Below are 144179 nucleotides of genomic sequence, written 5' to 3' on the forward strand. Positions count from 1 at the left end.
ATTTCTTAGGGTCTGTAGATAATAATTTTGACATGAAATTGAAATGAAATATTTTTAATGATATCTCATTTCGCCCCAGGTTCTATTTATCCCGAAAGTTTCCCTTCAATAATTACCGACTAATTTGTCAAATTTCAAACTGATTTTAATTAATACAATTAAATTATTTTTCCCCTATTAAGACACGAAACTTTCTTTTTCCTGCGTGCGTGATCTATTAATAGAAAAATTTTACGTCATCATAATCAATTTTCTTTTGCTAATTAATTATTATGAGTTAATTAATTTATCACGTGATCCAAAATTGAAACATCGTCTTATTATTCTTCAGATTTTTTCGTATTATTGTTCTTCTCTAGGAGCTCAAAATAATTATTTGAATTCAAATATTTGATAAAACAAATAAAAATTGCTCTGAAAATAAATTTTTTTTAGTGCAATTAAAATTATAATATCGATAGACTGAAGGTCTACAAAAAATTAATTAAAAAATAATTATTAATGCACAATAGCCTAGAGTAATGGAAGTTGTTTCAATAAAAATAATTAACGCGAGCGTATGAAAAATGATATCATAATTATATATGTATATATGAATTAAAAATACTCATTAAAAGAGTTCATTATCTACCAACATCGTTAATTTCAAATATCTATTGAACTTATTATAAAAAAAAATAATAATGATAATAATAATGACCTACGTATTCGCGATATAAATATACAAGAAGATTTCTTAACAATTAGAGACGAAGAATGTAATTACTCAATCGGATGATGGTCGTGGTATTCAAGTGACTAATCAGGTCTGATTCTTACTCTTGATTTTATTTGTACTTATTTTTTTTTATTCGAATAAAAGATCGCTTCAAATTTTTATTATTCCACTCAATTTTTTATTTTAGACTTGTAATAAAAATAATCAGATTTAGAAAAATCTTATCGAAATATAAATGAAAGATTTTAAAATTAAAAAAAAAAAAAAAACTTTAAGTTATTCATATTTTGTTGCTCTTAAGAGAGTGAAATAGGTGATTTTCAAATGAACCGTTTTCACAGATAACAACCCAAATCATTAAATAAAATATGTCATTCGATCTGTAAAGTCATTATTTATCGAATGAAATGCATCTAGTTCGGAAATTTCAGTTTATATCTGAGAACGGCTCATTTTTAATTTCTATTAGCTAATCTAAGTGCAACAAGGACCGTTTCGTTTGTTCACATGTGTGGGAAAAAGAGAATAGATGGCAAATCCTCTTAAACGAGTATTTAGTAAAATATAATATTATTTTGGCTAAAAAAATTTAAATGGGAATAAAAATTGTAATCAGTTTGACTTAATTTTAAATTAAAAATAGCAGTGTATGAAGAATGAAAGATTAATACTTTTATTTTGAAAAGAGAAAAAATTTATTTTGGATAATTAATATTACTTACAATTAACAACTAATGGTAATTATTTACTAACACCGTAGTTAAGTATTGCGTCTTATTTCAAATTAATAATAATTTTTTTTTTGTACATCAACAATATGTATAGTTATATTATTTTACAATCGATAAAGTGCCTGGGAAAGAATAATTTAGATCTCATTTTTTTATTATTTAGATCTCGGGTGACAGTATACCAAATATTGATCGAGCTCCAATTAATGACTGGGTATTTAAAGACACTTTAAAATTTTTAAATTATGGAATTCAATTCATGAAAAATTTACAACTTATAACTGCATATTTTTCGTGAATTAAATTCCATATTTAAAAATTATTAAGAGTCTTTAGGTACCCAGTCATTGATCAGAGCTCGGTCAATATTTGGTACTGTTACCCGATATAGATTTGTGTATATTTCCATAAACTAAAGTTGAAAAATTCGAATTATCAAAAAGTATAAATTTGAAATGTTAATTGAAAAAAAAAAAAAGATATCTTTAAAAAAAAAAAAATGGATTCAAGAAAATGTGAATCAAAATAGATTTATTGATATCAATGTAAATCGAAAATTTAAAAAAACAAGATCTTGTTAAATCTCAATTAGTTTTTCTTCTGGGTTTAAATGTAAAATTCCACCTATTTTACTCTATAAATTATCGTTGTTTTTTTTAAGCCGCAGCACTTTATTATGCTTTCAAAAATCTCTTTGAGACCCGAGTAATCTGTCGGTGCGGGAATTTCCCAGCTTTCGGACTCTCATAACTCATTCAAAAATAACGATTTTGCAGACTTTTTTTTCATTCTGATTTAACCCGCCTAGTCCATAAACCGATTGAGGGAAAAAAATGAACCCTCTAAAGCCACAGAAATTTTTTTACAGCTTAAAACAGGTGGAGCCCCACTTCAAGTCCATTACCCTTAAGTCATATGTAAATTTATAACAATAAATTTTATTAAGAATATATGAAAAAAAATTTTTTTTTTTTCTAAAACCTTTTATATTTTGCGACACATTTAGCCTTTCACCCTAACATATAATATAATAAACTGGATATCACTTTAAACTAAAAAAAAAAAAATCACTCAAGCAAATTAGCAATTCACTTAAATATTAAAACCACCCGCATTTTAATTAACCGTATACAGGCCTAAAATAATTTGAATTCGTTACTCGGCAGTGCACTCGTTATCGCTGGGGTTGCATGGAACCCGACTCGTTTTCGTTTGTTGGATGCCTGCCAGCTTTTTTTTCCACCGCAACACTTTTACACTTTCGTCACTTTTTTTCAACATTTGCTTTTCCCCTTTTTTTCCTAACACAAAAACTAATTTTTCAACGCGCTACATATTTGATAGACAGCTGCTACCCAATTGTCTATAAATAATTTCTCAATTCAAATTACTTTTAAATCAATACAATTTAAAAAAATATTACTGTCATTAAATGTTAACTTAAAGTATTTTTTTTTGCAACAACTGTTCAATCAAAAATTTGCACTGCGGCGACGGGATCGATGAACTTCTACTCGATCCATCATTTTGATTTCCAGATACCAATGGTGTAACCGTACTCGTTACTGTTACTATCGTAGTAGTTGTCGTATTAAAAACAGTCGTTATTATCTCATGATCTGTTTTTTTAATTTTTTTAGTGATTATCGTTTCAAATGTCGTCTCTTCATTTCCTAATGATTCTTTTTCTTGATCAGTTAAATTTTTCGTTTCCGTTGTATTTGTTTCTGTTGTTTTTGTATATGTATGGATTTTATCTTTGTCTGATGATGAAAATTGGTTATCATTTCTGTTATAATTTTTACTATTAGATTGAATATAATTATGAACACCTTGTTTTGGAGATCGAGGGTTAAGATTTCTACATAATTGATCTTTTTCAATGAATACTTGATTTCTTGGACAGTCATGAATTTGAAATTTACCGCTTGAACAAACACAAAATTTTGTTTCATTTCTGTGGGGGCTAATTTTCCTTCTTTGAGAACTATGATCCTTATCATTAAGAGGCAGGCACTGGCCAAGGCAATCATCAGTCTCATCAAAAGCCTCTGCTTCAATTTCATGCCTTATATCTGGACACTTCATATCAGCTTCAGCAGGATGGACGCATCTGTTGTCGAGAGTTGAAAAATGTTTATTGTCGTCACATTTCATTTCGAGCGAGTGCCCAAAAGCGCAAATGCAATACTTTGTGCAGTCATCATGCGGAAGGTAAAAAATATCTTCGATGTCATCAGAAATTGGGCATTTGCCAATACAACTTCCATAATCCTTTTTTTTAATATCATTGCTAGATCCTCCGCAGTTGCTGTCACCAGAACTGACACACGTTTCATTTATCGGTGAGTAATGGAAATTTCGCGGGCAAACTATCTCGTCGATTAGCTGATTCTTCCAGAACATGCAGTATTTTGTACAGTTACTGTTCTCTAGAGATGAATTGTTTCGCTTTTGTAAGCTCACTGGACATTTTTCAACGTGAATTGGATCCTCTGGTTCAGATGTTGCCATGCAGTATGTCAGAGTTGTTAGAATTACTAGATGAAATTTTTTTTTAAAAACTGAATGACAAAAAAAATTTTTTTATTCAAATGATTACTTACCTAAATAGTACAGCATTTTTTATTAATTACGTAGGACAACTTTTTAATTTTGAACGCAAAATCCTTTATTGTGAACTTAATTTTCAACTAATAATTGTAGAGTAATTTTAATTGTGAAATAATAAAAATAAGTCTGGGTACAAAGATTCAGTGCCGAGTTATTTATATTAATTTTTATCGACTTGAGTAAATATTACCTCTAATTTAATGATGCGCATTAATGAGAAAAAGATAAATGAGCTCTAGATACATTAATTTTAACTTGGTTATTTAATTATTAACGATGAATTTTTGACATTGACATACTAACTTATTTTTTTATTTATTAAACTCATTGAAAGATTCATTTTGATTGTCAATAAATCGAGTTTACTTAAGGGTGGATTGATGTTAAAAATTATTCTCAAAATTTTGTTGTTTAATCATTACAAGTATATAAAGTCCGCAACCGGAAATTTTATCACATTAACTATCTGTATTACGATAGAGAAACCTAGGGCAAAGTGAGACACCATTTTTGAGAAAAAAAATGATGAGTTTTTGTTAAAAATTGTTATTTACAGTTTGTAAAAAATGATGGGGCCAGATCGGCTCGAACAATGCCGCCAATTTTTAATTCTTACATAAAAAAAATAAAGGTACTAACCTGCATGTAAGTACATGCATTTTCTTATAGTTTGAGATCTACCGCGTCGTCCTGTAGGCCTACTTTTCCTTCATTTCGCGCCTTTAAGTCTTCAAATCCGATCGATTACGAAAAACACATTTAAGTAAGAAATCGTCTAGTTTTTATAAAAATGATTCAATTGATATTAAAAATACTCTATATATTATTAGCAGATAATTATATTCGACGTTATATGTCCATGAATTTAATCTTCTTTATGCTAAGTTTGATAAATGAATCATGTATTTGCTTAAGAATTTCTTACATTATTTATGAAAGTTCTATTGATTAATCATTGAAAGTTATTTCATACATCACAGTTAATTTTTATTGACTACTTAATGTTCCTTAATTCACTTTATTTTATGAGGTTTTAATTAATTAACTTTCAAAACTCACCAGATACACAAAAAAAAGGATTTGTTGGCGCAAAAAATTTTTGTTCGCCCCAAGAAAATTTTTATTTACCCTAAGAATTTTTCTGCATTATCAATTTAAAACAGAAATTTTCTTGGGGTGAAAAAAAAAACTCTTGTACTATAAAATTCTTTTTTTTTTTATGTACAAAGAAAAAGTTATTTTTTCTCGAGTCTCAGATTGTTTCTCAAATTCTTACTCTGCCTCATCCGTCCATTCTACCTCCGATGTCCATATTTCCCCAATATCATGTATATATTTAAAAGTACAATAGTAAAAATAAATATACCCAAATAATTTTTAAAAATTAAAAACTATCCTAATCTCTATAAAATTCATAAACTTGAAAATTTTCAGAATGAAGAAAAAAAACCCGAATTTTTCAGTGACTATTTATTAATAATATAAATCAATTCTACCCGGTTTCAAAATCAAATTAATTAACTAAATAAGAGACAATTTGAAAAGATAAATAAATAAATTAAAAACAAAACTTATTAATTAAATTTTTGAATACTCGAATAAAATTGCAGACCTAGCTACAAATATTACAAATGTTTATTTTATAAATTTACCATCCATTTATACAAGCACCTACACAACTGTGTCAAGTATTTTGATTATTTACCTTTGAAAAGTATAATTTAATGCCTCGCGAATTTAGTTTTTGTATTGACTATATACTTTATTTTAAATTTGCCTTCTCAGTCCTACTCCTCACAATTTACACAGATACTTATGTTAAGTAACCCATTTAAATAAGATATACATTTAAATTAATTTAATAAAAAGCGACAACAGATTTAAATTTTAAACGTTAAAAAATTATTAATTACCCGGGATTTGAATATATTTAACCTATTTAAGGCTATAAATTTAAAAAGTATATGTTGAGTAGTGTGATAACTGATCATGATTATTAAAACACTTAACTTTTTATTTATCACGTTTAATTGAAGCTTCTTGCAAGAGCTATTGGATTCCGGCCAAAAATCTCAGCTAATCATAAATCAAACTACAGGAAACAGGATACAGAAAAAATAATGCCAGTAATTTTTTTTCGACCCCAAAGGACTCAGTATTAAAACAGAACGTGACAATCTAGGGATCGAATAAAGTGGTATAGCTGTTACTACTACTAAGTAGTAGGTAACTAGAAAAAATGGGCAAGGAAGTTGAGGAGACAATCTGCGACGTCGCTGTAACAGTAACCTGAAACTGTCGAGTATAATTAGAGTTGTGCCAGGCTATTCAGGATGGCACGAAAGGGCCATTGCACGCGATATCTAATAAAATTGCTATTTCTTATATTTTTTTTATTACTATTATCATTATCATTACCATTATGGTTATCGTCATTACTATTTTATTCCTTTATTATTATTTTTATTTTTCAATCGCTGTTCGCTCAAAGACGCGAGTTTATTTATTATTCTTGTCTGCTCTTAAAATATATTTAACGTCCAATAGTTTAAGTTATTGCGGATAATAAATATAAATCTCTGAATAGAATGAAACTTTAAATTATTTAATTGATGGTACTTGATCAAAGTTAACTTATTTTATATACCTAATGAATTTCTAAAAAAAAAAAATGTTTTTTTTCTTTTTTTATTGGTAGCAAATATTGATTGTAATAAATGCTACTGATTTATTGAATGACTATCAGAAGAATGTTTAACTGTCAAAAGTCATAAATACTGCGTTAACAAGAAAGTAAATAAGTAAATATACATATATGTAGTATGAATTTATTTTTAGAATATCAAATATCTTTGGTGTTATTTCAGCTGCCAGGTGGCTAATATTTTTTTACACTAGATAATGAACATTAATTTAATAAATCGTTTTTTGATAAAAGTATTTCCAGTTTAAATCAAAGAAAAAAAAACATTTTTAATCAGCAATGAAATTGAAATTTGGGTTTTACTATTATGGTAAATCGGGCCAAAATTAGCCACGATTTTTAAGGGAAAAAAAATTTTTTTCTTCACGGGGTTTAGAGAAAAGTGGGGTAAGTTGATCCTCCAAAACATTAAGGCTACGCTGAAAAAAATAATCGGTAAAATGATTCGTAAACGGTAGCCGCTACCAATTATTTTTCGGTAGCCGCTACTAATTATTTCGGTAATTGTTACCGAAATATTCGGTAGCGACTACGAAAAATAATTGGTAGCGGCTACCGATTGCCAATAGGTTTTTATGTAAAATTTCCTAAAAATAGGAATTTATGTAAAATTAAAACACTATGTGTAAAAAATTCCTACAATGCCTTAGAATAGAAAGCATAAAATTTTTGGATTTTCAGTGCTCCGGAATTTTTTACTGCAAACTTAAATCTACCGAACCCAATTTAATCCTTATTTAATAAAAAAATATTTTATTCGTTCCCAGCTATAGCTCAAGATTTCTTACCCTCACATTTATTTTAAGTTCATCAATTTAAAAATAAATTTAACACGTATTCGTAAGTCCACACACGCAAAAAAGAAAACTAAATAATTTATCTTTATAATTTTCTTTACTATTTTAATAGCTATGCAAATAATTATCATTCAAACCATTAAATTTCATTTAATAGCTCTTTTTAAAAGTATCTCTTTTCTGTCTCTCCGAAACATTCCAATAAAACCGCAGTCATCTGGGTTTGTTTTAATTTTTATCATACCTTCCATTAGAAGTCTATAAAATAAAAATAAAATAAAAGTAACTTTAACGCGGAAAGTACAATAAAGATCATCCAAGTATGTAACGCTCATTAAAACTAAAACATGAATCCATACACATATATAAATACATTAAACCAACAAACATAAAACAGCAGTAACTCGACGGTTGTATAAACTGCAATTCAATAAAGTGTCGATTTTACGTTTATTTTTAAATGGACTTGCATTTAAATAGGATGGATGCGCATTAATGAATAGTCAAGGTAGATTATCGTGCCTTCCTCAGGTGTAAAACGTTGAGTTATTGATTTCTCTGTTGGGTCACGTTACAACCCTCTACTGCCTCTGGCTCCACTAACCCTCTAACCCCAACCGTTATAACACTACTACACTAGTTAGACTCTTGTTCTAACGCTGCACAACCTGCCGAGCAACCTGAACACTATCAAATTTATATTCCCATTCCATCTATCCACCTACGATTGTTAACATATATTATACAAAATATCTAAATCTACATCTCTATCTATATTCTACATATGTACCAATTCTGAGTAGTCGACTATTCAAAATTATCCCTTTCGAGCCTCCAATCATATTCAATATTCCATTTATCTATTGTCCAAAGGTTTGACACATGTGAAACCAAAATCATATATATATCTAGATGTATGTATACACATACCTCACAGTAACGTTTTGCATCGACGCTTGTTAAATTTACATTTTCAATATTCAAACGTCATACAAATGAGAATTTCTCTCTGATCGTATCGTGTCTCAAATTATTTACTTCGTGTTTACTTTTATACAAGGAAAATAATTATGCTTAAAATTTTAAAAGCTTGTGGAATATTTGTGATTTTAAATTATCACGAATAATATATGATACTGAAATTAGCAGGGTCATGAAATTGACAGACAATCAACAATTTACTGATTTTTTTCCAACATTAATTACAAAAAAAAATAAAACTAAAAATATACACATTTAGAAAATTAAAAAAACTACAGGCGCAATTTTTTTAAATAATTTTTTTTTATAATTTATCATTTTTAGAAAAATCAAAAAACTATTAGATGTCGGCTAACTTCAGTATCATAAATAAGTCGACGTATAATAATTTTTTGATTTTTTAGAAAACGATAAATTACGAAAAAAAAAAAATATTTAAAAAAATTGCACTTGTAGTCTTTTAAATTTTCTACATGTGCATATTTTTAGTTTTTTTTTTTCTTCAAATTTAATGGTTCAAAAAAAAATCCGAAAATTTTTAATTGACTGCTAACTACAGGATCGTAATAATATCATGACATATTGTATTTTTGTTATTGAAAGTAATTAACAAAATATTAGAAAATAAAAATTTTACAATTTCGACTGAAAAAATATCAGTATCTAGGATAGCAATTTTTTTATCTCACTATCACTGGGTGTGAGTGTAGCCAACATCAGACAAATTGAAAATTATAAGTAAATAGAGGAAATAGTTAAACAAATAATATTTATAAAAAAATGCACTTCTTATTTTCAAAATTTTTTAAATGCACATTTTAAAAAAATTTCATTTTATTAATGGTTTACTCTATTTATTTATAATTTTAAATTTGTCTGATGTCTGCTACTTTCACACTCATCTATCACTCCTTCGATTGATGAAAAAGAATTCAAAAGCAACTCATAAAAATTATTTTAAACAAAATTCATTTGTACATAAATTCAAAAAATGACCTGTTCTGAGCAGGTTATAATAATAAATTTTCATTTTACTTAGTACTAATATTTAAAGTTCTTACAAAAGTTGTAATAAAAATTTAAAAACTTACATGATCCAAATTTGAAATGGCGGCAAACGACGTCAGGCAGGTCTGCTGTTAGGCTAATTAATAATTATTGATTGCACCAAACTTGATAAACACACTTAGCTAATCACTAGTTAATCCTAAACTCACTGACGAATAGATGATAATTAATAATAACAATAATTAATTATTTAAAATAGAAGTGGTTAAAAAAATTCCGTATTTTTATTTTCAAAAGTTTCATTTTGCTTTTTTCTTTTCTCCCAACACTTCAATTAACACCGAGAAAAATTATTTACCCTCACTTTGCATTATCCAAACACTTCACTCACAACACTTTCAAGGAATTTTAAAACACTTTACACTCACAACACTTGACACTTCACAAAAAAAAAATTACATTTACTCAAATCAAAATGGCGGCAAATACTCGCGGCATAAAATAATTATTTTTACAAAAAATTTTAAATTAAAAAAAAAATTCATTAATTAAAAAATTAATTTACTCAATCGATCACTAATTATTTTTAAATGCACATATATAAATAATAATAAATAAAAGTAAAGTCGATCATGGGTGATACTGAAGTCAGCCGGCGTCTAATAATTTAAAAAAAAAAAACAATAAATTATAAAAAAAAGATAATTTAAAAAAATGCACCTGTAGTTTTTAAAATTTTCTACATGTGCAATTTTTCAGATTCTTTTTTTTTTGTAATTAATTGTTTGAAAAAAAATTCAAAAATTTTAAATTGTCTGCTAACTTCAGACCGTGATCATGAATGACAACGAACGCCAAGATCTGGACAATGGAATAGTCGTCGTAAATTAATGTAATTATTTATGTAATTTATATTTAAAGTACACGAAAAATTATTATCTCCAAACACTAGTTAGATATTAAAGAATGATTTTTTATAAAAGTTTTAATTAATTACGCCGTTAAAATACTTAATTATTCAATTAAATCGCGGACGCGAAACTGCTTGCCACTGTCATGGCGGTGATACAAAACTTTAAGGCGACGCAAGCGCTGCGTAGCGACAATCGGAACGGACATGCGCAGCATAGAGCAGACGCTTTGTTGTCATGCGCAGTAAGCTTAAGCTCAGTCGGTCGCCCGCCTGATTGTTGTTTACAATAATCACGACGCTTTGGTAAAATAATTAGTTTATTTATTACACAACTTAATTACACATGTGTAATTACTCCAAATAAATTCTTAAGTGATCAACACATATTTTGGAACAATAAATAGAGTGTGTCAGTAAAGGTAAAGTTTTAAATAAATTAATTTAGTGTTGGCTTGGTTATCGCGTCATTGTACATCGAGTTCGTTGTCGTCATTTTAATACTTAAATAAAAGTAATTAAATGTCTAAAATTAATTAAAATTGTTATTTTTAAATGACTGTGCAAGTTTTGTGATTAATAAGTTGCAGTGAATTCATTTATTGTTGAAGGTTATAAATTTGTGAGTGTTGAGGCAGGTTGGCTAGCAGTTGAAATAGCGGGAAATGTAAGTTGGTTTAAAAATTCTTTAAAAATTTTTTGCATTTATTTATTGAAAATAAATTTACTTTATTACTAAACGTCTAATAAAAGATTAATATTTGATAATTATTTATAAAAATAATCATTCCTTAAAAAAATTTTTTAAAATACAATTGAAAATTATGAGTATGAGTGCAGACATCACACCAATTTAAAAATGATACTGAAGTTAGCCGACGTCTAATAATTTTTGGATTTTATTTTAGACAGTAAATTATGAGAAAAAAAAAAATTATTTTAAAAAATTGCACCTGTAATTTTTTAAATTTTCTACATGTGCATATTTTTAGTTTTTATTTTTTTGTAATTGATTTGTTGAAAAAAAAATCCGAAATCTTTTAATTATCTGCTAACTTCAGGATTATATTTAAAATTATAAATAAATAGAGTAATTAATTAGAAAAATAATATTTATAAAAAATGTACTAACTAATTTCAAAAATTTTTAAATGCAGATTTTTTAATGAGTGTGAATGTAGCAGAGTCTTAGTCAGACAAATTAAAATTATAAATAAAGAGTAAATAATTAAAAAAAAAATATTTTTAAAAAATGCACTAATTAATTTGTCAATTTTTTCAATGCGTATTTTTTAAAAATTTTATTTTATTAATTATTTACTCTAGTTATTAATCATTTTAAATTTGACTGATGTCTGCTACATTCACACTCGTATTTTTTTTTAATTTTATTTTATTAATTACTTACTCTATTTATTTATAATTTTAAATTTGTCTGATGTCTGCTACATTCACACTCACTTGGAAATTGCGTCATTAATGGTAAATTTAATAGCCTCATTATTATCTTGCATGTTTGAAAAAAAAATAAAATTTCGATTTATTTATAAATTATGTATTAATTTTTATTTGATTGACGGTTGCTTAAAGTTTTATCGATATCTCGATAACTCATTGAGAAAAATAGATGTGGGTTTTAATTAAACGGAAAATTTAATTTTATAAAATTAATTATTTATTTTAAAATAATTATAAAATCTATTACTTACAAGTTAAAGTAATTTAATAGCCAAGTGATTTTTTAAAAAACGAACTACCGAGATTCAAATCTCCCGCGCTTTTGCTAGTTGCGCGCGCTGTCACAGTAGCGTAAGTAGCCGTTGTGCGCCTTCTCCCCTCGGAAGCGTCGTTTCGGACTTGGGACCTCAAAAAGTGTCATGACGGCGGCAAACTAACGTCTCTTATGTACTCGCGTAATATTTAATTAATTTATTGCAATAATTCAAACTAAAAATTAGTAATTAATATCACATTAGCTCCATGAAGTCATTAGAAAGATATTGTGGTAATAACTTTTGTAAAATAATTGATCTTTATTGGCTAAAATATTTTATTTAAATTCTCACTGCTCTTGACTCGAATCATTTTACTTTTTTTTGTAATTTTATTTATTTGAATTTGAATAATTAGTAACCATTTTATCTTAATTGTATAATTATAATAAAATTCAAGTTAGAAAAATTCAATTTATTATTTTAATTAATAAATTAATTTATTTAATTAGTATTAAAATATTGGAATATCTGGTATTAAAAAAATAATTAAGAAAATTAAATTAATAATCACTTTAATTTTTTCATTTCAGGGTCAAGCTCCAGTGCTGAAAAAAAAGAAGAAAATACATCGATGTCGAGACAAAGAGTCCTGATGAAACAAGGCAACAACTCGTCATTCGACAAAGATGGCCGCCGAGAGGGAAATTCAAATTCAAAAAAATTTACATCAGCGCCAGAGCTTGCAGGAGTTGCCGTCAGTCAGTGCGTTCACTCAGTCGACGCCAACTTGCACAAAAATTTATTCAATTATTTAATGGAGACAACGACAAGGTAAGAATTATTTTTTAGAGTCGAAAAATTCGAATGTAAATAAAAGTTTTTGTTAATTTCACAAAATCGATTATTTAAATTCATTAATTTCATCTCAGTATCATTTTAATAAATAATAGTGAAGTATTTAATGAATATTAAGCATTTCATTTTATGATTCTGATGCTTGCTGACATCTAATAATTTTTGTATTTTTTCAAACTGATAAATTATAAAAATATTTAAAAGAATGCACCTGTAGATTTTTTAATTTTCTACACGAGCGTTTTTTAGTATTTTTATAATTTTATTTACTTATATTTGAATAGTTAGTATTCATTTTATCTTAATCGTTCAATTATAATATAATTCAATTTTTTATTTTAATTGATAAATTAATTTTTTTAAATTAGTCCTAAAATATTAAAATGTCTGGTATTAAAAAAATAATTAAGAAAATTTAATTAACATTCGATTTTATTTTTTTTTTCAGGGTCAAGCTCCAGTGCTGAAAAAAAATCAGAAAATACATCGATGTCGAGACAAAAGGTCCTGATCAAACAACGCAACAGCTATAGACTTTCAACAAACTAGGCCGCTGAGAGGGAAATTTAAATTCAAAAAAATTTACATCAGCGCCAGAGCTTGCAGGAGTTGTCATAGAGAGTCAATGTGCATTCAGTAGAAGTCAACTTGCTCAAAAATTTAATCGATTCTTTATTGAAGATAACGACAAGGTACGAATTATTTTTTCGAGCCAAAAATTTAATTAGAAATAACATTTTTTGTTAATTTAACGAAATTAATTATTTAAGTTAATTAAATAAATTTCAGTTTTTGCAGATGCTAAAAATTTTTAATTTTATTTTTCAGTTGTCGAAAAAATTTTGATGGAGTAGTCGTCAAGATCATCAAGATAACTCGAGTTTGCTTCCAGACAATGTGGATCCAGTGGCTGCAAATTTATGATAACGTCCGCCGAGGTAACAAGACATTAAATTTTGTATATATAATAATTTTTGTCATAAATTATTACATGTTGACTAATGACAATTATTATTTTTTTACAGAAACTGAAAGAAGTGTCTGCTGGTCTGGATGTTTCTCGGCGTGGTGAGTGAATTTAATTTATCAAATTCATGATTTTTACAATTTACGAGTGTGAATGTAACTGACAAGTGCCAATTTTTTTAATTTTAAAATAAATGATTCAAATGCAAATCGAATAAAAATTAAAAAATGCGTGTCTAGACAAATGGAAAATCAGTAGGCGCATTTTTTCAAATTCATTATTTTAATTAATCAATTTCTTTGTTTAAAATTTCCAAATTGTCTCATGTCTGCTACACTCATACTCATTACAATTTATTAATTATGCAATTCAACAATATTGTTAAACTGTCTAAAGCCAAGTTTTAATTAAAAACTTGGCTGACCTTAATCTCCGTAATTATCATCGTTCCATAGAAACGACAAATTTTTTTTAAAGCTTAAAGCCTGGAAATTTTATTCCACAGCACAAATATATGGCATGACAATTTATATATTCATGCTTAAAATTAATTGTCATGTATATAAATATATACACGATTTGTAAATTAATTAATTAACGATTGCTAGTAGAAGGACCTTTGACTGCCTTCGATCACTAATTCTTTAGGGCAAGTTATTTAAGTTCTTGAGGTGAACGCAAAATTCAAGTTGTAAAATATCAGGACGTGGCATGCAGAGAAAAACTGATTTTATTTTAACGGTAAGAAATAATTTGGTGTAATAAAAAAAAAAAAGAGTTGAATTAAATATATTATTTGTTTAAATCAATAAGTGAAAGTTGATTAAATTATAAAATTATTAAACAAATTGTGTTTTTATTTTCTAGGCGGGAAAATATCGCCGCTGCAAAGGAAAATTTAAATGTTTAATTTTAAATAAGCTGACCTGGAGCTTAAAAGGGTCACCGCTGGAATTAATCCTGAGCCGCCATTCGAGTTGAAGTGAATGAAAAATATTATTTAATTATTTTTCAATAATTACTCAAGATAAAAATAGAAATTAAGGTAAAAAGAATTTTATAAAGTTACAAAACTATAATTTGCATCATAGTTTTTTTTTTAATTTCACGAAATTGATTATTTAAATTACAGTCCAGTCGCGTTATAAGTCCGTCGTCTTATATTTCTTGGAAAACATCCCCTCTATGGCTACGAAAATAATCATGTACATACTCACACGCTTGCAAAGTAGGGGAAGTGTGAGTTACGGCGTTCAACTGCTGAGCAGAAGTGGGGGTACAGGAATTCTGAGAATTATATTTCCCTACACCCCTGTAGGCGGACATAACGCGATTCGACTGTAATTAATTACGGTGACATTTTAGTAAATAATCATAGAGTATTCAAATTGTTGATAATTTTTTTAACTCTTGAAAATTTCTGGTTTAATTTTTCAGTTCGTGCGAAGATTTCGATGGTGGTTGGTCCCAAGACTCACATTAAGAGAAGTTGCTCGCAGATTAAATGGCTCCCGATGCTGAGCCTTTAGAATTACGGCCGCCGAGGCAAAAATTAATTAATATCAGATAGATACAATTTTTTTTGAGTAATTATGTGCTTATTAATTAAAACAATTAATTATTTTTATAGAAACTGAAAGAAGTGGCTGCAGGTCTGGATGTTTCTCGGCGTGGTGAGTGAATTTTTTTATCATGATTTAAAAATTTTGACAGTATTACAATTTATATAAGTTAACAATATTGTTGGATTGCATTTTAAGTTGAACCCTTAGTATTTGGGTCACATCTATCTCTAATTATTTTAACTCTATCATTACAAAAAACTAAAATCGTAATTTTTTAACGTCATCGCGTTGCTTTTTCGAGTTCTGGGCTTTTGTCTCAGAACTTCTTGTTATCTATGGCCGAATCAGTGATTAGGATCATATTGTTCATATATTTTCGAACAAAATGACATACAATAGAGTTAGATTCGTTGGAAAAAAAATTTTACTGTTGAATTATTTCTGATAAAAAAGAATTTTTTTATTTGTTCTATCTCTCCTGTTTTTTTTTACTGTAGGTTCATGTTCTGAGCTTTATTTCTTTACAAATAAAGACGACGGAAGTTGAACGGGTGAAAATAATTACAGAAAGAGAATTTGACATTAAAGTAAACGTATTGTCGCGTAAACGTTTAAAGCGTTGAGGTCGTTATTTGAGTACTTTATCTGTTTTGTGGAATTCAAATGCCGAGTTTTACAAGTTTCTCGAGTTATCTTTTGCTATTTGCGTGGGTAGGCTTGTATGGGTGTACTGAAGAAAAGGTTACAGTTCAACACTTTTCAGTCTACATGTCAAGTTTAATATTTATTTAATATTATACAGTTATGACTACTGTGATTCGAGGCTAAATTATTTTATGTAGTTTTAGTTTCAAGTGAAATGCGAATAATATAACGCGTTAAAGGTATTTTTAATTTTTTAATGAAAAGGCTTTTAGAACTTTCATTTTATTGAATAGAACATTGAAATTTTATTTTACTGTAATATGAAGTAAATGTCAAGCATGGGTTCAAATAAGAAATAAAAATTTCTTTCATTTTCACCATAGGCTGGCGAGTCCCGCTCTTCTATGTATTTTTTTTTTTTTTTTAAAACGATATTGTCTAGAATTTACAACTAGGATGACTATTTCTAGTCTTCTAGAATGTATAGACAGATTGATATAAAAAAAATTATATGAAGTAACTGTAGAAACAATTTTTCATTGCCACCATAGGCCGGCAGATCCTACTCTTCCATAATTTTCTCTGTATTTTCTTGGAAGGCGATATCGTCTAGAATTGAAGGCTGTCATGCCTGTTTCTAGTCTACTAGAATATATAAATAGGTTGTGAAAAGAAATTATATGATATAACTGTAGAAAAAATTGTTTATTTTCACCATAGACCGACGAATTGTTCTACTTTATTATGTATTTTCTTGAGAGGCGACATTGTCTAGAATCAAAGACTGGAATAATTATTTCTAGTCTTCTAGGATATAAATTCTTGTTAGAATAGAAATTATATGATGTAGTTGAAGAAAAAATTTTTTTATTTTCACCATAGGCCGACTAATCGCCTTACTTTATGATGTATTTTCTTGGGAGGCGATATCGTCTAGAATTGAAGGCTGTCATGACTGTTTCTAGTCTTCTGAAATATATAAATAGGTTAAGAAAAGAAATGATATGATGTAACTGTAAAGAAAATTGTTTATTTTCACCACAGGCCGACGAATCGTTCTACTTTATTTTGTATTTTCTTGAGAGGTGACATTGTCTAGAGTTGAAAACTGGAATGGTTATTTCTAGTCTTCAAGGATATAAATTCTTGTTGGAATAGAAATTATATGATGTAATTAAAGAAAAAATTTTTTCATTTTCACCATAGGCCGATTAGTCGTCTTATTTTATGATGTATTTTCTTGGGAGGCGATATCGTCTAGAATTAAAGGCTGGAATGACTGTTTCTAGTCTTCAAGAATATCAGAAATTTTGTTTCAATAGTAATTATAAGATACGACTTTACAAAAAAGTTGGCTCTGTAAAAATAGTCGTTTTTTTTTTTCGCATATTCTAGAATTTATACATTTATACATATAAATGTTATCTTGAAATTCGTCCGAAATGTTTTTCAAAGCGTTGATTAGTTATCAACCCTTGAAAACTCGGATTATAGTCAGACTGATACTAATTTTTATTTTTTTTTTACTTTTTAATTTTCAAGCACAAAATATTAGTTCTTATTTGTCAGACTAATGCGACTTATCCGACATAGCAACTAATTATTGCTACTAACAAAAATAAAATCATTTTATGTCGTGTTATATTCCTCTTTCGGTGCTAGTGAATGTAGAGGTTAAGCTGACTGCCAGATGACAGCACATTCCCATTTCTCGCAAGTGCTCGTCAAGATGCCGGGACGTAATAAACATGAGACGACTTATGAAGCCGAGTCATGGGTCTCGAGGAAACGTCTCCCCATAATTTCTCATTTTCACTTACTCATTCTACTCGCTTATTTTTACGTCTTTCTTTGTAGCTGACGAGGCGGAAAGTAGCGTTTGCCTCATTTGTTACTTATATGGCTCAATGCCATGTGTAGTAACCATTGCCATACGTTTTCTCTCACTTATAGATAAATTTTATGACGATACTCGACTCACTGTACATGGAATAGTACGTTCGAGCATCTTGAGCTTTAGTTTATTCCTATTGATTTTAAAGAGCAATTATTCGGCGCGCATAATTATTTAAAATTTTGTATTTTTAAATTCACTGTAATATTCTTAAAATTATAAATCACATCCCGTGTAGAAAAAATTGTAAAAAAAAAAAGTTAAAAAAATGTTGAGTATTTTAAACTTCAACGCGTGACACAACGACGAACTTTTTGTAAACGTTTTTTAAACTTTTGAAAATTCAAAAGAAAAATCAATCAATGTCTTGATATTATTAAGATATGCTGAAACAAAAATTGTCCAGAAATAGTTCGAAATCAGTTTATTCTGAACGTATTTTGCACCGAAAAATGTTAATTTGTAGTATTAAGTAAATTGTTTTTTTTCTGTGTATTTTTAAAAGTTTGAAAATCGCTCAAAAAAAGTTCGTCATTGTGTCACGTTTTGGAGTTTAGAATGGTTAACACTTTTTTAACCTTTTTCCAACAATTTTTTTTACACGGGATCTGTTACACGCAGATAATTTTATAGTATTTTTGGATTAAAAATTCATAGAAAAATTAGTATAGTCATAGTAACATGAGGACAGTATGGAATTATTGTACAAATTACCGATACTGTAGAAATTTTTAAAATTCATCGAACAGAATTTACAAGGTGCATTGTAATTTTGACAAAGCAACAGATTAAGAAATTTAAATTTCTTGGATAAAATTACAATGCACCTTGTAAATTCTGTTCGATGTATTTTAAAAATTTCTACGTTATCGGTAATTTGTTCAATAATTCCATACTGTCCTCATGTTACTATGCCATAGTAATTTTTCTATAAATTTTTGATGTAAAAAATACTATAAAATTCTCTGTGTCTAGGGTTTTTTTTTTACAAATATTGATTCTGTTGATTATTTTTTTAAACAAAATGCACAAAAATCTGAGATCCGCCTGAGTTAGCGTTCTTCCAGAAAATTTTTCTGATGCCAAGAAATCCTATGGAAATTCCATAGACAATTTAAATCAAGGGCTCGGCGTTTTTTTTTTTTTTTTTTTTTTTTGTAATTTACTGTTTTGAAAATTATCAAAAAATTATTAGATGTAGGCTAACTTCAGTATCATCATATTTATTCTGATCTCGAATATTTTTAGTTTAATTATACCTTTCAGTTTAAGTTGAGATTCAGTTGTTAGTGGGAACAATGGTCTTATGATAAATAATAAAAAGTCGAATACTGTTTTGTAAAATAAAATTTTATTATGCGCCCAAAATTTTTTTAACAAGATAGCCGGGAAATGCATAAACGGCACAGCAGAATAGTAGTATGAACAGAAACATTGAACAGCAACATATCATTCGCCATTTGTAATAACGGCACACAACAAAGCAAAAGGCTTTCCAGGGATTACGAAACCAGGAAAATGATGTATCTGGTCGACTGAAAGAAGTCAAATAAGATTTTATTATAATTTAATTTTCATTTCTTTCTTCGAGTTCATATCTTCTATATTACTGTACTACCAGACGTTCAAAAGAAATATGCATCATATGTACTACAGGCGAGTGATGAAAAACACACGGTGCCGACAAAGATATAAGTTATATGTTTTTCAAAGTCTTAAAATAAAAAAAATTAAAAGCGTACTCAGCAAAATCAATAAACAAAAAATAATTTTACATAATATAGATCTCGGGATACTAAGAACCCTGGGGTAAAATGAGACACTATTATGAAACAAAAAATTCTTTTTACAAAATACTTAGTTCCGGTTTGTATAAACATTGGGATAATTTAATCAGTCTAGACGGTGTAACCGAAAATTCTTTTTAGCCCATTTTGCCTCGGGCAGCTTTTTCGAGATTTGAAGAAAATAATTCAGATAACGCTTGAAAAAATTGAAATTCTTTTATTTCAAATTTTAAATTTGGCCGTAAGGCCTAACCAACTTACCCCCCCCCCCCTTTCTACATACTGTAACTAAGCATTACAAAAAAATAACAATTTGTTTTTGTCTCAAAAATTATGTCTCATTTTACCCTGGGTTGCCCTGTATATTTGTGGATGTATATATGTTAGGGTGGTCGTTAAAAATTAAATTTTCGCCGACGTCCCATAAAAAGCTTCTTTTTAGTAAAAAAATACGTGGGGAATTTGGTTTTTTCTTTTCAAGTATAAAGAACATGTGCCGCAGGACGATCAAAGCTCATTTTTCGATACAATCGCGGTTTTTTTCAAATATCTCATGAAATATGCAGATTAAATGAAAAAATAACAGGAACAGTTTTGTAGGAAATTAAATTCTTAACAAAAAAGGTCACATTCATTTTTTTTATAAAATGTGTATTTATGAAGATATTTTAAAAAAACTTTTTTAGATCTTATCAATTGAGCGTTTTAAGGATTACAAATTTTGAAAATGTTTTTTCTTTATCCCTTAGTCGAAAGTACGCACTTCCCTCCCTAATTTTAAGGCCTAAAGTCTCATTTCCCTCTCCTAGTGGAGTTACACGCGCCCCACTTACATCGCCGGGAGCAAAAAATTTTTTCGTGCCTACGGAAACAGCCGGCTGCTGCCATCTACTGAACGTCTACCACTTTATCAATAAAATTTTTGACGATAACATCATAGATCGTTGCTTTATTTATATGTACGTCAGTGTTTTCGTGTCTCGTTGTTTGTGATATTTTAAGTAAACAGTGTACTTGCAATAATAAAATGACTGAAAAAGTATCATCTGATGACTCTATGGACGAGGATGAGGTGATAAAAGATTTTGATGCAGAGGCGAGGTTAATTATTGAAAGATTATGTATTCATTTATATATTATTTATTGGCAGGAAAAAAATCTTGTTCATAGGCATAAATTTATTTCTTTCGAAAAAAAATAATTATTTTTTATTTTTATTTTTTATAAGTATAATTATGTCTTTTTTTTTGTTTTGTTTTTGATGCCTGCCCCCGCCGACCAGACGCACTCGCTTCGCTCGTGCTTTCAAATGTCGCGGGGCAGGCATCAAAAACGCAACAAAAAAAAAAAGGGAGACGGAAAAAAATTAAAGTTTTATGTATGTCCGAAAGAGGCGCGTCAATAGGGAGCAAATAAAAAAAACATGGCCGACCTGTCAGCTGAAGGCAGAACGTGGTTGTGTTGTTTATAGTATTCAAAAATGTAATTAATAAACGTACTTTCGACCAGGTATAAAGAAAAATCGTATACACCACACGGGAAGATAGTTAAAAGCCCTGCCCTGTGTGTCATGATGCCCTCGGCTTCGCCTCGGGCATCATATCACACAGGGCAGAAATTTCAACTTTCTTCCCTTGTAGTGTAATATACTATTTTTCTAAGTATATAGAAACTACAACAAGCATTAATGATTGATATGTTACGAGTTACGAAGTTGTCTATATTTAAGGAAAAACGTTATTTTTGACATTCGTTATCCTTAAAATGCTCAATTGCTAAGATCTAAAAAAGCTTTTTTAAAATATCTTCATAAATACACATTTTATAAAAAAAATGAATATGACCTTTTTTGTCAAGAATTTAATTTCCTACAAAATTAGTTCTATGATTTTTTCCTTTAATCTGCATATTTCATGAGATATTTAAAAAAAACCGCGATTGTATCGAAAAATGAACTTTGATCGTCCTGCGGCACGTGTTCTTTTTACTTAAAAAGAAAAAAACCAAATTCCCCACGTATTTTTTCACTAAAAAGAAGCTTTTGATGGGGTGCCTGAGAAAACTTAATTTTTAACGACCACCCTAATATATGTATATATATTTTTTTTTTTCATGAATGAGTTAATTTCGTGACGGTATAATATATAATTCCTGAAAAAATTTCTAAAATAGCAGTAACACGGAAACTTATTATTCTAAACGCTGATAAAATCAGTATGTTTAAGACTGGGTATATAGTTAGTTAAATGGACAAAAGTGTATTTTGCTACTCTGTCTTTCCTTTATACACTATCTTAACATGCGAATCGATTGATAAATTATACAATTTGTAATACTGCTCGTTCATTTAGGTTATCGCGATAAGAAGAAATATTGTAATAACACACTACTATAAACTCAGTTAATTTGAAAATGATTATGGGCGATTAGCAGAAATGAAATTTATTTTTTTATGAGCTGGCAATCTTTTTACGATTTTAATTTACTAGTAAAGTAATATTGCATTTTTTTTATTACTTCGTTTTATTTTTTTATGAGGTATTAGATGTGAATTTTAGTTTTGTCTGAAGAGATTTAAACTTACTCAGGCTGCGGTAGGGGATTAGGTGAATCCCGACCTTTTCCCACGGGTTCCTCCTCAGCTTCTGAAATAGGCACTAGGGTCATTTCCATTTCTACTTTACCCTGTAATGTTATAACATCGTTATCGAACAGAGTATAAAATATATTACAAAGGTTATAAGGGTACTATGGGCATATTCAACTTTTTTTTTTTTTGGGTTTTTCTGTTATTGGGTAGAGTGAAGTTGAAGATAATTCAATTTTATTTTTACTACTTTTCACTTCTAAAATATTGCAATGGGCTTGAAAAATTTTAAAACTTTATCATAAAAAAAAAATATGTATTCACGTCGTAGATATTTATATATTGATATTATTGATTGAAATTTGCAAATTCCGATCTACAAAAAAAAACAACAAAATTAGAATAGTGGAAACTTTAATTAAATTATTTGAGTAAAATATTGTCAGACTGATTTCATCTTTTAAAATTTTTTGAGAAATTTCATGTAGCCCTAGTTGTCCTACAACAGTAAGTAGAGGTGTGCGAATCAGATTTGAATCTTTTCGAATTATTCGTAACTCTTCAAATTATTCGTTAATTTCAAAACTATCCGAAAGTTTTTGAATTATTTGTAACTTTTCGAATTACTTGATTCGAATCGGAAAAATTTTGATCAGCTTTCAAACATTGAATTTTTATTTAATAGAGGTTAGTTTTTAAAATAACCAAAAATAATTTTTTCGTAGGTTTGTGTCTAAGCTCTATTTACCTCTGACAAAAATTTGAATTATTCCAAAAACTATTACAATTTTAAATCGTTAAATAAAAATTTTGGAATAATTAATAAATTTTCGAAAAATTCGAGATCTTACGATTACTTCGGCAAATTTCGGATTGTTCGCAAATTTACGAATAATTATGTACCTGAAGATCGGAACATTTGTCGCGGAACGATAATAAGAAAAAAGAAATGAAAAGTAAAAAATCTACTGGATCTAGATTTCGAAAATGTTTCGCACGTCACCCGAAAATGACAGGCCACCCCAACTACCCCTAAATTTGACTTTAGACACAAATTTCATGAATTTTTTTCATTTTCGTTGCGTGAAAAACGTTCCGATCTTCAGATACATGAATAATTCGAAAACTTACAAATGATTCGAATTGAATAGTTTAATTTGATTCGGTACGGATATTTCGTAAGTTCGAACTATTCGCACACCCTTAATAGTAAAATTGAACGTTTCATTAGATCTAAAATTAGATATTTTTATTTTTAAATGTTTAATAAATTAAAGTTGTCCGAAATACTGTGTACCCGAGACAATATTTATCTTCAACTAACACCAACAGCAAAAGATCAACATGTACTCTAATCTAAGGGTTGTATACGCCTCAACCTTTTTGTCAAGTCTTGAAGCCTCGAAATTTATTTAAAACTCCCTATATACTAAAGCTAAAGATCGATACTAACGTTGATTCCAACACAAATATAAATATATGTTGTCAATCTAGGCTAGCCAATCATTAAATCTACGTAAATACGTATATACGTTCACTGACAAAGCAAGTGACTAAAGGGTAGTAGTAACAAGGTTCGGTTAATAAACTATAGATTGTTCGTATAGGTATAAAAAAATTGTTAGTAGTGGGATTATGTTATGTTATAGGATAGAATAGAATAGAATAGACGATGATCTGAATTAAAACTCGTCCTAGGTCTCAGCAGTCACGAACCTAGAGACCGAACACTGACAACAACAGAACTAAGTCGTCACGCACACCAGTTCTAATGATTTCGTGTTCACTATCTCCTTTATACGTTAAAATCAATCATACCCCAGTATTTATATGTTTACGTTTGTTTGTTGTAATAATGATATATTTTTTATCCCACCCGTATTTATTTTTATTTTTTTTTTTTATGTTCATAATACACATTTATAACTTATTTTTAATTGCCCTCATTTATTATAGCAAATTATGAGCCGTTGATAAGTAGGGAATGTGACGAGTGACAAATTACTGAAATTTGTAAAGATTATTTTAATGTCTGACTATCATACATTTTTTATAAAGTAATGTAATTCATGCCATAAAGTTGCCAATTCTTACGGGGTGACTCACACAAGTGTATTTTTTAGTCAAGTTTAAATGGGGGAGACCTACAACTTTACCATTATTTTTGAAATCTTAGTAATTCGAAATAAAATGGCGGTCACTATGGAAATTCAAGTTTTATGTGTTGTCGAGTTTAAAATAATAGTCATGCCATAAAGTTGCCAATTCTTACGGGGTGACTCACACAGGTGTATTTTTTAGTCAATTTTAAATGGGGGAGACCTACAACTTTACCATTATTTTTGAAATTTTAGTACTTCGAAATAAAATGGCGAAGTCACTATGGAAATTCGAGTTTTATGTGTTGTCGAGTTTAAAATAAGAATTAATGTACCTCAAGATCGGAACGTTTTTTGCGCAAAAAAAATTTAAAATTTATATAATTTGACTGCTTAAAGGGTAGTTGAGGGTGGCCTTGAATTTTTGGCTGACGTGCGAAATATTTCAGAAATCTATATCCAATACATTTTTTATTTTTTATTTTCGTTCTGCAAAAAACGATCCTATCTTCAGGTACATAAGAATGAACCCTACCTCCGTCGCGCTATGAGCGCAGAGCTGCAATTTTTATTAAAAGATTATTAAAAAAAAAAAAAAATTTCCCAGTCTTTTGAAATTTTAAGAGTTCTTCTATTATACTTTTTAGTATCGAACGTACCAATGATAATTATTTTTCCGATATTTAAAATAATTAAAAAATATTTTTTTTTGCTGGAAAACCTGAAAAACGCGGCGATTTGACGCTGACGCGAGTAAAATCGGACGTTGAATTTGTTTGGATTTTCAGCGCAGTGTTGCCAGTTACCACTTGTGGCTTATTTCCAGCTCATTCAATTCATCTCTTTTTTTTACATTTTTATTTAATACAAAATTTTTGTTTCAATGAAAAAATTCTAAAAACAATTACAATTGACTAGTCGTATAAGCTGGTGTGCTTTGAATTTTAAAAAATCATAATTATGATATTTGGCAACACTGCAATATTAAATACATTGCGGCGAAACGCCGCGCCGTGATGAACGAAGGGTGGCGAGACCGCGCGACGGACGGAGGGTTAAAATACTTGTTCCCAACGGATTTTATGTTTGAGAAAAGATGTCTCAGAGTAGCACATCAGAAAATTTCATATGTGAGGGCTTTATCTTCAATTGATGTATTAAAAGTTGGAAAAAAAATCTCAAAAATGCCTGACCGTGCGGGTAAAACTCTAAAACTTTTTCAGCTTCCAAAGTCTGATAAAATAAATATTTTCTCTTCAGGGAGTTTTTCATATTAATTACAGAAAAATCACTGACTGCATTGTCTGCGTGGTGTTACGTGTTAATTAAATTAAAAACTATTAGCAGTTACATAAAAAATAATTGTTTCTTCAACCCACGTAATAGATAGAAATCAATTATATTTTTCAAATTACTCGGCTGGTCGATCTCAGATATTAACATCAAATAATTCATTTAATTTATTGGATGCAATCTCTCCTGGTTTGATAAAATACGTATAGAGTTACATCCTTGTTAAATTCACTCCAATTAGTAACATGGAAATTTCATTAATTATATCTTAAATAGCAAAAGGATTTAGTGAACCAATTTACCAAAGACACTGATTACGTCCAATGAGGTAATGGAATAAGGGTTACTCATTGAACAAATTCCGTACTTTACTCTCCAACCTTTGATGCTATAGAGGTTGAATAATACCTCTTTACAGGTATTACTTTCTCAATAGAAGTGGAAATGGTCAAGCGCATTATTCATCATTAGAGAATCTGTTGAAACTAAATCAATGATTTCCAATGTTATCTTCAGCTCTCAGCTTTCTTAGGAACTTTATCAGGTCCTATTCTCTCTTTACTCAGCTATTAAGTTGACAGAAGAACTATTCTCAATTTTAAAATGACCCTTTGCTATAATTGAGCGAGTAAAAAATTTTTTTTCGTTTCATTTCTAATTTATATCAGTAAATAAATTAATAGATTTGGAAATTTTTACTTTAAATTTCTATCTAAAAACCGGAAATCTTCTAATTCTGTAAGCCAGTCTTCAGGCCCGCTATTTATGACTCCAAGCAGTCAATAATAATCAGTAATTACGCGTATAATATAAAACATTTTTTTGAAATTAGAGTTGAGTAAAAAGTCAGAAATTTTTGAATTTTGTTCAGAGCAAGTCTACCGATTTTATTATTTTTCGTATAAATTTGAAGTTTATCGAGATTAAAATTTTGAAATTATTTGGATCGTTAATTTTTGAAAAATTCAATGAAAACTAAAAAGTATATAATTATAATTTTTTAAAAGATGTTCAGATTAACTTAACAAATTTTCAGATTAATTTAACGAGCAGATTATCAATGCTTCAAGTAACGAAATTAACTGATGTAGAAATTTTTCCCGCGATCGATAGAGTTGATTACCCGCATAGAACTATAGAGCATGCAGAAATACATAAGATGGTACAGAATAAAAAATTAAACCACAGTCAAAAATTTAATTTGAGCTTCGGAAACCGTCTAAATTATTTTTGAAATTTTATTCGAATCGTTCATTAGTAAAAAAAAAAAAATATTAAAGTAGATTTCTTTGAAAATCAGTTGAAATTAGTATTTTTTAATTTCCCGCTAAGAAAATTTCAAATTTCCAAAAAAAGAGAAGTTATTGGTTTCGATCCGATTTTCGAATATCGAGTTTTCATCAGATGTTGACGTTTTGAGGTGCTAAGAAGCTATTCTGACTATTTCTAGCTATTCTGACTACCGGACGTCCGTACACGGAAAAAAAATTCGACGAAAAATTCCAATATTACTATCGTAATCCTGGACTATACTTTTATTATCTGTAACTTTCAAATATATGATACGAAAATTTACAGTTTGTAAAAGATTTTTTACTATTCACTATCGTAATTTTATTAAGAGCTTGTTGTATAAAATTCAATAAGAAATATTACAATGTTACTATCGTAAATAGTAAAAGAATAAAAAATGAGATTTAATTATAATATTTATTCTTTTATTCTTCCTCTTAATTTACAGTGCTGCCTCTATGTTTTTACAATACAAGTCACAAAAATTACGATAGTTGAATTGTAAATTTTTTGACATGGTATAGTATATGCCATCTGAAGCGTTTCCGTATGAAAGACAAATGTCACAATACCATGATGTGATGCTTGTGTGAGTATATATATATATATATATATACAAATGATGACATCTACTTTGTCTGTATTATTTGTGGTTCAACTATATATATTTATAAATCAGTTCATCTCTACCCAAAGCGTAGTGCAGAAATAGAGGTTATTTTTCATGACGTTTTTCGGACAATTGTAAATAAGAAATTTAAAAAAAAAACTGTGCTTTCTTCATAACAAACCTACATAGATTCTGGAATATAATAATTTGGTAGTGTAAGTATAATTTATACTATTTAATTTTTATTAAACTGAATATTCTGTGGGTATATCGTTCGTTTTAAAATTATTTATCTGGACATGAAGTTTATTTTTATAAACAATTTAGTAGTATTATGTGGTCATAGGATAAATGATTCTAAATGAATGAAAATTTATTTTTTCTAATAAATTCAATTCTCCTAATTTTGTTACAGGATATTCTTCATTTGTCGACAATAACCTCAAATTATGGACATTTAAAGTTTCTTTATGGATACTGAAGTTAGCAGACGCCTAATAGTTTTTGGATTTTTTTACAAATGATAAATTATAGAAAAAAAGTATTCGAAAAAATTGCACCTATGGTTTTTTTAAATTTTCTACATGTGCGTATTTTGAATACAAAGAAATGAGTTATTTATTCAAAAGGAAAAAATTATAATACTTTTGGAATCTGATGTAATATTATAACTTATAAAGTTAAAATAATTAATACTAAATTTTATATATACCAAAAAAATATATTTGAAAAAATATTAAATAAATATTTTATTATTACTACTTCAACATGTTTTATTTTTATTTCGAGATTGTATTTTCCTTCTTAATTTAACTGTTAAAAAAAAAAAAAAATTCCAAATGATAAATTTTTCTTTTCTATTAATTATAAGTTCTACTTTCTTAAGAAAATATATTTTACTCCATTGACTTCTAATTATTATTTTATATTTAAAGAAATTCTACATTACCGACTCATTCATTTTACGATAGTTGTATTAGAATTTATGTTGACGCAAATTGTATAATTTACTCTATAGTATCTGATTTTTTCTTTCAGGTAGTAGTATAAATTATAAAATAAAAATTACGATAGTCTATTGTAAAAATTATTATTGAAAACTTATAGTCCAGCGTTACAATACTATATAATGAAAATTACGATAGTTAAATCGTAAAAAATCCGTGAATTTTTTTTCCGTGTATGTATGTGTGTGTATGATCTTTTTTTTGTCCAACGATATTTTTGGAACGAATCAACCGATTTGTACGTACTTGGTGGCAATCGAAAGAACTCACCAAAACTTAGAATTGATAAGATTTTGGGGTAAATCGGTCATGTAGTTTACGAGTTATACGAAAAATAAAAATTAAAAATTTTTTTTGATTTTGGTTTTTTGCGTATAACTTATAAACCACTTGCCCGATTCGCCTCAAAATGTAATCCGTTTTAAGTCTTGTTGATCCCTTTCGATTGCCACCAAGAACGTTCAAATCGGTTCATTCCATCTAAAGATATCGTCGGACAAAGTAACAATGTTTCCGAGCTCCCTGAGCTCGAAAACAGCGGGAAGTTTTGGGGCTGGCCCGCAGGGTCAGGCGGTTTTCAGATTTTTTTTTTGTCCAAAAATTCCATAAAAATTTTTTTTCTTGCAATTTATTAAAATCCAGTCGACAAAATAAGTTTAGCCAAATTCCATTAATGAGATCGTTATTGACAAAGTAGAACAAATTTATTTTACGTTGTCAGTAAATATATTATATGTAATGAATTGATGGAAATCATTGTAGGTTTGAATGAACATTAGGGTGACGAGCTTTGTGCTGTGAGATTCACAGAATTCTCATCAATTGATTTAGACCAGCCCAAGTGCCAATTGAAACGTAACTATTGTCAGTGTGTTATGATTGACTGGTATTGTTATTAGATAATCCAAACAATACTCGAGAACATGTATGTGTACCAGTACTAGAACTCAAACTACAGGAACCATTATTCAATATACATATGTTCGGCACTGTTAGCCGCATAATACTATCCACGACGTGTACCCTATCATCATCAACTGTTTGAGATTCTTCATGATAATAATTGGTGGTATTCTGTGAATTAGCTACTATAGGAAGCATTGGATCACTAACTACCACTTTCTGTGTTCTCTGTAATCACGTTTCTACCACTCATGATCGTTATCTCTCAACTTTCCCCCAAACTTTGTTCTCAAAATACCATACCACACTATATTATTCTCTTGTGTAATCCGAAGATTGCGCATAATTTATAATTCGCGTTGTCATGACTGTTAACTTTAAATAAAATATCATCCAATTTAAATTTAACACTTGCTTTTAATTATTTTTTACTTTAATTGAGAGATTTTCCGCTTATTGAGGTAGGTAGGGTATGTATGATATATACATATATATATGTATCTATTTTTTTTTAATTTTCTTACCGCTTGAATAGGCTCTCCTTCATTAGTGACGAAACTAAATGGCCACCAAGCTTTGATACGTTTTACTTTAAATAGACTGACCGAAGGTGACTTGGGATCCGTGACCTTTAAAGTGCAATTTTTTGAATTCGTACTCCCGCGTGGCATTCGTGATAGATCCATCGTTAATGAACCTGAAAATAGTATTTTTATTAATAGTAATTTAATTATTTAAAAAAAAAGTCAGAATATTACTAAATTCTTTAATGAGTATAAAATATTTTTAAAACTGATAGAAAATTTTACAATATTCTGAATTTTGATCGAAAATATTTATTGATGGTATCTAAGAGAAGGTGGATAGGTTGGGAACTTCAGGCAATGCAATAAAAATTTTTAATAAAATGAAATTTTTTATTTTCGGTTATTTCTCATTTAAAAGATTTTTTTGAATCAGGATTAAAACAAAACCAGACTGTGGGCTAAAAATTAATCCCTTCCAAAAAAAAATTTAGTAGGTCGTTTTCCCCAGATACTTGAAGACTTTGGCTCAGTTTTTTTTTTTTTAGCAAAACAATTCTAAAGCCAAAATATTTTCTCGGTATTAAATCATTGTTTGCTAAGTCGACATTTAAAGTTTTGAATTTTTTGTTCCCACATGATATTTTTCTCTGAGGTAATGAGGTTGAACCTTAGAAAAAAGTCAAATAAAGGATTTCGGTATCCCAATTTTTCGGCAAAAAAATAAAAAAAATTACAATTCAGAATGAAATGAATAAAAACATTTCAACGCCTACCTTATCGTTAGATAGTAAAAGCCAATGTTTGCAAATGACAATTTAATTTTTTCCAGCATGATCTTAAAATTAGCCTTACAAATTGAGGGGTTATCAGTAGTAAAAATTTTATTTTAGTACCATGTGAAATTTAGCGACTGCCAAACGTATCTTTAATCCAAAAAAACTGGTACAGTGTATAATCATCTCTAAGTAGGTTATAAATGTGCTAGGGGGTGATTGCGATTTGAATAATGCCCATAATTTAAATCCATAAGAATAAGAAACGATTTTCTAAATGTAAACAAAAATTATATTTTTTTTGCTTTTAAATATTTCCTATTTTGCTCCAAGTATTCGTGAAATTTTTGGGTGTCCCGTGTTACTCAGTTTTGAAATTTTTTAATTATTTATAATTAAAAAAAAAAAAAAATTGTGAATATAAATAAAATTAGATGAATAAAAAAAAGTATAGCGTGACGTTTTCGGGATTGAGAAAATCCAGAATAAGCTTACGTAGTAAAGCCGCTTTGTCAGAGGGGAATAACACCATCAACAGTGCGAGAAATTCCCCTTCATTGTCTTTCAAACATTCCGAGGGTGATAAGAAACGACCGGGCGTGAGGGTTAGATACAAGGGTGGAAAAAACTTTTACTTTTACTCAACATAAACCAGCGGAGACATTTATACTTTTTCAAAATAGCCCGGGGCTTTGACGTTAGTGACGTAAAAAAATACGTCATTCCAACATTTTTATCTTACTTATCTTGCTTTATCTCTTTATTATAAACAAACAATCTTAACTATTTACTTACACTCTTTGACGACTGACTAAATTATCTTGAGAGCTGATTTGTTTTCTTATGAATAGTTACCCGAGTCAAACAGCAAATTTGGATTTAAGTCTCAAAATTCTCAATGAAGTTTTTGAGGATCAATTTAGAATTTTAAGATTGACAACAGTATAGAAAGTTATCCTAGTCTAGTCCTCAAAGTACAGTAGAACCTCTATAACTCGATCTCCAAGGGAGAGGAGAAAAAATTCGAGTTATAGAGTTTTTGAGTCATAGAGAATTTCGAGTTAGGCAGCAGGAGCTGTCGAAATTGATGTGTATTGCAGTGAATCCTAACTATGTCTAAAGGTATGACAATTTTACAATCACCAACAGAAAACCTGAAGTCTGCTATAAATTCCATTACCATTTCGTAGAACTGGTAATCCTAATAAGATACTTACATACAGTAATAATTTTAAATTCGAGATAAAGAGGTCCAAGTGTATGTATTCGAGTTATGGAGGGTAAAAATGTACAGAAATAGCTTGTAGGGACTCACTAATTATTTTGACTTATAGAGGGTAAAAATTTCGAGCAACGGAGGTTTCGGGGCTTGGAAGAAAGGGGATGAAACATTTCTTCGAGTTTAGGAGGTTTTCGACTTATCGAGGTTCGACTTAAAGAGTTTCTACTGTAGTAGTTAAGACCCATTTTACCACTTTGAGGACTAAACTGGAATAAGATAATCTGGATTAGAGCCTCAAAATACTCAAAATATACAGGAATAATTTTATCTGCATTTGAACCTCATAAGTCTCATTCGACGTATTCTCTCCCCTCCCTTATCTATCTAAAATTTTTAAAAGTCCGAACTATAACTTTCCATTCGTTGAGGATTTTGAGGTTTTACGTTTAATTTAAAATCGATGAATTATTCGCATTTAGACCTTATAGCTCTCATTGAGGATTTTGAGTACTGAAGTAGTTACTTTCTGGGCGGCAAATAAAACATCAAAGGAATTGACGCTTTTGAGGACTAAACTAGAATTTGTTTTTTGACTCGGGTTCACAAGAACGACCACAAAAGTATTGTTTGAGAAAAATTTTTGTATTTTCATTTATTACTATTTAAATATTTTTAGACAGCTGAGATTTTTGAAAAAATTTCTTTTTTTTTTTTCTACTAAAATCAATTTAATTATTAATAGATGATTGTACTTGAAAAATTTACTCAAAAATAGCGACCTCACTTGACCTTAAAATCAAAAAACAAAAAAAAGAATATATATAAATGTTTTACTAATTTCGCGCGCTTATAGAAAGAAAGGTGTAGGTAATAAAGTTAAAAAAAAAAAGAACAGTTTCTCGAAGGATCTAAAGTATCCATACTTATTCCCACGCGAATTTTTTTGATGATTGTTATTAGAGTCATACATTTTTTTTCACCTATAGATAAAATTCGTGAGCAGCTTAAGGCTTTCAATAAAATAAAATTTGATATTTATCCAAGTTCAGTCAAAAAATATTATCGAAATGGACTTTATCGTTTTCTATTAAAGTATTACAATATTCTTGTTAAATATATAAATTATATTCACAGTTGTGATAATATTTTTGTATTAATACAAATATATATATCATAAGAATATATAGGGAAAGGCTAGAAAATAGGGACGGAGAAATTAACGATGTGTATTTTTTTTAGACAAATAATCGTAAGTAGATATCAGTCGAGGAGTTGCAGGTGAAAAAATAAAATTAATTCGTTATAAAAATAATTATATAAATATTTAATAAATTAAAAGTATTTCGATTCTTTACAATATAGTAACAGTACAATTGTATTGTATTTTATTTTTAGCATTTCATATTGTACCTTGTTTTTCCGCCTGTATATTTAATGAAAATTGATATATTACTTAGCTAGTTCAAGTTCGGAAAAAAGAAAGACAAGTTTCACTTAATAAACTGTTGTAAATAAAAAGTTGAATAAAAATCTATCATTCACTTATTGTAAAGATATGAATATTTATATATATATTTGATTGCAATTGAAGTTTTATAAAAAGTACATGAGGTAAAAATATATGCATGAGCAATGTATAAGTTATTGTATTCTGACAACAATTAAGATGATGAAAAGCAAACCAACGTAATATAAAAATGTTGGCTATAGAATAACTTTTCAACATCTCAAGATATGTTTACAAAAGATAGATGTTAAAAAGCACACAAAGTTGTGCCTGCGAGTTTTTTTGCTGTCTCCTCCAGTATTATTTTTTTTTTTATCTAGATAAACTGCTCGCTCTACCTTGAAACTTTTCATCATGTTTTCGGAAAGTTTGCGTTTAAAATTTAACTTAACTTTTGAATACAATTTTTCGTTTATATTTATTATTTATATCTGAATAAATAATCTGAGCTATAAATATATAAATAACAGGAATGTAGTTAGAACTTCATTTATTGCTCGTTCGTATTTCTTATTGTCAATTTCTCTGAAATATTCATTGAATTTTACTATACTGCCCAAATTTTAAATGCAATGTAATTAATTTCACTGCATTGGAATGAAATAACTTAAAATTATTAATGTCAACACGTAATTTTGCACATACACCTGTATATAGGGGAGGGTGGGGCAGAGCGGCCCCCCTAAGCCAATTATTATTTTTTGTGGCTTTCAACCATATGATCACTTTACTTTTGTCCTATTTCGAACAAATTTATGGACACTTTGCCGAAATTCTGAAAAAAATTTTTTTTTTTTTGTGGGGCAGAGCGGCCCCCCTTCAAAAAGTGATAAAAAAATTTTTTTTTTTCGTTTTTTTTTTTTTAAATTATTTTCATCATTAAGAATGTATTTCTTACTCTTGACAACTATTTTTGGTTTTATATTACTCGAAAAAAATTTTTTAAAGCGTAAAAAATCGTTCACTCTCGATTACCTTAATTACTAATTGTTACTTAATGAAAAAAAAAAAAAATTCTATAATTTTACTTTATTTCAAAAATTTATCAACTAAAAAAAAAAATTTAATTTTTATAAATTTTTAGTGACCAAATTTGCCTCTTACATAAAGAAACGGCCGAAAAATATGAAAAAATAATTTTTTCGGAAGTTTCGGCTGGTCCATTTTGCCCCAGGTGTTATGCGTAGGACTAGAAATGTGGAAGAATGATAATTTTTTTTTAATTTGACGATAAAAATATGAAAAAATCACTTTTTCAAAATTTTGGGCTTGTCCATTTTGCCCCAAATGTCATGCGTAGGGGTAAAAATGCGCAAACATATCGGATTTATAGTAATTAGTCGAAAAAAAAAAAATTTTTTTTTTGTTCAAAATTTCAGGGGGGCCGCTCTGCCCCATGGGGGCCGCTCTGCCCCACCCTCCCCTATGTGTTTAATTTTTTTTGTTGCCACAAAATCTTCCGAAGGCTTTTAATTGTCAGTGAAAAATTATTGAAAGAGTATAGAAAAAAAAAATTTTTCAGTCTCAAATAAAAACTGTCTTCTGTAGATTATTTATAAAAACGATTGTTCAAAAGTAGTACGAATGAGTATTGAACACTTGTATTTACATCCATTTATAGAACACGAAAAAAAATAGGTACTGCAATAGGGCGCAGTCCTGTAGGAAAAACAAGATAGAATATTGTTGCAGCAACAGGATTTTCATATTACAGCAACAGAATTTTCATATTATAGCGACAGGACACATCCTGTGGGTGCAGCAGGACAATATCCTGTTGTAGCAAAAGGATTTTTTCTTTGGAATCAATAGAACTAGGAACAAGTTTCGTGTACCGATTTTTTTTGTCAATGTAGTAAAACTTCGAAATTTGAAAAAAATTCAAATTCTGAATGTGTCCTGCTGCTGTAACATGAAAATCCTATTGCTGCAACAGAATTTTGTGCTGTTCCTCCCACAGAACTACGTTCTGTTGCAGCACCTATTTTTTTCTGTGTAGATACACAAAACACTGATATAAAATAATTGCTTACCTAAAAAATCATCAGGTGAAAAATGATCACTATCCCAAACTTGAATACACAGTTTACACGGCAACTTTTGTTCAGTTTCATCTCTCGCAAAAATAGACATTTTTTTTTTAACAATCATCAAATTTTCCGACTTTGAATACACGAAGCGGAAGATAAACCTCCAGTTGAAATTTCCCTCGCCGTTTAATGAATTGTAATGAACATCAGTCTTTTGTAAATCTTCATACATGATCCAACTTAAGAGGATTAAATGTAAACATTAACAAAGATTATGGTCTAAACCCATGGCTCTAGTTTAAATGTAACCGTAACTCAAATACGTACTTTAAAAAGTAAAAAGTATAATGGCCTTAATTAAAATTAAACTGTTGTAAATGTATAAACAAGGAAGGAAATTCTTTACCCTTTAATGTAAATGTCGGAGCATTTTTCGCCCGAGAGAAATTGGTTGTCCACCAGCGGTACGTCTTCCGTGTTCCATATAATAACACGCAGCTCATACTCCTCCGGGATTTGGGGGGTTATGTTGATAGGTGGCTTCGGAGGTAGGTCATCGATGCGAAACATGTCCACCCAAAGCTCCAATTTACCCTAAATATCAACATCACGATTTAGCATCAAGTGGATTCACTTGTCTCGATGACTAGACTAATCCATACTTTATTAATCACTAAGATGATTAGGAACTTCTAATCTGTGATTGGTTATAAAGCGCAATTATCTCGGATAAATGTCAACAATTTGTGATGCCGCACTTTTCGCTCGTTACCGTGAATTATTTTTCGACGTTAGCATAAGCAATAATTAGATAGTTTTCACATGCTATGAATGCTACTTGAGGAATATTAAACCAGATTTCTTGGATATTTTGAAGCTCTAAATATCATAACTTGCATCTTTTCACGCGTGGAATAATTTTGACTGAAACTTTGTTGAATTAATTACAAATCATAAAGTGTTTTATCATTAAAACTTTCTCGTTCATGAATTTAATATTTGCATTCTCAGATCACTTGCGCTAACACAATCTACAGTACGCTCATTCATAATTTTATGTCGACATTAAAGTTTAATAGTTGGAATAGAAAGCTCTATAGTACACTTCCGTTCAATTTTTTTTTAAATTTGAATTTTTTATAAGCTTTTTATAGTTCCCAGTTACCAATGAGTATAGAAAAAATTTTTGAAAATTCAAACTGATAAAAAATTTATGTCTCATGGTTTCTGGATGCTCTGAGGGCGTATTTTTAAATACACGCCTTCATCCACTACGAAAAAAAAATTAATTTCCTTCAATTTGGTCACAATTGATTCTGCGTAAATTAATAAAAAAATTAATTTCCCACCTTCTTATATTTCTTTAATAGCTTTATGCTAAAATATGTCCCGAGCTCTCTAACCCGATTTATTGAAAATCAATATAGTAAGTTATGAAAAATATGAAAAATAAATATTATCCAGTGGCATAAATTTCCGTCAGTAAATCAGTTAAGTCCATTAGGAATTAAAGCATAAAATGTCTTACATAAAAATTTTACTAATAAAATTCCTTAATTAATTCTCTTTGATTATTAATATAATCCCTATTCTTTAATTTATACTCGTATAAAAAAGCGCGGCATCACTCATTGCAGCATTTAATCCTCTTTTATCTTCTATACCGACGTATTCTTTCATTACAAAAATAATAAAAAAAAACCATTTATTCTGAATGGTATTCAACGGAAAACAATAAAACCTGTTCAAGTCCTGGACGTTCGGTATTAAATAATGGACGTCTTTCAACATGTTCCGGAACTAATGCAAGCCCACAAATTGGAAAATGTTCCCAATGATGGAGTACATTCAATGCCATACGTTCTCTTAGCTCTAAAGTACAACAAACTTTTTATTATTTGTGTCTCTACTTTCTTCTCTCTTATTTTAACTTTAAAAAGTTTTTCATTTTTTTGTATATATATACATTTATATGTATACATTGTTAAAGTGCAAGTTAATATTTGAATGAAAAAGTTTTCAGCATCCAGTCTATTTCTCATGGTACCTGACTCGTCTCGGGTATTCAATGTCGCATGAAATGGAAATTCTTGTTTTCCGATTGTTACACAAGAGTTTGAAAACTCCGGGGAGGGTAAATTGTTCCGTTTGCAAAGGGACTCGAGGATCTGGACGGGTTTCTCACGATCACGCCAAGCGTTATATCCAGATGTACTGTATGTTCTTGATATCCCACAACAACCGCGATGATCGCTATAGTATCGGTTTTCGATATCGATTACCGTTTCACCAATCAAATCATCTGCTGACACTGCATCCCAGTCCCACACTTGAATAATTAATGAATGGTCTTTTGGAAATTCGGCTTCCAATTCGAAACATCTAAGGCATTTTGCTTCAATTAACTGTTAGTACGACTAACAAATAATATTTTACACTAAACATGATCATATTTTTCGCTCAAAAAATTTCAAATTAGCAAGAGACTATTTCATTGACCAGTACTTTATTACACGCATAGAATTTTACTGTATTTTTTGTATAAAAAATTTATAGAAAAATTACTATACACTGAGAAAAAAAAATACTATTTTCCAAACATGAATTTCTTTGTTTAAGAAATCCGTTCAAAATATTTATTTTATTATTATTAATTATCAATTCCTTGAGAAAAGAGCATCGAATTTATTTTTGTTATTATATGAATTTGATATTATATTATGAGTAAACAAAAGAATAGCTTTACTTGAATTAAATAAAAATTATTTCCTTCAATTCTACGAATTCTTGAGACAAAATTATATATTTTTGAAAATTATCAAGAATATATGTTCCTGTATCAAGTAAATGTTCTTGATAAAAGTATTTTTTTTCTCAGTGTAGTCATAATAATATGAGGACAGTATGGAATTATTGTACAAATTACCGATACTGTAGAAATTTTAAAAATACATTGAACAGAATTTATAAGGTGCATTGTAATTTTGACAAAGCAACAGATTAAATTTATACCAACTGCGTAGTAAATATTCTGATTTAACCTAATAAATTTTACTATGCAGTTGGTATAAATTTTATCTGTTACTTTGTCAAAATTACAATGCACCTTGTAAATTCTGTTCGATGTATTTTAAAAATTTCTACAGTCTCGGTAATTTGTACAATAATTCCATACTGTCCTCATGTTACTATAACTATAGTAATTTTTCTATTCATTTTTTATGTAAAAAATACCGTAAAATTATCTACATTTACTCAAGAAAACTTACTTGCCGAAGATAGGGTTTAATTGGTTAGGTACATAATTTTTTTTATCATTAATTATCTTTTTTCCGAGTTTGATATATAAATAAGGGTCTGATTTTCCAGTGAGTGGATCACATGGATGTAAATTAATTCCTGAATTAGAAAAAAAAAAAAAAATATATATATATATATATTAATACTTATAAATTACTTAATTTTTCATTAAAATTACCGGTAACAAAAAATAAATTATTTGAATAATATGGAGGGTAGTCCGGACATGATGGAGTATCTCGAAGGCTTGGAAGAAATAGAGATTAAAAATTTTTTTTCTGTTTTGCCTTTATTACCCTCCATATTAATAAATTTTTTATTTAACTAAAAAAAAAAAGGAAAATAATTATTATTCTGTGCTTATAAAATTTAATTTATTGACAAAACTAGCAAGTAATTGAGTACGAAGATAATTAGTTTAGTAAATTTTGAAAAACAATTTATCATCAAATCTCCGTAGATGTAAAATCGATCGCTATATTAATATACTGTTCTAAAGGTGCTTACTCATGATAAGTCTATTTTGTCAATTTAACGTCCGTGTAGATCAGCATCGAACGCTGGGAATGAAAACCGTCAAATCGATAAGACACTGCTAATTTATGATGCACCATTTCTGAGTTTCTCATACCTCTACATACCCTTTATAAATTACCTATATATATTACATACTTATACGTCATACCAACTAGTAATCAAGCTACGGGAATACTCAACACATGTCTGGATTCGTCTGACAGTCGTAATGAATTTAAAATAACATGGGATAAATGATTACGTAACTACGTCGTCAGACACTTAACCATAAAAGATATTTACTCTTCAAGACGTAAAATATTTTTTTTTTATGATTAATTAAAAAAAAGTAGTGAGATAAAAAATTTTATTGACTGACACCTAATTAAATAACGTTAATAAAATATTTTTAATTAACCTTTTATGACGTAGAGACGTACGATAAGTTTAACTGGTTCTTGCGGTGGATAATCAGAAAGAAACCCGTAAGAAATGTCTCTGCCACTTTTAGTTTTATATTTACTTTTATTGGAGTAAGACCAAGGGTAGATTGAAATGTGTCCCTGTAATAAAACAAAAAATAATAAAACTAAAGGAATGTAGGGTGAAATGGTCAATCTAAAATTTTTTGCATGAAGAAATTTTTTTTTTCAGTGATAGTTATTTTACGTAACTGATTGAATTTTCATTGATCAAAGTATTTTCATAATTTAATACGAGAGAAAATTATGGTAACTGTTCTTAGTATGCTTATAAAATATTAACCCATGCGTGAGGGTAATAATTGCCAAGAATTATGGGCCATACACCCACAGTTTCTGGGAAAAAATCCTCTAATTATGGTAATAGTTCCTATTTTGTACTCTCTTAAAATGAATCAGTGAAAAGTGCTGTAAATCAGTGAATATTCAGTGCATAAACAGTCCCAAGTATACCACTTATTCAATCAGTGGTATACTTGGGACTGTTTATGCAGTGAATATTCACTGATTTGCAGCAATTTTCACTGATTCATTTTAAAAGAGTATGGTAACTGATTCATAGTGATGATTACCATACTCATGGGAATAGTTCCCATAATTACATAGGAATAGATGTCATTTTCACAGTGTAACGATTACTAGGTGCGTATGGAAATAAACCCTATCCATCATGGTAACCGTTTCCATCATATTATGGTAATCATTCTTATTGGCAGGGAGCGCGACGAAAACGCCATCTGATGGCTACAAAAAATCATGCTCGAGAATTATAAAAGATATATAAAATTAGTGTAAAAAATAAAAATTTGTTTTAAAATCAAAATATAATAATTTATAATGATATAAATAAAAAAGTGTAATTGTATTTTTGATAGAGAAAATTAAATTGAATATATTTCGATAAAAAAATTAAGTATAAAAAATTTTAATACATAATAAACACTATTATTTTAGAATAGAATAAGGTTAACCGATAAAATCAAAACAAATAATATATGACAATTACAATGATAATGGTTTAAAAAATAGTAGAATAGCCAATTGAGTTTTTTAACAAAATTGAAGAAAATAATTTTATTTTAATTCATGATAGTTTGCTTGTAAATCGTAACTAAAAAAACATAATGTTTTTTTAACCTTCCGTTACACGCGCTTTCTCTAGTGTCTCACTCATATTCACGCCAACTCTATTAGCTTAAGTAGTGTTGTACAGGGAATCACCGTATAGCGCGAGTAACGAAGGGTTAAAAAATAATTTTTAGGCAATGATAAAAATTATTATCCAAACCGGATTTGAATCAATAAATTATAAAATATTATTTTAATCTCAAACGATGAGCAAAGGCAAACATTAACGACACAATAACTATTATGAACTATTTTTAAACTTAATTTTCACGTGTTTATATTCAAAGAGAGCATGATTTAACGAAATTGTATCCACAGCGAGCGCTGCGATCGTTTCAGTTGTCCCCACCATATACTAGGCTCCCTGCCAATACTATCATGGTAAACGTCAACATATATTACTCTCTAAACATGACTAAGTGAAATAAGTGAATATTCACTAATTCTAAGTGCCAACTGAACCACTTTTTGAAATAAGTGGTTCGGTTTGCACTTGGAATTAGTGGATATTCACTTATTTCACTTATTCATGTTTACAGAGTATGGTAATGATTCTCATAGTATAAAGGAACCATCACCATAATATATAGTAATGGTTACTGTAATATTATGGTAACAGTTACCATAATGACATAGGATTTATAATTATGATGATATAGGAATTATTTTCATATCATACAGGGATGAAAACGATATAGATAAAAATGGTTACCATAATATATGTAGGTGCTGTCCTATAATCGATACTTCAAAAAATCGGTTACCATACGTTATAGGAACCATTTCCATAATATATTGTAATTGTTACCATAAATTTTACTTCGTATAAGGGAAAACGGGGTCCGAATCATAGGTAAAAATAAAGGGATGAAAATGGTAAATTGGCTGTAGATAAATCTTTTGAGAGTATAGAAGTACAATTAAAATACTAAGTTCCAAAAAATTCCGGATCACTATCTCCATTAGATTAAGAAAAGAAACAAATGTTAAATTTTGACCGTATGTTATGCATTTAAAACTCTAAAAATTGTTTATTTATTAAAAAAGAGTTTGTCAAATATTTTTAGGTAAAAAAATATTTTATTTTATTCCATTTCAAGTTGTGTAAAAACCTCTTTTTCGAGTTGCCAGTAGCATTCATATCTCACTTTCTATCTGATTAATCTGAAATTTTTATGAGATGTTTTCGTGGCATGTATCTGTCCATAAGCGTAGAGGTTTTCACTTTTTTTATTCAACTTTTTTAGAAAAGAAAATGTACATCGATTTTTTTTATAAAAGCTGAAGACCCAACTTCAGACGACTTTTCAAAAAATTATGACAACTGACATAAAAAAATTTTTTTGGGCTGACAGTTGTACCCTATATTTACCTATTTAATTTGATCATCAACTAATGAATATAGAGTTGTCAATTAATACAATAATTAAATGTTATTTCTGAACCCGATCCGAACAGGAATGATAATAAATGACGTTGATAATTAATTAATTTTTCTGCTTTGATGGGGAGATAACAATAAAGGGCGTGTCGTAAACTCGTGAATGATTTAATGATCCAAGTTCAATGACGTATCAGGTGTTGTTGTTTGCAATAGTAATAAAGAAATAATAATGAGGATCATAATATTAACGATGGGATGCGAATAAAATAATGAAAATGAAATTGAAAATGACACTAATGGTGGTGAGGGAATTAATAAGTAGTAATTATATTGTAAGGTGTCAGATATATTAGCAGTTTAATGTGGCCATGAATCGAATCGCAATCAATATGCTTAAAATTAGGGAATTATTTTGTGTTTGGCAGAGGTCCAAGTTTTCAACCGACAGCCGTAACCCCGGCCCCTGCCGTGGAAAGGGACACTCGACAAGACAGATAGCTGGAGTAATGAGGAAATATTTTAGTGATAACAAAAAGGTTGTGTTGAAGGAAAAAAACGGTGAAAGGTATTGGTTGACATGAAAAAATACTTCACCAAAAATACAAATATAAATATATTTCAGAAATAATGATTTATTTGGTACCTTAAATTTTCCTGATATATTTTTTTTGTCATGTTCTGAACATCCGGTGTCTTTACCTCTAGATAGTTCGAATACTGTCAGTTTATCTTGAAAACCGTTAAATTCTTGTAGCATTTCTAATTCCATTGAATAAATCTATTTGACAAAAATTAATAAGGAAAAGTTAAGTCACGACATGGTACCGGAATTTTTGAAAAAAAAAATTTTTTTATTTTCTGTATCAAGAATTTTCGATAAATTTTTGACGGTTTTTTTGAGTTATCTCCCTGGTAGGAGGGAACCATTGGATAAGGCTTGGACCAGACCTCGGCCAATCGTCAGCCAATGCTGCCAAGCCCTGGCGTGAGCCTGGGTTGAACCGTTGGGGGAGCTTTGGTTCAAGCCTTAGATGATGGCCATGTACCGAGCCTTGGGAATCAAAAAAGCGAAGCTTGAGCCGAGCCTCGGGAAATCAAAAATCGAGGCTTGAACCAAGCCTCGGGAAAAAAAAAAATTAGCCTCCAGAATACTGATTGAAAATGATAAACATTAGAGTTGATTCAATTAAAAATAGTAGGGAAAAAGGAGTAAAATTTTTTTCTTCTTAAGCTTCGATCTAAAAAGTATTTACTTGGGTAAATTTATTTTTTTTTTTAGTATTTTATATGCATCAATATATTTATAAAAGGGAAGAACTCAGTGGAATGGAGCAAATCAAATTTTTTTCAATAATTTTTTGATCCCATATCTTCTAATTCCGAAATCGAATTCATAATTTTTACTACCGGATACCGGATTAAAAAAATAATTGTTCTATTAACGCATGTAGCAACAGTCAATTTTTTAACCAAAATGATAATTTTTGTTTTAAATGATCCAGTGTCTCATTTTTTTCCGGAGTTCAGTTATATCAATTTTTGGTCATATAAATATCGATTTTAGTTCATTTTCAATTATTATTTTTTTATTAAAAATAAAATTATTTCCTTAAAAGTATGTATATGAAAAAAAAGTTAATTTGATAAAATATCACATGAGATGAAATAGAAAATTACCCGAAATGTTGCAATTGGTTTTTGTCCAGATGGAAGTATTTCATGCTCTCCGAGCTCACGATTTCTTTCCTCCTAAATTACAGACAAGTAGAACAAAAAAAAAAGTAATGAAGTTTTAAAATAATAGACATTAGTTTAAAAATTTAATAACAAAAGTCATACGAGATGGGATAGGATTTTTATATGACATTAAACGGGGATGTCAAAATAAATGTGTATGGATTTAATTTAAATATTTTCATAATAAAGTACCTCTAGGGATGCGAAGTATTTACTCCACCAGTCATAACTTTCATCCTCGTCAGCTTGATAATTTTCCTCTTCATATTTCATCTGATCTTTGCTACTACATAAAAATTCTTTAATGATAGTCCAGAACTGAGTGATTCGATAATTAAATCCACTTTTTGCAAGTTCTTTGTAACTAATCAAATTTTTTTGCTCTTCTTTTTCCAAATCGTAATTGATTGGCAGTGGTACTAAAAGTTTATTTAATTATCAATAATAAATAAATAAATATATAATAGTAATAATAATGAAATATATACAGATAAGTTCAGAAATAGGTTTTCGAAGATAAGATTCTTCAACGTCATCATGATCATATATTTTATAATTATATTCAGTTTCACTAATTAGTTTTTCTAAAAAAATATGAGCCGTTGGTATTATGCAGACACCTGCATACTTAAAGCATCCAAATTTACGAGCATCATATACTTGTATTGTAATTGGTGGATGATAAATATCTCTTTCGGGTAAATCCTTGAAAAATATTTTAGTCATTTATTTATTTATTTTTTTCATACGCGCAAGTGAGGTTTTATTTTTTGGGCACTGCACAGCAAGAAATATTTTGCGGAGTTCACTGTGCCAGTATGAGCGTGAACGCCATAGTGTATGATATCGAAAATTTTTCTAGGTTATAAAATAGTATGCATAGATGATTTGACCATTGCGGAAATAGTAACATTGGCAATAGTTGTCGCAGACGCAGCAATGTCAGTATGGCCGCCAGGCCCATACTGCATTGCCGTATCCACAATGCTTCTGGCCGATAAACCTACACGGAAAAAAAATATTAGTAAATATTACTGAGATTCTCGTCAACAGCGCGCCTAGACTGAATCTCAGTAAATATTACTGAGTAGAACGTAAGAAATTAATAACAGATGCATTTTTTTGACAAGTGTCTTGTAGTTTTTTAAGGTTTAAGTAGTAATCTTAAATAGTCAAGCACTATATTTCAACGGTTAACTGTTAATTATAGCAGTTTAAACATTAAAATCATAATTTTACTGATTGAAACGACATTAGTTATTGAACATAACATAAATAATTAGAAGTTGAACTGCAATTATTGTCAATCATTTTTTTCCGTGTACTCTAACGACATCTATATAGTTTTGGTGGTAATACGGTAGTATACATTGATTGACACGCCAGAAATTATGGCGGGAAAAACTAGTAGCATTGTGCCCTCGGCATTGTAGTATGGGTCTCAGGCCATGCTGTTTCGCCGTGCCTGCTATGCGTACGTGTGAGCAATACAATAGCTCTAGTACTATACAGTATAGTAAATAACGCCATACTTCTGGGACTCGTTACAGTACTGCACTGAGAGAACAATTTACTTGATCCAACTAAATGGATTTATTTGACTGAACAAAATCATTTATTTCATTCAAATATATATTTGTTTGTAGCTAACAAATGGTGCTATACTGCCACTATTAAAAACAGATGTGTTAACTGTAAACAAATCATTATTTCATTCAAATGAACCATATCTTTGTCTCAAATAGATACGGATTGGGTCCATTCAGATATGGGATTTATTTGCCTGAAACAAATCTCATTGGGCTCAAATAAATTGTTCTCTCAGTGTGTCTTGGAATATTTCACATACTATTTTAGTATCTGTTATGAGACCCCATACCAGCATGGTAATGAACGCCATGTATTTCTTACCTCATGTAATTAGTTACTCTCGAACATAAGAACCTTGACAAAATACACCGTAAAAAATCGGAAGTGAATTCGGAGTGAAAGTGAATTTTATTTCAATCCGAATTTACCGATCTCGAGTTTTAATGCTAAAATAAACTCCCCTTTATAGTGAATTTTATTTCAATGACAATATTTTGAACAAATTACCAAATCAATAATGACATGAGTGTGACGAAAATTGGAAAACTTTTTAGCATTTTTCATAATTTCTGATTTGACATGAATTCCCGCGCATTCAACAACAACTCTCGGTTTATTGACTCGTACAAAATTAATTTTCTTCATGTCTCTTATCCCCCAAAATATAACTTCTAGGCGATGACTTATCATATTTGGACGAATGTCATTAGGTAAATTGTATCTTATTGACTCTGTTGACGGAGATAGAGTCACATCAGCATCACCCACTTTCTAATAATAATAAACCAGAGTAATAAAAATTATTAACGGACAGAATTTAATTCAAATAAATTATTGAACCCTCAGCACTCTCTCCATAAGAACTTTTCTCACATGACATGATTTAATTTATAGTACGTCGCTATAGAGGGTTGAAGCTTTTCAAATTTTAAATTTAAAAAATAAAATCACGTTAAAATTGTAGGCAATTTTTTTTTTGTTTCGAGTAGTTGTATAGAAGTCAAGATAAATTCAAAATAACAACATACTTCAATAAGTTCAAAGGCTGCCAAAACACTTCCTTGGAAATCGGATTCGGTCTCGAGTTTATACCAAATCAAAGTCGGAGGGAATTCCGGCGGAGAATATGCTTCCTCTTTAAATTTAACAACTGGTACTGCAATGCATCTGCCAAACAATTCTTTCGGTCCCTAATTACCATAACAAATAGTCCAACTTAAATCATAACTACACACCCAGATGTTAACTAAAACACTCTTACACTGGTTATTTAACGACTTGTTAGCTTTAACAGCAGATCATTTAACGGTAGTAAAACTCACGCAGCAATCCCAATCAAATGCTTCTATTATGAGTTGAGGTGGCATTGACTTGATGCTCTCCTTCACTCCATACAAATCGATTACAGGAAATACTAAAGTCTCATCCCAGACTGGAGCTAAACTTTGTTTGATTGACTATAAAATAATTTTACGTCGTTGCTATAAATATAATAATAACAATAACAATAACAATAATAATAACTACTATAACTTCGGGATAAAATTACTTTAGTAGTCGCAGTATAGCCATGGAAGATAATACGAATGAAGGGATCCATTAAACCTGTCGAGTCCAGTCCCGAATCAAAACGACCTTGGAAAATATGAGCTCGTAATTGAAATTTCTGTAACAAAACAGAAGTACTTTGATTGATGATTCGTTATAAAATAAATCATATTTATTGATGTACACCTCAAACGCAAAACTTTTGTGTCTTACTCTCACTGATATTAATCTTATTTATTATATTAATAAAACTTTGCTAATAAAATATCACACGTACATAAAAAAGGGCATTTCAATAATGTGTAAGGTCATTTAAATTTAATGTTTATTGGAAAACATTCAATTTAACTTTTATTTCAATAGAGGGTTTGGCGGTTCGTATGTACGCGGTTACGTTATTTTCGAAAATGTTAAACAAATCAACTCGATTCTTTTTTAATTAGCTTTAAAATTTTATGGAAGAGGATCTGATTGCTCTACTGTAATCCATGGTGATTAATTGTAGTAAATATGTTATGACTAACACCAAAGGCTCGTTACAATTTAAGCCGACATAGGGTAGAAGTGCCATTTTTGGCCACTACTCCATTTTTGGACATTTAATACTTTGTTTTAATTAATAAAAAAGTATTGCAAAAGACTTTTCTTGTAATCGTGTACTAAAAGTATCTTGGAAGACATTTAAAAAATTGCTTATGACATTGCGTATTTTACAAATTATTTTATTTAAAATTTTTAAGAAACCGAAACTGACCCTGTGGCGAAAAACGGTACTTCTACACGGTAAGAAATGCATGGCGTTCAACACCATGCTGGTATGGTCTCAAGACAGATACTAAAAAATATGTGAAATATTTCAAGACAGTATTGTAACGAGTCCCAGAAGTATGGCGTTATTTACTATACTGTATAGTACTGGAGCTATTGTATTGCTCACACGTATGCATACCAGGCACGGCGAAACAGCATGGCCCTGAGACCCATACTACAATGCCGGGGGCACAATGCTACTAGTTTTTCCCGCCATAATTTCTGGCGTGTCAATCAATGTGTACTATCGTATTACCACCAAAACTATATAGATGTCGTTAGACTATGTTTATCGGCCAGAAGCAATGTGGATGCGGCAATTTAGTATGGGCTTGACGGCCATACTGACATTGCGGCGTCCGCGACAACTATTGCCAATGTTACTATTCCCACAATGGTTGAATCATCTATGCATACAATTTTTTAACCTACAAAAATCTTCGATACCCTACAGTATGGCGTTTGTGCCCATACTGACATAGTGATAACCGCAAAATATTTCTTACCGTGTATCCTATTTATTTTTTGACTTTCTGCTTGTTACCGAGTATTGGCAATAGCGCTGAGGTGGCAGTAGTGAATAATAATAGTGACTTCTACAAAGAAAAAAGGCGGGTCATTTTGAAAAATTGAATAGGACAAATTTGGGAACTGTACTGTCTCATTATGAATCAAAGCTTTGTAATATTATTTCAAGGGGTTTCTTTTATTAATTACATAAAAATTACTGATAGCACTGTCTGATAATTACTACACGTTATCAGTTGAATAATAAAATATTGCAATTAAAAATAAAAATCCTCACTGATGTAGCTTATAAATTTAAATTGATTACTTTTATTGAAACATGGATGTTTCAGCCGTACGCTGAATATAAAAGTTTTATTTTTCTGTAGCTATCAATTATACAAAAAATATTCGTTTATTTAATCCAAGTAATAGATAGGGATCAATTTTTTTCCAATTAAATTTTTAAAATAATTCTTAAATTACTCGGTTGGTTGATCTCAAATAATAACATCAAACGTTTCATACAATTGGTCGGATGCTATCCCTCTGGTTTGATGAAACTAGAGTTACATTCTTATAAAATCTAGCTCAATTAGTTACACAGAAACCTCGTTAATTAGGTCTTGAGTAGCATAAAAATTCAGTGAACCAATTCACCAAAGACACTAATTATCTTCATCAAAGTTAAGTTATAAGAGATGTCGCGAATTAATTAAATGAATAAATATCAAGTTTAAATTAGCGATGAAATCCTCGCTGATAATTTATGAACTTGACTTCAATACAGCTTAAGCGCGGGAAAAGTACTTTTAAATATCTTAACGTTATTTTTAATTTATTAAAGTGTTTTCAAATGAAATATAATATCCTACCGAAGTTGTAGTATAGTTGAAAGTCTTGGGAAATAATTCCATGTTTACCGAGTGCTCGACATCGTATCCGTGGGGGATGGCGCTCCAGAAAGCAGACGCAAACTTGGCATTTCCGAACCACAAAAAAATTTCAATATTACATGCACTATAATCGACAAGGTTGTTGTCAATAAATCCGTCGGTGATATTTTTCATGAATAAATTTATTCTTTGGCCGCACTTAGTTCCTCGTGACATTTCATCTTCACTAAAAATTATTTTCGACGCTGGTATACGAACTAATGCTACGTGTTTACTGCCGGCTATCATCCAAATAAAAACATCCGGAAATGAATGTTGAGGCTTGGATAAATATATATACAGATATAAATATTACTTTCATATATTTTATACCATTAATTACAAAAATAAATCAAATATTTCGTTTCACGTTTTAGAGTTATGATTCAGATTAAAACAATAACTCGGAAAAAAATTAGAGTGTGAGTAATTATTGATGATGACTTACGTCCTCAGCAACATCCAGTATTTTTTTCAAATATTTGTATGCATGCAACATTGCAATTTTAATGTAGTTATTGTTAGGGAGCTTGCCGTTGACATTTATCATCGTGATAATATCTTGTATGCAATAGTGACACAGATTAATCCGGTGTCTGTCCAATTTTGTGGTTCCGCCATTCTCGTTATATACATCGGTATCCAATATAGACAAGTAATGCATACAGTAACATTTTAATGACTCAATTACAGTATTATAAGTTTCATATGCCGCTGGATTTTCTACGGCAATTAGTGCTTCCAATTTGCTTAGCATATCCTCCTATAAATTTATTGTTATTATTATTTTCGTAATAGACTTTATTCTTTGTGAGTAAAGTTAATTCGAAATTACAATTTATAGACAAAATATTCAGTGAGAAAATTATTTGTTTTTTTTTACTATTAAAGTCTTATTTGTCTGAATATCAGAAACACACACACACACACACACACACACACAATGTTTATTTTTGACAATACTTGATGGTACTTAAAAAGTCTGAGTTCGAAACCCGGTCTAGAACAGCTTGAATTATTTTTTTCAATTTATAACCTCAGGATTTAAATGGTTTTTTCCCATCCTTTTAAATCTTAACTTTTATCTCTTTATTCTGGAAAAGCGTTGGCATACTTTATTTATTAAAATCTTTAACGTCGAAATGAAATTTAAGATTAAGCAGTTTTATGATTGAAATTTATTTAAAAAATTCACTGTCTAGTTTTTCACAAGAAATCGATATCGAATAAGTCAAGAAATTTAAAAACTTTACATAGCTGCAAAAAAATTTAATATATATTTTGCACACGTTAAAAGCGATATATCAGTGCTCTACTCTCGTTAAAAAATTGTATTTGAAAGTAATTTATTAAAATATTATAACAAGCGCACTACACGGAAAAAAATTAATCGTGAATGCAACATGATGCAGTCTTGGTAAATAAACATGATGAAATCATGTTGCATTCACATGATTTGTCATGTTTCGGCTACATGATAATCATGCTGCGGTATCATGAGAAAATCATGTGGCAGCAACATGATTTGTTATGTTTCGGCTACATGATGATCATGTTGCGGTAACATAAGAAAATCATGTGGCAGCAACATGATTTGTCATGTTTATTTACCAAGACTGCATCATGTTGCATTCACGATTAATTTTTTTCCGTGTATTGCGAAGAACAAACTTTTACCTCGAAAGAAACAAAAATTTACTCTCTAAACATGAATAAGTGAAATAAGTGAATATTCACTAATTCTGAGTGCCAACCGAACTACTTTTTGAAATTAGTGGTTTGGTTTGCACTTGGAATTAGTTAATATTCAGTTATTTTCACTAACTCATATTTAGAGAGTATTTTTGTTCAAAATGTTTCGTCTAATTTATTTATTTATTTATTTAATAATGCCAAGGCATTGCCAAATGGCAAAGTTTACAAAGTTATTATTGCAATAGTGGATACAAATAATAAAAATTTAAAATATAATGAAGATACCAAAATAAAGACACTTCTGATTAATTATAATACGATTTAATTTTTACATGATTTAACTAGGGTATCTGAATTTACATAATAACTGTAAATATGCAAACCAATAATGGTAACAATGTTATTAATATTAACACAGAGCATGGCAATAGGTAAATTAATTTAAATCTCTAGCTCCATTAAATAATCGCACAATTTGGTTTTAAAGACCTCAATACTGGAAGCACCAACAATATCAGGGGGTAGTGTTTGCCAGAGACAAATGACAGTGATAACAAATTAATTTTCATAATAATTTGATACAAAATACGGAATTTCAAAATTAACATTGTTTAATTTATGAGCTAATCTTTGTGATCATCGAGAATCAATATCGGTAAATTGTTCACTCAAATAGGTTGGCTTATCTACTTGTAATAATTTATAGAAATATGTTGCTAAGTAGTAAGTTCGTCTTGATTTTATAGAGAGCCGTTTTAACATTCGACGATAGGTAGTTACATGGTCATGACGTTTAAGACAAAAAATGAATCAAATTGTACTATTTATTGCAGAGGTAGGAATGGCTATTTAGGGAGGAATGAAACAAAATTAAACAATGTGGTGAAATGAACCACTATAACAAATTTTTTTTAATCAAAATTTTGAAGTGTTCACACTACTGGAGTGTTTAACTTGGCTCATTCTTTTCTAGACCGTAAATAAAACTTTTTGAGAAGAAATAAAAACAAATAAACAATTCTATCCACGCGACTATTAGCCTTTTAAATTTTATCGTAATTATAGTTAATGAAAAATTAAGTCTTGATACCATGTATTTAAAAATTTAATTTTTTTTGTAAAAATGTTAAGATTTAAATTCGATAATGAGCACAATTTAACTCGTAAATTATAAATTGAGTTTACAAATCCAACATTGCACTCTAGTCTCAGATGACTTTTATTCATTTAATTAAGCTCAGCATTGTTTGCATTGTCCATTTATATATTTTCTGCTTCTTTTCAACTCTTACACTATTTTCTGCTCGAGCAACATTAAAATGCTTATACTTTTTATGTAAGACTCAGAAAAGATTTTAATTGTATTTATATAATAAATCTTTTTTTCCACTCACTATTATAATTATTTAATTTAATTACTAAAAATCTTAAATTGCCAAAAAAAAAAAAAACCTATTAAAATCAAGCCGACGCAATCACAAAAAATAATTAATAATAATAGAAAAAAAAAATAGTTTTGTTTTTTGTACTTAAATTTACTTACGAGGAAGTTGGCGATGTACAAAAGACTGTTGGTATTGGATACTCTCCATTCTAAGTTTGGCCACCAGGATTTAACGTACATGCAAGGTTTATTGGAACCAAGTGGAAGGTAATTAAACTTGCCATCTGTCGTGGCTGTTAATCTAGGCGCAGTCGAGCTCACAAAATCAGGACGTTTGTCGAGTATTACTTGGTCTATGAATTGTATATATTATTTAAATTTTCATAACTAACTTTTGTAATTAATCTATTCACTAAACTCAATAACTTCTTAATTACAAATTTACTTTAACAATTCAAAATTCACATTTCAAAACGTGTACATTCTAGAATTTTTGATGAATCGTTTATATATATTTATTATCTCTTCTTTTAAGATTAAAAAAAAATATAATTCTAAAATTCTGAGGTGACGAAGTTTATAACCATGAATATAACGACGCGTCAAAGGTAGATAGTAACGATTTTCACACGAAACTTTAAACGCGTTTATCACAAAATCACTTAACTCGTCAGTGTCTGCACGACAACTCAGAAAGATTTTGATATTTTTTTACGCTTTTATTTATTAATTTCCTTTTTTTTTTCATTTATTTAAATCAACTTTTTTATTGCCAATAGATTTTTTTTTCTGATAATTTGCTTTGCATGGTTTTGATAAATAATCATCAGGAAAAAAAATATGAAGTAGATCTAAGTTGATTTTATAACCACTCTAAAACCAAGTGCGTTACATGTGAATTATTTTAACAGGGGTTATCAAATATTTTTGGCTGAGTTTTTTTTCGCGAACATAATCTCTAAATACAAAATACAGACTGTACATTGATGCACTACTGTCTAATCTAACGAAGTGCGCTTCAATTATTTGATAATATTCGTTTGTTTAAGAGAAAAACTCGGCCAAAGTTTCCATTTACTGCACAAGTGCAACAAAGATAGTACCGTTCGTGGACTTAAGTGTAACAGAGGGATAAGTGTGAAACCCTGTTAACGCACATTAAATGTGTTTTATGTTTAAGGCCATAAACAAAACTATAGTTTTTTACCAGTCACTTAAAAAATATTTCACAGTGTGTTAATAGTAGTTTATCTACCGAGTGCGATCGTGTTTAAGACGCGAGTGTGAAGATTGGTGTCCGAGCCGAAGACGAGGGTACTAACATACGAGCGTCTTAGACTTGATTGTACTAGATAAATACATTAGTTTTTGTGACAGATATTTGAAATTTACTACATTTAGTGCCTATAAATAGCAGGTTATAAATCCGCGTTTATTGATTTGGTAAGATTGTTTTGAGTATATGTTGAAAATTAGAGAGAAGTCGGTAAGTGGACGAATTAGAATGATGATAAATTTTGTCACAAGATGGCTCGTTAAGTTACTTCGATATTTTTTGGTCGTTTGCTATCGCACATGTAACCAAAAAATATTTTTTGATCTGATGATGACGTCACTATTAGAACGATTAGGTATCTTTTTTACCAGCTGTATCTTATCTAATATTTTTAGCTGCCGGCTATAGGCTCTAAATGTCGTAGATTTCAAGTGTCTGTCACAAAATAGTAGTTTATCTACCGAGTGCGATCGTGTTTAAGACGCGAGTGTGAAGATTGGTGTCCGAGCCGAAGACGAGGGTACTAACATACGAGCGTCTTAGACTTGATTGTACTAGATAAATACATTAGTTTTTGTGACAGATATTTGAAATTTACTACATCTAGTGCCTATAAATAGCAGGTTATAAATCCGCGTTTATTTATTTGTTAAGATTGTTTTGAGTATTTGTTGAAAATTAGAGATAAGTCGGTAAGTGGACGAATTAAAATGATGATGAATTTTTTCACAAGATGGCTCGTTAAGTTACTTCAATATTTTTTGGTCGTTTGCTATCGCACATGTAACAAAAAAATATTTTTTGATCCGTTGATGACCTCACTATAAGAACGATTAGGTATCTTTTTTACCAGCTGTATCTTATCTAATATTTTTAGCTGCCGGCTATAGGCGCTAAATGTCGTAGATTTCAAGTGTCTGTCACAAAAATATATTTACAGTTCGTTTATGATATTTCAATGAGTTATTTGGCAACTGTATTAATTTTGACTACACACTTGGTTTGAAAGTGTTCATATAAACGTAAATTTTGAAAATAGATTACTTGAATTTATATAAAAAAAAAATTATTAGAGATAAAAAATAACAATAAGATGAGAGTCAATTATTAAGTAGAATAGTTAAATTAATAATTCACTTTATATACTTTCGTATAAAGTTTTAGCATAAGCTTTTCTACTTTACCAAATCCCGAGTTCATACCATAGGGTTTTGCATTAAGATTATTATCAACTTTTCTCTAGTTTATATTGTTCTCTACACACGAGGGAATGCATATAGAGACCACACATAAAACATTGCAGTGACCTCTATATCGGTTACATTTAATTTACCACCATTGCAGTTAAATAAATGTATCTATATATTTACACATAAATGCAACCACCAATACAGTAAGCAGCGGAATCCAGGATATGTTTCGATGCATAGCCATAAATTTACTTTATCCAGTAATTAATTTTATTTAAGTACTCGACTGTATAATACTTTATATAATCTCGTTTAATTCATCATTAACTGTTCTAAGTTGTACCTATACATGTTTTTAATGTGGCCTCAAAGATGTATATAAATTACTTTTTATTTATTTTGACTTTTATTAAAGACATCTTACAATTTTGTTATTTTTTTTATTGGAGTAAAGGTTAAATGAGTCAACATTTAAAAAAAATAGTTTTGGGATAATTCGGCCAATCAGGAAATATCGAATGAAAATTTTAGTGTCTATATTACTCCATCTCTCTACTAAAGTACGATAATTTATGTGATTTTAAACAAAAATTTCAACTAACGATTGGGAAAAAATTTTCTTTTTTATTAATTTTTGCATGACCATCTTGCCCTGATTAACTGATTACCCCATTGTCTAAAACCGGTAATTGAAATTCTTAAACAATTGACATTAAAAAAATTTTTTTTAAATAACATCTTATTTTGACCCGGGATTTCTATGTATCAAAGTATGTCTCAAAGAAAAATAAAAAAATGATTTTTACGTTGAATTTTTATTGAATAATTTTACACATAAAATATCGATAAATTTGGACTTTATTCGGTTCTCTGTTTCCTGATTGTATTGAGAAAAGATAAAAATAGCACGTTTATTGCAGTATCGATAAAACTCGGGTAACAAAAGTAATAAGTTTGATCTGAAGTTAGTGGAGGTTTAACGTATATACCCAATTTTAAGATTTTTCTTATTTGAGTCTTCGAGTGTCGAAGAAACATTCGCGAGTATCGAGCATAAAAGTGGCCGCGAGTGTTTATGACGGAAATACGCTCATTTTTTAAAAATTATTTCAACGACAGCAGGGCAATAGTATATATATTTGAGTCTCTTAACTTTCTTATTTCAAATTTATGATTTAAATCGAAATTAAAAATCGCGGATTAGATCTAATAAATCTAAAACATTTTATCAACTTTATCGAAATTAAATCTAACGAATTAATACTCTCACTAAAATTATTGGCCTGTGATTTCGAATATTTTATTTAAAAAATTTTTTTATACAAATTCCAGTATAATTAAATTTCAATTTCATACTTATTCATGAGAGACTTGAACTAAAATTTTGTCTTTATGAATCTTGGTACTGACATTAAAAAAAAAAATTAGACTAATAGTCATAACTTTTCAAGTTTGTTATGCCGAGTGTCTACTGAACATATTTCATTTGAATAGAACTCGAGGAAATTGGAGAGATTCAGAACAAAGATAACATTGAATTTTAAGGCCAATCGGATCAGTAGTTTACGGTTCATTCAAGGAGAATAAAAAAAAATAAAAAAATTATTTTTTTATATTTCCCATTCATGCAATCTCCTGAACAAACTTGTTCAATAACTATCGTAAAAGGAAGATTTATTCGCAAACATACCTCTACACTTATATGCAAACTTACATACCCTTTGATTTGATCTTTAAAAAAGTCAGATATCACAGCCCGAATCTAAGGACTCACATAGAAATATATGCCTATATAGATATATGATTGAAATTTTTTTTCTACGCATAAATATATTGATATATTTATGCCAACATGGTAGCAAATTTGTTCAAAATTTTTTTTCTTACGTGCATATATGCAACGTTTATTTGTCCCTTCTATATATACATATATTTGTGAGGCTATATTAATCAATATTACAAAATCAGTTTCTAAACTTAGACAAAAAATGATAGTATAATTATCTGTAAAAAATTCATAACTTTCCTTGAAAAATATTTCTAGTGAACTACTCTTTTAAATTTGAAATGGTGAAAATAGTGACTATTCACTGTTTACACTGATAGAAGTATTTATTTGAGCCAAATAAGGTTTATTAATAGTTAATAAATGGCTTATTTGAATAGAAAGAAATGACAAATGGAGTTAATTAAGTAGGGTTATGACAACCAATTTACTGTACCATTCAATTTTAATTTTTAAAGTAAATTCTGCACACAGTAATTGATTTTAATTGATTATAAAAATCATTATACAAAATATATAAGAAAATGAAATTTTATAATTTATAAAACAGCATTAAATTACAAGTAACGAACAACTTAAACTAGACAGTGTACGGAAAAGTAATATAAACAGAAAGTGGCGCTGTAGTCAAATATCGCGGTGATGTTCACTCAAATATGAGATTTATTAACTATTAATAAATCTATATTTGAGGCCAACAAATACTTATTTCAGCTAAATAAGGTATTATTTGGCTGAAGAAAATGATGTATTTGATTGAAATAAAATTTATTTGACTCAACCTTATATTAATTGATACTCAATAACGCTTTATTTTGACCAAATAAGGCTGAAAAACTGTTTCAAATAAATGCATTTATTTATATCAAATAAATACTTTATCAGTGTACTAGTGAAAAGTATGTCACTGATTCAAATAGTCCCGGGTCACAATATCTAGCCTCAATCTAGCCTCATCGAATCTAAGTAAGCCTCAATCCAGCCTCACTGAGTAAAGAAAGTATTTTGAGCCTCCAATGATGTTCAAAAAACCTCTGAGCCTCAAAGATTCTCAAAGATCCTTAAGAAGCCTCGATGAGCCTAAAATGAACCTACTACTTGACTATGTAATTTAAATTCGATTAGTATTATTTGAGGCTCCTTGATCACCATTTGAGGCTCATTGAAGCTCTTTGAGCATTATTTGAGACTCAAAAGTCTTTTTTTACTCACTCTCTAAAAACGATTTAGTGAAAATCATTATTTGGCAGTGAATAGTCACTTATTGCTAGTGCAAGGTATACCACTATTTGAATTAGTGATATACTTTTCACTAGCCAATAGTGAATAGTCACTAATTTCACTATTTCATATTTAAGAGAGCAGTGAGGCTTACTTGGGTTCGATGAGGCTAGATTGAGGCTAGATATTGTGACCCGGGGCGGTATACTTTTCACTGGCGATAAGTGACTATTCACTGCCAAATGGTGATTGTCACGTGATTTTCACTAATTCGATTTTAGAGAGTAGACCAAAATTTGGTGACAATAGAGCACTACCTCTCCGCTTCGCGTTCGAGGTGTGCAATTATAAAATGATTTTTCAAAATTATTTAGCTAATGCCTATTATAAAGCTCTATATAATAGTAACTGTGTGTTAACATATCAAACAAGACAAATTCAGATGAGAGTGAAGTTGGCTGACGGTTAAAGCAAGTAAATTAAAGGCTAATATTATTAGGAACTGGGTTATGCGTGCATAGCGATTAGCAGTTGGATAGAAAAGGAAATCGAAGTGATATTATTTGTTTCTATTCTATAATATTTCAATCACTAATTGATCTTTTGTCCATAAACTTGGGTAACTACCCTAGTAAAAATGAATCGCGATGGCGAGTCTCACTAGAATTAAAGCTGGTACTAAATGACAATCAAGACAGCCCTCGTTTATTTTTCTAGGCTAGCGAGCAAATGTCATTTCAATAAGCCTGAAATAAGTATCGAATATGAGCTGATAATTTCTAACAGCATTAGTCTACAACGTATGTTTAGACTGCAGAAGCATCGAAACTGCGTTAAATGTATATTCAGTCACTCGTACAAAACCAATTTCATACCAATACGAATTAGCGGATTAAAATAAATCAATTTCATTACTATCGATGATAATGGTTTATTTCATCCGCTTAATTAGTTTCAGACTTGTTGGAATATCATTTATTTATTATTAATCTCAGAACCACATGTCATTTCAATGAACCGACAATCGAATTATTGCACGGACTATTGACCAAATTGACTAAATTCAACTGGCTCCAGTCTCGTGACATTTTAATTCCGAGCATCGATGCAGATAAATATTAATATTCTTTTAAAATTTAATCCAATTATTCCACTAACTAAAAAAAATACTATTACAATATATTTACTCAAACAACTTACTTAGTAAATAATCATAAGTCTCGGTATTACAGGGAAAAATTTTGCTACCAGCATTGCCGATATTTATTTCAAAACTTATAGGCTTTCTCATAAATCTCGATCGATCGATCATATTAGCATCGTAAACAATTCCGACCAGTAAATACTCTTCTGTCGTCCATAATCGATGCTAAAAAAAAATTATAATAATTAGTACAGCTATTAAGATATAATTAATTAGATTAACCATCTCTTGAGCACATAATTTAATTACGTAACTATAAAATTTGATATTCGTCGCATAAATTAAGCAGTTATTTTTTAGCCTAAGGCGCGAAAATGTCCATCAAGTAGTGAAGGGTTGGTCCGTTTACAATTGCGTGACAACCCCTGCTCAATAGCTCATTATACTTTCTTGTGATAAAGAGCTATTATGTAATTATATACCGTATAAGAGTTAGAAGCCTAGTATTCATAGATTACACGACAAGAAAAAATTTAAATTAAGCGGGGACATTTTATTATTTTTTTTTAATGTTTTCACATTTTTTAGCAAGGCTTCAAGATTAATTATATCGGATACTAGAGTTGGAAAAATTATTTGAATTTTTTAGTGCTCAATTTATCTTAATCAGTTTGAAGTAATCCGGAAATTATAATAATAATGGATAAAATGGACCGATAGTAGGCGTGTTATCGAAGTAAATTTTAATTAAATAAATTTAACTTGCCTCAATAATAGAAGCTGTTGGTTCCGTAACCACTCCTGGGATAATAGGAGCTCCGGAATCATCAATTTCTGTTTTCAGAGAAAGGAGCACTCTACCTTGATAAATAGGTCGCGTATTCTGACACTTAGTTGCGCAGAAACATTCAGGACCCTCGTTTGCACTATTGTAAAAATGAACAAAAGATGGTCCATACGTCGGTAGAAATCCTTTTAATTTGATAGTAATAATTAATAAAGTATGTAAAGGAAAGCAGAGGGACAAAATGGGCAGTACAGGGCACCCTGAGTTGGTTAAAAAATTTTTTTAACTCTTGAAGCAGGCCCACAATCTTCTATGCAAATCTAATTGAAATTTTGACGTCTTTAAATTTTTTAAGGTGGCCCATTCTGTCACATTTGAAATTTCTTTTTATATGGAGGGGTCGTATTGATCCCGAATATTTATTCGGGGACTAAAATAGAAATAGAAAAAAATCACACTGTATTGATATTAATGCTTACCATATTCCCCAGACTTAGATAACTTTGCGAGATTCAGTGTAAAAGTTGCCAGTGTTTTTGAACGGCAGCTATCAATTCTGTCTTTTATTGCGATTCTAGCGCGATACGATAGAGGTGGAAACATTTCGGTGAATATTATTCTTTCATTTAATCTTGGCGTGTAAGTTGCACTGTGCCAACTCGTTTCACCCTTAATAAATATAAGAAAATATGAAAATTGTATTTCTTAGTATGATAAAACTGTTGAGATTCAGCACGAGCTTTTTTTCTTTTTGTCGCTGTAATCGGATGATAAAATATATTTTTTTAGACCGAAATCTCACTTGTAAGGTGTTTTTTTTATAGATCCTTGAGTGATTTGTAGGATCATAAAGTGAGATTGGAGAAATTCAAAAAAGAAAAGTAATGTCATTTTCAACCGGCGCTCATGTAATAAAAAAATCGTGAGTAAATCTCAGAGTACTCTGTTTTAAAGCTCTGTTACTATACTTTAAAAGCATTTTTTTTCTAATGCTGTATTTTTTTTCTGTAACAAGTCGTTCAACTTTTACAACAGACTCACTCACTTTTAAGTACACTTCTGTATTTATTTTCAAGTGAAAAAAATGGATGATTCTATTTCCACTTTTCGCGAGAAAATTAAAAAATTTTCGCGTAAAAGAAGCTGTAGGTTATTTTCCAATTTCCGAATAATTATTTTTATGTAGTAAACTTTCATTAACCATAGAAGAAGAAAGTTATTCTGTTGAAAATAAATTTTAATATTTTATACCTGTAAAGCCGAGTGTTGTTTGTGCATGGTGTGCGATTTTAGTTGGGTACTTTTTAGTTACATTCACTTAAAATCGTATCTACGCTCCAAATAGTAGAATAAAATCCTATGAAAGAACGCATTTACAAAGGGAATGAAGTTATAAATAAAACTGATGCACTTTCGGATTTGCTTTGACATTGATAAAAAAAAATGGTTTCAATTCTCGCGCAGTTATTTATTTCCATGTATGTATACAACCACTAACAAATTTGAAATACTAAAAAAGTCTATGGGCGTCTATTTTTTATGACTGATGAAATATCACAGGAAGGAATTTGAAAAAATTTCAATTTTTTTTTTTTTCAACCCTGAATAATTGAAATCAATTTTTTTTAAATTCAAAATCTATATTGACATCAATTAATCTCTTTAGATTCTCGTTATGGGTCTAAAAATTTTTTGCAGTTTTCTATTTTCCATAAGAACTCGAAATTTCTTTGAAACTCAAAATTTCGAAATTTTACCGTTTGACAATTTGTCCTTCTTCAGGTCTAGGTTCTGTAGATCTAAATAACGAAAAGTAGATCTCAGTAGAGTACAGAATTTATGTCTCCGTGGATCTTAATTATTTTTCCCCGGAATCCACCAAAAACACGTTAATATTTTTTTAAATTTCTTCGTTAGTAAGCTTTGAAATTGAAATTAATTAAGAGACAGACTGCTATCACCTTTTTGCCTCGACGTGATCAGAAACATTAGTAGGATTTTTTTGCAACGGTGCCAAAAAGCGGTCTAAGCTCTTCCGCTTCGTAATCTCTATTTAATCGAGTGTTGTACAAAAACAAGCGGTAATATTGTGACCGGGAAAGCATACATGCTTTTTGATTCTAAATCTGTTACCCCCTTTTGTGGGTGTGCCTAGCGTACACTTTATCACACATGCCAAGGATTGATAAAAACTCCGTCAGTATTCTACTAATGCTTCGCGCTTACTATTGCGTTACAATTTCGAGAACTCTCCCAGAGAAACAAAATTTTTTTCACCTTTCAATTTACCCCATGACGATGAAAACTAAATGAATAATTTCTATTGTCTTGTTCTGTATACGAAACAACTTCTTTTATTAATTGTCTAGATAATTTTACAAGTCAACATTACTCATAAATTTTATATTTGAATTGTATTTAAAGCTACAAATCATCTAAAATAATTCAGTTGTGAATAAATTGACTAAATATGAAAATTCAATTTACCGAAATGGCAGAAGGCTTGAATTTTTGATAACCGTTTTATAAAATTTAATGAGCTATAGACTAAAAATAAATAAATGTATAAAATTTTTATAGAATGTCATAAACTAAAACTGAATACATATTTATTTATTTATCACACCGTTGAATTTTTTTTAATAAACGCATTAATCAACCGTTGGATTGATATCATTTTATGATAGCGAAAAAAAGGTAATAAAAAAAATTGACCACATGTATAAAGATAATCGATCCGTCTGACCAGACTATGGTACGTGTATAAGTGAGCCGATCGATTCGGGTTAGATGGCTAGCGAACGAGTAATGATATATTTCTGACTAACTCAGCGACATATCGATCATTGCGGGAAATATGTGTCGAAAGATATTTATAGCATATGAGTAGAAATAAAACGAGTTTGTGAATAGTAAATTACCTGTAGTATATAGTTTGTTAGTTTGTATATATGTTAAAAATCAAATGGATGTAAGAATATTTTTTAATTTACCGCGGCAAATATTTGAACTTAAAAAAAATCGGCCTTCATTGTTAGTCAATGTCGAATTTTTTTTTTATGTTTAACTTTTATAACATATATGTATATTTTATTTCGTATGTATAGGTATTAGCAGACGCAAAAATATCTGTCGAACTCACCTTCATTCCAGCGAATGATATTTGAATAAACGGATTAACAATGTTATCAGCGTCCGCACAGCACTGACTTGTATTTTTACATGACAATCCATCTGCTCGGTAGACACTAAATATGTAATGTGCTTTTTGACGTCCGGTTTCAAAAAAATTAGCGATTGGCATCAATAAATTTCTGTACGCAAAAATAAAACATGACTAGCAAAAATTTATTTTTGTCGAGGAGCAAAAACGTGACCTATCCACATTTTTACATCCGAAGAATCGAATAGAACTTTTTTTGATGCACTTGTCATATAAAATAGATAAGAATTTTCAAAAAATTTTTTTGACAAATCGAAATTTTTGAAAAAATTAAATTTTTAGGCTTCTGTTATGTTTTCAGTGAACGATAAAAACAATTTATTTAATAGTTCAAGCCTTCCCGCGTCAAAAAAATTCGTTCCAAAATATTCAAAAAAAATTTGACATATAGAACCTCTGAATTTGAGACAGAGTAGAACTTCATGTTGAACTTTTAGGACTTGAAGAGTAAAAAATGTAGTTGATTTCGAATGTATCTGAAGATCGGAACGTTTTTCGCGCAACGAAAATGAAAAATTTGTATAATTTACTGCTTAAGGGGTAGTTGGGGGTGGCCTGCAATTTTCGGCTGAGATACTAGCGCATGTACGAAACATTTCAAAACTCTAGATCCAATAGATTTCTTACTTTTCATTTTGTTTTTTGATTTTCGTTTCACGAAAAACGTTCCGATCTTCAGGTACATGATTTCGAGCTGTAAGTGATTTCATTTTGAGTCCGATAAGAACGTTTTTGAAACATAATTTTGAAAACGAACATTTGCAACATTTTTCCCTTTCAATATAGAAATTTTTGAACTTTTTTTGAACTAGAAAAACATGTAGTAAAAATATGTTTCAAAAACGGACTTATCCGGCTTAAAATTTATCCGCATAAAGTTTGAAATCGACTATTTTTTCTACTATTAAAATCCTAAAAGTTTAACTTGAAGTTCTAATCTGTCCATTTAGAAGTTCTACATGTCGAACTTTATTGAAAATTTTAAATATTTGAATTCAAATCAAATTGTTTAATAACAATATAGAGCAAACTATACTTCCAAGATGAATAATTTCAAAAAAAATTTTTTCATCAGAAAATTAAATGAATTTAAAATACAAACCCTTCAATATCTTCATCTCCATCACTCTCCAAATGCGTCGGGATAGTCGCGCCCTTAGCATTGATACCAATATTACATTTAACGTACCCTTTTGGACCACCCGTTGGATCTTTTGGATTCGTGAGCATTGCCCATTTGTGATAATACTCATGATCTAGCAATGATAAGGCAGAAAATAATTACAGTGCCCTGACTTATCTTACATAAAAAGCTTATTTCTATCAGTCGATAATATCCAGCCCTGCAAAATTCACTTTTATCGTAAAATGATAATCGAATTTACAAGTAATTCAAATTTCCACTGATAGATGATACAATTCTATTGACTCTTTAAACAATCAGCTACTTTTTTTCTTTATTGATATTCAATGCTTAGTCCCTCAGCAACTTTAACTATGTGGGTAACTTGGACCCCTTAAAATTATATTTAGGCATTTCTGTCATCAAATTTCCGATTAATCTCGAAACATATAATTGCGCTCAATCTACTATATAGTAAAATTGAACATACATTTGACATTGAACTAAAGCCCCTTTCCTATGAGCGTGAGATGAAAATTGAAAAGCAAAAACTGACTGGAATGGTGACTCCAGATAACAAGAATTTTAACCCAAAAATTGATAAAAATAAACAGTTCAAATTTTTACTTCACCTAGATCTCAAATTACACATAAATTTCAAGTTATTTTCGGTAATTTATGTCAAATTAATGTGTTATTTTTCATCTCTCTGATATTAAAAGTTAAATATCCATTTTTGAACTGAAATTTTGGTTATCTGGGCATGAGGAATTTTAAATTTAAAACCGGCTATTAATTACAACCGGAAAAGTATAATTTAGATCTACGGAGGCTTAAATCCTGTATTCTACTCAGATCAACGTACATGAAATTATTCAAGCTTCATGCATATCTACAGTGATATCAATATATATATTTAGATTCATGTAGAATGCCTTCGATCCCACAATTTTTTTGAAATTTTCTGTTACAGTCCTCGGAAAAAAAAATTTGGATTTGTCAGGACATAATTTTACACTATTCATACACAGAAAAAAAAAATTCTCGGCTGAAGGTGAATATTCTTGATTTCTAGAAAATTTTTTTTGGAAACCTAAATTTTCTCAGATAAAGTAGAAATCTTCTCCAACCAAGACGAATTTTTTTTAACCAATACAAATTCTCTTGGTTCAAGAAAATCTTGACTTGATTCCCGAAAACGTTTGTCTTCCAAAATATTTTCTTGACTCAAGATAAATTTTTTTTCTGTGTATCATAACTTTTTCAAATTTTGGATCTACATTAATATCAATAGGTCTATAGATATTCTTAGATCAAAAAATTGCAAATTTGGTTTTTTTAGTCCCGGATATCAATAATTTCGGTCTATCAAGAACTATAAGATCTGAATATATTTAAATATATCTATTGATATCAATATAGATATAAAAATTTTTTAAATCGTATCTTGTAACAATTAAATTATTTTTTCTCCTGCACCTGGTAAAAAAAAAATTATTCAAGCCACGTTCAAATATCATATTTAAAACCGAGCAATTATTTGCTACCCTGATAGGCTAAATTATCTAGACTAACAGTAACAAATAAAATAAAATAAAATCATTAATCAAAATTGAGCTTAAAAATTATTACCTACACTGTAAAAAATCACTGGGGTAAGTCCAAGTGGTGTAGGTTTAAAATCGGCGGTGTTAAATTTCAACAACGAAAGCGGTGTGAAAATAACGCCGCCACCGGTGTAGATATTCTTTACCGGTGTTAAAATATTTTACTTTGTGAATAATTTACTTACTCGATCACTATACTTGTTAATAAATGATATTTTTTATTAATTTTCATAAAGAACTGACATTTTTTGTGTTTTGTAATCTTTACAGTTAATACTCCAAGCGGACGCAGTTTACCCCACTTTACACCGGTTACTCCGCTTTTACACCGGTTTAACACCGGTATTTTAATACCGCTGAATTACGTCTCCTACACCGGTGTAATTTCATTTTAACACCGGGCGGAGTTAAAATGAGCCCATTTTTAACACCGCTCTTTTTACAGTGTACAAAAAAATTAAAAATTAATATTCAATAAATTACCAGGTTGATCCCAAACAGTGGAAACGTCAAAAAATATTCCTCCATAAAATTTAAGTCTCAGACACCGTTTTAAATAAACTGATATTGAAATTCTTGTATGGAGAAATGTGTCAAAGTCTCCGGTATAATTGAATATAAAATACTGTGTACAAAAAATTAATATATTTTATGAAATAGTTTTTTATTGACTTTTTTTTTTTTTTTAATATTAATTAAAGTTAGAAATAAATAATAGATTTACGTCGTTGTAGTACGGTGAATCAGTCCGATTTCTTATGACAGTTTTTTTCTTCTGATGCCCGACTTTAACAACGACCATTGGATTAGCATTTTGTGCTAAATATTTAGCTTCGATAATAGTAATGGCCACTTGATAAGTTCCATGTTTGCCTTTTCTTTTTCGTACCATGATTATTATAATTATAAAATAACCATATAAATAAATAATAAAAATATATTTTGTTAGTATTGTTCTTTTGTTTCACTAGTCGTTTTTTATTTTTCTTTCTGTATAAGCTGAGAAAAAAGCCATAAATATTACAATCGACGTTATCGAATAGCAAAAAATGTTGCTTGAATAAAAGCAAGTTGATTAAAAAAAGGAATGAAAGAAAAGAAAAGATAAAGCGAACAAATAAATAAATAAACTATGATATCAAGAGAAAGGTGAAGGAGAATCTTTACGACGTCGTTAGATTTATTTCGCCAATTTGTTGGGATGGGCGCAGGTGCGGGGTCTTATACAGTTTTAACTCGGATCGATTTCGATGGTATGTCTAAATTGGTCCTTCCAATGTCTCAAGTCCAGTCTGGTGCTGCTGCATCTAGATCAGTTTTAAATTTTACCAGCAAAAGGTGCCGGCGATTAACTCCAACCCTTTCTGAAGCTAAAAACAAATAAATTAAATGTCAAAATAAACGATTAAAAAATATCGAAATATTTTAATTTAATTATAAAAATAACATTGATTTTTATTTATCGACATTAACTGACTCGTGATATGTCAACATAATTGTTAAAGACACACTAGTTGACACAATGTCAAATTGATAATGACAAGCACCACGTGTAAGCTTCTCATGTCAATCGGTTTTAGATTGACAAATATTAAAATATGTTCATTTCTACTTTAGTGTATTGTTATTATTATTTTCTTTTTTTTTTTTATTGTTATCATTGATGACGGTAGTGATCGAACGTTCGTTGATTCTTTTTTTTTTTTAATTATTTTTTCAAGTTTCCAAAACTTTTATAATTTTTTCAAAAATTTTCCCGCCAACTCGCGAAAAAATAATTTAGATCTAAGGAAATATGAGTAAATCAACATGAGTCGAATTTCTTTCAAATTTTAGATTTTCACTGATATTCTGTATATCTGTTATATATCTGGTATATATTTTGCTATAATAGATCTCGTAAAATTCATGGAGACTTTTCTAGATCCAAAAGTTTTTTGTCATTTTGTTTCATGTCTCAAAATCTTCTTCAAAATCGTAATTTTTAATTTCTAGTTTAATATTTTTTTTTTTTGCAATTTTTAGTCTACACGGATCTAAACCATGAAAAAATTCAGATCCACGTTTCGAAATCTGTTGATTTAATTTTTTTTTTCTCCAGTGTTTTAAAGTTTTCCAGTTTTTCAAAGAAGTTTAGATTTTTTCAAAATGATCCAGGTAGTCTTAGAACTTTTCAAAATTTTCTCATCAGTTTAAAAATTTTCCAGAGTATTTGAAATAGAATTCGAAGTATTCCACTCAACTCAAAAATTTTCTCGATTATTTCTGATAGTTTACGGAATCTTGAAAATTTTCCCGTCTGATTTTTGATTTTCGAAGTATTCCCAATAGATTCAGAATATTTGGAGATATGTCATACAGTCATAGAATCTTCTAGAGTATCTTCCATAATCTCAATCTTTAAAAAATACCAGATAATTTTCGAATTTTATAAAATTTCTCAGTCGGTTCTTAAATTTTCTAAAATATTCCTGAAAATTTATATTTTTTTCAGTGTTTCAAACAGTTCTGAAATTTTCTACAACATTTTGGTTAAAACAATACTTAAACAAACATCTCAAATTATATTCCGTACGATGACTATTATTATTATTTTGTCTTTATGGTTATTGATATCATGTTTTATGTCAGAAAAATATTTATTTAAGTATTTTTATATTACCTTCCTAAATGATGCAATAAATTTTAAATGCTTGTGTTCGTATACAAAAAAAATTTATATATATATTTTTTATAATAAAAACAAATTAAGAAATAATAAAAAAAAAAAAAAAGTATAGTCAAAATGCGAAAAAATATTAAATTACAGCAATGAAAATAACTCAGAGCTGAAAGAAAATGCCGAAAGAGAAGCTGTAGATGCGTTATCGGTTTACTGTCATACAATGAGATATGAGGTATAATTTTGTTGGTGTTTTTAACATGAAATATATCTATATGTTTATATACATATCTATATATGTATATATATGCCGTAGCACCAGAAATTACTTGGGACTTAAAGTTATATGACAAACACACAGGACGACGAGATGGGGACACCCATGGAATGCCGACCGTAACGTCGTCGTCGGTAGCCGGCATTCTTTGTTGAAATAAATCGGCACATTTAAAGAATTTACGAAGTAGTAGTTGGTGATGATGACAACCAGTGGTTTACACACACATACATTCATACTCGCAAGTCATGAGTTACGCTTGTCACTCACTAATTTACTATTTTACTGGCGATTTAGATTTTTCATTTAATGTCCACATGTTTTATACATTAATCAAAAAAACGAATAGTGAGCCCGAGTCAAAAAACAAATTCGGGTTCAAGTCTCAAAGTTCTCAATGAGATTTTTGAGGATCGATTTAGAATTTTAAGATTGACAACAGTACAGAAAGTTTTACCAGTTTAGTCCTCAAATATTAGTTACGACCAATTTTACCACTTTGAGAACTAAACTGGAATGACATGATCTGGATAGAGCCTCAAAATACTTAAAATATACAGGAATAATTTTATCCACATTTGAACCTCAAAAGTCTCATTCGACGTATTCTCTTCCCTCCCTTTTTTATCTAAAATTTTTCAAAATCCGAAATATAACTTTTCATTCGTTGAGGATTTTGAGATCTTAGTTATTATTTAAAATCGATAAATTATTCGCATTTATAAATGTCTATAGACCTCATAGTTCTCCTTGAGGATTTTGTGTACTAAAGTAGTGTTACTTTCTGGGCGGAAAATAAAACATCAAAAGAATTGAGGCTTTTGAGGACCAAACTAGAATTTGTTCCCTGACTCGGGAAAAGTAAAATAAAAAAAAATAGGAATATTAGCAAGTTTTTTGGGGTTTTATTATTTTTTCGCGTAAAAACTTTGGTGTCAATGGATGATCATTAATACCATGTCAATGTTAACGCCACACTCCGATTTTACTTTTGGGGTTGGTTTTGTATGCGCAGTTGTATATAAAACTCTTATGTAAGAATAGAATGTAGGATCGAGAAAACTATTATGAGCACACAGTTAGTTTAGCCACGTGTCTTCACAAGTGGTAAATTGCCATCATTTGGTTTTGTTAAGGGATTCAAGAAGTCTGGGTAGTTTATTCTATTCTACTGATTACCACATTTTTATATTTATTCCAATGTCGATTATTTATATTTGTTTAAATGTTAGGTTGTTGATTGAGTTTTCTTAAATATTTATTCAATAATCAAAATCATTTACACAATTACGTAAATTTTTTTTGATAAATTTTCTTTTTTAAAATTTTGTACTTTTTTTATTTTTAAAGCCACAATAGATCTAGAGTAGGCTAAATGTTAAGTTATGTAAAATTTTAAACCATAGGGTAGGGGTACCGTTTTTGGCCAGTTTTGGACACTTGAAAAATTTAAATAAAATAATTTATATGACGCAATGACATAATCAATTTTTAACATGGTATCAAAGATATTTTTATCCCGGTGACACGCTTAGATATCCGCGACAAAATATCCATCAAACAAAATATACGCGGAAAAAAAATCTGTAGACAAAATATCCGTAAAAAACGTCAATTTTCAGGATATTCTGTCCGTAGATATTTTATTGCACACACAAAAAATTCGGGAAAAAAGGGCGCTATCTTTCACACCATTTTATGTGTAGGTATAATTTTGTAATTGCAAACACACAAAATTCGTGAAAAAAGAGCGCTATGTTTCACACGTATTTATGTATGTATCAATCAAATGTATTTTCGCATAAAGTATTTATTTAATTAAATGATAAATGTTTATAAAATATGATTTTAATAACTTTCTTCTACTGTTATTTTAACTATGAAAATTTTGATCTGATGAATTCATATATTTGGTATTTTCATTTTCAGGATATTCTGTCCGTAGATATTTTATTAATCGGATATTATTTCCGCGGAAATTTTGTCGCGGATATGTTGTTACGCAACCTTTTATCCCACTATAAAAATATACATTTTATTTTACTCTTTTTCATTAATTAAAATAAAATAGTAAATGTCCAAAAATAGAGCAGTAGCCACAAATGGTACTTCTACAGATTTTAAGAAAATAAACCAATCGGCTGTCGAATTTCAAAACCGAAGAGTCGAATTTTTGTAGTAGGCTTGAATTTTTTCTTTAAATTATTGAAAGAAAAAATTAATTGATATAAATGATTCGAATAGTGATAAATTTATTTTTGAAAAGATAAATCAGTAATTTTTGTAAATTTCTCACGTGGTTTAGTGAACCGTAGAAACAAGGACGATTTTTAATGTACAGAATTTAGTTAATTGTTTTGGGTTGATAAAAGCCTATAGTTTTAGTATGAATAAGTATATACACGTGAAAGAAAAGAATAAAAGAAAAAACCAAAGTATGCAATAGAAAAAAAGCGGGGAGTAGAGTCTCAGTCTGATGTAAAATATACAAACAGATTGTAGTAATGGATGAGGTATACAGTGCGTGTTGTACAAATACGATATCGGGTTGAGAGGGTCGCGTTTGTGCACGTGATCTATTGAAAGGATCACAGAAAAGAGAATGAACGAAAAAAATAAGCCAAAGAGAATGAGAATGAGAAGGAAAAAGTGAGATAAAAAAATGAGTAGGGAAGAGAGGGAGAGTCGAAAAAATATATAGCCAACACCCCCGACAGTGAAAAAGCTCCGGGGTGCACGCCCGCTCTCGTGCCCTTAACACTTACCAGGGTTAACTTACATACCTAACTACTAATACGACATGACATACGTTTTTTAACTTCCCACAATTTATTATTATACTTTTTTTTGCAAAAACGAATTTTTTTTATTGCAATAAATTCTGTATACTTTTATAGATAAAAATATAAATGAAGTTCAATTTAATGTCCAATTAATTTTTTTTTTTTTTATTCTACATCAATAAATAGTTAATCCGGACAAAAAAAATTAAGATCTATCGCAGACTTAGACTCTATCTTAGACTTGAAAAATAAAAAAATATGTTGATTTCCTGGAATCAATTGATTACTTCAATTTTAAAAAGAAATAAGTATAAATTTTTTTAAATTCCATACTTTCAAAGAATTTGTTCCTTTCCTGTCTTAAACAAAATTCCGGAAGGAAATGGAATTGAAATATTTTGGTTAATTATTTTAAAAATAAATGGACACTGCGACTAACAAAGACTAGAAAACGAAAATAAAATTTTCTATGGATATTAAAAAATAAATCTTTACATTGAAATCGTGGGAGGATTATTGCGTGGGAAATTATTGCAACGTTTTGAACTCTTACATATAATACTATATACCATACGCATATTACCACTTGAACACGAGTTTTGACTTTTAAACCCTCACATATCGGGTAGACGCACGCGCAAGCCCTCGGTTATTCGCGTATGTGCGCGCGCACCCGCATCATCATGCTGTTATGAGATGAGTCAGAAAGCCGGCTCTCTCGAATGGTTCACTCGTATCGGTAAAAACCTCTTTGTACTCGTTAGCGTGAAATCACATCATCGAGTACCCATCAATTCAGAATTCTCATTCGTGCGTGTTCAATAATAAAACCACTAAATAAAATCCTGCATACTTAGACCACTGACCATTGTAAATGACAAGTCAACAATGAATACTCAACCACTTTTTTTTTTTTAATAAAAAACCCAAACACACACACACATATTTTTATCAAAATTTATGACATTATCACCCATGACAACGGAACAATCAAAAACTAATTTTACTATAATTCAGATAATTATTATTTATTATATAATAATTATTATTTTTATCAAACATCAACCTCTACAATTAATGATGCATCAGTTACCGCAACTCATAATTAATATTCTATGGATATATCTTTATCATTAATCAGCATTAAGTTTATAAATAACGTGTGTAATTTCTTACATAATTTTTAGTATAAAACAAAATTAAATTTTCTATACAGAAAAAAATAATTTCATGGCTCAAAAAATTTTTACTTGTCTCGAGAAATTTTTTGCATTATAAATTAAAAACAAAAATTTTCTTGGGGCGAGAAAAACTTTTTTTGGAACAAGAAAAAAATTTTTTGAGGCGAGAAAAAAATTCTCGCGCCGAGAGATTTTTTGTCTGCGTAGCCTATGTAAAATTAAATTAAAAAACTGAACGGTATCAACAAAATTGAGCAAAGTACGATGATCGCAAAACATGGTGTCGTATATACGATGGTGACGACGAGTGTAGTCGTCGAGTCTTCACTCGGTAACTTCCCCAGTCTTCTGCCTAACAAGTCGACCTGTGGCCCCTCGAGGGTGGTCGTCCCCGGGAGGTCTTACGATCACGCGCCCCGTATCGGCTACTCAGACACGCCCGTAAGTCCATCATTCCATCATCATCTCGCTTGGACTCGTGGTCTAGTCACAACACTGCCCATCACTTCGCTATTACCCAGTAAACTTAGTCTACACGGACATCAAGTCAAATTTACAATCAAGAGCACCCATAGTAAAAAATATGTATGATTTTTAGCGCTCACGGTCTTGTGTTAATAGCCATAAAAAATAAAAAGGCATTGATGGAATAAAAAAAGGGAAAGCATTAAAAAAGTAAAAGTGTGCCAAGAGTCAAAGTGGAGTTCTCTTGACGTGGATTTAAATTAGTGCGACGAAGAGCTTGAGAATGAGGATAAGGATAAGGATAAGGTTGAGGATGAGGATGGAAAAGAGAAGGAGGAGTAGGCAGACGTAGTCAAGAGGATGCCCGTTAACGAGGTTCTCTACTCTTAAGGTCGGTAGCCTTCACTAATTAATGAACCAACGAATACTCTCATTTTCTTCTTCATTCCTTAGCTATATATACTGTAAACTTCCTTCTCCATTACACACCTATTCATTCTCTCTATCCATGTATATTTATATATTTATATATACCGGCAGTTACTTTAAAGTCTTGTTTCCTCTTGCCTCTCACCTCTTCTTCCTCCTGAGAGAACGCATAGCGGCTTTTGGAACCATCAGACAAACTCAGTCTTACAAAAGTATTCCAATTAAGAGCCGCTGCACATCACAGACTGTCCTGCTGACCCGATTTCTTCAATACTATACAGATATAACAGCATACAGAGCAACAAAACAAACTCTTCTAAAGCCCCATCACCGAGTAGAACCTACATCAATAACCCGTCTCTTTCTAGCCCACGAATCTAAATTAACAAAGTTACTTCTTCTTTGTCAGACAATCGGTTCTGGGGTGCCGGTACCAGTAGCAGCAGTAGTAGCAGCAACCAAGAGATGCCACGTGAAAAAAGGTTAAACTCGTTTTCGTTTTCGTCGCTAATTAGACTCGTTAAGCGCCACGGTGTAGCCATAATCGGGCAACTTCAGATCCTCATGGTGAACCAATGCCTCCTAGCTTAGTTTATCCCCGTCGTCCAGTCTTAAAAGGTGCCTTTTCGAGAACACTCTCACTCAAAGCTAAAGCATCCCCGTTGTTACGTTACTGCAATCATCCACAGTATCTATTATTTTATTATTGTGACGCCAATGTGCTAGTGAAGTGTCCAAGTATAGGCTTACCGAGTATTTTACGTTCGTTTCTATGCTATATATATTTATAGAAAGAGAGAAAGAGAGAAAAAGAGGTTGTAAAGATGTAGGTGTAGGTGCAATTTTACTTTGAAGAATGGATTGATGTCCCACGATGATTCTTTGGGGTATCAAGTACTGTATATATATGAGCCTGCTCGCCTGGATAAAACACTCAGTGGGCGGCCATATTGAATCGTGATAGGGACCCGCAATTAAGGCCGAGTAGGCCACCCGGACGAATGTTAAGATAAGGTAAGTTTGCGCTGTATGCATCAACACACAATATATATCTATGTATATATATATATATATTTGTTTTACTGGTGGTGGACTTGAAGCCTGGACTCGGATTGACCTTTCCCGATGGCCCATACCCGAGGATCCCAAGTGTTCTCTATACTTGCCAAAGTGATCACCAACAATACGGGTTAGGTCACGTTTACAAACTATTGGGTGGGCTCTTTATATCCTCATATCATATGTGTATTGAATTAACAGCCATAAAGATATCTATTTAAAAAATCGCGGGATTGTGGTTTTAAATAATATCAAGGCAAAGTGTTTTAGTCAATATTATTTCTCACGGTAGCTGTTATTGTTTCGGGGAAATTTTAAATTGAAATATCTCGGGAGTTTGATATTTGGACGAATTTTTCTACATATATGACAACTGGGCTTACTACCTGAACTGTCATCAGTTGGCTATTAAAATTACGGCTCGAAAATAAAGGAGATAGATAAAAGGAAAAAGAATAAGAATAAGAAAGAACGTATTCTTTTCACCTGTGGTCGGTTACGTACGATCAGATAAACGAGGGCTTGGCTGGCTCCCTGGTATGCAAATCGCAAAAGCTAACTAATGAAGATTAAGAATCCGACTATCTGGCTCTCGACGCCACAGAATTAAAAATATTAAATAGGGAAAAATATTTGCCGTATTGTTTTCCTTGTTTTTGATATAACCTAGGATATGTCCAAAATGAGAAAGAGTTTTATTATTTTATAAACATCTTATTAACGAGTGGCTAATACCAGAGATTCTTAAAAACGTTCCAGCCATTGTTTTATCTCATAGTGTGTCGGCTGAGACCTCCTACAGAGAAGTGGTCATTCACCAAAGGTCGCTCTCATCCTCATCTAAATAAAACTATAAGTATATATATATCCATACCTAGACCAAAACCTAGACCTAGACTTATACCAGTAGCTATATATACATATATGTTCATACAGTAGCAACTATGAGAAATTTCTAATGATTCCTTTACTCAGTATCACTGGCGGTGGGTTTGTTGTCTAAAAATGTCTATAATAACTAGCGGATGTTGAAATAGATGATCGTGCTTCTGGCACCTTTTGTGGATCCTTAAATTTTTAGGACCGGGAATGCGTCTGTAAGCCACTTAAAAATAAATGATACTGTCACAAATCATTGTTAGGTCTATATATACATATACATGTGGGACATACACAGAAAACTATAACCAACACTTGGACGCGTATAATTTTGAACGGAGAACTGAATTGAAATAAGCGGCCAAAAATCGGTTTAATGTATTTTTAAATTCGTATAACGAAGCCAATTAAAATTATTTCGGCGCTATATATAATTCTTTGGTTGATGACGCTATTGTTGCGCAATAACGGTTCGTTGGAAGTGAATTTTGATATTGACCTGAATATGGGTGAGTTTGTGAATTTGTGAGCTTCGATGGGAATAAATATAAAGGAGTAAAGGAGAAACAATTTAAGGGCTTGTGAGAACTGCGGAGGAGAGTTAATGTAACAGTTGGGTGGGAAAGAGGGAGGAAGGGAGAAGAAAGAGGCTTATTGAAATGTAGACGGAGAGAATACTGAGGATAATTTTGCATGAGCTTCCGAGGGAATGGTTGGACATAAACAAGGCGTGTGTAATGATGCCGCGCGTACACCAGCAGAGACCGATCTCTCTGATGTATTTATATCTTATCGGATCTCCGTCACTGATCTATTACCTCTCCACGGGTGATTGTCTCTTTACCATTGAATCGCTTCTGGAATCTCCCTTATTCCCAGCTTCATATTCTTGTATTACACATATATGTCTGCGGATTTTTATTTTAATAGAAAGGATAATGGATGTTGGTTTTAATGGAATAGTTTTAAAAAACTTTTTTTTTCGGTGCCTGCTTTTGTAACTCGATAAACAAAAGTTCTATTTTTAGATTTTTAATATAAATCAGATCATCAATTTATGGGAAAAATGGTCAGGCAGTAGATATAATTTCTTTTTTCTTCAGAACTTGACGCAATATTCCGGGTCATAATATCTAGACTCAATCTAGCCTCATCGAACTCAAGTAAGCCTCAATTCAGCCTCACTGAGTAAAAAAAGCATTTTGAGCCTCAAATAATGTTCAAAAAGCCTCAATGAGCCTCAAATGATGATCATACTCCAAAACCAAGTGTGTTACAAGTGTATTATTTTAACACATATTAAATGTGTTCTATGTTTAAGGCCATCAACAAAACTATAGTTTTTTGTAGTCACTTAAAACAAGTTTCACGATGTGTTCATAATCTATAGATTGCTTATGGCGTTTCAATGTTATTTGGCAAGTGTGTTAATTTCGACTATACACTTGGTTTTAGAGTGCAAAGAGCCTCAAATAATACTAATCGAATTTAAATTACATGGTCGAGTAGTAGGTTCATTTGAGGCTCATCGAGGCTTCTTGAGGATCTTTGAGAATCATTTGAGGCTCATTGAAACTTTTTGAACATCATTTGAGTCTTAAAATGCTTTATTTACTTAGTGAGTCTGGATTGAGGCTTACTTGGTTTCGATGAGGCTAGATATTTTGACCCGGGATTTCAAAAACTATTCAGCTTATTTTTTTTAAATTAAATTTTGAAGAATCATTTTTCAATAATAATTACGTTCTAAATTATTTATGTACATATCATATATTTATTATTTAACTGATACTGATTTGTTGTACAGAAAGTTGAACTTAGAACATAGCGAGCCCCATAAATTAATTTAACAGCAGACTCTAAGCAATAATAATTTAACATATGGAATAATAACGAATAGGATTTGTAGATGTCAGGGCAATTGGTTCCAAGTAATTGTTGTTACTTAACTTTTATATGGGTTTGAAACAGGCTATAAGCGATTGTAATTCAATGTGAAACGAACATCATCTTAAAACTACTAATGTAAATAAATAAATAGTAAAAATAAAATAAAATAAAAGCACAAGGTAGAGAGGATATATCTGCAGACAAACTCCTCTGCAGAAACGAACGAACCAACTTACCTGAACTTATTTCACTCATCTCATATCCGACGTCCCATTTAGTGGCCGGCGCGAGAGAAGATAAATCACTGGGCCATAAACAACCGATATTTCTCTTCGAATGTTTACCGAGTACGCTTTAAATGCTTGTTAAAACAAACCTACGCCCTATATGCCCTCGAGAAAATGTCTGCAGTTTTTTTTTATTTTTTATTGTTTTGTTCGTTTTGCTGTGGACATTTGATATATCCTGGCTATGTAATACTCTTTATGATCTTAGATTATTATTATCGGAGCTGTATATATGTGGGCTTGATATTTTTGAGATTGTAGATTTTTCTAGTCAAAAATTATTGAATATATTAGCGACATTGAGGACACTATAAACATAAAATAATTTGAAAAAAAAAATCGATTTTCAAAATGAATTAAATTTTCTTTTTACCCAGAGAAAAATGGGCTTAAGAAATTTAAAAATTTTTATCATGCTGTCGACCAAATTTGAAACAGGAAGTTGAGTTGCTAAAATTATTATGCTACACTATAAAAAATATCATACACTTAAAAATGATTGATTAATTGTAATGAATATTATTTATCTAAATTAGGAATTATAGTAGAAAATAAAAAATTTTCAGTGGCTCACAATAATGATTATAGTTCTGCATAATAATTTTTTGGCAACTCAACTTCCTATTTTAAGTTTGGTCAGCATAATAAAAATTTATACACGGAAAAAAATTAACTTTAAAAATTAGTGTTTGAAATTATAACCTGGAACCCGGGTGTCAATATGACGAATTTTAATATTCCAAATAATAAATTTTACAATACGTGTCGTCAATTTTCTAAGTATCAGTTACAATTTTTAAAGTTCAAATAGTAATTTTTCTTGCATAGATAATAAATTTTCATACTCTCTAAACATGAATAAGTGAAATAAGTGAATATTTACTAATTTTGAGTACCAACCGAACCACTTTTTTAAATTAGTGACTCGGTTAGCACTTGGTATTAGTGAATATCCACTCATTTTCACTAATTCTTGTTGAGAGGTACTTATCTTGTAATTATTAACATTTGAATCATAAATGAAAAAATTACTATGTAAAATGATAGTATTTACTGATCACTTTATCATTATATTACTCTCTCAACATGGATTAGTGAAAATAAGTGAATATTCACTTATTCCAAGTGTAAACCGAATCGCTATTATCAAAAAAGGGATTAGATTTATTAAGCCCATTTTTTTCTGTGTATAAAAGAAATGTGGATGAAAGAAAAAATATATTGAATGTGTGCGAAATGAGACACTTGCATGATGACTAGATGTTCGTAAATGAACTTATCGTAAAGGTAAAATTAATTTTTGAAAACCGGAAAAGCCAACATTTTTATGAAGAAAATATTTTTTTCATCCATATTGAAAGTAGTTTAATTTTTTAAATATTTGGTCCATAAGATCATAGTAGCAGCTCGCAAAAACAATTGAGAATTTTCAAAATTTTAAATAAATTTTTCATGAAAAGTATACGAATGTCACATATTTTAATTTAATGTCTCAAATAATTTTTGTTTAAAACTACGTTCTATTTTTTAAAACAATTTCTGTTTTGAGGGCAGATGATTAAAAAAAACGGAATTATTGACAACAAAAGAACTATTGCAGCCCTAAAAATTATCGAGATAACTTATTTTTAATTGCAACCGATAGTTTGATACAATTTACATTTAATTAAAAATTTTTTCATCATTTATACGGTAAATTTTTTTATTTTTATCAGTTACGACATGGCTTCGTTGAACTATCTTTATAAACAATCTCAAAAGTTTTTTATTAATTACGAGAAAAAGAACTTGCCCTTAAATAAAATAAAAGCTTCGATACTTTTTAACATCAGTTAAAAAAATGACAGATGTTGTAATAAACTAATTTATTATTTAACCAACGTTCCGTCTTTTATCTTCATTAAAATGTAGTTTTGACATTTAACGAAAAATTTTATCAATTATTTTACTTACTCTTTTTTTCTATTCAATATTTATATAATTAAAAATAAATTCATATATAAAAGAAAATTTTATTCCTTATCCACTGATCAAATATCGAGGGCAGGAACAAAATGGATCCCCTGAAAAAAAGTCTATACTTAAATTTTTTTTTTATTTCAAATTAATAGTCATACAAAAATTGTAACCTTGGGTAAAATGGACTAGTTCAAAAAATAATTAAATTTAAAAAAAAGTATTTTTTTCAAAATTTCCATGCCCTTTAGCATAACCAAAACAGAAAATATTTTATGAGGTTATTCAGGTAAAATTTAAATTAAAGTCATAAAAAATTTCTAAAAAGAGATTTAATATCAATGAAATTTTTTATCCTTTAAAAGGTTCTCCTATTTTCATTTTGTAGGGGAGGAGGGGGCAAAGTGGGCCCCTGGGGACAAAGTAGGCCCCTTAAAATTCTCAAAACTTCAAAAATATGGGGGCAAAGTAAGCCCTTCAAAATTTTCTATACGTTAATAAATTCAGACGGATAATAAGCTTATCGAAACTTCTTATATAATGAGGGGTAAAATAGACCACCAAAACTGTTCATTAAATATAATTTATTAAGAAGGTTAAAGATAATAAAATTACATTTTAAAGTTATATCGCAGCAGACTATTGAAATGACTTTTATATTATTGAAATATAATTGTTTTATAGTTATTTGCAAATATCACACGTGTAAAGAATTAAAAATATCAAATCCGAAATTTTTTGGAAGGTCCACTTTGCCCCTAATTTTCGATTTTTCAATTTTAATGGACGCAGCATAATGCAGTGAAAATAAGTCTCAAGAGTCTAAAAAGAAGTAAACGCGTAAAAAAAATTAATGATATTATAATTATTTTTCTTAAAGGGCCCACTCTGCCCCCCTCTCCCCTACTTCATAAATTATATTTTCATATATTTTTAAGTGACCCATTAGTTCCATTCCCTGTTTTCTAACATAGAAATTAAACATATTTACATACTTATTATCGAATACTATGATTGTGTTCCATCAAAACGTCCAGCCCTTATGTCCCCCTAGCTTCAATTTCCACCCTTCACTACCCCACTCATTTTTAATTCACACATACTCTACACTAAATCGTACAGCTCAATTACAATTAAATATTCATGTTAAACAAACCCATGGTTCAAACTCGTTACCTTTAAGTAACATTGAATTTACTCCCCTTACCCAACTAAAACAATTTTTTCAAAATTAATAAACACTCGAAAGTACCAATAAATAAAAGTAATAAATATATTAGCGAGACTTTAATGAGTCATAAAATAAATGAATCGTCAAAGTAGAAACTCGATCGTAGTCAGACATAAGTAGTAACAGCCACAGCAGCCGGAACAGTAGTAGCAGTAACAGTAGTACTTAATATTTAAGTCATTAAATTATAAATAAAATGAGTAATATTGTTAGCTCTGGTTGTATAAAGATTTAATAAAAATAATATCTATATAAAAGGTATTCCCATACTGATATAAAAAAATGAAATGTGTACAGCTGATATATATTTATGCACAAGTAAATAATGCGTACTACTTATTCTTTATTTTCGTTTTACTAAAAATAAAAAAGCTAATGCAATAGCAGAGCAAAACCCGAGGAAATGAATCGTTCGCGAAAGCGTTCCTACCATGATATATGTATATATATATTTATGCAGAGTTTCTCGTAATGGCTTTCTCGTCCAGCACCTGCGCTGTCCTCATGGAATCCCACCGATTCGCCATTCGTAGCATTACGATAAATATCCAGCTTGACGTGTGCTGCTTATTATTTATTCCAATTCAACATGACAATAAATATAATTCAGTTAAATAAAAAAATCCCCTGTAAATTAATTTTAAAAACATCAAATTAAATAACACACTCAAATATAATTAACATAAATATTTCATTTATTTTAATTTAACGTATTTTCCGTACACGTTATTTTATGGCCCTCGATATATTTAAACGTTAAAAACAAAAAAAATATGTATATATATGGATGGGAGATCGAGACAAAATGAAATATCGGGTAATATGAAACACCTTATTTTTGGAAAGTGTTAAAAGCAAAGTGAGAGACCATATTTGGTATGAAAAATATGATTTTTATTTAAAAATCTTTAGATTATTCTCAAAAATAGGGCAAATTGACCAGCGCGTATGTGAACACTTTTGAACATTGAGTAGAAATTTGTTTTTTTTTGTGTTTTTTATCTAAACGATTTTATTCAGAACTGGAAAAATTTTTTGTGAGGTAAAATGAGCCAGTATTGATACACGCAGAGAATTTTTGAGCAAAAGTTACCCATAAAGTTTGGTACTAAAGACATTTAGCCAGCAACTAAATTTTTACTGTTGTTAGTAGAAATCGCACTTCATTTACATGCTATTGCGTAGTATATTTTACTAGATGCATGGAAAAAATTTAGATATTTACTACATGCCCTCAGTATCAAACTTCTTGGGTAATTTTTACTGAAAATTTATCTGCGCGTACTGTTTATTTATCAAGTGAATTATAAAAACGAGTTTCAATTTTCATAGATCAGCTACAGAAAATCGAAAGAACAATTTTTTTTCGAATAATGGCCTATTTTACCTCAGTTTCAATTTTTTCTAATTCCGTGGAAACTAATTTAGTAAAAAACACTTGATACGAAAATAAAATTTTAAAGTTGCTGCATAATCTGCCGAATTTTTTTCTACAACTCAGCATTTCTTAAAAAAATTTTTATTTAGCTCAACAATTATATTGAACTGTTATTGGTTGGTCATTTCATTCATATCGATCTTTCATAGATTTGAATACATGATTTATTTTGAACACAGAAAAAACTATTGTTTAGTGCAAAACATATTGTGTATTATGAAATGAAATCAAAAATTTTCTTAGGACCGAAAAAGTTTTTTTTTACGCAAGAAAAAGAGCTGCGATGGCACAGACTTCATATATTTATTTACTTCTTTTACAAAGTTCAGAAAAATATATAAAAGTTTTTGATTTCTATTTAAATATAGTTTACCTTAATTTAAAAAAAAGGTGTTTCATTTTGCCCTGGTCTTTCCTATACATACATATAATAACAACAAAAATAACGACGAAACTGGTGAACGGGACAGAAGCGCTTCAATTAGCATAAATCGCCATTTTCGTGTCCCTTTGAATTCCGTCGCTATGGCGACCTTTGTCCAGATCGTGCTACAATGGCCACTATCTTCCCTCCCGCCAATTCCACCTTGCTCTTCTTTCTCTCTCTTTATTTTTATCATCATCTCTCACTCTTTCTTCCTCATGGATAATCGTTTTTATTTTATTTTATTTAACTTACATTTATTTTTCGTTTTTATCTCTTTCACAACCTCCTCCCCCTCACCCTTCTTAGCTCCTTCTTCTCCAGCTTCACCTTATTTTACCTCTACTGGTCACATCGCCGGCGTCTCTTCCTGGAGCGAGGATCTTAAACAAAGAATCTGCCTCTACGCTAAGTCCCGAGAATGAAAAAGCGTAAAAAAGGGTTTGATACACGAATAAGCGATGCGCCGGTTGGATAATCCAAGAGGAAAAAAGACTCACTGTAACAGCAGAACCACCAGTAGAAGCTAAAACCCAGCTACCAAGACCACGAGGGTCCTTTCTGCTGCTGTGACTTTATTTTTACAATTTTTACTGCCCACTAAAAATCGGAGCCTAAAAATCTCGAATTTTATTTTTGTCACCAGCAATTCAAATTCATCAGATTGATCATGAGTAATTTTTATTAAAAATACCCCATAGCTTTGAGAGAATCAAAACAAACTTTTCTGATAATCCTGTGATTGGTCGGCGTGCGAAGAACCAATAGGATTTAAGAATATATACAAAGAAGCTGAAACGTAATATAAAAGGACGAGATCGAGAGCGAATCAGTTTTATATACGCGACAGCAGGTTCTAACCGTAAGTTAAATGTTGCTGCTGCTGGAGCTGAGATTCGCAGGAAACTGAGAAGAGTTTATAGTAGCATCGGCAGAGTTTTATAGTTGTAGTGATAGAGGTAGAGATAGAGATAGAGTACCTAGGTAGAGGTAGGACAGAGTGAAGACGAAGAGAAAAAGGAAGAGGAAGAATAAGATTAAGAAGATCGAGAAGAAAGAGAAGAGAACGAAGGGTTTCCAGTTAAAACTCAGCAGCCTACTACTGGATGTTGAAAGAGTTTACGCTGCGAATGGTGGAGACATTATTTACAACGGCAACTGCGGTAGACAATGCACGGTGAAAAAGGAACCCATCTTTCTCCTTCCTTTTCTGTTCTCCATATGCAACAGCATCTGCTTGTGAATCTTTATTCCACTCTCATGATCCGCTTTTGTATACACAATATACATATATACATTTATACATCACGAAAACCGATAATCCACCATTTCTGTAAACTCTCCCACGGGATAGTAACCCTATCGATACACTCAAGTATGCACTCGATATCGTTATCGTTTAAAAAACTTTTGCTTAACATGGAATTGGGCTTTACTCTTTTCTTGCTTTTGTTTTACCATATCTCATTTACTTTTTAAGGTTACACCAAAATTATCCATTATCCATTATCGATTTATGCGGAATCGATTTAACATATTGTATACTTTTACAGAATTCATTAAAACGAAATTGGCATCAGGAAATTCGTTGGAACTTTATTGTTTTTATTGCATTGATGGTTGTTTTTTTATTTTATCCAACTCATTGTTTTTAGTGGCTGCTATTTTTTTTTTTGAATTCAGTTTATTATTGAAATGGGGCTTTGTTAGCACAGCAAACATTTCTAAATCATTTGCGGTTTATACAAAATCACGTATCATAGTATAAATCCGAAATATTTCGAGAAAAAAATCAAACATTCATATAGTGGGCGTTAAAGGAACGAATAGGAAAATTGGGCAGCTTCAAATTGTACGGAAAATATAATTGTAGAGACAATATAGGCGCTTTAAAATTTTTTTTCTAGTATAGACTTCACGAGGTAGCAAAATGGACAAATTCAGCTCTCAAAAATAGTTATAGAGTAATTTAATTTAAATTTTTGATCAGTAACTAGTCGACAATAACTCTGTATTATTTTTTCAAGACACTTTCTTATATTTTTGAATCGACATATTAAAATCAATCGATAACTTTTAAAAATTAGATTTTCGTTGTTCAAAAATAGGGTAGAGGAACCGTTTTTAGTCACTTTAGGGCCAGTTCTGGACCCGTGTAAAAAAAATTCCAAAAAAGTTCGACATGTGGTCCTTCTAAACTTGAGACAGATTAGAACTTCAAGAGAAACTTTTTTTGAACTTTTGTAATTTTGATAGTAAAAAAAAAAAATTTCAGTTATCTAGGATTTCATGCACAGAAAAAAAAGTTATCGTGAGTCAAGAAAATATTTTGGAAGACAAACGTTTACGTGAACCAAGTCAAGATTTTCTTGAGCCAAGAGAATTTGTCTTGGTTAAAAAAAATGCATTTTGGTCGGAGAAGATTTCTACTTTATCCGAGAAAATTTAGGTTTCCAAAAAAAATTTTTTTGAATCAAGAATATTTACCTTCAGTCGACAATTTTTTTTTTCTGTGTATAAGCGACTTTTGAGTAAAAAAAGAAACGTTTTCGAAACACATTTTTGAGGATAAAAAAACGTTCATAAAAAGTTCAAAATTTGAGGTTTTTGAACTTTTTCAGAATGAGGATAAAATGTAGTAAAAATACGTTTTCAAAAATATCTTTTAAAAACGTTTCTTTTTGGTTCAAATTTCGCTCATATAAAGTCTTATATAAACTCTTCTTTTAGGTCTCAAAATTACAAAAGTTCCACACGGAGTTCAAATCTGTCTCAAGTTTAGAAGTCTCACATATCGAACTTTTTGAGAATCTTTTTGGAAATAATTTTTTTTACACGGCTATTAAATTACAATAAAGTATTAAATTTCCAAAAATGGAGTAGTAGCCAAAAATGGTACCTCTACCCTATACATACCCAATTTTTTCCTCAAGTCGACCGTATTGATCTATTATAATTAAATAAAAATAAAAAATAACAATATTCCATGAAAGGATTTAAATAAAATGTTGAATAAACTTTAGATATACAAATATCTTGATAAATGTTTTGACAAATGAAACTTAATGGTTCATGGTTGGTTAATCATGTTGATAGTGTCTGAATATAAAAGTCAGCATCAGTCACGCGGAACGACTATTTTATCGTCCTATCTGTTTACATAATCAACTACATAGAAAAATGGTTATCAAAACCAACACAGCCTAATTCATAAATACCATTCCCCATAATCATTCATATAACGTCCCCTTAAATACATAAATATAAATATTAAATGTAGTAAGAGACACATATATTTGTAAATATATACGTTGATTGAAAATAATATTATAAAAATGAGGTAAATAATAGCGATGGCGGTCTTTTATAAACTCTTAAGAGAATGAGCTTCGACCACGCGCGGCAGCTGGCAACCCTTCTTCTTGCAAACACGAGGTAAAGCGTCGTCTTGGATCGCGTCACATACGTACACCGTAAAATCCTCTTCGCAGATGCTCGTATCGGGAAGCGGCAGTGGCTATAGCACACAAGACCAGAAAAGAGAAGAGAAAAGGATAAATAAAATAATGAAAGATGGAGAGAATGAATGAGAGAATAAAAGATAAAAATAAAAAGAGACAGTTGAACAAGTAATGCAAGTAAAAGATACACAAGACACAACGCAGAAATGGACAGTGGGAGAGATCGACACAAGTGGAAGTTGCAGAAGCAGCCGCCCCAATAAAAACTTACGGCTCTTGCTTGGATTCTGTTGTATCGTCGGTCGTCTTGCTGACCGTCTTGTTCATCGTCTTGGCTCCTCGTTCTCCATTTATCCGTTCGTTCCACCATACCAGCAAGTCGTATGTGACCAGACATTAAATGGGCTCGGGCTCAGGCTCGGGGATGCCAAGTGGTGAAGGGATTTTTATAAGAGAGAGAAACCGGGCGCGGTTCACGTTCCGACGTTTGACAGAACAAAAGACTATCGACCAGATATTCCCTCTCTGACTCTGACTCTGACTCTGGTTCTGGCTTTGACTCTGAATCTGACTCTCTATAACCACCTCATCCTATCCAATTCTCTTTTCACCTCTTACTCCACTTCTTGGATCCCCGTGCCCACCAAGCGATTCACTTGCTCTCGTTCCTTCTCACTTGCTCCTGTCTGCTGAATCCTGAAGCCTCCTCGTCGACGAAATAGCCGGTTGCAACCAGAGCTCCCACTCGTCGATACGGACTCACACCCTCGCTGCGATTCTTCTGTTACCCGTAACCACGCATGCGCATTTAGCTATTCTATCCTCCACGGTCGTTTATATTTAACCTGCTAAGGGGGCGCTCTTCTCTATATCGACTCTTCAGGGCTCAGATCAAAGTCAAGTGATGTGCACTAAAATTGTATCATAATATATATAGAAGGATGTATTCGTCTAAGTATCTCGCGTACAAATTACCCAAAATTGGTCCACTTTTTTTGGATCCCCCTGCAAGCTAAAAACTTTCAAGTCTTATATGTCTGTGTATATGTATGGATATACATGCACGTATACCTTTACTTCTACTGTAAATATATATATATATATATGGTGGCATGTATATGGATGATGTTTTATGTGAATGTGATGGATGTTTGTTGAGCTGGGGGAAATAAAAGCCAAGAGTCTCGATCCACGCACGTTGCAACCTCCTCTCTGGTCATCAGGGTGGGACGATGAAAATACCGCTGCGCGCTTTCTTGCGCGGTACATCAAACGACGACGCTGACGAATCGATCCGGGAGGTTTAGGAGCCCGAGGTTTTATCGCAACCCAGACTACAAGAGACTCTGGTTGTTGTGTAGTCGGATTTATGATTCCAAAGGATTCCGGTACAGGGGAGATGGATTCTCTGTAAGATACTACCGAGTCGCCAATACTCTCCTCTTTCTCCGTGGGAAACATTTCACGTCGATAAAACTTAAATTATTATTGTACACGTTTTTTTCCACCCAGGAATTTTATTGGTCATTTTATCCTTCAACAGGAGTATTTTCTTAAGCTCGGCCTTGACTTCAGTCATTTTTTCAAAAACTTTAAAAATATTAAACTTAACTTTTTTTCAAAACCAAAACACACTCTTATATTTTTGCTTAACCCGAGTCAAAAAACAAATTTGGATTTAAGTCTCAAAGTTCCCATTGAGGTTTTTGAGGATCAATTATGTACCTGAAGATCGGAACGTTTTCCGCGGAACGAAAATAAGAAAAAAGAAATGAAAAGTAAAAAATCTACTGGATCTAGATTTCGGAAATGTTTCATACGTCACTCGAAAATGACAGACCACCCCCAAGTACTCCTTAAGTCGCCTTTAGACACAAATTTCAGGAATTATTTTCATTTTCGATGCGTGAAAAACGTTCCGATCTTCAGGTACATGATCAATTTAGAATTTTAAGATCGACAACAGTATAGAAAATTATCCTAGTTTAATCCTCAAAGTAGTAGTAACGACCCATTTTACCACTGAGGACTAAACTGGAATAACATAATCTGGATTAAAGCCTCAAAATACTCAAAACATACAGGAATAATTTTATCCGCATTTGAACCTCAAAGGTCTCATTCGACGTATTCTCCTCTCCCTTTTCTATCTAAAATTTTTCAAATTCCGAACTATAACTTTTCATTCGTTGACGATTTTGAGGTCTTACTTATAATTGAAATCGATTAATTATTCGCATCTAGACCTCATAGTTCTCATTGAGGATTTTTAGTACTAAAGTCGAGTTACTTTCCGGGCGGCAAGTAAAACATCAAAGTAATTGAGGCTTTTGAGGACTAAACTAGAATTTGTTTTTTGACTCGGGAAATCAAAATTAATAAAATTAAAATTGACAAATTTCTATGGGCATATTTAATGAAATTAATGTCAGCTTATTTAAAAATATCTTTATAAACCTGTGATAGTAGTATCCTATATATACATGTGTATTTTTTTTATATTTATTTATTTGAATTCATTAAATATTAACGAGTGTTTGAATTTCTTCATTTCGTTGATGAGTCGCGGCTTGGCCATCTAAACCTGCATATAGATTGAAAATTAACTTATATGAGCGCCGACAAAATATACGGCAAGTGGTTCTCATATATATGTATCTATATATATATATATATGAATGTGTATAAGATTTTTAGCAAAATGACCAAAAGACACGCCTTACGTGTCTCCAAGTCTTAGCCTTAGTTTTAATCGTCTTTCGGTCGTCGTCGTCGTCATCGTCGTCACCGTGATCGTGAAATCATCAAATACCTAATTTGATGCTAATTAGAATTCTTGTGCATATAAACACCCATTCTTATGTAAATTATGTATACATACTACAGTCTACTAAACGTGTACCTTATACAGTGTATTTTAAAATTAAAACCATTCAAGTGTCAAAAGTAAATTACAAAATCTTCATAATTATTTAGGGAGGATAAATTTATAATCTTGTGATTTTTTGAAAAATACTTTTGTGTAAAAATTATTTTATTTTTAATGTTAATAAAAAATAAACGAATGAGGAAGAAAACTTGAGAGTAAATATATACGGGTATATTATTGAGTCATTTAGACACTTGTATACCAATTGCGACATTTAGTTTGCATTTAATGAGATTTTATCGAGTGACTGCTGTAATCAAAGCATACATTACGACGATCAATTTACATTTGGAATTTTATGCGTTTTACTCTGTATTTATTGCTGCTTTAGTTTACTTTTTCAAGATTATGTGCATTTTTTTTATTGTTAGTCGTTTATTGGAGTAGTCGGGGTAAGATGGATTTATGGATGCTTTTATCATTTCCTGTACAGAGAAAAATGTTGGCTCGAAACCTAGCAATTTTTATTATGCTGCCGACCAAACTTGAAACAGGAAGTAAAGCATCCAAAAAATTACTATGCTCTTGTAAAAAATTATTATGCCGCAGCACAATTATAATAATGTATGAAAGTAATTAGTATAAAAACTTATCGATTAGTTTCTCGCGCGTAGTAAGTATTGTGATACAGCATAATAATTTTTCGTATGAGTGTAATAATTTTTCGTATGAGTAGAATAATTTTTTTTAAGAGCATAATAATTTTTTGAATGCTTCAATTCCTGTTTCAAGTTTGGTCGACAGCATAATAAAAATTGCTAGGTTTCGAGCCAACATTTTTCTCCGTGTGGGATTCATAAACAAAATTAAGATAAATTCTAAAACTCTGATTGTGAATTTAGAAAAAAATGTTTTTAAATACTATAAGATCTGTTGACTTCAATAGATTTAGCCTGAATTTTTTTAATTTCTGGAAAATAAAAAATTAACGGATTTTTAAAATATTTATCAATACGAAGGCCTTTGGCTATAAAAATTTTTTATATACAAATCCCGAGTCAAAAGACAATTTCGGATTCAAGTCTCAAAGTTCTCAATGAGGTCTTTGAGGATCAATTTAGAATTTTAAGATTGACAACAGTATAGAAAGTTGTCCTAGTTTAGTCCTCAAAGTAGTAGTTACGACCAATTTACCCACTTTGAGGGCTAAACTGGAATAACATAATCTGGATAGAGCCTCAAAATATACAGGAATAATTTTATCCACATTTGAACCTCAAAAGTCTCATTCGACGTACCTCTACCCTCCTTTTTCTATCTAAAATTTTTCAAACTCCGAAATATAACTTTACATTCGTTGAGGATTTTGAGTACTAAAGTAGTTACTTTCTGGGCGGCAAATAAAACATCCAAAGAATTGAGGCTTTTGAGGACTAAAATAGAATTTGTTCCACGACTCGGGATAGGATAAATAGAAAGGAAATGAGCACTGGAAAAATACTTGATAAATTTTTCTTGATCTGAATTACATTTTCCCACTTTTTCATAAATTTTCACTTTTTGAAAATCTCTGTAATTTTTTTAAACAGAAAATAAGACACAATTTTCAATACAAAAAAATTTCTAGTGATCAATCCAGAAAATGCAGACATTTTGAAATTTTAGAAAAAAAGATTTTTTTTTTTTTCAATTAAAGATTTCTCATTATAAGTTTTCGAAACCGCAATATTTAAAATAAAATTTGCTACTGACGTCTTGAAAAAATAAACTACGATAACTATTCTAATACTTTAGTAATCCGGATTTATTTTATTACACTTATAGTTACTAATTATTTTCCAATGAATAATTATAATTAATATACAAGTACGAAAAAAGCTCATAATACATTAAATACTTTCCATCAAAAATTTTTTTTTTTTATTAAATAATTTTCATCCAATGACTAGTATCCATATTTAATTAATCTAACCAATAAATATAATAATTATCATTATTATTAATAATACTTCAAATGTTCGAAAATATAATTGATAAAACGTTTTACTGCAAGCACTTTAGCACCGTAAGTTCATCAGTTTCTCATATTTATTTTCATTGATAAAAAAAAAGCAAATATGAAAACTTTAAAATGCTCAGCAGATAAATGAATCTTGATAATTATCAACTCTGATCGTATGTCAATAGAGATCCGAAAAGGAAACCTGGGATGAAACACCCGAGTGAAGATGATGGAGTGCATGGATGTCTTCCATAGAAGTTGATGGCTGGCTATTGCTGTCAGCGCCTAGGAACGCGACAGCACTTGGTCCAATATTCGGTGAGTTCCCAGTCGATGACGGAACCGGTGTCCCAGGGCATCCACTTCCAGTTCCATTGCCTCCGACGCTATTGATCCCACCGTTACCCTCTTGTCTCATCATATTTCGACGCCACTTGGCCCTAGCGTTTTGGAACCAAACCTAGGCAATGATTTCTCCATAAATCTTAAACAATTGTCGTAGATGTTAATTGATGATAGTTAATCGTACCTGAAGAACGCGTTTAGATAATCCCGTCTTTTGGGCCAATTGCTTAAGATCTTTTGCGTCCGGGTTCTGATTTATAGCAAAGTAACTCTTCATTGTACGTAATTGATGGTGCTTAAAGCTCGTTCTCATACGTTTAGTACGTTGACTCTGATGAATTGGTCCCGGAGAACCGACTGATGTATCATACGCGGCCAGCGATTCCATTGACGATGACAATTCATTGGGATGCATAAGTTCTGAAAAACAATTTATTTTATATTCAATAATAATTGATCCTTATAAACTACCGGTTCTCTTATTTATTTATTAACCTGACGATAAAAATCATTTTATGGATTACAATTACAATTACAATTACAATTACACAATTTGATGGATAAAAAAAAATGAATGCAGAAGGACCGGACGGACGGCCGGCCGGCAAAAATCATCAAGCCTTTTACCGATGTTGTGGATCGATCTCTGGATCTCTTCGAGTGCATATCGCATTTGTACGCAGGAAACGACTAAGCACGTGCTCTGGATGAACCATAATACAAAACATGATCGATCCAAGTTTGTTTTATTTGTTAGCAAGAAGTAACTAAAAAGACCAAGAGACAATATGACGGGCAAAAAAGAATAAGTACACTGCGGCAGCTGGTTGCTTGGTTGTATGAAAAAAAATAAAAAAATAATATTAAATACGTACAACAGACAACAAAATGTCCAGTGCATTGACGAAGCAACCGGATCGATTCGTTCAAACATTATAACGGAATAATGTTTTGTTGAACTGTAGACTGGTTTTCAGACGCCATTACCTATTTCAGTAACTTTTAAATCTTATTGATTATAAATCTTTTGTCAATTGCCAATCTCAAATTAGCTTCTCATCCGTACAACCAGAATTCAAAAACTGAAGAACAAAATAACGTTATCCAGAAAGTGTGTTTTCGCAAATATTAATTTAAAGTTTTGAAGAATTGGGCCTCAGGTTACAACCCAACGGTTCTTTGGTCTTTCGTCAAAAGGTGTATGACTTCCGGTTTGAGAATTCAGAATAAAGTTAACAAAAAAACCCTTGGACGAACGTCTTGTGTGTCGCATACCAAGTTATTCCGTCAGAATGTCTGTTTGATTAAAAAACGTTTAAAGATAAAAAGGTGCGCAAGTGGCTAATTAAGCTTCAGCTATTTTAGCGATCGCGACATCAATTCGATCGAGGATCTGGGGGATCGATTGCGCTGCCCGAGGATGGGGCACACGCATATCACATAAAACGTTAACTTGAGACACGTTGATGATGGGGAACGGATACCTTAAGAATGAGGTCACAATTTGTCACGTAAAATAAAATTGGGTATCGTTGGTTGGTTGGTTGGTTGGTTACTTTGTTGCTGGTTAGTTGGTTGGTCGGTAAGGATAAGGGACCAGAATAAGAAGTAGATAATGGTAAAAAAAATGCTGAAGAAGTATAAGCTGAAGAAGAAGAAGAAGAAGAAGAAGTAAGCAAGCAAGCAAGTAAGGGAATGTAGGTATCAATGTTCGCCGGCCATTCTGCTGTTAGTGGCTGGGTATTGGTCCGCGTCGGCATTCTTTTCCGGGAGGGAGCGGCCAATCGATGCATCTCACCGTCGATACCCATCTGTCACTGTCCCCGCGGGCCTTAAACATACGTTTCTCTTATTATTATTATTATTGTTATTTTTTATCCTCTTATTCTTTTATTCCCTTAAGCTTATTCAATATATAACAATCGCGGATCTCATAATTCGATCCTCAACCCCTTGGCTATTACTTTTTTCAGTCGTTCAAAATAACACATCATGATATTAAATAAATACGTACAAGTTGCAGTCAACAAACAAATGCTTTATCGTTTTCTGTTTCTGCCGGTTAAAAAAATAAAAAACACAAGTGCTATATAAATACAATGACCAACGATGATAAAATGTTATGGTTTTAAATGGATGTTAGATTAAGGAGGATGCGAAGATTGAAGAGGATTCTCAAGAGGTATGGGTCGTATTATATATATGAGTTGTAGGTGAAGAAAGATACGAATGTGCAATAAGACTAGGCGAAGAACAATTTTATAGCTCGTGGTAATAAATTCCTGGTGCTGCTCTCAGACTTGATATGAGAGGATGAGGATGAGGAGAGACTCCTACAGTCTTTAGTACTATACAGTGATAGTTTTAGCTGTAGTGGTAGTGCCAGTGGTCTTTCTTTAATTGTCGGACCGATTATAAAATAACTGGGAATGACGTGATCGGGGTTTCCATCAGCTATTTCTAAAGCCCGGTCTTGTGTGTAGTCGTTGGATTGCTAGTTGTTACTGGTTCAGTTTAACATCTTACGTTTTGTTAACTGCTTTTTTGTTTAATTTATTTTTCTTGGAAATCATTCGTCGTTTTTTAATGTCTTACTACTATTTTATGGCTTCGCGGGATCTCTGCTGGATCATCAAATTATTATTTTTGTGAAAGATTATTATCGGTAATTGTCATTGCTGATATAGAATTGCAAAAAAATCAAAATAAACAAAAGCAGCAGGGGTTGTAATTGAGAATCAGTTGAACTAATGAATTATTTGTATCAAGCTCGAATCGAATAATTCAAAGAATTTTATTTATTTGTAAGTTATACTGGTAAAAAGAAATATTTGTCCCAAATAAATCAATTAATTTGTGGCTTTTTTTTATAAATATTTTTTGACAAATAAATATACTGAGTACAACTAAATATGACAGTTAATTCAAATAATTTTATAATTTGACTGACGTATATCATTTATTTGTGGTAAAGATATTAAATTTGTGACAAATAAAGGAAATTTTAGCGATACTTGACATATATTTGAAGTACATGTCCCAACGAATATTTATTTGCAGCAATTTGTCCCCTTTCTGGGTAAATCTCGTAACTGCAAAGTTATAATTTGTTCAGAAATCGGTAATAGTATATTACATACCTAGGCCAGTAAAATAAGAAAAGTCTCAGAGCACATGTAATTGTTGGCCGAGGCGAAGCCGAGGTTGACAAACATGTGGTCTGAGGCTTTCTTTTTTACTGGCCAAGGTGCGTATACTATTTTTCTGCTCGACGAAGCCGGAAAATTGCAACTTCGTTCAGGGCAGCGGCCCGAAAGTTGCCACTTTCCGGCCGGAGGGCAGAAAAAACATTTATTCTGTTACACGCGCATCAATGGAAATATTAAAATTCAAAAGTCTCTCGAACATTCTGTGATAATTATCAAAATTTGAAGCTTTTTTTACGCAATAGCAGCACTAAATAATGTTTTTCAGTCATAAGTTTAATTATGAAAAAAAAGTAGTTACGAGGCTTACCCAGAAAGGGGACGAATTGGATCATTTCTTTACCACAAACAATTCACTTATTTCATGCAATTAAAATGCTCAAATATATTATATCTTTCTTACGATTAAATATTTAGTAGGTCGTATCCAAATATTCGATATTTTTGGCTCAAATAAATCTTTTTTTCGGTGTATTGTAAAAAATGTTAGAAATTTAGTTATTATTTACATGTAAGTTAAAAATTAACCGGTAAACGGTAAGCCTACAAATTTTAACGCTACAGGTAAACCCGGTTTGACAGACCGCTATTAGAAGTACACTCGATTTTTTTACTTTTGAGAAGGGAAATTTATCTGTTACACGAATAAAACTATATCTTCATGAAAAAGATATGATTTAATGATATTATAAACTTAATTTATTTTTAAACGACACACTAATTAATATTTTAACACAACCATATTGGAAAGAAATTTTAAACGACACACTAATTAATATTTTAACACAACCATATTGGAAAGAAATTCATTGATTTCAAATTTGATTAGCGGTCTGTCAGACCGGGGTTACTGTTTAAAGGTTAAATATTTGAAATTCGACGAATTATGAATAATTTGAATTTCGCGAATTATTTGAAAATTCGAATTATTCGCGCGTCTCTAGTTATAATTAATGATAAAGGGTTCGGTTAGTTTAGTTGCTGGTTAAGAGAGTAGAGAAAGAGAAAAAAAAAAGATTGTAGGGTGAAAGTGTAATTGGCCGACTGTTGATGCTTGAGTACGAATGAGTATTTGAGAATTTACATTACACTCAACAAACTTTTCGACCGTTTTATTTGTCTAGTAATGCAGTTGTGTTTTATTAATGAAATGCAAATACATTGTTTTAGTAGTAGTACTAGCATATAGTAGAGGTCAGTGAGTATATTATGTAGGCATATATTCTCAATGAGTTTTCTAGAGTATGACCTGGAACGCTTTGTAAACTTTTTATCAATTGTTATTATTCTCTTAAGGTTTCTATTCGTTTCTTTGTGTGCACGGATTTGAGTGTGTAATGTGTAATGTGTGCTTGTAATTGTAATATAATATTTACTATTATATATGTAGTATGAAAAGGTATATTACCTGCAGCCAGTCGCATGGATACTGGCATTTCGGATCTAGATACTTCAGAGAGTTTTCGTTTTCGTGGGCGACCTTTTTGAACTGAGGTTACAGGACTTTGCTCGTTCGCGCTGTAATACCCAGTGAGGGATGACACATCTGGAGAGCCGAGGTCTTCAACGCTGCCGGCAGTATTTCCATAATCCGCGGCACAACAAATTAATTCGTAGTGCGGCCTAAAAATTTTTTTAAGATTCTTTAGTCAGTTTTCGAAGTCAAATTCTTTTATTTGTAACTTCAAAGTCGCCTAGTGTAATTTTACTGAATAAAATTTCATACTAGGTCTAAATTTTCACATACTAACATCTTTCATACCCCCGCATGGAAATACATATATACGGAAAATATATGCAAACATATATTTTTATATATGTCACATATATAAAAATATATGTTATTTATATGAAAGGTATATTCCGACATATTTTTTTTTGCGCTTAAATATATTTAAGTTATATAAAAAAATATATACTTTGATAAATCTAAAATATATACTTACGCATTTGCATAAGTATGTTTAGACATTTATATAAATATATAAAGGACATATATGCATACATATAAGTACATATATATGCCCACATAGATGCATACATACATGTCGACATATATACAGACATATATGTGCACATATGTCTGCACATATCTCCACATATATGTGTGCATATATTTCTCGATATATGACGGCATAAATGTCTACGTATATGTTTACTTATATGGCCATATATATATATATCTCCATTTATATAACATTTATTTATAATATATGTATTATATATTTTTAATTTTATGTAAGCATTTATGTTTTCAACTATGCATACATTTATCTGAAAATTTAGTTGACATATTTTTTTTTGCGCACATACATCTTATATATGCGACATATATGTTGCATGTAATTTTCACATATATATTTTTCCATGCGGGCCTGAAGGAAGTAATTAGTGAATATTCACTACTTGCTAATGGGTTTGCTAGCTCACTTTCAGAGAGTAGAAGACTTTTATTTAGACTTTAGTTAAAAGTTTATTAAGAACATTTAGAAAAATAATTACAAGAAATTAAACATATCGAATAAAATTAAATTTTTGTGACAGACATTTAGAATGTACGACATTTAGCGTCTATAGCCGGCAGCTAAAAATATTAGATAAAATACGGCTGGTAAAAAACATACCTAATTGTTCTAATAGTGACGTCATCAACGGATCAAAAAATATTGTTTGGTTGCATGTGCGATAGCAAACGACCAAAAAATATCGAAGTAACTCATCGAGCCATCTTGTGACAAAATTTATCATCGTATTAATTAATACACTTACCGATTTCTCTCTCATTTTTAACAAATACTCAAAACAATTTTACCAAATAAATAAATGCGGATTGATAACCTGCCATTTATAGGCACTAAATGTAGTAAATTTCAAATATCTGTCACAAAAACTAATGTATTTATCTAGTACAATCGAGTCTAAGACGCTCGCCTTCGGTTCGGGCACCAATCTTCACACCTCGCGTCTTAAATACGATCGCACTCGATAGATAAACTACTATTTTGATCTGTAATTTCTATTATCATTAAACCGCAACGTGATAGAAATTTTCTGATAGCTCGTAAGTGCGTATTTATCATGCAAAGTCTTTGAAAAAAAACTATTATTTTCCGAAAGCAACAAAATTATATTTTTTGCACGATATTCATTGCATGTAAAGCAAAAAACATTCAACGCTTGATAAAAATAATGACTTAACAATATTTAAAATATTATTATTTACAAGTCATTTATAAATTAATGCCAACAAGACTATGAAACCATAATTAAAATCTAAAAAAAATAACCTGCAATAAACAAGACCATCACGTTGTCCAAAGTGATCTCCTTTATTAAGCGGTACCCCGCAGGATGCGCAGACAAAGCAAGCCACATGGTATACCAATTCTCTGGCTCTCATCACGAGTTCAGTTGCGGAAATTCCAGCTCGACATCGTGAACATCTTGAGACCGCGAACAATCTACAACAGTCAACAATACATAACACATAACAACATTCATCAAAACAATGGTCATCATCGCAGCAAAAGGTCTCGAGTTGTCATCAAAACTTGAAACAATATTCTTCCTCTACATTGCGCTCTCAATAACAAACAATCCAACAAACTATCCCACGTTTTTTTATTCATCCTCGTTTTTACTCCGCTGAAAATATTCTCTCTTTATTTTCATATTTTAATACCTATACCTATACCACAATCATACAATCTTGTGTCAACTATCGTAACATATAACACTATTATAATAACCACAAATAAGATCTGACATTTTACCTCCCCTTTACCTCTCATCGCTGTTACCATAAACAAGCCCTCCCGCATTTCAATAGACCACCACCTACTACTACTTTACCACAATCAACAACCAAAGTACCCCAGAAATGGTAGACAATGCAGCTCTCAATGCTTATTCCTTCGCAATATTTTAATACGACAATAACAGCATAAAAAATAATAAAATTTACTAAGCCAGCAACTGTACCACCACTTTTGCGGCCTTAATAATTCTTGGTATCGAAAACAAACCATCGTATAACTTTGCCCAACTCCATTCGATTCACCATCACCATTTTCTGATATATATATACGACTATACAAACAAAGGTATCATTTTTTTATTCATCTTCTCATTTTATTTTATTATTTTTTTTGTTTTCTGGCTCCATTGCTCTGTAGTATATTATTTTATATTTCTTTCTTTCTATTCATTGAAACAAAGTACATAGGGACCAACTCAGTACCGAGTACGTATATGTATATATGTTGCAGTATATACTGGATACTGGAGAGTAGTCAGTAGAATCTCTTGTATCGCATTGTTGCATATTGCATGGAGTGATGTTGTTTTATGCCTTAACGAACCAGAAACTACGTAGTCTTATTTTTCCACGCATGTATTTTTACAATTATTTTTATCAATATTTTATAGAAAAATTTAAAAAAAAACTTTTTTTTTTATTCATCCCCGAGTCGAAATATTAGACGTAAATTGAACTTTCTTAACGTTTTAAACGTAAAATGAACATTTTTAACGTTTTGAAAGTAAATTGAACGATTGTTCTGTATTTTGGTTCATAAAAAATTGGTAATTTCATGAGTTATGATTTTAGTTTAATGATAACATTAATTAATTTATTTCAATATTTGTAATCACAATTTTCATAACCTTGATATCATAATATATGAATAGGTATAAATATATAGTGTTAAAGATAGAAGTATGAAACTGAAAAAAATTTTTTTTCAAAATACGAATTTTTTATTTAAGAGCCAGAGAGGCGGACGACAAAATTTCACGGAATTGACGTGATTATAATCCAGGAGTACAAAATCGATGAAAAAAATTTTTTGGTATGCTTATGTTTTCTTATTGTAAGTCTAAATAGGTTTTAGTTAACTTTTTGATTTATGATACTCCAATCTACGTTTTGAATAAGTTGAAAGCTGTCAAATTGAGTTTTTAATGTCCAAAACGTTCAATTTACGTTTAAAACGTTCAATTTACGTCTAATATTTCGACTCGGGTCACGACACAATTGTACTATGACGTGCATAGGTCATAGATAAGGCGGCGGGGAAAGTTTGATTAATTTAAAATAAAGATAAAATTTTCCAGTAAATTATTGCGTTGACGTTGATGCAAAACAATGGAACAATCGAAAATCAAATGGATCATTCTTATAAATTTTTATATAATTTTTTTTTAGTGAATTTGTTTTGTTTGAATTGAGTGGCTTTCACTTTTTAAGAAAAATAGTAACCGGTAGAAAGATAAGACTTTTCCTGTGCATCTGAGATTAAGTATTTGTTTTAGTATTATAAAAGAATGTACGATTGTATACGATGTATGTAATAATAAATCAACGGATAACGAGACTGGCTGTTTTATACTGCAACAGCTTGTGCTTCTGCTTCTCTGAGTCCTGAGATTTCCACGTCAACTCCGGAGCAAGTTACGTCAATCAAATTATTTTTATTTTCTTTAACGTCCTTACATCATTTATTTGCGTTGTTTCGGTATTTACATTTAATATTACGTCATTTTTTTTTTTTTTTTTTTTTCATTCATTTTGTTGGAAGAAGTTCGGATAAATTTAAATTTATGGGGATCGGATGGGGATGGAAGCAGGTTTTTTTTGTTTTGGGGAATAGTGTTTAGTGAGAAGGAGATTAGCGGAGATAGTAGACGAATCTTAGAAAGGGAAGATGGCCATTAGTGGACATTTTGTGTGGTCCAAAGAAGGTATATGTATATATGGTGTATAAGTGACGATACTATGCAAATTTAACACTACCGCAATAAATACCGAGATGGCGGATGTGTGTTGGGGTATAGAAAATAACCCAGGAATCAGAAGCAAGGATTTTGCATTAATTCTTGGATACCCAAAGGATGCAATAATTTGCTGTATATTTTTTTTATTTTTTTTTGAGAAATATTTCATAGGAAATCTTAAGGTTTTATTTAAAAGGGCATAATTGTCTGCAAAAAGTAGTGATTATGTATAGAAAAATATAATCTTATTATATTAGACGGAAAAAATCGCGCAAGCCCGTGAAAAAATTACTGTTCATGATGAATTTAGATGTAAATTTCATCTGGAAACTCAGATCGTGACACAAATATGACTTTCATCATGAATTTGTATCAAGAACTTTAATCACGTCAAAATTATGACTCAGTAATATTCCAATTCAAGTGAACCGAAGTTTATTCACCGAATGAATTCTACAATTGAAACTGATTTACGTAATTCAAGTACTTGATAGAAGAAGTAATTTCTGAATCGATAAATTTGAGAAAAAATTTAATTCAGTAAAAATTCAGTCAAGTTGCAGTCGAAGTCATCCCAAGTTGAATTAAAAGACGTAATAAATTAATTTTATAATTAATACTGATTTACTAGACGAAGAGTTGGAGTAAATTCATAATAAGTCATATTTGTGTCACGGTCTGAGCTTCGTCATGAAATTCAGATCTAAATTCATTATGAACGAAATTTTTTTTTCCACGAGAGTTTACAACGACAGTGATACAAATTTTGAATCTATTTTTTACGATTGTGCGTCGCTCCAGTGTATAAACAACTAAAATTAGGTTATACACTGGAATTTTTATCGCTAAATTTCAAAATTCATTACACTGTAAACAATTGGGAGTAAATTTGGAGTGATTACGGATTTTATTTAAATCCGAACTCATTCTGTCACTTAAATTTCGGGAGTAAAAAAAATCACTCTGCATACTGAGTAAATAAGGAGTTTGTTTTTTTCAGCGGAGTGATTTCGGAGTCAACTGGATTTTATTTAAATCCACATTCACTCCGATTCGGAGTTTTAATATTAAATTAAACTTCTCTTCGGAGTGAATTTAATTCTGAGGGAATTGAATAAATAAACAGTCATCCGCTCCGAATATACTCCACATTCACTCCGCTAATTTTTTACAGCGTGGATATAAAATTTGTATTTGATGAAATTATTCTAGTATCACTTTTTTCGTGTATGATTAACATTAAAATGTTTCTTACAGTGATAAACATCGAAATTAAAATCAGTTAATTTATCAAATTTTTTGAAAAATTCCCTAACACACTCAAAACTTTGTGGAGTGAACGCAGATTAAATCTGAAGTGAATTCGGAGTGAACGCGAATTAGAAGATTTTTTAATTTATTTAATCCCTTTGGAGTGAAATTCACTCCCAATAGAAGTTTATTTTAAAATAAAAACTTTGAATCGGAGTAAATGCGGATTTTGATGAATTCTAGATCACTCCTTAGTTACTCTGCTGAAAAAACAACCTCCCTATTCACTCCGTATGCGCCGAAGTGATTTATGTTAAGACTCCAAAACTCCGAGTGACGGAGTGATTTCAGATTTTTAAAAAAATCTATAAACACTCAGAAATCACTCCCGATTTTTTACTCCCATACGAAAAAATATATATCCCGGCAAAATAGTATATATCCGGCTTATATCTTTAGTATTGCCGTATGTATGCTATTTTGCCAGCATATATTCCTCCACGGAAAAAAATTTACTGTTGCAGCTGCAGGAAAATCCTGTTGCTGCAACAGGATTTTTTCCTGCAGCTGCAACATGACTGCCTCCTGTTGCAGCAACAGTAATTTTTTTTTCCGTGGGGATATATATTTTTTCGTATGGGCTGTGTATACGGAATAAATTATATTTCAAATATTTCTGAAAATAATTTCCTCTCGTAATTACAAAATAAAAATTACTAATAATAAAAAAGTATCATGAAGATAAAAAACTAACCTGTAATAATCTTCTTTGCAGTAAATATTTCCATCCCTCGAGAAGCAAGTCAATTCAGCAGCCAAAGGTACCCTGCAATGACAGCATCTCAAGCATCCGCAGTGCCAAGCGCGATCGGCGGCCCTCAGATACCATCTTTCAGCGATATCTCTCCCGCAGCCACCGCAAGCGAGTCCAGCACCTCCGCCTCCAGCGCCCACGACCTCCGAGCGAAGTCTATCCACCTCATTAGTATTTTCTCGTCTGCTCGGGGTCGTGCAGTCCCCGACCGGGGGTGTACTACTTCCACAGCCCACTTCCTTCAGCATCACGATCCTCACTCACTTAAATCCTACATTCTAATAAACATATCAACACACAATATCATTAGTGCTCATCATCGCTCATCGTTCGTCACGTCATTCATCCCACAGATCTTAATCAAATTTATCTTGTAAGGAATATCTCAACAAATATCTTCTATTAATTACTACCTCCACTCATCTCACTTACAAATAAATGATATTGATATTTATTATTACTATTATCGTTTTTATTATTACCGTCATCACAACGATTAAAATAATTTAATACAAAGCAATTAAGAAATTAAGGATAAACATGATAATAAGATACCAATTAACGTTCAATGTGTAATTTAATCGCATCGGATGATATCGAAACGCTCGAAAGGATTTCTCTTAAAAGAAAAAGAGTGAGAAAGAGAGGGAGAGACTGAGAGAATGAGTATACAGGAGTAAGAGTAACTTCCTCATGCACAAACAGTTGTAAGTTGTATATACAAGAATAAGAGATGAGAATATACATTAAATGTATATAGTAGTAGTATAAATATATACAGTGATACGATACGAGTAGTGCGGAACAAAATGGGGATAAGATATCCTTACAGGAGATTGAAATCATCGACCGTATCGTCGCGCCTGGTAGAAACAAAGTCATTCGCGTTAACGTCCACGTTAATGGCAACAAATATATATCTATATATAAATATATATACATGCATGTATGTATGTATGTATATGTATAGAATAGCATATATATGGATGCGAGTAAGTGAATAAGAGAGAAAAGGATGAGAAGGGTGAGAGGTAGTAAGGGAGGAAGGGAGGGAGAGAGATAGAATAAAGGAAGAGAAGACTTCCGAGGTAATACGTAAGAGAAAGAGATTGGTGTCTTGTTGGTTGGTCTCTGGTTCATTCAGGACACGCTCAGAGGCGCGTGCTCAAGCCTATACTACTCTCTTGACTGGTGCTGTGCCGGGTACGCACGGGAATCCATGAATGAAAACAATTCGTGACCGGCGTCCCGTTAATGAATGGATTCCGGAGTAGTAGCTCAGTTTCGAATCGACGAGGTAGCTAATTGGTAGAAGCTAAGCCAAGGCAAACGTCTCTGCGATAACTCAACGTCCTTTACTACTCTTAAATCTTTTCTCTTTGCTCTCTGATACTCTTTACTTCCTTGTTCTTTTTCAACACACATCACCACACTTTCGGGTCTTTTTCTATTTAGATTAATTAATACCTCATTAAGGGTCATTTGTTACTTGGGTATTTAGATTTTGCTTTTTTCATTTACACTTTGTCGTTTTTTTTCATTTTATTTCCTTCAAGTCATTTTATTACATATAAAAAAGTTACGTATCATGAATTATTTATTCATTTCTTAATTTCTTATGTAATTTTTACTTCAGCTTTATGTTTATCGTTGTACAGAAGATGAGAGATTAAGTTGATTTTTTTTATTATTTTTGTGAAGGACTTTAATAATTTATTTTGAAATTTTTGTATTTTATAACACGAGTATATATTCATATTTCAATGACCTTTATTTAGAATTTTACAAAAAAAAAAAATTATTTTACTCCAATGTAATTTTTGGTAAATAAATTGCGATCAGGCATCATCCTGGTGACTAAAAAAAAATTGTTGTGGTTTTTTCTAATTTATATTTTTTTAATTTCCGAACTCATAAATTTTCTAAAAAATTTCAACTGCGCAATTTTAATTTTTAAAATAAATTTTCTGTCTTCTCAGCTTCGAAAAAAAAAAAAATGAAGCTCCTAAACCCACTACAAAGTGCGCAAAAAAAAATAGAGCCCTCCTGTACTTGACTAAATTTGACTAAAAAAATTTTTTTACTCCACTAAAAATTCTATCACTTAAAATTCTTCAGCTAATTAAATAATTTATAAATTTTTACCCCTACTCAATACTAATTAACTTTTCTACATACAGCAGAAAAAAAAATATCTATTTCTCGTAGTAAATTTACAATTTTTCCTCCAAGTCATGAGTAAAAAAAATTTTTGACTGGATAAAGTTGTAGTCAGAATATTTTCATTTAAAAAATTTTAATGACCAACTTTCTTCAGCTTCCTCAACTGCTACTATTTTATTTATATCCATACCTAAATACCTCTGTATATCTATTAACATAGGTACCCAAGCCCTCAAACCTGACCATTTAAAACTAGTAGCTATTAGTAGCCGTCGAATTCCGCCGGCTTTAAAATATAATTCCCCACAAAAATTTCCGAACTTGAAGTATCAAAAGTAAAAATAAAAATAACCATCATTAAAATTCATCACATTCTTAACCTCCACCCCCACCCTCACCCCTGTATCTCTATCCAAAAAAACTCCAAAATATTAATTGAAATAGTCAATAAATCAAATAAATTATGAATCAAAATTTTAATCCCGGTAATAAATTTCTGATATATAACCGACGATTTATAAATTTGTGAATTTAAAAAAAAAATGTTTTATTGAATAATTTTGATTATATTCAGTAATACAGACAGATACTGAGTCGACGGTCGTCGGTTTGATTATAATGTAAACCTCAACATGAAAGATGACTGTCGACGATTGCACACATATCACACACTCACACAAATATATATATGTATGTAATAATATTATATAAGCGTATAATTTCATCATTTATTCCTCGTTCTTCCACGATCGAGAGATAAGATTTAACGACTAAAAGCGGCGGCTCTTTAAATCTACATCATTGTTCTCTTTTATACGGATGATATATTGCTAATCTAATTTAAATTTTATAAATGATAATTATTATGAATTGTAATAAAATATATAAATCCAATAAATTAAATATTTTTACCTCAATAATGAATTTTTTTTTATTTTTCTTCATAAATATTTTTTAATCCACAAATTTCACATAAAATTAATTTAATAATAAAATTACGTTCTCAGTCTCGGATTCTTGGATCACCATCACGATTTTTAAAAATAAATTTCACAAATTTAAAAATTTAAAACTTCACCAGAAATATTTTTAAAATTTTTTAAACAATTATTGATCACTAATGAAAATTTAAAATATATGTAGTGAAAGTGATAACAGAGTATTAATTTATTGTAATTAAGTAATGACGAGTAATTGTTTAAATATGGTTATTAAAGCCATCAAAAAAATTTTGATAATAGCTAGCGGGAAGTCGCCGCCGGCGGTAAATGTCAGGATGAAAGAGAGAAGAGAAGAAGAGGAGTTGAAGCCTGGCATAAAGCTAGCTAGAGTATAGCTGACAGAGCGTCGGTTCGCGTCGAACGGGGAGGGATTTCTCAAGCCAACGAGAGGGTTGCGATTACGTATGAGGGGACAAGAGCGTCGCGACGCTTGCGCGATTATTTTTCCCTCTCCCTCGCGCTTTAACATTAAAAAATAATTAAAAAAAAAATCTTACAACAAAAATAAAGTCGAGTTAAAAACAAGCAAGTAAATAAACTTGATTTTTTTTCCCACCTTTAGATTATTTCGAATATTTTATTATTGAGAAAATATCGTGGGTTAGAGTGAAGAAAAAAATAAAATAAAATTGAGTAGTTGATAGTTTGAGTTTATTTTTAAAAATAAATTTATGAGCACAATAGAGTCGGTGCACTATAAAAAAATTCAAGGACTCTTAAAAACACTTGACTCTGTGGGATTTTTATGAGTGAGCTTTGGAAAGTTAGTCACCTCGATGGGATTCATCTCTCTAGTTTTTTTGTTCCTTGGTTTCAATGCTTAGACTTTTTTGTAGTGTTATATATGTATATGTATATGAGTATAAATATAAAGATATATATATAGATATGTAAAAATATTTTTGCGGAGACGAGAGTAGTCCGCGTCATCGATCGTCAGTACTCACTCGTGTTTTATGTGAACCGTATTCGCTCAAGACACTCTCCTTCAAACCGGGACAAAAGAGACTAAAAAAAACGTATGTGAGTTAAAAAGAATGAGGGAAAGAGAGTAAAAAAATGTTAAGAGTAGAGTGGAAAGGTGCAAGTTGTAACCTCTCGACCCGGCAAAACTTGCCTGGATACTTAGAGTTGAAGCTGAGAAGCTAGGCGCGGTTTGCTGAGTCGCTCGATAGGAGTCACGATCCGCCGACCAATCAACCGGGTGCGAGACCATAAAGCCGCGACGGCATTGGCCGCTGAGAATTGAGAGAGACCGTTTAACGGTAGAGTGAGATAATAGTATATTGTTGAACTTGGATGGATATCTGTGCTGGCAATAGGAGACATCTTGCGGATGAGATCAAGATCTTCAGATTTGAGGATGGGGTTTTTTGAATCCCGGTCTTTTGGGATTACCTGGAAAATTAGTAGAGAAAGCCACTGGTTTGTTAGTAGATTGTGCTGGTTTTTATCAGACAGCTAACGTTGTTTTTTTTTTCTTCTTTAGAAAGTGTAATTTTTTCAATTAAGGAACACGTGATAATACTAGCGGTTAGAAAATTTTGAAAGCTTTAAGAAAAAAAAAATTTTGATTTTTATGAATATTCAAAGGAAAGAGAGTAGAAAATTTTAATAGAAATGTTAATAATAATTAACCAATTTTATTGCAAAAGACTTAAAGATTAGTAATTAGCAATCGAAACCCACATAATTTTTTTTTTTTATTGATGATTATACGCTTTTACAATGAAAATAATGTGAAGTGGGGCAAAATGGGCACCTAAAAAATGGTGATTATTGTCATTTCTTTTTACCAACACTGACCATCGATGATTATTGCATTTGATCTTCTGGCCAGTCATAAAAAAATTTCAAAATATGAGGCAAGATAGACTCTCAACAAAAAATAGTAGAATTGCACTGTAAAAAATTCCCAATAAATTTTACTATGGATGCATAGTAGCACCGGACTATAAGAAAGCTGATTCAAAATTTACAAGTGTCCCATAGTAAACGTATGCGCAGACTACACGATTGTGGCCTATGCGCATACGTTTACTATGGGACACTTGTAAATTTTGTACCAGTTTTCTTATAGTCCAGTTTTACTATGCACCTATGGTAAAATTTGTTGGGAATTTTTCACAGTGTGAAGAAAACAAAAGTTTATTTTGTGCACAATGCAAAAACGAAATTTTTACCTTTTATATGTGACAAACAACAAAAAATTACGAAGCAATGACCAAAATTATTATCACGGAGAAAAATGCAAGTCAAAATTAAATAATAATTAGTCACAATGAAAAATTTGCTATCTCAAATAAAAAATTACAATCCATAAAAAAAATTTCGATGATTTGTAGAAAATTAGTTTTTTATTTAAATTATTACTATCTAGATTGTAATTTTCACTTATCATATTAATTACAATACAGCTTCGTTAAGTTTTCGCTTGGAAAAAATAAATATTTACTTATTCATATGACAATAGTTCAATGTTAGAAAAAGTAGATATTGCTTTTAGAATTATTAAGAGTTAGTACATTAGTCGCAATTTTTGTTTCGTAGTTGATGAAAATTACATCTCCAATGTAATTCTACGTAGGTTACTGTACATTTTAGAATGTCGGTAAGAACAATTGCTACTCTGGGAGATAAAATTACTATTTGAGATTGTAAAAATAACTATCCGGAATACATCTTTTACAAAGCGCGTTAACTAATATTTACTAAGTACAATAGTACAAATTATTGGTACATAATAATTTTTATTTGTCGCTAGTAAATTTTATTTTGAATGTAGTAATTTTTAAAATCAATAGAAATTATTATTCTAAATAATATATTGTAATTTTTACTTTGAGTTTAGTAGAAGTTTTGATTTTGTTTTTAACATTTCAAGATTACTTCTCGGATTGTAATTTTTTTTTCAAATTTTGTAAAAATTACTTAATTTTTTTCTCCGTGTAATTATCTGACAAAATTAGTAACATAATTGAACACAGAATAAAGGATTTCAAGACGCAAGAAATATTTTGCATTATCAATTAAAAACAAAATTTTCCCTAGAACTAGAAAAAATTTTGACGGTTCATCCCTTTATTGGTGAATTTAGTTATTGGAGATGTCCCAATAACGGGACGACGTCCAATTTATGATCAAAATTGAATTCTAATTCGTAATTTACTGTCCACCTCCCTACGAATCATTCTATCAAATTGATATGCACAAGATTTTAAAATAAATACAAAATTTTAAATCTTTAAATTAACGATTCTCCTATCTGCCCTTTAAATTACATATCGTTACAAATTAACAGTGTGAGAAACTAAACTATATATAAATAGTACAACAATAACCTTGAAATGACAAAGAGCGTACATACATTATATAAACATATATATGCAGTTGTATTAAGAGCTAGATTACATTATGCGAAAATATCGCTCGGATAAGTTATCTCGACCGGGGCGAGTGTAAATAAGTGCAAAGATATAACGGTTAATTTCCGCATTAAGCGTGTTTATCGCTAGCGTCTATCCGGAGTAACCAACTCATACATTGCCAGTGGGCCTTTTTCTCTACTGAATTAATTAATAATTATTTATATTCATATTATATATAAAAATACACTACAAACAACTATTTTTATATGCATACATAGTAACCATACAATACAATGTATGTCCTATACTTTTTTTTTAATTACCATAACGTCTACGGTAAAAAAAATTAAAGGATAATAAATAATACTCGCGTTAAAATATTTTTTTGAATAAAAATAAAAATTAAAAAAATTTTTTTTTACGTTGAACAATAGCATGCATACATGCATATTAATTATTTCATATAAATGTATGAGTATTATTATTATAAAGTAAACGAGTCGAGTATAATGGTTGAGATTCAGAGTAAGTACGCATGTGTCGTTGTCAGTAATAGTGGATATAGTGGGCATAGGTATGGGTATGGGTATGGACATGAGCGAGTAAATGTGATGTTGTATGGGAGAGTATGGAGAGAAACATAAATAAAAGGGATCTATAAGAGAAGAGAATAAAAGATAAATACGAGAGAGAAGGGTAAGAATTGTACGTTAATAAAAAGAGAAGGGTAAAAGAGAAAATACGGAGACGCCTCACGGTGTCGGCGAACGAGGTTGACGTGGATAAATGGTACGTTTCACCGCAACAGACGCGTCGTAGTCCCAACAATCTTCCGGGCCTGCGACCAGAAAACCAGACAACCGCTAAAGACGATCGTTTGAGTTTACTATACTATATATATATATATATATATATATATATATAGATTGTTATATGTACATGAAAATTTATATATTCGAGGATATATTGAATATATGTAAAATATATTCAATATATTGTACATTTATCCACGATAAATTCGAACATGTGGTTAATATAAATAAAATATATAGAAATAAATTGCACGATAAAAATATATAAGGAATACGTAGATTGATTAGTTTGTTTTGATCAAGTTAATTTATATATTTATAAGTCATTGGTAAATTTATTTCTTCATATGATTTCAATTTAAAAGTAAACTGCACAGAAAAAACAGATATCTTGAGTCAAGAAAATATTTTTGAAGACAAACGTTTTCGGGAACCAAGTCAAGATTTTCTTAAGCCAAGAAAATTCGTCTTGGTTGGAGAAGATTTCTACTTTATCTGAGAAAATTTAGGTCTCCAAAAAATTTTTCTTGAATCAAGAATATTTACCTTCAGTCGAGAACTTTTTTTTTGTGTGTGGGAAAGTATAGATTTTTTTAAAAGTCAAAATTTTATGAGAACTCATAAGTTAGGGCTTAAATTCGTATATATTTTAGTTTCATGAATATTGATTATGATTTTAAAAAATCAGATAACGATTGACTCTGGAGCAGCATCCATATTTTCCGTTATTTCCGAGCTCCAAAATATGAGGACTTACATATTTTTGAGCTCTTTGCTATCCGGAAATTCAGAATCTACTTGACGGTAGGATATATTATTTATTGATATTAGCAATTATATATTTATTTATATATCTTGCAGCTCTTCTACTGAAATTTTCTCTAGCTGATATCGTTAACCATTAAATAAAAAAATGTGTAGATGATGCCTACAAAGTTATGTATCCAAGAAATTGTTTTTTATTAATTAACAAGTGAAAAATGAAGTATATTTAAAAAATGAAGTTAGAAATTGCTCCAATGAATTCTTAAAAGTTGAATAATATTTTTTTATATTAAAAATCTCATTTTCTGAATTGCTTTAAACGGTGAGTCGCGGAAATATAGGGGAGGGTGGGGCAGAGCGGCCCCCATGGGGCAGAGCGGCCCCCCTGAAATTTTGACCAAAAAAAAAATTTTTTTTTTTTCGACTAATTACTATAAATCCGATATGTTTGCGCATTTTTACCCCTACGCATGACATTTGGGGCAAAATGGACAAGCCCAAAATTTTGAAAAAGTGATTTTTTCATATTTTTATCGTCAAATTAAAAAAAAATTGTTATAATTCCACATTTCTAGCCCCTCGCATAACACCTGGGGCAAAATGGACCAGCCGAAACTTCCGAAAAAATTATTTTTTCATATTTTTCGGCCGTTTCTCTATGTAAGAGGCAAATTTGGTCACTAAAAATTTATAAAAATTAAATTTTCTTTTTTAGTTGATAAATTTTTGAAATAAAGTAAAATTATAGAATTGATTTTTTTTTTTATTAAATAACAATTAGTAATTAAGGTAATCGAGAGTGAACGATTTTTTACGCTTAAAAAAATTTTTTTCGAGTAATATAAAACCATAAATAGTTGTCAAGAGAAAGAAATACATTTTTAATGATGAAAACAATTTAAAAAAAAAAAAAACGAAAAAAAAAATTTTTTTTATCACTTTTTGAAGGGGGGCCGCTCTGCCCCACAAAAAAAAAAAAATTTTTTTCAGAATTTTGGCAAAATGTCCATAAATTTGTTCGAAATAGGACAAAAGTAAAGTGATCTTATGGTTGAAAGCCACAAAAAATAATAATTGGCTTAGGGGGGCCGCTCTGCCCCACCCTCCCCTACAACTAAAAGATTGTATCTACGATACGAAACGCGTATCACCGGTTAATATCTACTAGCATCGTATTTAACTTGTATGCTAGTTACTTATATACACATATATACATATGTATATAAACACAACTTGTATGACCGCTTAGTCAACTCGTAAATTATAAAATTAAATTATCAGATTATCGATGTGATCAATATACTGCTGAGTTTTTGTCTACAATCTAATTAGATCGAATTAATGACAATTTTTTTTTTATTTTACTATAAATTCACACTCAAATATATATACCTGAGGAATAAACAGTTTGTTTTTTATTATTTCAGATCACAATAGAATGTTCCGAAAAACTATCATGTCGTAAAATTTTATGATACTGAAGTTAGCCGACGTCTAATAATTTTTGGATTTTCCTTTAGGCGGTAAATTTAAAAAAAAAAAAAATTTGAAAAAATTGCACCTGTAGTTTTTAAAATTTTCTACATGTGCACATTTTTAATTTTTTTTTTTCTTCAAATTTAATTGTTCAAAAAAAAATCTAAAAATTTTTAATTGTCTGCTAACTTCAGGATCGTAAAATTTTTGACTATTTTCATGATACTGAAGTTGGCTGGCGTTTATAATTTTTGGATTTTTTTCAAAACAATAAATTATAAAAAAAAAAAATTTTTTAAAATTGCAACTATAGTTTGTTAGATTTTCTACCTGTGTATATTTTTAGTTTTGTTTTTCTTCAAATTGAATCGTTAAAAAAAATCCTAAAATTTTTAATTGTCGGTTAACTTTAGAATTATCTATTTTTAATTCCTGATCATACTTTCATTGTACGAATATTAATTGAATTTTTATACAATCGATTATCAATATTCTGAGTGACAGTATTCTTTTTCTGGAGCACAATTAAATTTTTATTGTCAGTCTTAATTTTTTGAAATGTTTTATTGTGATCTTAGTAATGCATTTTAATCTAGAATTCGTAAAAATCACAAAATTAATGAAAAAAATTCTTCATCAGAACTAAGTATTTTTTATCAGTTTGTATTTTTTTTAACGTCTACAGATTTACTTGAAAAATTGAAATATTTTTTTTTTAATTGTATCTAAAGTTATTTTAAAAACCGTATTTATATCTTTTAACTCTGGCATTTCATTGTTCGTATTATTTTGCGGAGGTTTTGGGTCTGATAAAAAATAAAAATAAAAAATAAACTACAGAAGAAGTTTAAAACAGAAAGAAAAAAAGCCTAAAAGAAACAAGGAGGAGTAAGAGGCCAAGTTGGGTCAGCCACGGTTGAGTCTGTGGGTTATCTGATGCAAGCGCGCGAATATTTTGCTACGGCTTCCGGCGCCCAGCCCGTGATTACCGCGTCGATTGTTTGTGAACAAGAGTAACGAGAAGAAAAAGATAAAATTTATTACACAAAGAATTAAATAATAAAATGCCAGTCAACAATTACCGGGGTTTAAGAAAATTAATTTTACCAAATCAACGTGAGAAATTATGTATAATTTATATTTAATCACCTGCCCACTTAATCGTCATCAAGTAATTATGGCCATCTTATAAGTCTTTTTTTTCCTTATCAGTGCATGGATAAAGTAAAATAAACCGCGAATTATTTCTTTATTAAGTTATTAATTATTCATTAAAATTACTTGTTTTTTTTTTTTTTATTTTTGGCTGAAATTATTATTTAAGGTAGAGGAAGGGTTAAGGTGCAAAATGGACCACGATAATTTTTTTCAATTGTACACAAGAGCACTACAAACGTCATGGAATAATTTGGGCCGTTCGAAATTAGTTACAAAAAAATGTACAAATTTAGAAAACGTCTACAAAATTTGATTCAATTAATTTAAATTAAATTTTCACAATTCATAACTAAAAATAAATTTGACATCAATGAGAGCGAGCCAAGTAATAGATTTACAATAGACAAAAATTATTTCTTTGATATCTTCCCGAGTCGAAATTTAGAGCCTATATAGGCCCCTCTAGCCCGAAATAGATCCGATTGAGAGCCTTATTGTAAGCATTATCTTTTTTGACATACAACGAAATTGATGTAAAATTAATTATTATTATTATTATTATTATTATTCCTATCTTATTATTAATTTATTGTAAAAAATCGAACTATTAACAGCATTTGCTATATATTTTGATAATTTTGATTGAAATTATTTGAACCATTGTAAATGCAAATAAAATCCAGAGTAACATAGATTATTATTAATCATAATATTAATAATGCTAATGGTATTAATAATATGAATATTATTATTATTACAATAAAATAGGGCTCAGAGGTTCAAAATAGGACCTAATTTAAATTTTCATCAGATCCTATATTAAACCCTAAAGTGTTGAAACCGGAAATTCGTAGCACTTCAGGGACCGAAATCGATCCTAATTTAACAAGGAAACAGACTCTATTTTGAACCTCCAAGTCCGAAATAGATTCGACTTTAGAAGGTTCAAAATGGGCTCTAAATCTCGACTCGGGTTGAACGTTATTAATGAACGCAACGAAATTTAGAAATTTCTAGTCCATGCCCTTTGCTTGTTAATCACAAATTTGATTATTAGAAAATTGCTTTGTATTTAAATCCATACTTTGATAAAAATCAATAAAAGTTTTTAAATTCAACTTAGAAAATTATTTCTTCAATACGTTTCAATTTTTATTTTTTTTATTAAAAGAAAATCCGATTTGACGTCATAAGTTTTACTGAGTCATTATTATTTTTGTTACTAAGGGTTGTAAGCCCTTATCTTTGGGGATATTCGGTGATAAATTGATAACTAAATAATCCGCAGATTTATTTTTGAGCTTAAAAAACACATGGCAATTTAGGTAAGTCATTTATTTTGCAAAAAAAAAGCCTAAGCGTCCTTACAGTTTCAATAAAATGCTTAAGGAATGAATACAGTCAGTGGTATTGGGGAGCGTGTGAATGTTGTTAATACGATTAAAAATATATTTTATTATAGAGTTTGAGTTTTGTTGCAGAACATTAGACATGGACTATCTCAAGCCACGCATATCCCGAAGACCTCGACGTGACGACGACAGTGCTCGAAGAAGAAATGTCGAGATAACATCTGCCAAGTGTCCAACAGAGGAAGCCTACTGCTGATGCTTTCAAAGCAACCCAAAAGATCTTATCGTCCGCTCATCAACTTATTTCTCTCTTTTATTTCTAGCGTTTACTCAGTACTCTATTTCATGATCTTCAATAAAAAATTATTGCATTTAATTTATATTCTTTATGTCTATGTACTTATACTTTTATGAAACTTTGTAATTTATGTCTTAATCATAAGCTGGCTGGGGGCTATTTAATGATGATTATTTTTTTTACTTTATAATTTAACTGGTAAATTTTATTTATTCATAAATAACAAGTGTGAGATCGGTAGGAAGAAAGGGGAGAACTGATCAACTCCATACACTGTAAAAAGAGCGGTGTTAAAAATGGACTCGTTTTAACTCCGCCCGGTGTAAAAATGAAATTACACCGGTGTAGGAGGAGTAATATACCGGTGTTAAAGCGGGGTAAATTGCGTCCGCTTAGAGTATTAACTTTAAAGATTATAAAACACAAAAAATGTCAGTTCTTTATGAAAATTGATAAAGAATATTATTTATTAACAAGTATAGTGATCGAGTAAGTAAAAATATTCACAAAGTAAAATATTTTAACACCGGTAAAGAATATTTACACCGGTGGCGGCGTTATTTTCACACCGCTTTCGGGGGTAAATTTAACACCGATAATTTTAACACCTACATCGCTTGGACTTACCCCGGTGATTTTTTACAGTGTACTTATGGAAAAAATGGATATTTGAGTCATAATTTTTTTACAAAAAAAATTTATAAAAATCTCTACACGGTAAGAAATATTTTGCGGACATCATTATGCCAGTATGGGCGTGAACGCCATATTGTATGGTATCGAAGATTTTTATAGGTTATAAAATTGTATGTATAGATGATTCAACCATTGCGGGAATAGTAACATTGGCAATAGTTGTCGCGGACGCCGCAATGTCCGTATGGCCGTCAGGCCCATACTGCATTGCCGTATCTACATTGCTTCTGGCCGATAAACCTAGTCTAACGAAATCTATATAGTTTTGGTGGTAATACAATAGTATACATTGATTGACACGCCAGAAATTATGGCGGGAAAAACTAGTAGCATTGTGCCCTCGGCATTGTAGTATGGGTCTCAGGGCCATGCTGTTTCGCCGTGCCTGCTATGAATATGTGTGAGCAATACAATAGCTCCAGTGCTATACAGTATAGTAAATAACGCCATACTTCTGGGACTCGTTACAATACTGTCCTGGAATATTTTACATACTATTTTAGTATCTGTCTTGAGACCATACCAGCATGGTGTTGAACACCATGCATTTCTTACCGTGTAGCTCTCAAAATTTTTACTTTTACTATTAAGTAGAAATTTAATTTGAATAATTTGACAATGGCTGGGACATTATTATTATTTTTTTTCACGGTACAAAAATAAAAGGAGAAAAAAATTGTTGGAAACTGGGATCATTTTTAGTTTTGACTCCAGAATAATTTTTGGCTTCCTGTTATTAAGCACGGAAGACAAAGACAGGACAGAATGCCCGAAAGTTTGATAAAATTTTTTGATAATCATTTAGAATCGCGGTTCCATTTTTCAGTTATAAAACATCTACATAATGATTAAAAAGTTAGACTCGATGTGACATGGGACTGCACGAGTTCAAAGTAGAAAAATGTTCTCAATTTCTCACAGTTGTAAACTTGACAAAGACTACAATTAATTGAGAGGTTTAGAATAAGGTGTTTTCTTCCTTAGAATTAACAGAACCGACTGCTATCAATCTTCTAATTCACTTTGGTCTGCAATTGGTTTGTTCCGACTGACTAAACAGGCATTGAAATCAACAGTTTGTAGGAAAATAAAATTTTTTTTCACGACTTATTGACCAAATTTCGTTGAAAATTAAAATAATTTTTCATAAAATGTATTTTTCCGAAAAACTTTAAAATCAAATAAAAAAATTTCATATGAAAATAAATTCATAAAATTTTCATCAATCGACAAATATTTTTGTTCCCAACTCGTGAAAAAATTTAACATCAAATTAACATGAAGTAAATTAGAAAAAAACTGAAAATAAAATACAAAAGATGAAGTATAAAAAAGAAAAAGTTATTGAAACAAATGTTTTATGTAGCGAATAAATATCAGTAATAGCATTTAAACAATAAATTAAATCCAAAAAAACGAAGTTAATATTTAAAAAGAGTTTCTTTAGTCGCATGATATTTATGATAGCGAATGTCTCGCGAGCGTGTAACTCGAGGAATGAAATCCTCATTATTCTTGCAGAAGTTAGCTCCGTGGTGAGCATCCGGCGGCCGAGCGATTTATTTGAGCTTCCGTCTCTATCGTAACCAGGATCGCAATGAAAGAGGGTATAGACCATAACCAGTTTACACTGTCTACTTACTACACCAATACACCAATACCTCCAGCACACAGCTAATCCACACATCATCACATCTACACACCACATTAAACTTTTACCTCAACCCACATTCATAATTAAATACTCCTAATCAATTATTTATTAGCAAGTTAACAAAAAAAATCATCACTAAAACTAAAGTAATCATCTTTAATTAATTTTTTTATTCAATGAAATTAATCAGGATCAATAATACAAGTAGTTAATTAATTAATTAATTAGTTAAATAATTAATTACCTAATTTTGATAGTTAATTAATCTGACAATTAGCGTGTTATTAATTGTAAATTAAAAGTAAATAACAAAATTAAAAATACCTTTTTGTTAAAGTGACATCCGGTTCTCGTTTAGGATGAGTATCTTGATGATGGTTACGATAAGCCCTCGATCCGGAAATAAACTTTTTGTTTACCAAGGTGTAAAATGTGAAACGCGCGAGTTATTGCGGGGTAAAACATCTAAAGACGCCGACTCAAACATCAAACACACACAAACCAAGTAAAGGGTCTTTACTTTTTTTTTATTTATACTCAACTTATATATCGTTTCTCGTCTCCTCATCTAACGTTTAGTTGACGCACATCGCATTACTATTTCCTGGGTTGTGTGCATGTATAGTACTACTGTATAACTACCGGTATGCTACTTCAAATGTTTAACTTATACTTATACTTACAACTTACTTGCTACTGTGACTTGTAAAGTAACGTATTAATTTCTTTAGTAAGTAACAAAAAAATTTAACTTAAATATTTGTTTAGCTGACGGCGCTTTGATTTTACTTGTAAGTAATAACGTGGCGGAAAAGTTTGTCAAGCTTTCAAATTATGTATCAATTAAATTACTTGGAAAGTGTTTGCGGGTTTGATATTTTAGATAAATAAACTAAAATTTGTAATTTTGGTAATTGATTATACGGCGGGGGGGGGGGGGGGGGGGTCGCTATTCTGTGATTGTTCTCTGAAAAATCTTACAAAGAAAAAAATTTGTCTATTTTCATTAAGAGCTGAATGGTTCACTAGTGCAAATTTACTAGCTGGCGTAATGTGGATCTATGGCAGTAATTTTTCATATTTTTGAGACCTAAATTAAATCACCGAAAACTTATTCTTTGGTCACTCATGATAAGATGGGAGGGTTAGTTTGATACTGAACTAAAACAGTCCTTAAGAGTACCATCTTGGCCCCTTTTTCCTAAATTGGGCAGTCGATGTTTATTTATTTTTATTTTGAATATTGAAGACTGATTGAAGAGACTTGAAGAGTTTGATAAACTTATAGCTAAAGAAAAAAAAAGTTAGTATAGAGACCTGTTTAATGGCTCTATCTTGGATAATTAGCTGTTCCAGTTGCCCGCGACTCCATTCATGGCTTGAATATTTTATTTTATGGATCGCTCACCAGATATTGATGCTGACTATTATCCTGATATATTGCTGATAATTAAAATAATTATTATTAGAAAAAAAAAAATATTGTTATGTATTTATTAGGCGGATAATAATAATAAATTGGATTCTGGGCGGAAATTTATGAGGAGTTTATGCTAATGTTTTTTTCTTAATTTTTAAATATTAAGTAAGGTACATAAATAATGAATGTTTTGTGCTAAGAATTTCCTATATGCTGATGTCTTTATTTTTTATTAGACAAAATTATGTAATTTGACTAAATCTTTGTTTTGGAAATAGAACGTATGTTTTTTTTTTTATGATAGGGTGATAAATTCGATTCGATATGAATTTCAAATAATTGTGAGGCAAATTTTACAAAAATGACTTTTGGAAAGGCTTTGAGATCTTAGATCTGTTTTTGAGAATAAACTTCAATGAGGGTAACTTTAATCACGGGCTAGTTATCTTTATAATTACATTATGTTCCAAGTATACTAGCGGACACTGTAAGCAGCAAAAAATGTATATGTTGTGTACAGCTATTCATACAGAAACATAATTAGTCGTGCTAAAAAATATACAGGTCATATTCACATAAATTGGAAATCCCAAAAGATTTTAGAGGAAATATTTTAGTAAACTAATATTTTTTTTGAATTTTCAAAAGTTACTTTGTTTGAAAAACACTATAAACTATGAAAAACGTTCATGTTTTGTAGAATCATTACTTAGGGAAGCGAAGATAACTAATGTTGGGTATATAGGCCCTACTTCCAATGGTTTTTCAATTTTTTCTAGATTTTAGAAGAATAATTTCAGTAATCTAATAAATTCTCAATATTTTCTGTAGTTTTATCTTCTAGTGGACACTATAAGCAATGAAAAACGTTTATGGTGTGTGGAACTATTTCCTAAAGAAGCAAAGATACTAGTGTTTAAAAGTATATATACAGGTCATATTTCAAAAACTTTTTAATTCTAAAGGAGCTGATGATTATTTCAGAAACCTAATAATTTTCGAGGATAGTCAATAGTTTTACCTTCTAGAGGGCATTATAAGCTACAAAAAAAGTATATATTGTGTGAAGATATTTCTTACAGAAGCAAAGATACTACTGCCTGAAGCAAGTAAATTATGTTTCCGTGATTTGAAATATTGAACAAATTTGAAGAGATAATTTCAGTAATCATATAGGGTAAGAGCACCAGTACCCAGTCCCTATCCAGTAGCCAACCGATCATATACTTTAACATTGGTTCAAAATATATATAGATATAATTTAACATGAAGTGGCTGGGTAATGGCGCTCTTACCCTAATCTCCAAAATTTTTATAGTTTATTGATATAAACGCACATATAAATATACAATTTTCCTTTATTTAGTATATAAATTCCACAGCAAATAATAAATACAAAAAATTTATGTAAATAGTAATTAACTGACGTATCAAAATTACATAAAAAAAAAAAATATATATGATTATTGCAAACTGAAATTCAGCTCATCTGCATAAAAATTACGTATCTTTAATTTCAAAATTCTTAAAAATTATAAATTAGCAATTTTAATCCATAATTTACTTACGTAAAAAAATATATATAGGAATACTCAGTTACCTCAAAAACCGGAAGCAAGTAAATCAAATTTGAGGACAATTTGTATGTTGAATAGTCATACATAGTTCAAAGTATAGTTTTGAAATATTTATAATATGTATTCATATATATATGAGTAATATTTATAAGTGACATAAATTTGCAAACGTAAAATAAAAAATATACTTAATAATTCATAAATTTATTTAAAGATGTAACGAGTGTGAAAAAAAAAAGTTAAAAAATATATTGTGATGTACAAAGACGTGATGTCGTGATGGAATTTAAGTGATCATAGAGAAGAGATCACGATCCTTATATTCCTTATACAAACACATATACATACAAATACAATAAAATAATATATGTATGTATATATGTGCACAATAATATTATTCAGTACATATATTGTGAGAACTAGCTAGATTTTTCAGTGACATTTGTCTCATAACCAACAACTGGGTTCTACTCATAAAGACGTTGAGTTTACGATAATGTTTTGACCATAACGACGTTAAGGAACGTGTCAGAGACAGCCGAACCTCGAAATTAAAATCTTCTCACTCACGCACGCGTCTTATTCCTATCCCACATCAACTATAATACATAAATAAAATAAAAATACTCATACAAGATACGCTTACGTGAATTTTTTTAGACAATCGTATTATACATATATAAATTCAAAAAGTTATCGTCCATAAATGAGACAGAAAGATGATACTTTATGTGTTCCATCGTCGAAAAAGTTAAATTGCAGTTTATATTTATTTTCAATTTTATAAACGATCTATTGTGTTTATATTTTTAGGTCATATCAGTTCATAAATTATCTTGCAGAAAATTTTGATAATGCCTTTTACTCACGTGAGAAACAGGTCGATGTACTTATCCGCTCAAAAATGACCTGGGCATTAAGAATAACGTAAACAAGTTTTGCCCCTAAACACTTATACAATGACATTCATAACTCTCTGTCATTTTGATAATAATCTCTAACACAAATGCGAAACAATATATATAGATATAGAGATAAGGTGAGGAATCGCGGCATATGGTCATCATCGTACAGGAGAATTTCATGGTGTGAGAGAGAAAGAGGGATTGATAAAAGAGTGAAAGAGTAGAGAGTATAGAATTGTATATCTGCTCGGTTTTATCGTTATATCATCACAAATGTGACCTCGACAAGGACCATTCCACGTGTTCTATTTCCTACCACTGAATTTTCGTGACGTCACTCGGGGCAAAATGAGACACTATTCTTGAGATGAAGTCGTTTATTTGATTACACTGTAAAAAATTGGGAGTGAATTCGGAGTGATTAAGGACTTTAATTCAACCCGAATTCACTCCTTCATTCACACTGATAGAAAAGTGCATGGCTGTGGTAACTAGAAAGGGATGGCTTTGAAAAAATAGTCATCTTAACTAATATTTCTAGTTTTTTTAATTATATCATAGTGCCCGAAACTATTTGAAAATAGTAGTTTTAACTAAGCATTTCTTTTGTCGTGGTAACTATTTAATATTAGTTCTCAGAACTTATACTTCAGCAGAATCACAAATGTTTCAGCAATTGTACGATTATAATTTCATTAATTTAGCATCATTTACGACGTCAACGAATATAATTAAGGATTTTTCTTCATTATTTTTTTGTAATAAGAATACCATTTTTTACTTAGTAACGTTCGCAATTGTCATTGTTCATTGAACTATAACACAGTTAAAACAACTATGATATCATCGTACATTTTACAACTATATATTAGTTATCTGAACTGAGGGTAATAGTGGAGGCTTTATTGAACTATGTTTTTCATAGTTCAGAAAACTAGTTTTTTCTCTCAGTGCAGAGTTCCGGAGTTTTAGAAAAAATCATTCCGTACAAGGAGTAAATACCCTCTAAAAATGAATCAATGAAATTCACTTCGAATTAGTGAATAGTCACTGGGAACAAGCTGTAAGTATACCACTGGTTGAATTAGTGGTTTACTTATAGCTGCAGCAATAGTGAATATCCACTGATTCGCGGTGAATTTCACTAATTCATTTCTTGAGGGTAGAAAGCTTGTTTTTTCAGCGGAGTTATTATAAAGTGATCTAGATTTCATTTAAATCCGCTTTTACTCGAGCCCGGAGTTTCAATATTAAATTACTCCTTTTTGGAGTCAATTTAACTCCGAGAGGATTAAATAAATAAACAGTCCTTCGTATTCACTCCGCTAATTTTATACAGTGAATATGGACAAATTATGATATAATTTTTGAAATAACAACCGTTACTCAAAAAAAAAACAGGCTTTTTTTATTGAGATAATTTATGGATATTAAATTCGAAATTTTTAAATTGAAAAAAATCTAGCTGCAATATTTTTTAATGAATTGTCAACATATATGCATACATGTTAATTAGCAAATAATTATTGTTGAGACTATAGAAAGCAATTTCGATGAATTTTAAGTTTTTGTAAATAAATCAACGGTGAATAAAATAAAATAAGCAGTAAATTTAATCGTTAAGTCTCGAGACGTCACAAAAAAGGGTTGTACTCGTATACATAAAATGACCAGAGAAATAAAAAAATCAGTATCTATATAATAAAATAAAAAAGGTTAAAGTAAAACAGTTAAAAGTTTATAACTTGGTTGAATGCATTTTAATTATCAGTCTTGACGACCTCGAGACATTAAACTTGATGGCGCCTCTTCTTCTATATATTCTTTCATTATTTTTCCTCGACATCTACAACAATTCATTTTATTTAACTTTCCTTTTTTACTCTCAGTCCATACATTCAATATTTATTTTTTTCATTTTTGTCTTAAAAAAAAAAAAGTCAGTGTTAAAAATTATTTCAACAGTTAACAAAAAAAAATTCATCAGGTCAAAACTAAAATAATAATTTCCTGCGCATTAAAAACCACACAAGGCAATTATGCATTTTATGCATATTTATATAAAAAAAAAAAAAATGAAATCATTATGAAGGAGGGTTTCGCTGGCCCGTAATATATGTCATAAGCAATATATATGTATATATAAAAATTAAAAAGGACCAGAAGAAGAAGGCGCCGTGTCAAAACATAAATAACGCCGAAACCAAGTCGCACGACTTGTGTTGGTTTTTTTAACGATACGTATTAGATTGCAGGATATATGGCGCCTTGGTTTCTTATCCTCACCCACAAGACATATATATGTATTTGTATATGTATATTCTTCTCCGCCCTTATTGCGGTGGGCCTTTAATGCGAGGTGGTGGCATGCCATCACACATGCTCCCGATAGGCATCAATGGAAACAAGAGTGTGGCGCTAGCGGTTTTTTCTTAAGCCCGGAAGACCCAACATTATATTTATTAATCATAATATTCTAATCCCTCTTGCTCTGGTTTCAATGCGTGTACTCATATGTTCCACCGGAAATATCGTTATACTACATATACATTGTTAACGATTCAGGTAATTTATGATCCGTCGAATACTCATTTTTTTATGTTTAATTAGAATGAACGAAACTTGTTTATTTATTTTTAAATGTTACAAATGAGGTACAAGTAGAAGATATGGTAGACTTTTTATGGTTTTAATTTATATATTTATATATAACTGTGAAAAAAAAATTTCCTTCACAATTTTAAGAGAGACCACTAGTGTGAACTTTTGAAAACTTTTTTTTTTTTTTTTTTTTTGAGTTACAGCCATCTGAAGAGCAATCGATTATCGGTTCTCGAAAATACATTTTTCAAAAATGCTGCAGTTACTTCTTCTATACATGTTGCCACGTACCACGAACCTCCAGTTTTCCGATCAAATCAAAAATGTAATTCTGGCAGGCCAAAAATCATCAAATTTTCTCGCGAAATTTGAAATTTTTCTTAAAAACTCCATTTCGTTGAATTTCAATTTTTTCTTAGCCCAAGGGTCATGGTATGAGAAATACCGTCTAGCTTAGTAAACTTTTTGGTTTTTCTGATTTCCGGCACTGAAGGTCGCATCACTGCAGTGGGGGGACTTTTTTTTTTGGAGCGTTGAGAGATTGTGAATAACTCGCTGAATTTTGAATTATTTGGTCCAAAATTTTTTTCATATATTCATTGTATATCCACAAGTATATCCTCAAAATATTAAAACATTCCATGCAGTAGTTTTCTTTTAAAAATTCCCAAAAATCATCTTTTTTTAGGCGATCACACTAGTGGTCTCCCTTACATTCAGATGGAGATTTATGAGATTTTCATATAAATTGTCATTCAAATTGACACTAAATTTTTTTTTAAATTAATTTAATTTCTATTACTTTGTTACTGAACATTTAAAAATTTATTGATTATATAATTACACATGTGCATTACGTCAATCGATTTTAAAAAAATAATATTCGAATAAAAATTAATTAGTTTTTATTATTGAAGTTGACGAAAAGAAATAAGAAACAAAGACTGGAGACTGAGTACTGAAGAAGAAATACGTTAAAGAGGGAGTAAATAATTATTTTTTTTAACGAGGGCGTGAAAATGAAAGGGAAGGTTGCACCCTTCGACAACGGGAGTCGGCGTAACCGCACGTGACACGCGTCGAGCCGGTATGCGAGCTTGTAGTCTTGGATTCTCCGAATGGAACCTGAACGGCACTGAGAGAACAACCGACAAAACTATACCGGGGAGCTATGCATGTACTGAGGCGTGTACGTGTGTACACATTATTGTACACTTATGTATGTATTGTAACGTGTGAAAGACAGAGAAAGGAAGCAGCCTTGCGTTAACGTTCGACCGAGCGAATAAAATCCCCGCGTCGCGAATCGCCGACGAGCGTGATCAAAGGTCCCGACTTTGCCACGGGAATTTACCCCAGAGGTCACATTCTTCCTGTCTAGCCAATGTGCAGCTACTCAAACCCGCTCTAAGAGTAAATTTGTTATTCTCACTTTAATTTAAACCTTTCAAGTTATTTATAACTAAATAATAAATTATAACTTTTTATCCATATTCTCTCAATTGACATGTGGGTGGCTTTTATATTCACTCAAAACCTTTTGATAACTCCATTGACAACTTTGTTTTTTTTTTTTTTTCATAGTATATGTAATATGAGTGTTAATACACTTTGACATGAGCGGTGTTAATAGTGGATTCAATTTAACACCATGCAATGTTAAAATAAAATAACACCGGTGTAGGTCGTGTAATTTGGCGGTATTAAATCGGTGTAAAAAAAATTTTACGTGTAGAAATTAGAAAAAAAAATTGGTCTATTAGTTGACCCCGCGGGCCAGCCCCAAAACTTCCGGCTGTTTGCGAGCTCAAGAACCTCGAAAACATTAATGTGAATACATTTTCGAGCTCTTCTCTTTAATTCTTTCGACAACGGTTTCTCTTGAACGAATGAACCGATTTTGATAGTTGAGGTGGCATTCGACGTGGCTTATAAAGTTTTAGAGCCCAGTTGGTTTTGGAATCAATCCATCGAGCACACATAGAAAAAACAGATATCTTGAGTCAAGAAAATATTTTTGAAGACAAACGTTTTCGGGAACCAAGTCAAGATTTTCTTGAGCCAAGAGAATTCGTCTTGGTTGGAGAAGATTTCTACTTTATCTGAGAAAATTTAGGTCTCCAAAAAAATTTTCTTGAATCAAGAATATTTACCTTCAGTCGAGAATTTTTTTTTGTGTGCATTAAAAGTTATCCAAAAAAAACGTTTTCGAAAAAATTTTATTTTTGGAATATCTCTGACGAGCCCTACCAATCAAGTTCAATTTTTTCAGCTTCAAGATATTGACAAGCCGCGTTGAATGACACCTTAAAGTTCAATTGGTTCATCCGTTCAAAAGATACAGGTATTTACATACGTACGTACGTACATACACTCGGACATCATCTTGAAATTAGTCAGAATAGCTTCCTAGAAGCTCAAAACGTTAAGATTTCTTAGAAATTCGATTTTCGTAAATCGGACCGAAACCAATAACTTTCCTAAATTTTTGAAAATTTACAATTTTCTTGACGGGAAGTTAAAAATGTACTGCATAATGAAATCAACAATAAACTTTTTAATGCTCGTACAAAAATGAGTGCTTTAGGTATGTAATTTTTCATTTCTAAAAGTTGACTTAAACTTGTTACTGTAATTAAAAATTTAATATTTTTACGCTAAACTTGAGCCATGGCGCATTAGAATAATTTACAAACAATAGTTCAATAATTTTATAATCACACTAAATATTCAACGCATCATAAATATGATATGGAAGATATTTTTTATCATCATTTTTCATCGTACTAAGTGGATGTGATTCGTAAATCTTTTCTATATGTTGCTTTAATTTATTAATAGCTTCACTATTTTTCAAATTTTCATTATATGCTTTTTCATCGTATAAATAATTTGTTAACAATCTCGGAAGATATCTCAATGCTACTTGATCATCTTCAATTGTTTCATTAGAAATCTTATCTAATGCTGGTGATATTTCATTTATTGTAGAATGACAAATTGAAGTTTTACTATCAACAGTTGTACTTGACTCATATTCAACAATGTACTCATAACAAGTTAATAAGAATGAGTAAATATACCAGCGGTTCTGCACAAGGATGTCATTGAATACGATATTTGGATGTGTTTCATTTATTACCTTATTAACTCCTTTAATGAAATCCGTTAAATAATTTTTATAATTATCATCTTTATTTTGACTGAAGTCATATAATATTTTCGTAACAATGTCGAGTACTTCACAATCAGTAACATTCGGAAAACATTTATCGATCATGTTTTTCATGTAAGTTGTCGAATTATCATGATCTTTGTACTTATTAATTTCTAAACTTACATCATAACGAAGATCTGATTTTGAAATAGTGCTGATTATAAAAGATTTTATGTCTTTAATAGTAGAATCCCGGGTTTTGAATAATCTACGAAAGAATTTTGCAATCGATGAACGCGATAAATACACAATGATACCTAATAAAGTTGCAATAATAATTACACCAACGAATATCCATAGGTATAGTTTTTTTATTTCCATATTTTCAAGTATGTATATTAATAATTGTCGACAATAACGGAATTAACAAATCTGTTTTTCACGCAGTTTATAATGTTGTATCTTCTAATTAATAAAAATTGATTGATGTATGTATTTATGGATGAGTAATGGTAACAATAGATGATTGTCATTACTTGAGAAAGAAAAAAGTGGCAAACATCATTTACTATTTCAATGACTAATCATTTTATCCAATTGAAATCCTGATAGACGTTGTATAACTATTTTCAGTTAATATGATTCGCTTTAAATTTGTCATGCTCATTGTTTTTTTTTTCTAGAATGTTCGTTTTCAATCGATTTATTACTCTCTAAATCTGAAACAGTGAATATTCACTGTTTCACAGTTATAAGTATATCAAGTAGTATACTTATAACAGTGAAATAGTGTATATGCACTATTATGTAGTGGTTTTCACTGTTTCAGATTTAGAGAGTAAGAGTTAATTGAAGAATGAAACATTGGAATTGACGCTGTAAAAAATCGGCAGTGAATTCGGATTGACTACACACAAAAAAATCACCGGGGTAAGTCCAAGCGGTGTAGGTGTTAAAATTATCGGTGTTAAATTTACCCCCGAAAGCGGTGTGAAAATAACGCCGCCACCGGTGTAAATATTCTGTACCGGTGTTAAAATATTTTATTTTGTGAATATTTTTACTTACTCGATCACTATACTTGTTAATAAATGATATTTTTTATTAATTTTCATAAAGACTGACAATTTTTGTGTTTTATGATCTTTAAAGTAAATATTCCAAGCGGACGCAATTTACCCCGCTTTTACACCGGTTACCCCGATTTAACACCGGTGTATTACTCTTCCTACTCTGGTGTAATTTCATTTTTAAATTGGAATTTACGCTGTGAAAAATCGGCAGTGAATTCGGATTGACTATGGATTTTATTTTAATTCAAATTCACTTCGTTACTCGAAGATTCGGAGTTTGGAAAAAATCCCTCCGCAGACGGAATGAGTAGAGATTTTTTTTGAGCATCCACTGCGATACTGTTTTTTATGGTGTATTACCGTAAGAAGGACGGTGTGGCACAATAAGTTATAGATCAAATTGAACGGAATATAGTATAGGGCCGGATAGCTCAACTGGTACACGGAAAACACGAGATTGAACTGGCTCCCATCTCGGATGGGACTCACTGCCATCTATAAAAAAAAAAACGTTTTGATGGGAATCACTACCATCCAGATGGTAGTGAGTACAATCCGCATGTAACTCAGTCCTATCCAGGATGGTAGCCAGTCCCATCTTACATTTATTTCGTTCAGATGGTGGCCAGTACCACGCGCATGTTTGTGGGTCCACTCTTACATGTGAGTGGCTCCCATGTCAGATGGTAGTGGAACCGATCTGCAGATAGTAGCTATTCCTACGTTACCATGGGATCTAGTACCATCGAAAATGGATGTCACTGCCATCTCAGATTGTACTCGCTACCATCTCGGATAGTACTGACTACCATCTACACATTTTTTTCTCTTAAACTTTTTAAACGCCATCACTATGGAGCCTATATACGTAGTTTTGGAGTTCGTTTGGAACATCTTCTACAGAAGCTGTGCACATGATTGACGCGCTATTGTATCCTTAAAAGTAAGCTCTATATTTGAGTAATCATCATTGGTAATTGATAAATGAAAATTGGACTCATAAAAGATTCTTCAAAAAAAATTTTTTTTTAGCTTTGCAACTGTGTATAACTCCTTAATTATTGTGTATTACTCTAATATAAATAATTTGTAATTATGGTGTTGAGATTAATTTATATATAATTTTTCTATACATAAATTTTTCCCCGGTAAAATAAAGAGTCAGTTGAGATATATCTCAAAATTTTTTTTGAAGAATCTTTTATGAGTCCAATTTTCATTTATCAATTACCAATGATGATTACTCAAATATAGAGCTTACTTTTAAGGATACAATAGCGCGTCAATCATGTGCACAGCTTCTGTAGAAGATGTTCCAAACGAACTCCAAAACTACGTATATAGGCTCCATAGTGATGGCGTTTAAAAAGTTTAAGAGAAAAAAATGTGTAGATGGTAGTCAGTACTATCCGAGATGGTAGCGAGTACAATCTGAGATGGCAGTGACATCCATTTTCGATGGTACTAGATCCCATGGTAACGTAGGAATAGCTACTATCTGCAGATCGGTTCCACTACCATCTGACATGGGAGCCACTCACATGTAAGAGTGGACCCACAAACATGCGCGTGGTACTGGCCACCATCTGAACGAAATAAATGTAAGATGGGACTGGCTACCATCCTGGATAGGACTGAGTTACATGCGGATTGTACTCACTACCATCTGGATGGTAGTGATTCCCATCAAAACGTTTTTTTTTTTATAGATGGCAGTGAGTCCCATCCGAGATGGGAGCCAGTTCAATCTCGTGTTTTCCGTGTAGAGCACTCGGCGCGTTACCGAATTGGTCTGGGTTCGATTCCCAGTTCGGGCTATCTATATTTTTCTCAATTTATCTATAAATTGTCTTATTGAGAGGTTTGCATGTTTAGGTTTCCACTATATTTAAATGGAGCATCCACTGAGTTTTACTGTTTTAATAAACCCCCTTTCGAAGTGAATTTAACTCCGAGGGTGTTAAATGATTGAAACATCATCCGCTTCATATTCATTCCGGATTCCATACGTGCTCGAGATCTGATGAAAACTCGATTTTCGAAAATCGGACCGAAACCAATGACTTCCGTTTGTTTGAAAATTTTCAATTTTCATAGCCGGAAGAAAAAACCTGTCAAATTTTCTCTACACTGTTAGAAGTATTTATTTGAGCCAAATAAATATTTATTAATAGTTAATAAATGGTTTATTAAATGAGATTTATTTGGGCCAAATAAGCCATATCTTAATAGTTAATAAATGGCTTATTTGAATAGAAAAAAATGACACATGAAGTTAATTAAGTAAGGTTATGACAAATAATTTATAGGACTGTTTAATTTTATTTTTTTAAAGAAAATAATACACACAATTAATGTTAATTAAAGATAAAAATTATTATACAAAAAATATTAAAAAAATGAAATATTATAATAAATTTTTACTAACAATCACACTTATTCCATTCAAAGTTATAACCTTAACTTCATGTGTCATTTCTTTCTATTCAAATAAGCCATTTATTAACTATTAAGAAATGGCTTATTTGGCTCAAATAAATCTCATTTAATAAATCATTTATTAACTAATACTAAATCTTATTTGGCTCAAATAAATACTTCTAACAGTGTACACGGAAAGAAAATTATGGCAGCGGTTACCATAATTTTGTGAAATTTTTTCCTATACCATCATAGGAATTACGACCATAAGTTATGGTAGCGGTTCCTATAATTATAGGAATGTTTCCCATAATTATAGGAATAGTTCCTATAATTATGGGAATGATACCCATAACACTATAGGAATGGTTCCTATAATTATAGGAATGGTTCCTATAATTTATAGGAATACTTTCTATAATATTATGGGAATCATTCCTATAATATTATGGTAATGGTTCCTATAATATTATGGGAATGGTTCCTATAATAGTATGGGAACTATTCCCATAATATTATGGGAATGATTCCCATAATGCAATTGGAATGGTTCGTATACCATTATGGGAATCATTCCCATAATATTATGGGAATAGTTCCCATACTATTATAGGAACCATTTCTATAATATTATGGGAATGGTTCCCATATTATCATGAAAAAATTAATTTAACGAAGTGTGGTAATCACTTCTACAATACACAGAAATATTATTAAACATAAAAACAAAAATTCAAACATTGAAAAAAAAAATCGTATTTGGCAAAAAAACATTAAAATTTTTAACAAGAATTTTTTGTCAGCACAAAACAGTCAAGAAAATTTAAATTTTGGGAAATTTCTACACTATTGTGCAAAAAAAAATTTGATGATATTATAGGGATGGTTCCCATATCATTATGGGAATAGTTCCCATAATATTATAGGAATAGTTCCTATACCAATATGGGAACCATTCCCATAATAGTATGGGAATGATTCCCATACCATTATAGGAATAGTTCCCATAATGATATGGAAATGTTTCCAATAATATTATGGGAACCATTCCCATAATGGTATGGCAACCATTCCCATAATGGTATGGGAACTATTCTCATACTATTATGGGAATGGTTCTCATAATATATGGGAACCATCCCTATAGTAGTATAGGTACTATTCCCATACCATTATGGAAACCATTCCCATAATGCATAGCAAAACTTCCCATAATTTGTAATGTAATATGAGTGTTTATACACTTTGACATGAGCGGTGTTAAAAATGGATTCAATTTAACACCATGCAATGTTAAAATGAAATAACACCGGTGTAGGTCGTGTAATTTGGCGGTGTTAAATCGGTGTAAAAAAAATTCCACGTGTAGAAATTAGAAAAAAAAAATGTACTGCATAATGAAATCAACAATAAACTTTTTAATGCTCGTACAAAAATGAGTGCTTTAGGTATGTAATTTTTCATTTCTAAAAGTTGACTTAAACTTGTTACTGTAATTAAAAATTTAATATTTTTACGCTAAACTTCAGCAATGGCGCATTAGAATAATTTACAAACAATAGTTCAATAATTTTATAATCACACTAAATATTCAACGCATCATAAATATGATATGGAAGATATTTTTTATCATCATTTTTCATCGTACTAAGTGGATGTGATTCGTAAATCTTTTCTATATGTTGCTTTAATTTATTAATAGCTTCACTATTTTTCAAATTTTCATTATATGCTTTTTCATCGTATAAATAATTTGTTAACAATCTCGGAAGATATCTAAATGCTACTTGATCATCTTCAATTGTTTCATTAGAAATCTTATCTATAGCTGGTGATATTTCAATTATTTTAGAACGACAAATTGAAGTTTCACTATCAACAGTTGTACTTGACTCATATTCAACAATGTATTCATAACAAGTTAATAAGAATGAGTAAATATACCAGTGGTTCTTCGAAAGGTCGTTATTGAATGAGATATTTGGATGTTTTTCATTTATTACCTTATTAACTTCTTTAATAAAATCCGATACATAATTTTTATAATTATCATCTTTTTTTTTGACTGAAGTCATATAATATTTTCTTAACAAAGTCGAGTACCTTACAATCAGTTGAATTCGGAAAACATTGATTGATCATGTTTTTTATTTCTTCTGTCGAACCATTATTACTTTTGTACAAACCAATTTCTGCACTTACATTAAAAGAAGTTTTTGATTTTGAAATACTGCTGATTATAAAAGATTTTATGTCTTTAAAAGTAGTGTCCCGGGTATTCGACTAATCTACGAATTAATTTTGCAGTCGATGAACTCGAGAAACACACAATGATACCTAATACAGTTACAATAATAATTACACCAACGAATATCCATAGGTATAGTTTTTTTGTTTCCATATTGTCAAGTATGTATATTAATAATTGTAGACAATAACGGAATTAACAAATCTTTTTTTCACGCAGTTTATAATGTTGTATCTTCTAATTAATAAAAATTGATTGATGTATGTATTTATGGATAAGTAATGGTAACAATAGATGATTGTCATTACTTGAGAATGAGAAAAGTAGCAAACATCATTTATTATTTCAATGACTAATCATTTTATCCAATTGAAATCCTGATAGACGTTGCATAACTATTTTCAGTTAATAAATATTCCAAGCGGACGCAATTTACCCCGCTTTTACACCGGTTACCCCGATTTAACACCGGTGTATTACTCTTCCTACACTGGTGTAATTTCATTTTTAAATTGGAATTTACGCTGTGAAAAATCGGCAGTGAATTCGGATTGACTATGGATTTTATTTTAATTCAAATTCACTTCGTTACTCGAAGATTCGGAGTTTGGAAAAAATCCCTCCGCAGACGGAATGAGTAGAGATTTTTTTTGAGCATCCACTGCGATACTGTTTTTTATGGTGTATTACCGTAAGAAGGACGGTGTGGCACAATAAGTTATAGATCAAATTGAACGGAATATAGTATAGGGCCGGATAGCTCAACTGGTAGAGCACTCGGCGCGTTACCGAATTGGTCTGGGTTCGATTCCCAGTTCGGGCTATCTATATTTTTCTCAATTTATCTATAAATTGTCTTATTGAGAGGTTTGCATGTTTAGGTTTCCACTATATTTAAATGGAGCATCCACTGAGTTTTACTGTTTTAATAAACCCCCTTTCGAAGTGAATTTAACTCCGAGGGTGTTAAATGATTAAAACATCATCCGCTTCATATTCATTCCGGATTCCATACGTGCTCGAGATCTGATGAAAACTCGATTTTCGAAAATCGGACCGAAACCAATGACTTCCGTTTGTTTGAATATTTCCAATTTTCATAGCCGGAAGAAAAAACCTGTCAAATTTTCTCTAAGGAGTTCTCTGTTTTCAAACATACTGCTTGATATTTTTGATTTCTTTTCGATAAATTTTCGTTTTTTTGGAAGTTTTATGCACTCATCGGAAATTTCATGAACTGATCAATTGTAAATTTCGGATTTTACAATTTACACTGCATAAGAATATACAAATAGATCAATGAAACGTTTAAAAATAAAATTAATTTTTCACGAAAATAAATATATAGAAAATGCACAAGTCTTGTTTATAAAAATATTATCTTCTCATTAAAAGCAAAGATTCTTAAGTAAAAAAAAAAAAAAAATTGTTGATAAAAATAATTATACTCATAGTAAGAGAAAATAAAATTTATCAGTGAATAATTAGAGATTTCTTAGGGTTCTCAGTGAACATACCGCCGGTCAGCGATGCAAAAAATTCACGCCACCCACGCAAAGCCTCTCATTCAGAGGGCAAAGGTTACTTATTCACGCGTCGAGGCGCCACCGTGGTATTTCTGCCAGACCGTCGCTAACATCCTGAGACTATACACTCACTAGCTGTGACAAACTCTCATTGTATTTGAATTCTTACAGCCCATTCCTCGTTTAAAAAAACTATAAACCCTCAGAACTTTCTACATTTCTATTTAAAAAAAAAATTAATAACCATAATAATAATAAATAAAAATAATATGAAAAATTAATAGTATTTTGAATATCAACTTATGAATAATGCAAATTGTTATTCTATAACTTACTATGTATTTAAAATACAATTTACGAGCGTACAATATAAAAGTTTCGACGTCCCGTGGCGACAGGAAGTTGATTCATGAAGTATCAATAATCTTGTTCGACTTGCTGTCTTGTCCTTGTGGTACAAATTTTACGATAGTGTGAAAAAAAAAATAATATTCTAATAATAATAATAATAATAATAATAATAATAATAATAATAATAGTAATAATAATAATAATAACATTAGTAATAATAATAACGACGGTAATGGTAATAAAATAAACTGACATATGTGTGTGATATGTTAATTGATAAATCATGTATAAATCACGTCAGGTAAAAATTTTCTCATATATATGTGTATGCATATATGTATATATACACGGCCTAGTGAAATGAGATGTGGTGTATAGTAAATTGAAATAATTTTTTTTGAAAATACCCTAAGGCTGAGTAGAGCCAAGTAGAGACGGAGATGAACGGCCTGGTATTGCCATGAATGGTCAGTTGAAATAAAAAATTTAAAAAATCTACAAATGTATGGATAGAATGAATAAAAATAACAAATATAAAAAGAGATTGAATAGAAAGATGTATATAGATGGACTTAGGATGGAGGATCTCGTGACGACGCAGTCGCTCGTAAATTGAGGCAAGTTGATGGCACATTGATTGCCTGGCTTCTCATCACTTCTAGCCAACTTGCACCAGAACCAGCCTATTCAATCTTTAGTCATTGCCCAAAAATATATTCTTAGATGTTCAGATTGAGAGAAATGATTTATTATTAATAATCAAGTAGCGATTTCGATTTGTCATTAATTTCGTGAAACTTTTTGGGATGCTCTATTCAAAATTTTATTTGTGATATATATGAAGTTCAAATTTCCGTTGTTATCAGTATGAAAATTTACTTAGATGCCACCAAGTGATTTGAAAAATTTTTCAAAAATAAATAACACGAAATATATAAAAAAGTAATTTAAAAATACTAGGTACTTAGAAATGGCATTTTGAGGAGGCGTGTCAGTGTCTAAGGTCCATTAGTTCGCGAGCGTAATTTACGTATTTGTTTTCTACGGCTTGTAAATCTCTTGAGAGAAATAAAAATAATATAAGTAGAATAAGATGATGATGAAAAAGAGGAACGAGAGAAACAATATATATATGACGATAAAGAAATGAATATATCTATATATATAAGGTAAAAGGGTAAGAGTGAAGAGGTAAAGGTGCATGGAAAGAGCCAATATGGATAGGAATGCATGACGTTACCATAATATTAATAGTTTATTTACCGAAGCCCATACGTCACTATGACTGTTGCCAATGGTTCTGGTTAGGTTTGTGCACCGAAGCTTTTACCTTTCTGTATCCATCCATTCTCTGGCTTCATATACGTATATGTATTCGTATTTATGTGTACGTGTGCAGCCTGATGCTGAAGATGGTATAGACGCTCCAGGCGAGTATCACTAAATATTCTTGCTCGCGAAGCTGCTGACAGGGTTGAGGGTCTTTTCCATAGTCTAGTCGAGTTGTCAACGAACAATATTGATGGCAGGATGTAACAGTTGACTGCTTTGTATATATATTCCCTTCGGGCACTTAAACATTACATTATTCGTAGCCTTAATGAGAAATCAAATATTGCCGAGGAAATGAGATAACATGCAATTGATTCAAAATATACGCACGCTAAATAAATGCGAGCGATAATTCAATCTTGAGAGTTTAATCAAAATTATAATTTATATATTTTATTCCATTTATCATCCTTTGTTATTAAATATTATAATTTTTAATTATAATAATTTATGCTCGGAACAATCGAGGCAATTCATTGTTTATTTCCAGACTCGTTATTGCTCGTTAAAGTTTATTGATAGTATATTTATTTGAATTTGGGTTTTTTGCTTACAATTTTTTTTTTTATCACAACAGAGTTAAGAAGTTTTATTCAAAATTTTTACCCTTGTAATTTTGGAAACTACTTGACCAGCTGACTTCAAAATTTGAGGATTAGTCATCCATTTTGAAAATTATTTAATTACCTGCCAGTAATGAATTTAGTCGTATAAAACGATCAGTAACATAAAATGCATACCGGCATTATGACAAGTCGCTACAGCAGAACATCTCTATGCACAGACAATAACTCCATAGTATTTTTTTATCGTGAAAACAATTCTATCTTTTAATTGATTACTCCAAAACATCTCTACCCAGAACAACTTTCTTCAAGCTCAAACTCTACTCCGAAACTTCTCTATTCAGTGACAAGACGGATAAGACTCTCCGAAATAACACTCTATTATCAACTTTGCTAGAAAATCATTCTCTCTAAACATGAATTAGTAAAAATAAGTGAATATTCACTAATTCCAAGTACAAACCGAACCACTAATTTCAAAAAGTGGTTCAGCTGGCACTCAGAATTAGTGAATGTTCACTTATTTCACTTATTCGTGTTTAGAGAGTCGGTAACTAAGAAAACACGTTAGTTAACATGGTAATCAACATGTTTTGGTAGTTACCAATGATTTTTTAGCTGACACAATAGTGAATAGTCTCGTCATGGAATAAGAAAAGTTTTGAAGTAATCAATTCAAGAATAAGGTATAAGGTACCGGTGGGTAATAAGGCCTAGCTAAGGGAGATTTTGAATAGAATCGAAAATATTGATTAATTATCGAAATGTATCATTAATCTCTATTTCAATACACTAGCCATAAAATATAATGAAGTAATGGTAATTTTTACTAGAAACAAACAAAAAATTAAACTTTTACAAAAACCATACGAATAGGCCTTATTTTACTGCAGTAGGGTAATAAGGCCTACGGGTTAAACAATCTGCACTGATAAAAAATTTGACTTGATTCAAGAGCGAAAATCTTGAACCAAGAATATCATTTTGAAGAAAATGATATTCTTGAGTCAAGAGAAAAAATTCTTGAGCCAAGAGAAATTTACTTGAACCAAGAATAATTTCTTGGCTCAAGAATTTTTTCTCTTGACTCAAGAATATCATTTTCTTCAAAATGATATTCTTGGTTCAAGATTTTTGATCTTGAATGAAGTCAATTTTTTTATCAGTGTGGAATAGTTTAATTATACTTAATAAAATTGGGATTAGAAATAAATCATCACTTAAATTTGGCAACAATACTTTTTAAGAGTCAGAAGACTAGATTATTTTGCTCAACAGCACCTAAAATTATCAGTATCCTTTTCAAGAGTCAGAAGACTAGATTGTTCTTTATAATTTCTTCTGCGCTACGACAGCATATGACGGATAATGAAATATAGAAGACAGGGAACGTGGTATCGAGACTATAAATTTTTCGTAACATCTCTATACAAGACCTTTCTGCTAGAGTAGTCTTTAGCGGAGGCGATTATTTTAAATATCATTTCTGTCACTTAGGCCTTATTACCAGCAGGTATACCTTAGTTTTGTTTTATGTTTGACATATTTCAGGTAAAGAAATGCTACACGAAAAAATTATTATCCTTAAAATGCTACCAGCGTCTTAGTAATGCCGGACCATATTGGCCACCTGCAGAAAATTAAATGATCAAATGGAAAAATTACTATCGCCACCCCACACGGAAAAAGATATATCCAGGACTATATACCGGCAAAGTAGCATACATACGACAATACTAAAGATATATAAGCCGGATTTATACTATTTTGCCAGGGTATATATTTTTTCGTGCGGGATAGTAAAATTGACAAGGATTATATCACAAATTATACTGTATCCATTATAAATTTTACCAAGCCACAGTAAATTTTGCATGTGCTTATTTAAATTTCTGCAGGTGGCAACATAACCCGGCTTTACTATAACACCATAGCATTTCAAACAAGAATAATTTCTCCGTTTTTAAGCGACTTTTGTTCCAATGCCGACATACCATTGATATAAATACTCAAATTATCGAAAACTATCGATTGCATTTGGTTCCAACACTTAGTTTCTGAATAACATATATTATTTTCTCTTCAAGTTTAGGAAACATGAAACCCATGCATATTTTGCTTAATAAATACATTATTAATACAAAGTATTTCGTGTCAATTAAGTCTAAACACTTCAACTTTTACGCAGTAAAAGTTAAAAACCATTGAAATAAAATTTCAAACCAACAAAATTATATATCAATACTATTGAAGACATTGCAACTGTAAATATATACATTTGTGTATCTAACCATTCAACAATCAGTGAGATTTCAATGTTTTTAAAATTGTTGTTGCGTGTTTTAAAAGCCGCAAAAGAGTTTCCGTCAAAAACTCATGAACCTCCGAAATAAATTTCCAAGAATGGACGTGGCAATACAAATGTGTATCCAATATAATAATAACTCCCGGCATCGAGGAAAAAACCCAAATGTACATAATAATGATAACATTCACACAAAACAAAACGAGATGAGTTCTTCTGCCTCTAAGTTAAAGACCGCGGTAAATCGCGTGTAAGCTTATGTGTCGCTAATCCATATCTGCTAACCGGAAGCTACAAATCATTGGCTAATTTCTTACCAATTTTTTCCACCCCCTATTTTTTTCATCAATCACTACTATCATTATCCGAAATTGTCCTTAAAAAAATTAAACTTTTAAAATCACTTGAAGACTATTTGAAATTATTCGTAAAAATCTTTTAAATTTATCCATGACTTAAAATTCGTGAGAATAAAAATTCAAAAAAAAATAATAAAAAAAAAACAACCGGTTGAAATATTCTCAAGAGGGCAAAGAAAAAGAATTCGCCGAGTAATAGTCACACTGCTATTAAATACTCTTCCGTTGTAAGTTGTGAACCATCATCATCATCATCATCATCATTGCCATCACAGAAAGACCAGAAAAGAGAGAAGTTAAAGCAGAAGCAGGTAGTAATCTGCTCTTTCACCCTGAATCTTACTTCTCTACCCGTGTCACCTTCTCCACTCGTTCGTAACTCATGGGGATATTAAAAAGCAGTTTCAAGATGACTGGTGACTCGTAATATTTTATCTTATTTTACTTTATTTATTTATTTATATATATAATTTTTTTTTCTTTTTCTATACTTTACACTCCTTACACTTGCAACTGACAAACTGACAACTGACAACTGACAAATCAAAAGTTATAAAATACTTACAAGTTAAATGGTTACATGGTCATCGGATGGTTGACATTAATTTGTTGCCAGTCATTACTTTTTCGGTCTTTAACATTCAAGTGCTATTTATAAGTATGGATAAAAAGCGATAAGCTGCATTATGATTAAAAATATTAGTTTGGTGTCGAATGAAATTAAAAATATGAGTATGATTAAGAGTATAAGAGTATTTTAGTGCATGTATAGAGGGATTGATGCATAAGGACTCAAAGAATGCCGACTGACATCTTTATCTAACTCTGAGGCCAAGAGCTCACCCCGGGATGTCTTTGAGAGCTTCCAGTATGGATGGATACGATACTGCTATCACATAGCGGGCCACTGTCTTATTGTGCATTGTGTAGGTTTATTTATTTTTAATTTCATATAAATTTCAATGATCAATTGAATGTGTTTTATACTTTATAGCTATAATATAGTACTCATTAATATCATCGCCATCAAAATTTTATTGACTGTTGTAAGTCCTGTAATCTATACTCTTTTTTTAGTAGATTTCATAGAAATCTATCTTTTGGATTTGTCCTCATGGTGGAATTTTCAAAGAATTCTGCCATAATCTATCGAGTAGGTTCCAAAAATACCATTGGTTCAAAAGTTTATATATGTATGTAATATAACGCGCCTTGTTGCGACGATAGCGGGCACAATTTTCAACGGATCTTAATGAAACTTGGCACACTTATTCTATCAACGATTATCACGATTAAGTTCGAAGATGAGCAAAATCGGTCAACTAGTTTAGAAATGGTCGACATTTGAAATTTCAAAAATAACGAAAACTCCTATTTTTTCGGCGTTTTTCGTAAATAACTTTTTAACGGGTATATCTATCCTTATTATGTAAATAGAAATTGATAGCCGATAGAAAAAACTATATCTTCCTTTTTTTATTTTTTGTTTTACGATAATTGTTCCACTTTTAATAAGGGCTCAAAGTCACATAATTGACTCATGTGTTATAGTGATAATGCCATTGTTTATATCTTTAAAAATTTTTGATGGGTGATTATTAAATTATATATACTTATTAAAAGTGGAACAATTATCGTAAGAAATCTACTCCCATTTTGGATGCCGAATGGCCTTTTTTTTTTATTAGGATAAGAATAAATTCAACAGTAGTTTAGAAAAAAAAGATTATTTTTATTAACGAATTTTTTTTTTTTTATTCTAAACGGGAAGATCGAGGTATGAAAATTTACCCGGAGCAAAACAGCCCACCCTCGAAATTTGGTAAAAAAACAAAATTATGCGTCAAAAGTTTTTCTATAATTTAGGGTTTCTTAAAAATTTAGAAGTAAAATATTGTATCCAGGGTAAAAGAAGACATCTAAAATATTTTTAGGGGTGAGCTGTCGTGCACTGGAGTAAAAAAAAAATTTTATCAAAATTTACAAAAAATCATTTTAAATTTGTGTTAAATAGATAAAAATCGTTGAACGTTTTTAATTTTAACAGACAGATTATCATTGTGACACGTTACATTAATTAAAAAAAAAATCAATTAAAGTTTAGGTGAATACCCTGCGGAGAATTTACATAAAACATCTCAATTAAGTAAACAAAAAAAAAATCTTACAATTATATAAAACTGCTAAGATTATTAAAAATATTTCATAACCTTATTAACACAGAACAAAGTAATTAACAATTAAAACCACAGACATTTAATTTAACAAAAAAAAATTAAGCAGACGAAATCATCTTTTTAACTACCGCGAGATAATGAAGACGTGTATTATCATCACAGAGATCAGGTTGTTGATTTCACAATTAAAAAATATCCTTATAAACCGTGTCTATATACTGAGTGAAATAGTCGTCAGTCGTCATATATATAAAATAAAAAATAAAAGTTTGTTATAAAATAAACAAAAATAAAGGATACCGAAACAAATAAAAATATATAAAACAACTTTCTACAGTTTAGATTGTTGTGAATTGATAAAACATTGGCCAGCCACTATATAGAAATAATCTACCAACAACCAAGTGGTGTATATAATCTTATCTATCTATCAAGCTCGCAATGATGTCAGGTTTTACTGTCCTGCGAGACTCCATCAACGATGTAATGCTGAGAAAAGATTTACTGATCTTAATAGTCTTCCGTCTCTCACACCATTTATATATACATACATATATACACGCGCGTATCTATAAATTTCTCTAAAAACATTATATAGTAGGAGAGGGGAGGGCAAAACGGGTCCCATCAGATATCAATGCCAATAGTGTAATTTTTTTAACTTCCCGCTATGAAAATTGAAAATTTTCAAAAAAAGGGAAAGTATTGGTTTCGGTCCGATTTTTGATAGTCGAGTTTTCATCAGGTCTCATTGTTTTGAAGTCCTAGAAAGCTATTCTATTTTTTCTATTTTCCTGACTACTTTCCTTGACTTCTATATGCTAGCGATCTTACAGAAGACTTTTTCTGACACCCCCGAGGCCTTTAAGCATCAATCGGATGCTTAATTTGATCAGGATCGCTGTCTAAGAAATCCTATAGAAAAACTAGACTCAAAGCGCAGTGCTAAGAAAAAAATTTTTCCCTTCACTTTTATGTGCTGGCGTTTTTCCAGAAGACTTTTCTGATACCCTCGAGGCCTCCAGCTATCTAACGGACGCTTTTATTTTGATCAGGAATGCCGTCTAAGAAATCATATAGAAATCCCATGGAAAATCTAGACCAAGGGCTCGGTACTTGAAAAAAAAAATTTTATTTAAGTTTCACTATATTTTAAAATTGGTGTATTACCGTACGATGGACGGTGTGGCTCAATAAGTTATAGATCAAATTGAACGGAATATATAGCATAGTACCGGATAGCTCAACTGACAGAGCACTCGGCGCGATACCGACATGGTCTGGGTTCGATTCCCAGTTCGGGCTATCTATATTTTTCTCAATTTATCTATAAATTGTCTTATTGAGAAGGCTAATTGTAAGTTTAGGTTTCACTATATTTTAAAATTGGATTTGAAGACCCCCGAGACCTTTAAGCAACCAACGAATGCCTTAAATTTGGTCAGGATCATTATTTCAATAAAATTCATTGGCATAATTCCAATTTTTAAATTTTTCCTAAGCACTTCTGGGTGGCCCAAATCATTCCATGACTTCTGAGTAACCTCTATCTACAAATAAATAAAAAATTTGAGGATCTATTTTTCTCTCCCCCTTATCCTACATTCCAAACGACCAAAAAATCTAAAACTTCATTCCAAATTTTGATTATACTATTTCGCATTCAACAATTCACATTATTATTATGATTAATGTTATTTACCGTAGTATAGTTCCGTATATAATTCAACATCTCAATTGAATGAAATAAAGTTTTCTATTAACAAAAATGTCTTTCAGTAGCCATCAGCAAAAATAAAAAAGTTTAAAACGTTCGTTAGTTTCTCTTGTTATATGACTTACGGCCGTCATTGAATTGTCAACAATCTAGTAGTTACAAAGAATATTTAAAAAAAAATATATGTATGTACAGGTATGTTGAAAGTGTAGAGATAGAGATAGAGATGCAAAAAGTGTAGTAAGTGATAATTGATAGAAAAGTGGGTAATAAGTGCATTTAAAAAATCTAAATAAAATAACGAAATAGGATTAAATTGAATTGTAAATATAAATATAACTGTTGAACGGATCAATTGTTAAGTTGGTTGTATGTTGTATTATAAGTTTGACTGTTAGACTGATTTATAGTGAGGCGATGATTAGGCATTACTTGATAATAAATAAATTCTGAGCATTATCACGAGGTTGGTGCTCGAGGAGAAACCTCAATACCTCAACTCCGACAATGATAACTTTAACCATTGCCATTAATCAGAGCCTTCTTTAAGCTTCTTTTCACGCTACCTTACGCATTCTACCGTAAGATGTTTTACTCGGAATCGGGCTCTTTGTTGTCATAACATAAACTTTCGTTTCGAACTGGTGTACAACAGCCAGGAATAGGCCATCAACCAGTTTCGTGTCATTCCGCTGATGCAACTTGACATTCTTTCGATTTAAGTATACGTATTTTTTCTCACTATTTAGTTCGATAGAAAAAATTGAACAATTGAAGTAAGTGTACTGTAGGTTTTATTTCTTATTTTTTTTCTTTTTGTGTGAACATATTTATTGTTTGGATTTGGTACTTGAATTGGTTGATCTTGTGTGTACTGAAAAGATTCGAGTGTTTATTGTAATA

At 30.5% G+C, this 144179-nt stretch overlaps 4 protein-coding genes across 5 annotated transcripts; all 4 read right to left on the minus strand.

The window, feature by feature from the left end:
- Window positions 1–1495: 1495 nt before the first annotated feature.
- Window positions 1496–4171, minus strand: LOC130671373 (uncharacterized). The gene is made up of 2 exons (XM_057475225.1): window positions 4056–4171; window positions 1496–3989 (listed from the first exon to the last, which is right to left on the minus strand). Exons 1-2 carry the CDS (start codon window positions 4069–4071, stop codon window positions 2890–2892), a joined length of 1116 nt encoding a protein of 371 aa, XP_057331208.1. The 5' UTR covers window positions 4072–4171; the 3' UTR covers window positions 1496–2889.
- Window positions 4172–18700: 14529 nt separating this feature from the next.
- On the minus strand, window positions 18701–45014 carry LOC130671066 (otoferlin-like). The gene is made up of 13 exons (XM_057474756.1): window positions 44777–45014; window positions 44481–44707; window positions 43195–43329; window positions 39976–40120; window positions 39011–39140; window positions 37789–38123; window positions 37483–37613; window positions 36148–36335; window positions 35745–35980; window positions 30207–30379; window positions 22475–22575; window positions 19466–19638; window positions 18701–18711 (listed from the first exon to the last, which is right to left on the minus strand). The coding sequence occupies exons 1-13, from the start codon at window positions 45012–45014 to the stop codon at window positions 18701–18703; spliced, it is 2223 nt and encodes a 740-aa protein (XP_057330739.1).
- LOC130671069 (otoferlin-like) lies at window positions 44253–67006 on the minus strand. The gene is made up of 16 exons (XM_057474761.1): window positions 66839–67006; window positions 66598–66739; window positions 64487–64640; window positions 63304–63475; window positions 60641–60830; window positions 60141–60346; window positions 59431–59599; window positions 52917–53110; window positions 50127–50441; window positions 49619–49960; window positions 47428–47544; window positions 46907–47335; window positions 46386–46649; window positions 44777–44993; window positions 44481–44707; window positions 44253–44300 (listed from the first exon to the last, which is right to left on the minus strand). Exons 1-12 carry the CDS (start codon window positions 67004–67006, stop codon window positions 47177–47179), a joined length of 2328 nt encoding a protein of 775 aa, XP_057330744.1. The 3' UTR covers window positions 44253–44300; window positions 44481–44707; window positions 44777–44993; window positions 46386–46649; window positions 46907–47176.
- Window positions 67007–91214: 24208 nt separating this feature from the next.
- Window positions 91215–103046, minus strand: LOC130671533 (LIM/homeobox protein Lhx2-like). 2 transcript variants are annotated; one of them, XM_057475479.1, is made up of 5 exons: window positions 102739–103046; window positions 98246–98419; window positions 96367–96581; window positions 91937–92172; window positions 91215–91867 (listed from the first exon to the last, which is right to left on the minus strand). In XM_057475479.1, the coding sequence occupies exons 1-5, from the start codon at window positions 103044–103046 to the stop codon at window positions 91586–91588; spliced, it is 1215 nt and encodes a 404-aa protein (XP_057331462.1). In that variant the 3' UTR covers window positions 91215–91585. The 2 variants fall into 2 exon arrangements, with proteins under 2 accessions (XP_057331462.1, XP_057331463.1); XM_057475480.1 differs by having other exon boundaries at window positions 91673–91847.
- Window positions 103047–144179: the final 41133 nt, after the last annotated feature.

Source organism: Microplitis mediator, chromosome 7, assembly GCF_029852145.1.
Source record: "Microplitis mediator isolate UGA2020A chromosome 7, iyMicMedi2.1, whole genome shotgun sequence".
Taxonomy (NCBI): Eukaryota; Metazoa; Arthropoda; class Insecta; order Hymenoptera; family Braconidae; genus Microplitis; species Microplitis mediator.

Bases quoted from the DNA above. Each gene is read 5' to 3' on its own strand.
- LOC130671066 (XM_057474756.1), bottom strand. From the start codon at position 45,014: ATGACTAAAATATTTTTCAAGGATTTACCCGAAAGAGATATTTATCAT. The intron at 38,124-39,010 runs GTAAGTTTTCTT...AAAATGCCTTAG, and splicing joins TTAAACCCTATCTTCGGCAA to ATGTTTCGAATTGGAAGCCG. The intron at 35,981-36,147 runs GTAAAGAATTTC...AATCCTCTTAAG, and splicing joins TCCGACATTTACATTAAAGG to TTGGATCATGTATGAAGATT.
- LOC130671069 (XM_057474761.1), bottom strand. From the start codon at position 67,006: ATGGTACGAAAAAGAAAAGGCAAACATGGAACTTATCAAGTGGCCATT. The intron at 53,111-59,430 runs GTAAGTTGTTTG...TACAATTCATAG, and splicing joins GACTTATGATTATTTACTAA to ACCAAGTAATACTCGACAAA. The intron at 47,336-47,427 runs GTAATTTTATCC...ATTATTTTATAG, and splicing joins GCTATACTGCGACTACTAAA to TCAATCAAACAAAGTTTAGC.
- LOC130671533 (XM_057475479.1), bottom strand. From the start codon at position 103,046: ATGCTGAAGGAAGTGGGCTGTGGAAGTAGTACACCCCCGGTCGGGGAC. The intron at 96,582-98,245 runs GTTATTTTTTTT...AAAAATTTTTAG, and splicing joins GATGGTCTTGTTTATTGCAG to GCCGCACTACGAATTAATTT. The intron at 92,173-96,366 runs GTAATATACCTT...ATTGTTTTTCAG, and splicing joins ATCCATGCGACTGGCTGCAG to AACTTATGCATCCCAATGAA.